Source organism: Stigmatopora argus, chromosome 15, assembly GCF_051989625.1.
Source record: "Stigmatopora argus isolate UIUO_Sarg chromosome 15, RoL_Sarg_1.0, whole genome shotgun sequence".
Lineage (NCBI taxonomy): Eukaryota > Metazoa > Chordata > Actinopteri > Syngnathiformes > Syngnathidae > Stigmatopora > Stigmatopora argus.
This window is the reverse complement of record NC_135401.1, coordinates 2,986,751-3,130,250: the sequence shown is the minus strand read 5'-3', so window position 1 is coordinate 3,130,250 and position 143,500 is coordinate 2,986,751. Positions and strand designations below refer to the sequence as shown.

Sequence of the window (143,500 nt, the reverse complement as noted above, 5' to 3'; positions counted from 1 at the left end):
TGAGAGTTGTGCACGATCACCGTTACTCTGAAAAATACTTCTTGTGGTGCAGACGTGGTTTTTGAATGTGGCAGACAGGCTAAGGGGGGGGTACAGGAAATTCTACTGCATTTAATGCAGATACCACACAAGCACAATATTTTTTGAACCACTCAAACAATATTTAAAGGCACTACTTTATATTAATTTCCCAATTTTTGGACTATAAATCACTCAAATTTCTTAAAACTGGTATATGTTCTATTGTACAGAGAAGGAAAAAAACAGGTCTAGTAAAATACTATATAGTGAGCCACACAGCTCAAAGTATTATTACTGTGTTTTTAAGGGTTTTTTTGTAACCAAAACCTTGAAACTTTCAAATTGTCCAATTCCAAGAATGTATTATTCCAAGAATACACAACGTAGAAAGTTAATAAATATAACATATTTGTATAATTCGCGTATTTGGAAGGGCAATTTTATATTTTATAAGAACAACTGTGTTAAAGCAACATAGGAAAATTGTAAAAATCATAGGCTAAAATAAGCATTGATCAACAGTTTTTAGATAACTAAAGCCTAATAAAAACAACATAACAATTGTGTATGATGACAATAAAGGCTTTTGATTTTGATTTGTTATGTTGTTTTTATTAGGCTATAGTTATCTGAAAAACTGTTGTAAATTGCCCTTCCAAATATGCGAATTATACATATATGTTATATTTATTAATGTTTTTCTTTCTATATTGTGTATTGTTGCGATGGTGTGACTCAAGAGAGATTTATAGTCCAAAAATCAGGAAATTAATATAAAGTAGTGCCTTTAAATATTGTTTGAGTGGTTAAAAAAACGGCCTATCAATTATCAGAGAGAATAAAAATAAATAAATGTATATATATTCTTGAAAGTATAACTCAAAGGCCCAGCCAAACTATTAAAAAGTGCGACCTATAGTCCACAAAATGTTGTTAATTATTATTATAATGTTGTTATACTGTACTATGTAGAATTACAATTGTTTTTGAGTATTTTTAGGCACTTAATTTAGACATAGTAATGTAAATGTCTTGAGTACTCAAATAAGTACAAAATAGTTCTTTTTCTATTGTACTTTTATTTTAAACATTGTACATAAAAACCGTTAGTAGTTTCAGATTTCATTTTTTGACATGGACAACTCCAATGGCAATATTCCATTGCCAATAACAGTCTTTTTCCAAAAGCATAAACACTAACAAAAAGAGAATTGTTCCTGCTGCCCATGTTATTTTTTGGTAAAGTGGTCAACATAAAACCTTATCACCACTCTGCCACCCTTTGCGTGCGCCCTTCTATGCGTGCAAAGGAGGCCTGCTTTCATATATCGGTACGCATGTTTCGATACGTGACTTCGACAGAGGGGCACAGGAAATCCAAGACCGAGCACATGTCTGTCAAATTGTAAATGCAGGTATTCACACTATAAATGTAATCTCATGAAGAGGGTCAGTTTCTATTTCGGGGCGCTCAAGAAAAATTCATCTAGATTGCCAGTTGGGGCAGCCATTTTTTTTTCTTGACGGTGACAATTTTCTTGGAGTAGTTGACGATTTTGCATCAAAGACAGCCAGAAAAGTCAAGTTTTAGGTTCAACACAAGTTTTAAAAAAGGGCAAAAATACATCTGCTACAATCTGAACACTGATAATTTAAAAAAAATATTTTTTCTTTAAATTTATTCTATATTTGTGGTTCAGCATCGGTGCGATTTGTATTGTGTTTATATTGGCACATTTATACTCTATTGCAAGGGAGTCAGACTTGGGTTGGTTCGCGGGCCGCTTTAACGTCAACTTGATTTCACGTGGGCCGGACCATTTTAGATATAATATTTAGATTTTTTTTAATAAATGGATTAAAAGCCCTGAATATTCAGTTTTTTATAGATCTAAAACAATGTTTATTTTAGCTTTTTTATATATTTTTAGATTTTACAAAATGATTTTTGGACTAAAAACACAGAAAAGATGGATTAAAAAATTACAATTATTGATTTAAAAGAGGGAAAATCAGGAAATTTAATATACATCTATACTCTTCATTTTAATTTGATCCTAAAACAGAAAGTCAGCACTCATGATTTACTTTCCCGGGCTACACAAAATGATGCGGCGGGCCAGATTTGGACCCCGGGCCTCCACTTTGACACACTTTGACGCTCTATTGGGTCCAAATGACATTTTTCCAATACATTTTTCTCCAAAAATGATTCTGATTCAGGAAATATGTGCTTGGAAAGGCTTTAATATAAACAGCGCAATTACGCAGAAAACTATTTAGAATAACATCATCGTCAAAAATTGATTATATTTTTAAGCATTGACGTCAATCATGTGATTGAAAATGAGGTCCAATCGTGACATTCTCAGAATATTGGAATTTGCGTGCAAAAATCTGCGATTGAGACCTTAAAATACTCTAAAATATATATTTTTTATATAGCAAAGACATATGGAAAGAGCCATACTTTAAACAGGAAAGTGTTTTTTGTATTCAAAATAGAAGACAGGAAGAAAAATGTAGCGTCTGTTGATGATGACGGCGTTTTTGTGTGCGTGTGCGTGGTGGCTACACGCTTACTGGGAGCGACTTTCGGCAGGTGCGCGCTGACATACAGGGGGGGCTTTGCGGTTGTGGTCTCGCTTGCTGTGCAGACAACCGAGAAGGAACTGACTCTTTTTATTCCTTATTTCTCTTTACTGTTTTTTTTTTACTGAATCTGTGTCTTCTCATTTTAATAACTCATGCAATGCTGCTAAAAAAACATGCAAACCGCTCATGCTTGCGAACTTTTAAGTTGTCTTTTCAGTTAATATTTTTATTTCTTTATTTTTCAAAGTAGGGTATTTTCCGGACTATAAGTCGCACCTGAGTATAAGTCACACTAGCTAAAGCAATGGTGTCAAACTCGGGTTGGTTCACGGGCCGCATTAACGTCAACACCATTTCATATGGGCCGGATAATTTTAGATCTAATATTTAGATTTTTTTTATAAATGGATTAAAAGAACTGGATTAAAAGCCCTGAATATTCAGTTTTTTCTAGATCTAAAACAATGTTTAATTTAGCTTTTTTAAATATATTTTTAGATTTTACAAAATGATTTTTGAACTAAAAACAGAATTTTTATTTTTATTTTTTTAAATTGGATTAAAAGAACTGGATCAAAAGCCCTAAATAGTCCGTTTTTATAGATCTAAAGCAATGTTTATTTGTGCTTTTTTTCTTAGTATTGTTTTTAATCATGTTTTTTTATTTCAAGTGGTAACAAAATATTTTTTTTAAGTGGAAAACGGAAAATATTTTTATAAATTTATAAATTGGATTAAAAATTGCAATGATTGATTTTAAAAAGGGGAAAATCAGAAAATATAATGTACATCTATCATCATTTGAATTTGATCCTAAAACAGAAAGTCGGCACTGATGATTTACTTTCTCGGGCCGCACAAAATGATGCAGCGGGCCAGATTAGGCCCCCGGGCCGCCACTTTGACACCTGTGAGCTAAAGAATACATGAGAAAAGGGAAAAAAGTGTATAAATCGCACTAAGTGATATGAAAAGCATTCATTCATTTTCTGAATTTCTTATCCTCAAAAGGGTTGCAGGGGTGCTTGAGTCTATTCCATCTAACTATGGGCACCAAGCAGGGGACACCCTAAATCAGTAGCCAGCCAATCGGAAGGGCACAAGGAGACAGAAAAGTAATCATAGCTAAAGGCAATTTAGAGTTTTCAACCCGCTAATTTAGCATGCATGTTTTCGGGCAGTGGAAGGAAACTGAAGTACCCAGAGAAAACCCACACAAGCCCAGGGAGAACCACTGAACTGTGACAGGCTAACCACTCTTTTAAGCCATTTAAAAAAAAAAATTCTCAAGACTCCATAAACATGCAAACCAAGCTGGGATCGAACCCACGACCCAATAGCTGTGAAGCCCATATGCTAACCACTCACCACCATGTCAAAAGCAATTTAAAAATAAAATAAAATGAATAAATAATTGATAACCAATGTCACTGCAATGAAAGCTTTTTTTTTTAAATTGCTTTTGACATGGTGGTGAGTGGTTAGCGTATGGGCCTCACAGCTATTGGGTCGTGGGTTCGATCCCAGGTTGGTTTGCATGTTTATGGAGTGTTGCGAATTTTCAAAATTTTAAAATGGCTTAAAAGAGTGGTTAGGCTGTTTTTTTACAATCACCTGTTGACGTCACGGCTATTCTTTTAGCGACATAGTGCATTTTTCCTCTCTCAAATCAAGAAGGCAGAAGTGAGAAACGGTTGAGAAGCGCGACAAGCGTCTTCCTGTTGTGTGTGTGTGTGCGTTTGTGTGTGTGCCAAACCCCAGACGACTGTCTCAGTCGCTCGCACGCAAACGCCGTCCGGGGAACCATGGCAACGGCAGGTCTCCACACACAGAAGGCGGAAGTGAGCCAGCGCTGAGGAAGTTATTGGTTTTTTGATGGCCATCGCCGTGGTTTCATGAGAAAAACCTTGCCTCAGCCGGTGGTTATGCAGATGCTCAGACGGCGTGGGAACGTCATGTCACAATGATGATACTAGTGACACCATTGTTGCGCCTGAAGGTCACGTCTGCGAGGACTGATTGTCACAAAAGTCACGTATTTTCCAGACTATAAGTCACACTTTTTAGAGTTTAACTGGGCCTGCCACTTAGTCAAGTCTCACTTGTGTTTTCTTTGCTCTCCAACCACTGATAAGTTGTTTTTAAACTGTCATTATGTCGCAAAACTTACTAGAGAACACGCAAATTACAGACGGGAAGGTTGGGATCCACTAAGGATTGAACCCCCAATCTCAGACATACTAATCAATGAAAATATTGTTCAATATATTACATACAATATGCTACCTAATGGAAGTAGCATTGCTGTCTGAATATAAAAACTCTTCCCACAACATGGGTAAGGGACTATAAACTGAATTGAATCTGCGTTCCCACAGATTCAGAGAAGACCATGATTTTTTTTTGCCTGATAGGGGACTATATCCATGAGTATAATTTTTTGTACAAACGGCTTCATTGTAACTGTAATTTTTAAGCGTGTAACAGAGTTTAGTTGAAAAGATCCTACGGCATGTGGCGAGTTGTGCGGGTGACTCCATCCATTTCCCAAAAGCCACACCTGCCACAGTCTTGGCCTCAAAGCTTCTCTGAGCTGCGCCTGGGTTTACCAGGCATGTCTCGAGCACCCCTTGGCAGAAATGACCTCCTGACCTTAAGGTGCGCAGGAAATGATCATTCTTTAATTTCTTCTTATTTTAATGGAGAATTGCAGATTAGGAAAAGGCAGTCATTCCAATGCAGTCATTTTCCAAAGCGCTTATCCTAACAAAGATCACGAGGGTGCTGGAGCCTATCTGAGCTGACCAGGCGGTGGACACCATGAATTGGTAGCCAGCCAATCACACTGCACATGGAGACTCCAGGACAATTTAGAGCACATGTGTCAAAGTGGCAGCCCGGGGGCCAAATCTGGCCCGCCGCATCATTTTGTGTGGCCCGGGAAAGTAAACCATGAGTGCAGACTTTCTGTTTTAGGATCAAATTAAAATGAAGAGTATAGATGTATGTTAAATTTCCTGATTGTCTCCCTTTTAAATCAATAATTGTAATTTTTTAATCAATTTTATCTGTGTTTTTAGTTCAAAAATCATTTTGTAAAATCTAAAAATATATTTAAAAAAAGCTAAAATAAACATTGTTTTAGATCTATAAAAACTGAATATTCAGGGCTTTTAATCCAGTTCTTTTAATCCATTTTTTTTTAAAATCTAAATATTATATCTAAAATGGTCCGGCCCACGTGAAATCAAGTTGACATTAAAGCGGCCTGCAAACCAATCTGAGTCTGACACCATTGATTTAGAGTGTTCAGCCAGCTAGCCAAGCATGCTTTTGGGATGTGGGTACCCAGAGAAAACCCATGCGAGCCCAGGGAGAACATGCAAATTCAACACAGTGAGGGCCAGCCAGAGATCGAACCCTTGACCCCATGAACCAACACAATCCTAAAATCCAAACAGCAACTACGAATTGAAGCAATTTTTTAAACACATCCCTAAACAAACACAAGCACATAATGCATGGAATAGGTTAGTTTAACTAAATTGTTAACATTGTTCCTTCCTTGAAATTTTCCCGATCACCATTTGACGTCCCAGTCATATGTTTTTGAACGGTCCCCCCACTTTGTGGCCAAGCCTGGTCAATGCCTTTGATTTTGTGGTAAGGCAGGTCAATTTCTATTCAGGTCCATTACATGGTCCAATAAAGGGCCACTCTGGTTTTAGGGCTCTGGTTAAAATTGAAAAAAAAATGCAGGCTTTTAGAGTTACTGCAGAGGAAAACCACTACTCCACGACAATGAATATTTTACCTCGCTACCGGCAGTCGTACAGCATTTAGTGACCACAGACGGTGTTAAGTGTTCCTGACCAGAGGCGAAGAGGGCACTTAACAAATGATAATGCCCACTATCAGTCAGTGCTCAGGGCTACCACCGCGGGCTGAAAGCTCCTTGGTGGCTGGAGCCCGACCACTCCGGGCCTACCACTGACCGGCCACCTTAACCGCACACTCCACAGCCTGCAGCAAAAAAACACACCTCTACTTCCTGTTGGGCAAAGACAAACTGGTGAACTGGGTCGAAGACAGCTGCCGTTCTGGTGGTCGGTTGAGCCGCTGACCTCAACTCAAAGTTCAGAGTTTCCTGATGGTAAGGTCCTTTAAATCGGTGGTTCCCGACCAACGGTACGCGAACCAGTCCATCAGAGAAATATTAATGTTTTCAATCTCGTCCTTCTACTTGAAATGAGAAATCTCACTATAATAACAATAATAATAAATAATTGCTAGGATGCTTAGGACTTAATTTTTGCTGCCATTGTGGATGTTGTCCATGCAACCCACACTATTGTCTTAAGTTGTTGCCCTCCCCATATGCCGGTCCATGAGAAAATAGGGTCACCAGGGGTGCTGGAGCTTATCACAGCTCACTTCGGGAACCAGTTGGGGGATACCCTGAATCTGTGGTTAGCCAATAGCAAGGTACTAGGAGACAAAGGGCAACCAATCATAGCTAAGGGCAATTTAGATTGTTCAACTAGCTAGCCTAGCATGAATGTGTTTTTGGGATGTGGGAGTAAACCGGAGTACCCAGAGAAAACCGGAGTACCCGGAGAAAACCAGAGTACCCAGAGAAAACCCACGCAAGCCCAGGGAGAACATGAAAACTCCACACAGTGAGGAACGAAAACAGGAAGACCTTCACGCTGCTTTAGATTATATGTGCCTGATTAAAAAAGCCAATGAACGATCATCGTATTTTTCAGACTATAAGTCGCACAATGCAACAGAGAATAAAAAAATACAGTTGTAAGGGCACCAGTGTCAAAGTGGCGGCCCGGGGGCCAAATTTGGCCAGCCGCATCATTTTGTGTGGCCCGGGAAAGTAAATTATGAGTGCCGACTTTCTCTTTTAGGATCAAATTAAAATGAAGAGTATAGACTATAAATGTATATTAAATTTCCCGATTTTCCCCCTTTGAAATCAATAATTGTCATTTTTTATCATTTTTTTCTGTGGTTTTAGTTAAAAAATCATTTTGTAAACTCTAAAAAATATATTTAAAAAAGCTAAAATAAACATTGTTTGAGATCTATTAAAAACGGAATATTCAGGGCTTTTAATCCAGTTTTTTTAATCTATTTATTTAAAAAAAATTCTAAATATTATATCTAAAATAGTCCGGCCCACGTGAAATCAAGTTGACGTTAAAGCGGCCCGCGAACCAACCCGAGTCCGACACCCCTGGCAAACTGTGAAGGGGTGATGAAAGAGTCAAGAATGGGCTAGCCACGGCTCCCCTCTGTGTGGTCCTTCTTCTCGACTGCGTGTTCTGTTTAACTCTCGCTTAAGTGTTTTAAAGTGTTACAAGTGCATTAGCGCTGTAGGTCACGCTCTTGCTTGGCTAACCTCCGACCCCTCCGGCAACCCCATTTGCTGCTGCGAGTGAGCTCACGTCAAGGGGGATACGTTGCCGTGTTTGGAGAGAAAGCGAGAGTCGCCTCGGGGGAAGTGATGTTAGCGGCTACAAAAGGAGCAGCTCCGTAATCATCTCCTCTCGGATCCTTTAATGGCTCCCCTCCGTTTGGTGTTAGTGATCACACTGGGGGCGACACTGAATTATTTAGGAGGCTACAACTGTGATCACACAGATACGCTCACATATGACACACTTTGTCACCAATAAACACCACCTCGCTACAATAGGACAATACGGGAGCGATTTGTCCCAGCTTTTTCCTCCAATAACATCTGCACTCATTTGTTTTTTTCTCCGTCTTGCTGACTTTGGAGGTTGCGATCACATTTTGTATGGAAGAATGAAAGACATGACATTCTGTCACCATGACACGGTGTTGCTTGTTGGAACAAAAGTTGATAGTGAAAATGCAAGCTTCACACGTTTTGCTCTGGAACTCAAAATTCCGCCATTCCGGTGCATCAGCTTATATTTAAGGCACTCAGCAAAACATCATGCGTTTTTGGGAAAGAATGAGTGTGTGTTTAAAAACACCGAGTATTCTAAAATGGTCTAAAACGGGAGTGTCAAACGTAGCTAATTCCTACTGTAAATATAGAATCAAAAAATTTCTTTTTTTTTTTCAACATAACTAGATTTTTTGTTGTTTTAAAAATGGCGCCATCAATGGCAGTCACTGGGGAACCTTAAAATTTGATTAGATTAGATTATTATTTTTAGATTAGAACTTTATTTCATCCCATATTTGGGAAATTTCTTGGTTGCAGTAGCAATACAGACACAAGACACAGAAGACATTGTAGACCTAGGTAAGAAACTGGAGCCACATATAGGAAGTCCACAAGGTGGGGACCTTCTGTAGACTGAGACTGAGGTTACCACACAGTCCCTCAGTAGTCTGGAGGTTTTAAAAACCAACAAGAAGAAAGCCAGGTATGCCCTAAAATGACCAAAGCAACCAATGAACAGGACACAATCCCACCAAACCAATAGGAAATGACCCCAAAACCTGCAAGTACGTTACAATGACAAAAAAGTGACACAAACTGAACTCAATGCCTGCCGTTGACAACGATACATGTCCAATTTCATTGCTATTGACGTTCAACTAATTTTAGCAGTCAGCAAATTAACGTTTTTGATTTTAAAAAATCAACTAATCCAACCCACAGGAGATCCTGGCAAGGATATGGCCCACAACCAAAATGACTTGTGACCATGCCATCTCGTGGTCCTGCCCAAGTCTTTCTTAGCATACGCTACGCTCACGGTTCCTCGACCCTAAGTTGCACAACAAAGCCATCGTCCCACAGTCGAATTTTAAAGACGAAAGAGAACGCTCCAGCACACCGAACTGGATACTGAGGCTCGTGGCTCCGTTAAAAGTTTATGACCCGAGCGATCTAACCTGCAACAAAGCCCGTTTCCTCCTTTCCGCTTGATCCTCAAACCAAAACCTATCCACATGTGAAAATACGGTCGAGACCCGCAGACCGTAACCACCCTCGTAAAGGGCGTACAGTCACCGACTTCTATCGTTAGCAACGGCGTGCCGTGCGAGCCGTGCCGAGGGCGCGGTAATCGAATCGAGCGGCGATTGAACATGTCACTGATGGCTGAACGGGGGTCCCCAGGCACCCGGGGAACCTCGGCCTCAGAGGCTTGCAGGCATCTGTCTTTGTGGGTCTGGGTTCACCTTCAGCCCCTTAAGAGGCCCGTCATAGTTTTCGCTGCAGACCCAGGGGTCAGATGGAAACGTACACTCATAAACAGCATCTATTATTCATTGCCGTACAGCCTGCTGATAAACACATCGCACATTGACGACGGCAGCTGTCCGGTCTCGCAATATGATCTCAACTTCACCCAAGTTCATCATCTCACGACACACCTCGTTAGGAACACGGGAATGGGCTAATGGCATTCATTCAAAATCTGTACTTGTATAATATTGGAGGGGTTAGATTCATGTCAACAGGTAAACAATGGGAAAAATCGGTAAATATTTGGATTTAATTTTTTTATTGGGGAAAAACAATTGGATTTTTTTTATATTTTCTTTCATTTTTTGATTTAAAAAATGAAGAGCATAAGCCTGATTTGCAATGTAAATCTACATACTAACAAAAAGAATATATATAGTATATATATACACACACATATATACATATATATACACACATATATACATATATATACACATATATATACATATATATATATATATATATATATACACATATATATATATATATACACATATATATGCACACAGATGCAGCACAGATGTTATTTCTGATGCCGTTCAGCCACATGCTCCATATGAGATAAATGAAACCTGTATCTAATATATATACATATGTATACATACACATACATTTATATATATATATGTGTATATATATGTATATGTATATGCATATGTATATGTATGTATATATATGTGTGTGTGTGTATATATATATATATATGTATATGTATATGTATATGTATATGCATATGCATAGGTATAGGTATATGTATGTGTATGTGTATGTGTATGTATTTGTATATATGTATATATATTAGATACAGGTTTTATTTATCTCATATGGAGCATGCGGCTGAACGGCATCAGAAATAACATCTGTGCTGCATCTGTGTGCCCCCTATTCTTAATTTTTTTTTTTAAGTTGGTCGCCCGTTTTACTGAAAGTGCTTCGTGAAAAACCTGCTGCTGATCGCTTGTAAATATTCCGCTTTTTTGTTGTTGTTGTTGTTGCCTTCTCTAATCAGCGAAGCCAATCATTGGGGTCGAAATGAGTCATTTGAGTATTATTAAGTCTTCTGTTGATGTCAAGCAGGGGCACTTAGAACTTTTTCAACATGGCAGTTGTCATTCCAAAATGTTAGTCACTTTGTGTGGGCCCACCGTCGACAGGGTGTTAGTGGACTCATCCATTAGGGTCCCCCAAGGCCCCATGATTATACACACCACTAACGCGCGTTCTATCCAGATTTGGTCCGATGACATCAGCGGCGGATTGTTTGTTTGCTGCTGGTGGTAGACGGGTGGGGTAGATGGATATTTGTCCTTCAATTGGCAATTCAATTATACACCAAAGTGGTGCTCCGCTCATCTCCCGTTTGATGCCCCGGCCGACCTCGCCCATCTCCACAAACTCTTCGCAGCGGCCCCCTTTTTTAGCTCGGTTTTCTCCCCAATCCCACCCAAGCTTCACAGCGTAAGTGGCTCCCGCTAACGACCTCTAATGATTTTAATTGTCCGCAATCATGCACAGCAGTCATGAATCTTAGGGAGAAACAGAGGGCTCGTCATATGGTGTGTGTGTGTGTGTGTGTGTGTGATCCTGGAACAATTACATCCAGAGCTCCGCGGGAACATGACTCCAAAGTCGAAAGACAGAATAAGTGCGGCGTCCGTGTTGCGGCGTGCTCGAGTTTTTTGGCTGCGTCGTGCCATTTTCGGTGAGAGGAGTGGCCAATCTTTTTTGTGGGAATTGACAGGCCGTTTCCAACTCAAACCTGGTCAGATAACCACCCAATCTCTATCTCAGAACTGTGAGGCGGACTTGCTAAACACTCGGTCATTAAAATATATGATTTTTTTTCAATACAATAATGGTTGATGGTTTAAAAATATATGGAAAGAATCGGCGGGCCGGTGGAAGAGTGGTTAGCAAGTCTGCCTCACAGTTCTGAGATAGACGGTGGGTGGTTATCTGACCTTCCCGTGTGGAATTTATATGTTGTCCCAGGGACTGCATGGGTTTTCTTCGGGTATTCCAGTTTCTTCCCACATCCCAAAAACAAGGCTAAGTTTTCCCAAGCTACGAAGCAATAATTGTCCATCTCAGTGTGCCCTGCAAATGGCTGGCAACCAACTCATGGTGCCCCCAACCTACTGCCGTAGTTGGCTGGGATAAGGTCCAGCACCCCCTGCGAGCCTTGTAAAGGAAGATAAGCGCTGCGGAAAATGAACGAATAAATATATAGCATCATAAAAATTGCTACTGTTTAGTGACTCGGCCCATAACAGCTTAAAGGTCTTAAGTGTCAAACAAAGAGTTTTTTAATGAGCAAAAGCAGTTAATTTGGTTTTAAAAAAGGGGGTTAAAGGTCATAAGTGTCAACTTGCTGTCCTTGAAAGGGTTAAAGAAGAATTTCGCCTGGAAATTTGCATGAACTAGACAAGAGAAGACGTTGAGTGAAACCTTGACTCCGAGGCAAATGTATGAAGTCCAATTGAAATGCAGACTAAATATAAACGCCCCTGTGTGCAGACATTCCTCCTCACTTTGCGCTTCTCCAAAACCCTCAAATATACAGTCCATCCATCCACATCCTGCCTTATGATAAAAATATCATTTGCAACATGGACTGATTCTCAGTGGCAAACACGGCGAGGTTGTTTGGGGTTGGTTTGAGAGAGGGGGGGGGGGGGCGCTAGCTACTGCAGAACTCTGCCAGAGTCGCATGAAGCGGGACCACCCAGGACGGCGTCAGGAGCTTGGCGGGGGTTCAGCCCGGTCGGTCGGTCGGCGGGCCGACTGGCAGCGAGTGCCCCGCGCTGGGACGCAGGGCGAGAGCCGGGACTCTGAGGCCCTGCCAGGGTCCGCCAAGATTTTTGACTCGGCCCACAAAGGCCACTTCAGTGATAGGGTGTGTGTATGTGTGTATGTGTATGTGAGTGTGTGTGTGTGTGTGTTGCAACGATTGTGTGTGCCCCTCCATGTAGGTCTGCTGGAAAGCTCAAGCACAGGGAGGTATTTTTAGTATGTATTTTTCTCCAATATAAGAGACCTCCCATATGGAAATGAAGAGGTTGAACCCAAAAATATTTATTCATGAGAAGTCCATACCTCAGCAGTCTTGCATGGGTAGCTCTACTTACGAATATTTCTATGTAGGAAATATTCAGGTTGGGAAAGACCTCCATGGGAAAAATTTTGTCCCGACATAAGAAAAAAAATCCAGGTTACGAAACGTCAAACGAAATCAAATTGATATTTTGGGGGGATATTGTCATGATTTCCCGTTGACTATCTCGCAACACATTTCTGGTCTCCCATTGGCTAGAAGGAGAAGAAGCGCTTGCATGATATTTTCTAACTTAATGACGAATGCCTTGAGCATTTTAGGAAATGATGAAAAGTCGTCAAATGCAAACGTCTAATATTCGATATTTCACCAAACGTAAAATCATTTTAAGTTGTTAAATTGTGTATTTACATGCATGTGTACATGTGTTTAGTCAGCGGCAAAACATACACACTCACTCATCCACCCAATGGAAAATGTCATTGTACGTCTTATTCAATTTCATGGTTTAATAATTCTCCTTTTTGCATACATACATTTTAGACAAAATTTGTATAGTTTATCATTTGGGATAGTACTAAACATGGCAGAAAAAAATATGCTAATTCAATATAAATATGGCTCTACATACAAAAAAAGCGACAAAACCACTTTTGGAACGAATTAATTTCTTAAGTAGAGGTACCACCTTCCTAGAATTTTATAAAATACTTCAGCACCCTCTCTGTGTACAGCAAGCCCTAAAAACGTTAAGCCGTCCCTCAACGCTAGCCTGTGATGGTTCAATGAGACTGCAAAACAAAGACTTTCTCCCGGTGTTTATGTCTTCCAATGGGGTCGGTCATTTCATCGTAGCACTTACAGCTTATAAACTCCTTGACAAATCGCATTAGTATTTAGCTTCTCTCAGCAGTTTACTGCCTAGCTGCCAAAGTATCATTTATCACCCTCTAATTCACTTTACTAGGTAAATTCACTTTGGCAGGTCTATTGGGTCTGTAGGCTGCAAAACCCACATTGGTGGAGAAAGACTGATTCAATATCCAACACCTTTGCAGGTAAAAAAAGTGTGCTGATAGTATGGCACTAAAACCATATCATTGGTATTGGCGAGAACTAAAATAAAATAAAATAAAGGGACTATGCTGTGTATTAGGGACTTTTTAAGGGTGTTAAGGGTGCCTCCTGTTTGCACTCAGCTGGGATATCTCCATCGCGACAACGGACATTATTCATAGTCTGTTAAGAGGGGCGGGTTGACAGGGGAAGTGTGTACAGACTGATAAGAAAGTCCGCCTCCATCTGTTCGGGTCTTCCTTTGAGAAGAGGTGAGATTGCCGAGGGAGAGCAGAATGGAAGAACTGTTAACTCGAATAATGCTATGCGGGATATCAAATTATCAGTCAGCAGTTTATAGAGTCCTTCACTTCAAATTTATACAAGTCAGCTAATTGTAATTCAAATCTAATTTAATGGGAGCTTATTTTTAGTACTCGTACTAGTCATGTATTTGTTCAGTAGTAGTACAGAAATCCCTCGATTATGGCGACTTCATTTATCGCGAATTCACGATTTCGCGATTTTTTTCTGCTATTAATCATTTTAAAAATTAGTAGCAAGAGTGGCTTCCGCTTATGAGTTTCATCAAAAAAAAATATACATATATATTTTTAGGGGTGACCCTACTTTGCGATTTTCCGATTATCGCCGCCATGTCTGGTCTACATTAACCGCGATATTCGAGGGATTACCGTAGTAGTTTTGCAGAACTTCTACCTTCTACATGTCCTGATTTTGTTTTATTTGAGTAGACCTAAAACACCCTGGTGCCTATAGTTGATGTACCCAGAACCCCCCTCACCCCTCCCTCAAATAAATCCACTTTTCCACCCCCCTGCCTTCCTGCGGGTGGCTTTCTTGAAGATTAACAGATCTTCCTCCGATTTTACATGCACTCAAAGATAAATGGCCATGTAAGCGCTTACTGATCCCTCCACGGCTTTTTACATTCTCCCCACTTTTCACTTGGTCGAATCATCTTTCTTGTTTCCTTCTTCTCTGTCACTCAAAATCAAGCACACACACCCCAAAAAATGTTACCCATTTGCCACATTTCCCATTCATTGGTTGAACGTTTCTCCTTTTTGGATACAAAATACTATCCTATATTTACTATCCCTAATCTATCATTCCTTCAAAGACATTTGAGAACTAACCCCTCAAACGCCACAACGCACACCCACACAAAAGTACAAAAAATATATATATAACATTCTCATAGGCTACTGGTCTCTATTTATTTGAGTGATGTGAGGGAGGAGAGAAAGATTTATCTTTAATTGAGGCGTGAGGGAACCTGGAGAGAGGCCAGGATTACCGGGGGCTTCTCCTTGATCCAAAGAGATGCTGATGGTAGTAACGCATCACAGCCAACCATATGCCTTGGATTCACCCTTCCCTCCCACTTACGGCGTAGTGTCATGATGGGAGTAAACCATAAGTATAGGTCTGATCTTCTGGTGAATCACTACACAGTGTGTGTGTGTGTGTGTGTGTGTGTGTGTGTGTGTGTGTGAGTTGCGTCAGGCCTTTTGTTTGCCATCCTGTACACAGGCTGCGCCCCAAATGACGTATTACCACTTCATGGATTTATAAGGGTCGCCTATAAAAAAATAAAAATAAAAAAATATTGAATTTTTACACACCGTATTTTGCTGTTTAATACCCCACCCTCCATTTAATATACCCAGGTATATTAAACGGCAGGGGTATATTAAATGGCGCACAAACGGGAAGGTACGATCCACTACGCACTCTTCATGCCGTGACGGGGTGCATCAATGTTTTGCAGACTAAAACTACTTACTGCTCAGATTAAAACTACTTACTGCTGAATAAAGTCTGACTTGGAATTTTAATGAACTTAAGTATCTATAATTATACTCCCATGAACACCATACAAATCTTGCCAAAAAAAACGGAGTTGCCGTTTAATATACCCGGGTATATTAAACGGCAGGGGTATATTAAATGGCGCACAAACGGGAGGGTCAGAAAAGCAACCTGTCAACCTCGGCCAATTGCTCCCCTTATTAATGATGGCAATTCCCCTTATTAAGAGTTTTTTAGTACAAGTACAACACAGGATGTATTTACTCACATAGGGCGCACTTAAAAGTCTAAAATTTTCTCCAAAGTGGACGGGGTGACCAATCAGTCGGTGCACTAAATTCACGATTTTGTAGATGTCGCTGACAGATTGACTGTCTGGGTACATTGCTTGCTGACGCGCTATATTTATATAGTAAAAAAGCCCATATCATGCTTAAGCATGACAATATTAGCAGTCGACTATGACGTTTTTGTCTGTTACCAGTTACTGAGACGATCCGGATTAGAGCCGAAATGGGTAAAACGAGATCAGTTTTACAAAAAAATGTATTAAAAAAAATCTCGTACTAAAGTAGTTACACGGCGTACACAATTTTAGCCAATGAAGAATAATTCAAACCTCCAATAAACAAGACCCCAGTTATTCACTTCTCCTGCAGGACGGACCTCAACTCTTTCTGCCCAGTCAGGAGTCTTCAAGTTGATATTACAAGCCGCAAACCTCCCCTCCCACCTCAACAAAATCACGTCAAAAGCAATTAATATCTTTAATACCTCCGTCGGCGCCGACCACCAAGTCGCCGATGGGCGTGAGTCCATTTTTTTTCCACCTTCGAGTTTGCAGATCTTTCCCGGCCAGCAGTTTCCTCTGTTATTATTTCCGAGTACCATTTTGGACTGCTGTGGTTTTCAAAGGGGGCACGGGGCAGAGTGTTGTGGGCAGAAGGCACCCCTAGTCGCCTCCCCCACCTCCTCCTCCAATTATTAAGCACTTCTCTAGTGGTGGTAAAGCCTGCCGTGTCTAATGCATCAACCTCCGGATCCGAACCTGGACACGAAGGTCTGAAAGATCAGCTTTCTGTTGTTATTGCAAGAGGTTTGGTCATTGGTCTTGTGGAAGACTTTTTGTCTGTGGTTCCAGTTTTATCCAACTCTACAACGTCTTTTCTTGTGTGTGTGTCCGTTTTTGCTACTGCAACCAAGATGGCGCCGCTCAAGTGGTAGCCGTTAGCGGTAGCTCCGTCTGTTCTTGCTCGTTTTGTGTTTTTGCTGCTTTTCTATCTTTTTTTAATTGCATTTTGGTATTTAGTTTTTTTAACTAGGTCTACAATGTCTTGTGTGTCTTATGTCTGTATCCGTTTTTGCTACTTCAATCAAGATGGCGCCGCTCAAATGGCAGCCGGTAGCGGTAGCTCCGTCTGCACTTGCTCGTTTTGTATTTTTGCTGCTTTTCTGTCTTTTTTAATTGCATTTTGGTATTTAGTTTTTTTACCTAGGTCTACAATGTCTTCTGTGTCTTGTGTCTGTCTTGCTACAACCAAGAAATTTCCCAAATACGGGATGAATTAAAGTTCTAACCTAACCATAAGTGCTTCTGATTTATCTGGACGTGAAAACTGTTTTATCAAGGCTTTGTCCAGGTTCGCTTATTTTTACGGTGGACGGCTTTCCGGTTCTTCGGCCCCACCGTTTGAAAGAGCTGATCCAGACATTTTGGTGTGTAATCTGCTGAAGTGGATTTTATCCCCATAAATTCTTCTCATAACAGCAAAAACAATTGATCCATCCAATGAGTCCCTTACACACACAATCCGTGAATATAATAGTATGCGGTTTTGGTAAGGTGTTTCTTTTATGGCTACGATTTGCAAAAAGGAAGAGAAAGATGAGTTTTGACTTCTGAGCCATGGTTTCACAATATTTGGTTTCTCCACATTTTCATTCATTTCTCTTGGCAGGCATGACCAGTAACTGAGTGGAAGGTCTTGGCAGAGGGTTCGATAAAAGCCTCATGATTAAAGGGGCTAAAATAAGTACTGTATATAGTTCATCATCCATTCAACACTGGGAAAAGAAACAGAAAGGACGAAAAAAAAAATGTTTTTCTTTTCCTTGCTCCTCTGGTCAGATGGTCTGAAGTCTAATCCGTAAATTTGCGTGATGTATTTATTTTTAATTGACTTTGCGGCCTGTGTTTTTATGATGCGTGCACTTTAGGAATAGCATTGCTTTGGTTTTCTTTGCACAAAAAAAAATGGAGGATCGTAGTTATTCAATACTAGTGAGGAAGGCCACACACCTTGGCGGACTGGGCGGTGTTGCCGGCGAGTACGCTATAGTGGTTTGGCACTGGGACGGGGAACTGGCTCACACAGTGAATGTGTGCTTTTGCTCTTGGTGAGAGTTGGCGTCCCAGTTCGCGTCGGAGATGGCCGTGCGTCTCCGTCGGGCTTTTAAATGGCGGCCATACGGCAGCTGTGCAAACATTCAGTATGCATTAGGAGAGAATAAGTGCCTTTACGTCGGAGATCTGGTTCTGATGTTTCGGGACGCTTGTTGTTGTAATGGCGGTGGTCTTGCGCGGGTGATAGCGCACGAGGGGAAGGGATGGAATATATCAGGGCTCGTAGGCAGAAATGAACTTGAAATGTACTTGTGTACTTAAACAAACTGGGATGTGGCTTCATTCCTTTTTAAATATAGCGGTACTTCTACTTACAAATGTCTCCAGATACCAAAGATTCAGGTTACGAAAAGCCGCAATGGGAAAATTCAAAGTTATAAAATGGAAAATCTCCCTAAAAAAGTAAAAACATCCCCCAAAACCACTCCCTGCATCCTGTATTTTATTTTGAAATTGGCCTAATAGAATTGCTCTCACGTTGACAAACGCCCAACACTCGCTGGCCTCCCATTGGCTGTCTCCCAATGGAACCCCAATAAGGTGAAATTTGTTAATCCCCCAAAACCACTCCCTGCATCCTGTATTTTATTTTGAAATTGGCCTAATAGAATTGCTCTCACATTGACAAACACCCAACACTCACTGGCCTCCCATTGGCTGTCTCCTAATGGAACCCCAATAAGGTGAAATTTGTTAATTCATCATTTTGAGGAAATTTAAGCGCCGTTATTGCTCATTTGAAAGCAAACAAGGCTGCCAGACAGTCTCTCTAACTGCAAAAAAAGATTGATTCACTCTTTATCCCTCTGACAGCACACATATAGGGAAGAGTCATAATTTTGTGCACTGGGGAGATTAAATTCCTGTATCGCTGTCAGCTACATTAACTGACTTCCTGGATCTCAATTCAATTAGCGCAGCAGCATTCTCTAGCATTAATAAATCAATAGTGACGGCCTGGTGATAGGCGTGCCGCCGCTTGTCAGAGATGCTTTCTGTTTGCAAGCAAAACACAAATTTATCTCTTAGAGAACATCCAAAATTTAAAAAAATAACTACCATTGTTCATTTACAAAAGGACGTTCAGGCACACTGCGTTTTTTAATGCACGTGTATTGAATAATTTGACCATTTAAGATGACAAACATGCAGATTTTAACACACAAACTACAGATTTGCCTTTTGATCTGAGTGAGCTAGCGTAGCATTATGCAACTTTTCGTTACTAATGATCATTTTTAGCAGCCTTTTGCTGCTCGGCCCAGTCATTAAAGTAATTAAAGGGTTATTGCAATAACTCTTTTCTTAATACCTCATCAAGGGCTACAGCCAAGATATGTTTTCCGCAAAAAAATAACATAAGTTAGTATTTTGCAGTTCTTAAATCCACACAGCTGCACGGAAATGTCTGTGACAGCAGAACCAGATTCTTGTTTGTCAGTGATGAGGAGGACATTGTTGCATTCCTATCAGGGACTTTGAAATCATATTTTCTGGAATATAAGTCGCATTTTTATCATCATTGTTTGCCTGGGCCAGCAACCAAGACTTTTACGTGAAACTTCTATGTTTTTTTTAGGCTACAGTTGTCTGGAAAAGGTTAACAAATGCCTATTAGCCTGTTTTTCTTTTTCCATTTTATTATTGTTACTTAAACGTATGTTTGTTGTGTGTGTCTGATGAAATAAAAAAAAATTGCCCTTCTAAAAAATTCATTTTTAAATATAGCGGTACTTCTACTTACAAATGTCTCCAGATACGAAAGATTCAGAGGTTACGAAAAGCCGCAATGGGAAAATTCAAGTTATAAAATGGAAAATCGCCCTAAAAAAGTCAAAACATGCCCCAAAACTACTCCCTGCATCCTGTATTTTATTTTGAAATTGGCCTAATAAAATTGCTCTCACGTTGACTATCTCCCAACACCTCGTTGGCCTCCCATTGGCTGTCTCCCAATGGGCCCAATGCGACTTCTCAATTTTTTTTCTCTTCTTCGTTGCGTATTATTTGGTTCTTTTTGGAAATGTACTTTTCCAAGCCATCTTTGTTTACTTGCGACTTCCCTCGCTTCTTATTGGATGAACAAATTTTTATCATGTTTCTCATCAGTTCCTGTCACCGGTCATTTCTTCGCTTAACGATTTTACTCCCAATTTTCCCAAGGCATATTTCTGCTGTCTCCCGATTCTCTGATTACACAAACGATGCGTCACCGTCAATCGCCGGCAGCTAATTTGCCCAGTTGGCGTGATGAGGAGGCAGATAAGAAAATTGATTGGCTCGCCTTCGGACAAAGATATAAGGGTAGTCCCATAGCATCAATTTTAGCAATCAGTCCCGTCTTTCCTCCTTCCTCTCCATCCCCCCCTTCCCCGTCCGTCTGCCCCAAACTCTTCCCAGAAGTCTTTCAATATGGATTACGCTACACGGCGCTCGCGGTAATTCAAGGTGAAATAAAACTCTTTAAACCCTTCACTTTGGACCCTATTGGATGCATCTGTGAGAGGATTGGAACGTGTAGAAGGACAGACATCAAACTGGAGGTGATTATGTCATTCCTTTGATGCCTCTATCTGCCCGTTTCGACTCCCGAAACTTGATTTGGTAGTAACGGTCTACTGAGCACGTCCTCGTTCGAGTCCCTGTCTCTCTGAATGCGAGCCCACCCCTTGAAAAAAAAAAAAAACGTAGGCCTTCATTATCTCTAGTCGGGCAATTTTGGGAACATAATACGGCGCTAGGATTTGGGAGCAGGTTTTGGACCTGTTTCATGCACATGCGGGTAGCAGGATTTAAGGCAAGCTCACCCACCGGTCCATTCAATTCCCTTCAAAGGCATATGGTGCAAATTTGATCACCAGGGAGGGGGGGACATTCATGTTGCTGATCTCCAAAATAAGAGCCAGGCTGTAAAAAAACAAATCAAACTTTGCTCGACTTTCTGGGAGTGATTAGAGCAAAAGAAGAACCAGCTGCCCTCTTGTCAAACGCATCTCAATCTCTGCTCTACTGGCTCAAGACCACAGACAATGAGACAAGACACGTTTCCCCAATCCAATAAGGTGATCCAGGTTCGGGGTAGAAGTCACTGATAGGGCAGTCCGTGTACCGTGGATTACTCTCACAGAATTGGCGTGGAATCAACTGTTACGCCATACACGAGTGTTCTGGGATGGTCTGCCAATGGATTCAGAGGTGAAGACCAATTGGATTCCTTGCCATGTCTGAACGGAATAAGCGTTATCAAATGTAGAAGGGATTTACTTAACATCCTTCTGAGATGCCAGATGAGTCCCCGTGTGTCCAGAATATTTTCACGTCTAATAGGGACCCGGAGAGCCAATAGACTTGAATTCGGAGTACTGAATTTTCCAGCCTTGCATTTTTTTTCATAGTTTGGCTGTCATGCATACAGTATGCATGACCTTAACATCATTTTAAGTATCATTTTCAATTCTAGTACGTTGTTACATGCTAATTATTTCATAGCGCTTTTTATTATTTCCATTCAGAGGTGACTTTTCAATTAATAGGTATGTTCACATCACTAATCAAAGTAACAAAGACTATTTTTATTTATGTGTTTGTGTTTAGAGAAGAAAGAAGATAGGAAATGGAGTAAAGCACACATACTGGATTACATATTCACAAAATTATGGTTTTACGGTGCTCGTTGAATTCTGAGTGCCAGATCGCGGGGCGGATCGGACCCCTTAGCGACCCACCTCTGGTCCACGCACCATAGGTTTGACAAAGTTTGGCAAAGTTCACACAGGTGGACTGACCTGGATTTGAACCCAGGACCCCAGAACTGTGAGGCAGACACACTAAACACTAATCTGCCTACTTTGTATTAGTGGTTAAGAAAAATTAAAACAGTTTGTGAAGTCATTTTTGCACCGCTTTTGCGTCTATACGAGCTATACAGAATTTCGTTCTTGTCAAATAAATAGATTTAGAACCTATTTTTACGGATCGGGCCCAAAACTCTTATAAAAGCACTTTTGTATGATAGATAAACAGCCTTCCGATGTTTGACAATTCCCGAGAGTTCTGCCCATTTGTTTTCTGTTCTCGGCTTTAGCTGTACGTGTGTGTGTGTGTGTGTGTGTACTTAATCTTACCGACCTAAATAAACGATTGTGGAGCCACCGTCACCTTTCGCAACCACCGAGTCAAGTGGGGAATTCATTTGATGGAGAGCCTTGCTTAATTTGTTTGTGGCTCCAAAGAGGCTTACGACATCCACGCTGCCCCCGTTCCATGCTGATAAATGTTCTGCTGAGTGCGGGGTGTGGGAGGGGAAAACTGTGTGGAAGCTGGCCAAAGACTTTGGGCTATTTCACAGCTTAACTACATTAAGCCAAAACCCTACACACACTTCCATGCATATTCAGCTATTAAATCCACATACTAGTATATACAGTGACTTCCTCACACACACACTGGGTGGTATTTATTCAAAGAAAAATGATGAAGTAGGATTTTTTTTTCCTCCAACTCCAAGGGGAAGGATATTTTCCTTTCGTGGGTTAGTGAGGACCTCCAGCATTTCCTTATAGGCTTGATATTGCCTCTACTTTGCATATCTGGCAACCCTGGCCAATCGTTACTCTTATTAATGATTGCAATTTCCCTTATTAAGTGATATAATAAACCGTACAAATGCACTTAAAAGTCTAAAATTGTGAACAGGGCGCCCAATCAGTCGGTGTGTCTTTTGTATGCATTAAATTCAAGATTGTGTAGTGACGCTGACAGCTTGACTGTCTGGGTACATTGCTTGCTGACGCGCTATATTATTTACATAGTGAAAAGGCGAAATTCACAAAATTAGCAAGCGACGATGACGCATTTTTTCCGTACAAAAGTTGTTATACAGCGCAAACACTTTAAAATGATAAAAAAAATGTATAGATTGACAGGTAGGATTTTGCACCCTTCTTAGTTTGAGTTTAGTTAGAGCTCATGTGGGCTGGATTAGTTTATTTTGCGCTAAAAAAGTTTGGTGGTCTCTTTTTTGACATTTTATGGTACTTTTCTGTAAATGTTGTATCTTATTGGTTTTCAGGGCTGCTTCCTGTTCATTGGTTGCTTTCTGCTAACATTTTGGACATCTCCAGCTACTTCCTTTTAATTTTTGGACATTTCAAGCTTCCTTATAAACTCCTTGGCTGCCATTGCTGGCATCATTTTAACCGCTGGTGACCAAAAAAACGACTCTAACTACGTATAGGAAAATTTCAAAAGCACAATAGCACACACACTCGATCACACAACTCCCAAAATACTGATTCTACGACTCACACATTGAAAAAAAAGTACATATTTGCTTCAGCAAGTACAGTAACAACTAGCTACAAAGTACAACTCAGCCGGCCGGATGGCACTCCCTAGCGGCCCGGTTCCGGCCCCCCGGCCTTACTCTTGCCACCTCCGCTGCAGGACTCTAACGACTTCTGATTATTATTCCAGCAACCATCTCCTGACAGGGCACGCAAAACGGAAGTCGGTGTCCACCAAGTTGCCCCCGCCTCACTCACCACTGCACCAACATACACACACACACACACACATAAACGCATCCACTCTGCTAATGTCAAGAGCGAGCAGAGAGCGCGCCATTGGAACACACACATTTACTGGGGTTGATGGCAAACCACAGTAGTGGAGTCTGCGGCAGCCTGCATTTCCTTTAATATCCTGGATAATGTACAGAGAGAAGCCAGCGCCCCAGAAAGCCGCTGGACCCCAGCCAGACTTCCTAGGCTACCGCCACAGAAGTCTTATGTAATGTTTTGATCACGACAGTAGGCTGTCTTTTGTGCGGGAGATGGAAATTGCACTTTTATCTGGACGTGGAAATGTCTCCACTCTTTAAAGGCTTCCATTTGTCCCAATTTTCTTGACACTTGCGCTCAGTTTCATGGTTGCATTTCTTCCTGTAGTGCAAGGGTGTCAGAATCGGTTGGTTCGCGGGCCGCTTTAACGTCAACTTGATTTCACGTGGGCCGGACCATTTTAGATATAATATTTAGATTTTTTTTATAAATGGATTAAAAGAACTGGATTAAAATCCCTGAATATTCAGTTTTTTTATAGATCTAAAACAATGTTTGTTTTAGCTTTTTTTAAATATATTTTTAGATTTTACAAAATGATTTTTGAACTAAAAACACAGAAAAATGGATTAAAAAATTAGAGTTATTGATTTAAAAGGGGGAAAAAACGGAAATTTAATATACATCTATACTCTTCATTTTAATTTGATCCTAAAACAGAAAGTCGGCACATGATTTACTTTCCCGGGCCACACAAAATGATGCGGCGGGCCAGATTGGGCCCCCGGGCCGCCACTTTGACACATGTGCTGTAGTGGATTTCTGTGCATGGATTGTCGGTTTCGTGGAATCGAATCAGAATTCTTTGTTGAAAACGATATGGCATTCTTTTTGCAAAATTGCGGCCTTAAACTCCTATGGTTTAATCCCAAAATTATACATAAGTATGGGAACTGAATGCAGATGCAAAAGTATCAAATGTGAAGTCCTATTTTTTTGTATTGAAGGAGGATTTTAAATGAAAAAATGATGATATGCTTGTGCATGGCTGTGTGGATTTTATACACATACATATCATTTACATACATACCATACATGTACACATACACAAATTGCCCTCTAAAAATGCAACTGATACTCCAATAGGAATTGTATATATATTTTTTACATCTTTGTTGAGAATTTTTTGGCTAGTGCAACTTATAAAATACTCAGAAGCAAATGAATGAATTTTATAATCCAGATTTTTTTTGTTCAACTAATTTAGACGTCATTTAAAGCGATAAATCGAAACGGAACGGAAAAAAACGTAGCGTGTTGAAGCGCTCTAACCACAAAAAGTTGATCTCGGCTTCATTGGAAGACCCTCATCGTTCCTTCCACTTGAAAAAAGCATAACTCCTCCTACAGAGTAGGGTCAGTTTCGAATAAAAATCATTGTTTTTAAACGACACACGGAAAAAAACTATATTGAAATCAAGAGTGTATGCCGGGAAGGAGAGTCAGAAAGCAACACTAGAAGGGAGGCGGTCTACATTAGTGTTGAGGGGCCGAGTAGGTGAGGAAGGAAACCGCAATGGGGGGTTTTGCAACTGAGGGGTTCTGTGTTTCGCTTTAAAAAAAAAAAAGCTGTCTCTCGGAAACCGTTATACAGACTTGCTAACCCTCGCTTCCTCACCCCAAATCGCACTTCTTTGCAAGACAATAGCAATGATGTATTGACTTGTGAACTTTTTTTTCAATTTAGATGAAGTCAGGACTTAATTTAGGCGTATTCAACGTCAATGGGACAATTCTCGCCACTAGCTCCTTTAAAAAGTGGCGCAAAAAAATGGGAACATTCAAACAATCCAATAAAACCAAGTGTGATGAAGAAAAATATCTTACTAATCACAATTGAATACTGAAATCATGCATTTAGTAATGAAAAAAATCAGTTGCTGAAAGTCACTGTCTCGCAGTTGCTCATGTCTGCCAAAGCCCACTTCCAAATTGTTGTTATTGTAGGTCAACCTGTACTTTTAAGATACTATTTATTCATTCATTCATTTTCAATACAGCTTATTCTCACAAGGATTGCGGGGGGTGCTGTAGCCTATCTCAGCCAACTTTAGACATCACAATTTGTTTAACACCCAATCGCAGCGTGACCGGACGTTTGGTCGCCGGACGTTTGGTCGCCCGGGTGAATATAATTTTGAGAGCTGGTTTCAACAGTAGATATTTAGATATTAAACTCTCTCTCTCATGAATATAATTTTGAGAGCTGGTTTCAACAGTAAACTCTCTGTCATGTTGTCAAACGTCCGGCGACCAAACGTCCGAGTACCCAATCGCAGAGCTCAAGGAGACGAACAACCAATCACTTTTCCCTACAGTAGAATTTAGGGCCTCCAACCAGCCACCCTAGCCTAGCCTTTTAGGAAACCGAAGTACCTGGAGAAAACCCACCCAGCCACGGGAAGAAAATTCAAACTTCGCATAGAAAGTTCAGAAAAATCACAACCCTCGATCTACATTCACCAGGCCACCCCACAAAACCCACATTGGTACCTTTTTTTTAGACTAAAATGCTACACTCAGTATACATATAATGCCGTATAAGTACTGTACAGAACTTGCTTGATCACTTAGTTTAAATCACTGCCCTCATCGTATATTTTTCGTGTTTTTTTAAGGTCATAGAGTGATGATTGGGAGGTAAAACTTACAGAAACGATGTCACGGCCCCTCCAACTTCTTATTGACCTTGGTCATGTGACAGAGGTGGTTTGGTCTTCTGGCCTCATCTTTTTCCTATGTCAGAGGAGGCGTCTTCGGGCCGGTTCTGGTTTCCGTGCCACAGGACCAACCGCAGCGGTCGCTGTTAACAATAGCCCAATGTTACAGCTGCTGTCATCGCATTTGCATACAACAATTAAAACATTCCGGGGCTTTGCTTTTTTTTCACCGGCGCTATATCCAGCATATTGTTTTTCTTTTTAACCGTATACTTATTGTTTGATAAATATTGAATTTTGGAACATTGTGACTCGGTGGTAGCGTGATCACGATTTTGGCCACGTCGAGAGGAACATCTGCAAAGCGCTCGGGTAATTATATCGCAGGATGTTGAGCCGAGCAAGAAGTATAAAGGAGTAAAATGAAGGGGTTTACAGGAGGAGGGCAATAGAGAAGGGGGGTAAAAAAAAAAATGATGGCAAAATGACTGCCAGATTTCTATTTGTGAATCTTGAAAGGCCAGTGTCTCTGCCTCTGCTGCTGCTGTTGCTGCTTCTGCTGCTGCATATGGGATGTGGGATGAGAGCTCTGGCAAATCAAAGGCAGGCTGGATAAAGATCTCTGGAAGCTCATGCTAGTAAACAGGCCCATAAAAGCCGCGGGGTGGGAGGAGCCTCCAAGAAAAAGTTGAACATCTGCCCACCGCCAATAAAGCCGGAGCTCCTGCAGGCGTCATTTTGCGCACTGAAAATCATAACGCGCAACTTTAGGGAGAAACCCCACGTTTTGTTGAAGGTCGTCCATCATGGAAAATGACAACAATTTTATACTGAGAATTGCGCATTAACTATTCTTTTAATGAATAGCATTTTTTTAAATAATGACTTCATTTACTTACATTAGCTCTTTGCAAGTGACTATTTTTTTATTACAACGTTATATATTCATTCATTTTCCATACTGCTTAATATTATATATTTATACATTATTATCCTGGGGTGCTGGAGCCTATTCCACTCAAGTGTGGGCAGTAGGCGGGGAAAAAAACTGAATGGGTTGCCTGCCAATCGCAGGGCACACAGAGACAAACAACCAATCACTCCTAGCTAGGCATAATTTAGCATAGAATTAAGAGACCGGAGTACCCGAAGAAAACCCACACAGGCATTGGAGCAGAAAACGCAAATTACACACAGGATGGTTGATTTTACTGTTGTTTTTTACTCTTAGCATCAATTTAAACTCTGTAATATAGAGTTTAAATTGATGCAAACAATTTTCAAGCAAATAAAAATCTGCTATTATATAGAGCACATGTGTCAAAGTGGCGGCCCGGGGGCCAAATCTGGCTCACCGCATCATTTTGTGTGGCCCGGGAAAGTAAATCATGAGTGCCGACCTTCTGTTTTAGGATCAAATTAAAATGAACAGTAAAGATGTATATTAAATTTCCTGATTTTCCCCCTAATTTTTTAGTTTTTTTTAGTTCAAAAATAATTTTGGAAAATCTAAAATTATATTTAAAAAAAGCTAAAATAAAGATTGTTTTAGATCTATAAAAAACTGAATCTTCAGGGCTTTTAATCCAGTTCTTTTAATCCATTTATATAAAAAAAATCTAAATATTCTATCTAAAATGGTCCGGCCCACGTGAAATCAAGTTGACGTTAAAGCGGCCCGCAAACCACCCTTGATAAAGAGTCTATATAATAGCAGATTTTTATTAGCTTGAAAATTGTTTGTTTTTGTCGAAGTCAACCTTTCCAAGTCCTTTTTTTTCACGTAATGAATCTCTCATTAGGCAGCGAGTCAGAACAACCCGTGAGGTTAACGATTCTGTCCTTATTTTTAAACCCGGGGATATTAGACGTATTGGCTTTGAGGCCCAAAGTGAAGGTGTTGATGCCAAACTATTTTATGTGAAACCCAGTAGCATTCCATCCTGGACAAACCTCCTACAGATTGCCCAAGGAAAGGAAAAGGGGGTTGAGGAAAGAAAAAAAAAATCAAAAACATGGCCGCCAGAGGAAGCTTCATGCTGTGTGGCTTTTGCGTGTTGTTATTTTTCCTTTTGGCCGGTTCAAATCTTTCACACCGCGGAACTACGTACTGCTCATATTAACGCTCTGCATTAACTAAGCACGATCAAATACAAACAAATAAACTTGAGTCTAATATAACGTATTTTTAATTGGGCAAGACCTCACCCAACAGGAAAAAAGTGTTCCGAACTATTCTTTGCTTAAGTCAATCAAATGATAAATTACGTTTGTCAAAAGTAAGGCCTGCGGGCCAGAAGCGGCCCACTAGGGCTTCCGATCCGGACTGCAAAAATGCATTTTTTTTAGCTCATTCACATCAAAAGTTTATATTTTCTTCCCCAACCAGCAGGAAATCACCTGGAAATGCCCTAAAATCATCAAAAATCAACGGATGACCACAAACCAATCTGGAAATTCCTCTAAAACCAAAAGGAAATGATCAAAAATTCACACAAAAGTAACCCTAAAATGACACAAAAGTGACATAAAATTACATGCCATTGACAACAGCAAATGTCCAATCCACATTACCTGGCCATTGATGCTCATCAAACAAATTGAGCCCCAACAAGTGAACTATTTGAACCAAAAAACGAACTGGTCCAGCCCACATGAGATCTAATTGGCATGAACACAGACCACCAACCAAACTGCTCCGTATTATTGTACACAGTGACCAAGTCAATACAGGAAGGCATAACATTTTGACCTTTTAAAGCCTGAAAAGCCAATAAATAGTGCGAATAACGACAATAACTCGTGTTGTATGCTTAACTTCAGAACGGCGGTGACCTGACTTTGTCCTTGTGAAGCTTTGGAAGCGTCAACAACAAAGAGCGCTCTGTGAAAAGTGAGAAGAAGCACTGCCCTCCAGTGGCGTACACCTCTAGAAAAAGGGGGCTATACAGCAACACTGCTTTTATTTTACCTTTTACACGCATTCCATTTTGTAGTCAAGAGCTCCTAGCTGACAAAAGCGCACAGAGTATTTTTTTTGAACTGCCCTCAAATTTAGTTTCCACCACAGTCTGTGGAATGTTTATCAAAGGTGAACTTAAAGGAAATGTTGTATGAGAGACAGTTGAACGAGTGAGCAACGAAAAACTTGATTAAAAACATTGTATCTCGTATTCAGTGGATGCTTTAATGTTCATGGTTTGGGAGTTTTTGTCATTTGTAATAAAAAAAGGATAGGATCGGATGTGGGTATTTTGTACAAATTGCAGCTTTTGCATTTTGAAATGTACAAACTTTGGATTCTGAAAATGCCAAAATCATCAACAAGGGAGCTTGCATGCCTTGCATTTTTTTGTTTTTTCCTCTAAGAATGTCCTGCACGTTCAAATTTGACAAACGTGTACGCAATAGGGATAACTTATCTCAATAAATTGCTTCTTAAGAACATATGACAGAATAACCTGATAACACTATTACCATAACCAAGACAGCGCAATCTATTTTGAGTTTTCTTTTTTTAGCCAGCTTCAATTAACCTAAGAAGCATACTTTGGATTTGTCCCAAAAAAAAACAATACAATTTTATCAAGTGAGATTAAAACAACCAATCTATCAAAAATTCATCAATCCAAATCAGAACTAAAAAATAATTAAATACAAAAAAATCAACACTTTCACCATAAAACCTTGTTTGACAGTGTCAAAAATAAATGTACAGTAATCCCTCAAATATCGCAGACAATGTAGACCAGACATGGCCACAAGAAGACAAAATCAACTTAATACAACGAAGAACAAAGCGTAACAAACTGTTTCATCCCAAACACAAAGAAAGCTGTACCTCGCCGAAAGAGGACTTGGACTAAAATTCTCATTAACTTGTTTTTTGGGAATTTATATCTAGCGGAGAACTATTTTCACTGAGTACAGTATTTTAAATATTTACTTTTATATATATATATATATATATATATATATATATATATATATATAGATTATATTTAGGTATGAATACATTACAGTGTTTTGATATGCTTATAGCTGTAAATTTAATAAATATACACTTTTTGAGAATGTACGAGAACATGGATTGTGGTGGTACTTTGCATTTTTTAGTTTATCGGAGCCATGTCTGGTCTACAATAGCCGCGATATTTGAGGGATTGCTGTATATATTTTCTTTTCCAAATGCCTGCTTGGACATCATCAGAAAATTCACGTTGTTACCCCCCCCGTAAACGGAAATGGCAGTCTTTCCGAGCTCCGGCAAACTTTTCTGCGCCTTGGCTTGAATGACCTTTTCCCCCCAGTAGGCATCGTTAACTTTTCCTTGTGACAAATGAGGAGGTGTTACACGTCGGAAAGGTCACGCCGCTGCTCTTACGGCGGCACGCAGCTCGCCCAAACTCAAAACACATGTTCTCATCGTCTGTAACCCCGAAAAGGTGTTAACTCAGAGTTCACCACCTCATTTAAAGGCATCGGCGCTCCGTCGAACACGATCACGAGCAGTCTCCAAGCACTTACGCCAACGAGACAGCTGTTTTTCTGGCTTTTCAGTGAACACAAGCTCTGGGTGAAAGGATGGCATTGACACGACTAATAATAGCAAGACAAAAAAAACACTTTTTGAAGTTTGAAATGATGCCGTGGGATTTTCTCGATCTTTTTGGGTCAGGTAATCAAGTGGAACATCTACAAAATTATTGTTTGCTTTCTTTAGTGTATCTGAGAATGAGGCCAACTTGAGGGAAGCTTGCTTTATTAATTTAATATGACAACACATCTGCTGCTTTTTGTGTCTGTGGATATATTTTTGTTTTATTTTTAGTCCATGTTATTTTGCAAGCATGAATTAAAATGAGCGTTTAGTTCGCACTATAAGTCGCATCAGCTAAAGAATGCACAACGTATATATATATATATATATATATATATATATATATATATATATATATATATATATATATATATATATATATATATATATATATATATATATATATATATATGGTGTCATAATTTTTGGGACAATTTCAAAAAATTTCAGAAACAAAGAGTAAACACAACAAAGTAATAATTATGAAATGGATAACCACGGGCTAAATAAGCATCCGTTAACATAATAAATTAACACTTATTGGGGTAACTATAGCCTAAACCAGGGGTGTCAAACTTATTTTTTTCTCTTTTGGGCAAATATTCTCTTTAGTCTAGAAATAGGAAACATTTTAGTTATAATATTTAGATATATTTTTAAAAATCATGTTAAAAGAACGGGATAAAAAGCCCTAAATATTGAGTTTAAAAATGCTTTTTGAACTGAAAACAAAAGAAAAGACATTTTGGGATGCAAAAAAATTGCAATTATTGATTTAAAACCAGGAAATTTTCCATATACATTTATAATCTCCATTTTAATTTATGCAAACAGAAAGGCAGTACTGATTATTTACTTTCCCAGGCCGCACAAAAAGATGCACCGGGCCAGATCTGAACCCCGGGCCGGCACTTTGACACCCGTACCCTAAACAATCAAACATAATCTCACGACAATCAGAAAAAAATGTATATTTTTCTCCTTAGTATAAGTCGCAGTCCCAACTATACCATGAAAAAAATGGTATGACTACGGTGACGAGCGAGCCAAAATGGCGGCTCTCACCAAAGTTGTCTGGAGGTTAGACGCCGCTTTTCTTTTCACCGGGCTGATGGATGACGACAGGAAGTTCGTAAAAGACAATCTACCCCGCCCAAACTATACATATTCTTGGGCAGGGAGTGCTGAGTGCACGTAAGTGCTCCTCCAACCACAACTAAGTATGTTCTCTGGACTTGACGACTCATGCTGTGGCCAGTATGGCTATAATGATTGGTTTGGAGCACAGAATGCTTTGCGTGTTTGTCTTTTTATGCGAGTGTGTGTTTGTGCCCGCGTGTGGACAAAGTGGTACGCAGCATAGGTTACCCGCACGGCTTCCACAACATGTAAGCCGGATCTTCTGCCCCTAAAAGTGGTGTGTTTGGGGTGCCTCCCGATTCCCAAGCTGCCACTTTAAAGCTTTATTCAATAACTGGACAATCCTAATTAATGTAATATGAACTCAAAACCACTGATGGGAAAAATATTGAAAGACGCTTTAGGACACTCATTCGCCGCCATTGATGGACGAATGGGATGGCCGGCATTGAGTGATCACGTTGACTGCCGGGAATGTTTTTGATTAAAATGGATTGGACGCCTAGTGATGTCAATGGGAGTCATGAAAAAAATATATTCATCTGGCCAATGTGTTGGATCCTAATAAATTGGAAATCTATTTTAGGTTTAAGTAAACCACTCATTTGTTGGACAGATTATTCTAATATTATAGTATTTCTGCATTTATTTAAAGAAATGTGTCACATGAGTATTGTTATAGTCTTTGTGGAAGACATTTTTTCGCGAAATTGTCAAAAAACAATTTTTTCAATGTAGTTGTGGTATCAAGCTGTGTATTGATAATTATGATAGCATCATATAAACATTAGTGTTTCTGCATTTATTTAAAGAAATGTTGCACAAATATTTTTATAGTCTTTGTGGAAGACACTTTTTTTAATAGTTACATGAAAGCACCCTAAAAAAAAAATTCCAATTTACAATCAGGTGTATTATAGACTATCGTGGATTGATTTCCTAACCCGTGTACATATCGATAATTATGATAGCGGCATATAAACATTATCGTTTCGTCAAAAAGTCTGTGTGGATCCAGTTTTTTTTTACCTAGGTCTACAATGTCTTCTGTGTCTGTCTTGCTTCTGCAACCAAGGAAATTTCCCGAATACGGGATGAAATAAAATTCTAATCTAATCTAAAAATGGTCAGGCACCTAGAGTATCTTTAATATCAATAAAGGTTTATTAATAACCAACAATCAGTGAGCAATGGGATTTTGCATTCTGTCCGGTGCTTTTTATGATCACTTGAATAAAAAAATGGTCACGTGAAAACCCCAATTTGGAGATAAGTCACCTTCAAATACTGATTTTGTTGCGGTAATCAGAAAGCCAAAGTCCTTAAGAAGCTTTTAAAGCACATTCCTCAGGTATTGGCTGGAATCTTCTCAACACAGCCTCTGGTGATTAAAGTTACAAGTATTTACTAGCTTAAACGTACATGTATTTTGATCTGCGGTACGAGGTGGCCTTCCCTGTGAATAGAGGACCATTTCATCTGGTCAAGCACTTTGATTCGTTCCACTGAATGCTTCTTTTCAGCCGACATAGTTACTTTGAAACAGTGAACGACAGGCATATAAAAGCAGCTCTTCAAGTCTTAGAAAATATTTTGGGAAACCAAAATAGACTGCTTCTAATGAGAGAGCGAGACAGACAGGGTCAGAGAGGGAGGCGGCTATTTCCGCGTAACTGGATGGATGGATGGATGGGTGACGAGCTATATAATATCAGTTTTGAAAAATCTACAAGATGGTGAGAGTGGGTTTTGCACATCAGGGGTGTCAAACATATGGCCCGTGGGTCGCTAAGGGGTTCGATGCGGTACTCGGACGTTTGGTCGCCGGACGTTTGGTCGCCAGACGTTTGGTCGCCGGACGTTTGGTCGGCGGACGTTTGGTCGCCCGGACGTTTGGTCGCCCGGACGTTTGGTCGCCCGGACGTTTGGTCGCCGTACGTTTGACAACATGACAGAGAGTTTACTGTTGAAACCAGCTCTCAAAATTATATTCATGCGAGAGAGAGTTTAATATCTAAATAACTACTGTTGAAACCAGCTCTCAAAATTATATTCACCCGGGCGACCAAACGTCCGGCAACCAAACGTCCGGTCGCGGTTCGATGCAACACCAAAATTAACAAGTATTCACCTGGAAATGGCCAAAATCCAGAAGAAAGCCGCCATTGCAGTCGAGAATTCCACCAAAACCAATAGGAAATGTTCCCAGATTTATAGTTAGTGACCTGAAATGACAAGAAAGTGACACAAAATGAACTACAACAATAGATACCCAGTTCACTTAAACTAGCCATGTATCCTCATCTTTCTAGACGTCAATGGGGCACACAGTAAGTTAACTTTTTGTCCCAAAAAATGAACTACTCCGGCCCACACAAGATCTACTTTACCCGGCAACCAAACTAAATTTGACCCTCCCGGCCTATAAGGACCTGAGAGATTTGGACTTTGAAGGCCCTCAGTTTTTTTATGACTATTTGCTTCCAGAGAGGACTTTTGATTGCCTCTAAAAGTTTCCTCGAGTCTGAGACCGGCATAAACGAGGCGCTCCTGTTGAAGTCGCCTCTATTAAGGGAGTGGAGACGCCCCCTGGTCTGCTCGCCCGTCCCTGTCAAAATATTTGCCCGCTGCGCGGATGTGTGCGCGCGAGTGCGGACGTGTGCGCTGGCGGCTTTGAAAGGGAGATACTTATGCCCCGCCATGTGTGGGCACCGCCTGGCGACCGCACACGCTCACCCATCTCACCTAGGCAGGATGAGTTCCTGTCTATCCCTGTGTATACACCCACCTACCTGCAGCAGAATCAGACCACCCAGGCAAACCAGGACCCATGTGAAGGCCACTTTATGCCGCCAGACGGCCCCGGCCGACCACAGTGGCGCCCCTCTGACACCCCTCGCGGCCGCCGCTACACACAGGACGTCCATTGCGTGGCGGCGCATCGAGCTGGCGTTGATAAATACGTCTGCGGATGGGGCCGTGAGTCTTCGCTTTATATTCTGGCCACCGCAGGCTCCGGCATGGTTAACATGGGTTCATTTGGTTTAATTACTGTTCAACATCAGCCGTTTCATATTTTGTACCTGGCAAAGCTCAGCTACACTTGCGAGGGTCGAGTCGAAAAAACGCGGTGATGATTTCACTGCTTTCTTGCACCGGAATATCCTCGTTAATATTCGCCGAAACGTGTGTTTATAGAAAAAGAACGAGTATTTTTCTGAGTGGTTTTGTGGCTACGGGGTTTTGGTCGGGATTAGCAATGTCCCGATCCAATACTCGGTATCAGGACCCGATACGGCTATTTAGGGAGTATCAGATTTGGTCATAAGATCCTGGGTCTCGGATCTGATACAGTAGTAGCGAGTGTTTTTTTTTGTTTTTTTTCAATGATTGCGGCCATGTTTGGTCTACATTAAACGCGATATTTGAGGGATTACTTTAACTTGTTTTCAGAGACGCCTTTCCATAATGAAAAATTCTTTTAGAGGGAATCATGCCATCAAACTGAACCGACAAATCTTCAAAAGCATGAGTCATTTTTACGTGAGGCTTCGCCATGCCACGCCTCATCTCATTTTCCGTGGCAGCTGTTTCACCTTTGATAAACGACTTTGGATGTTCTCAGCTATCTTGCCTGTGATCTTTCATTTAGCCCGGCACGCTCAATGGATTCATGCCAGCGAGGTAACGCTTGCGGGTTGAAAAAAAGGGTATCAGGTACCCCCCCAAAAAACGAGATCCACATTTCTCCACAACAGAAACATGAACAAATCCTTCATTTCCTGCTATTTTTATGTAGCCTACACTGTTACGTAAAGTGTTACGTATGCGTGGCGTCGTAGTTGGACCCAAATGCATTGAAGCAGTCCAGGACTTGGAAGGAAGTGCTCCGACAAAACTTTAATTACTTAATGCAGGAGTCTTTAGAAAATAACAAGGACTTAGAAATCAAATCACAAAACCAAACATGGGGAAAACGAGGTAAACGCAGTTGCCGATCCGAAAATGACTAATAAACACACGGGTTTAAACAGACAGACAAAGGTTGATAACGAGGTCCAATAATTCCGTAACAAAATCATAACACGCTATTGTACCATAGCGCGCTTTTTTTTCACTGTTGTTGATTATCTTGTTATTTGCGTTACCTTGGATCAAAGATGTGTAACATTTCTAATGAATTGTTTTTAAAAAAATCGAAGAATCAATTGTTTTGCACGTTCTGGCTACGAGAGGAAAGGAAGCCCGGAGGGACACCAGAGGCGAAAAGCAAACCAACCAATCAGAACCCTAACATACACCAAGCTATGTGCTCTACTCAATGCTATTTTAATGAAACAGGCAGTCAATTTTCTAGCAAAAAGTTGACCTCAAAAAAGTGACAAGATGGAGGCGAGGAAACACTATGAGGGGGAGATCCAAAAAGAATTTGGCCATCCCCCGGGATGATGAAATCAGTTCCATTCATTCACTGACTACTTCATTTATGCATTTCTCCTCGCTTGTTCCCGATTGGCCGGTCGAGATGTGTGGCCGGTGAGCTTCCCCTCCGGAGGGATCTAAAGGATAGCTCTCTATCCTTCTTGTTACAAATAACTTCCTCTGACATGTTTGGGCACGCTGACAATGTTTTGACTGAAAACAGCTTTCGGGCTTGGACGGAATACAAGCTTTCAACCCCAAGGGTGGGCTACTGCTTCAACTGCTGCTTTATCCCCCCAAAGGAGAAGACCAAGAGGCAGGAGAACAAGCCCCAGCGAGGCCCGGGTTCAACCGTGAAAGCCCGGGAACCAGTGTGACGTAACGTTCGAGGCAGAGGACGGAGACGCGTCACTTTGTTGACACATTTTCTGTTCTGATCTGCTGCCACCGAATCAGCGTCTGTGGTCTCCGAGCCGTTCCAGTTGTTGCATGTGATCTGTGTTGTGGTTACGAAACAGACTCCGCTCCAGGTCGGAAATCATCGAGCCCAACACGCACTTGGGCTTTGCGCTGTCTGCAAATTCTTTGATGGGGAGTCGTCGTAGGCTTAGATGTTTGTACGGGTGGCTTTTCTATTCAAAGCCCTGCTTAGATCCGCTTAAAAAAAACACAACAATGGCCAAGACAGGTTTGCACTAGGGGTGGGAAAATATATCGGAAGGGTTTCTTTCCCAGTAGGTTATCGATATGCTCTTGCCAAGAATATGGTTTTTAGAAAGGTGTCGCTCTAATTGTCAAGATTACAACTGGTTCTACTTTTGAAAAATGTGGACAAAAGATCTCCAAATTCTCTGATAAAATCATGCTTGTAGTTTTGCGAAAAAAAATTATAGTATGCACAATACACTGAAAACACAATTTATTTCAGCTCCATCTTTTTTCCACCTATATAATTATGACCCTTAATCAACTTTTTTATGGACGGTTTCCATGTGACCAACCATTTTATTACAACTGAAATCATGTTACTGACTTTACATAAGTATTTGCTAGATCTCAAAACTGAGTTTTGACCTTTAATAAAATTGGGTTTTGTGGTTGATATCTGGCTGATAGAGGGAGTTCCTTCTACACCAGATCTTCCATCTTTTTTAACTATACCCTCTTTTTTTGAGGTGGTCTTTAGGGGCAAGTCTTCCCGATCAGGCAATCGGAACACTGGAAAGCTCCCCTCAAGTGCCTAATCAGAGGAGATGGTGAAATCAATGAGCTGGATGAATCCTAACAGGAATTTGAAATGAACACCAGGCGCGAAAATCAATGCGCGTCTCAGCCCGTTGGTGCTCGTACGTACTTTGCTAGCTTGTTGAAGCTGTTCGACCTTGCTGCTTGGATTGGACCTCTATTGAGAACGACTGGAAAAGTATGCATGTAAAATGCATTCATTCAAGGTCTAAAGTCAATCAATCGGAAAGATTTCCAAAGCTAGTTAAGTTGGAACAAAGGGGAAGAAGTTTAGGAGGGAATTGCTTCTGTTTCGACATCACATGTGACGTAAAATACTTCTGACAACAAACGGCCATGTGTTTCTCGAATAAAGGAGTTACAAATCGTGCATTTACGGGCAAATTCTTAGACAGCAAAAGAGCCAGCAAAATTTGGCAACTTCCAAGACTTTCAAGGTAATCGTGTACGCTTCAAGTACTCTTAATTCACCGTCATTTCTGGACTATAAATGCAGCTTGTTTAAAATTTACGAGTTAGACGTCTCATTTTTTTTCACCCCAATGCCAACAGCCTGCTATGTTGTGTTTTTTAGGCTTTAGTTATCCAAAACAATGTTAATATGTTACATTAACCCAGTGGTTATTTTTGTATGTTCTTCCATAGTTTACAATTATTGTTTGTTCTTGGTTTCGGATTGATCGAAAAACTGGGCTCCAAAAATGCAACTTGTACTCACTCCAGTGGGACTTTGATATTTTTTGTGCTCATCACCTTTCATTCTTTAGATTAGATTAGATAATTTTATTCATCCCGTATTCGGGAAATTTCATTGTCACAGTAGGGTGAGAATACAGACACAGAAAAATACATTTTAGACATAAATAGGTAATAAATAAGTTAATAAATTAATATATATATATATATATATATATATATATATATATATATAAATAAATCAGTAAATATATTTAAATAAATATAGAAATAAATAAAGTTTACCGTATTTTCACAACTATAAGGCGCACCACATTATAAGGCGCACCGCATTATAAGGCGCACCTTCAATGAATGACACATTTTAATGTTTTTTCCATATATAAAGCACACTGGATTATAAAGCACCCTGTCTATTTTGGAGAACATTTAAGACTTTTAAGTGCGCCTTACAGGTAGTTTGTTATTCGGTTCTGGTGTCCGGCTAAACCAGTGATATGGGATCCTCTCTTTCAGGATGGGAGATGACAAAACAGCTTTCCCAGAATCTGTCAGACTTGAGCAAGAACAACGCTTAATCCATCAGTGCAATGAATCGGTGGGCTTTTCCTTTGAGAGCTTCTGAGAGGGGGGCTCAAATTGATGTTCCGACGCCAGTCATTTGGGTGACGTGTCGCAAAACACTCATTCATTCATCCTTGCAGTTTGCCTCTCTCCATTTCCTCTGAATCATTTGTCTTTATTTGTCACTTTCTCATTCTCTCTCTCTCTCTAACACTTTTTTCCCCAGTTCTAATGAAGAGTTTTTAAAAATGATGACATGCTCCAAAAGGTCAGAGCTTGCAATGAAAGACATATTTCGGAGGTGACGCGGGACAAAGGCTCCGTTCAAGACTCCAAGCGGCATCGAGTTAGACAATCTGGGTATTTTAACTGACTTGAGTCAGATTATAAACAGGCCACTTTACATGGAATGTGGTGTTTTCAAATCGGATTTCATAATAATGTGGTTTTAGAGGTCACCTGGCTTTTTTAGAAACCATCCAGGGACTCAAAATTGGAATTTAGAATGTGAAGATGGTGCCAAGTTTTGCTCAATGACAGGTGAAATAGAGGGATATGAGTTGGTGGTCTCCAGTGGGGGGGCTAAAGAAGGATTTGCTGGGATTCAACAATTCAAAGGAGACATGAGGCGTCCTACCATAGCCGGTTTTCCAATGAGATGCCTGAGAAAGGACAATGGTTGGCTCCTATGCCAGAAAAAAATACCCCCTTAAGCCTCGATTTGGAAGAAACAGGTAAATGACTATGAATCAAATATTTATATATTTGACAAAGGCTTATAAACAGAAGAACGATGGGATCTGACTGTAGCCAAAATGTCCGACCATGCGAAGCTTCCATAAATCCTGAGGTGTACATCACCAATTCCATCGGGATATGATACGATATTGATTGTTTTGGACACGAAAAGATATCTGTTAATATGAAAAAGTCTGTCACGATTTGATATCGATCACTCTCAAGGGCCTCGGATTGATTTAATGCAATATTATGTATCTGTCCACATTTAACACAATCAAGCCAAGCCGCCTGGATACAGAATGCAAGGCAGGATTGTGACTCACAATTTAACCAGACGTTGGCTTTTATTCAGGGTTATGTTCCAAAAATATTTGCACATGGACCGATGGAGTTTGACAAAAGCTAGCGAACAGCGTCTTTGTGGATTTTGACTTTGGCACCTCTCTTATCCCTCCCTGCCACTCGTACGTATATCTCCAAACAGGAAGGAAACTGGTGTTGAGAAAGAGACGACCGTTTATCTCCCGATCGTATTTCGTCAACGTTGTTGGAAAAACAGAAGTAACGACTTAAGCCGCTCTGAATGTTGGCTTGTAGATGACGTTTAGTTTTTATTCTAGCCCTCCTTCAAGACCAAGTTTTCGCTATGGGCAATATGGGCGACCGCCTAGGGCGCAATCTGTTTGGGGGCGCACGGGCCGACCCACCCAAAAATAAAATTTCAATTGTATTGCCAGTTGTTCCGATGATTAGCACCCCAAATTACCAGCGTAGCACGGCGGCATAGTTTTTTATTTTAATTTCTTCTATTTTTTTGGTTCAGGGTTTTTGCAATTTGCATTGGTCATCACATGTTGGCACATTTTTAGGGTCAAAATTATTTTATTGCTAAAAATCATATTGTATAAACCACATCTCTGTCTTTATGGCTAAAAAGATGGTATGATGCGTTTGAGGAACTTCACAGTCTATAGCACATGTGTCAAAGTGGCGGCCCGGGGGCCAAATCTGGCCCGCCGCATCATTTTGTGTGGCCCGGGAAAGTAAATCATGAGTGCCGACTTTCTGTTTTAGGATCAAATTAAAATGAACAGTATATATGTATATTAAATTTCCTGATTTTCCCCCATTTAAATCAATAATTGTAATTTTTTTATTCATTTTTTCTGTGTTTTTAGTTCAAAAATCATTTTGTAAATTCTAAAAATATATTTAAAAAAAGCTAAAATAAACATTGTTTTAGATCTATAAAAAACTGAATATTCAGGGCTTTTAATCCAGTTCTTTTAATCCATTTATATTAAAAAAAATCTAAATATTATATCTAAAATAGTGTCTGACACCCTTGGTATAAATGGAGATCATTTGTATTTAAGCATGCATTTGTTGTTTTTCGCTGGGGGTGGGGTGTGTTTGGGTGGCGGGGGTCCTCTACTCAGGACTCTTTTGATCAAGTCTCTGTATTTTGCGGGGCGCTAGAGTATAAGAGAAATATATTTTGTGTCACTCTCAGCTTCTTAAGGTGTTTACACCAACTGAGTATTGGATCTGGTAGTCATTTCCGTGGAACTTTGGGTAAAGACTGTGAATGGGCCAGCTCCTATTAAAACATATTTTTTCAATTATATGATAATTAAACTCATTAGAAGTTGTTTATGGCGGGGCGCGCAGGCGCTGCCCACTTGGAGCAAAGGCTCGACAATGTGGATCTTGTTTGGCCCCCGTTTGAAGCGGTTCGACTGTTTGGAGTGTCCTGTAAACTCTCTAGACTTTTTAAATGTTTGCGTTTGAAGCTCTTTGCTGTGTGCTTTGACTCCCGCTTTGACTCCCGCTTTGACTCCCAGTCTGAACTGGGCGATCCGGGAAGCCCAAGGGGGACATTATCCAATTAAACACAAAAACACGCCTTCACTTTAGTTTTTCAAATTGGCATTTCGTCAACTGTAAAGCCTCCACCGAGCCTGAAAAATAAACGCTATTTTTGTTTTTTCATCAACTAGCCACTCTTCAATAATTCCAATTATTTGGATAAAGTGTGTGCGCATAGATAATGATCTTGGTCGGATTATTCTAATTGGACAATGTATACGCTTGCTAACCACAATGCTAAATATACCTGTAAATCTGTCGAGAATGCCAATTTCAATTACAAAAAACATCATTTCCCCCCACACAAAGCCCCTTATTAAACTAATAGTTTTCTTTGGTGTATACAAGGTCATTTCAGTCAAAAATTATAATTTTGGGGGGAATTCTTAACCCTTTTAGAGTGGTGACTGCACCATGTTGCTTTTTTAAAGATACAAATGTAAGAAAAAGGCTCAAAAATTAATCCTGCTATAATTTGGTTCATTCAAAAACATAAATATGTCGGCATGAAAATCATTTACGAATCAACGCAAAGTTAATCCAAATTTAATTGAACGTATAAACATAGAAAAAAGGAATAAACACAGAAACTATAATCGCAACTCACACTCTAAAGTTGACTTTTTTTCCTCTCATTATTTAACTAATTGAACACCATTGACGGCAATGGATGTCTTTTGATTTAAACTGGACAAGCTAAAAATGCTAATTTTTCAGTGCCAGTCATAAACCAACATTCATCCGCCCCTCCCAGTCAACATGAATTGGACAGCTAGTGCGGCCAATGAGTTAAATGAGTGTCCTGTAAGGCTAGAAATTAAAAAATAAAATTAAAAAATTTAAAAAAACATTACTTTTTAAAAAACAATTTATGCATGAAATGGAATAAGCCAATCGAAATTGCTGTTCCAGTTCTTTAAAAAGAGTTAGAGAAGAGTTAAAAGAGTTAAATGAGTGTCCTGTAAGGCTTAAAAATAATAATAAAAAAAAAATTACTTTTTAAAAAACAATTTGTGCATGAAATGGAATAAGCCAATCAAAATTGTTGTTCCACTTCTTTATATTACCACACTATATATGCTCAAGTGTACTTAATTGTATGGAAAAGGGGAGTTGTAATCCAATTTTGGGTGGCATGTAAGTTACAAGTTTAGGGTGTAATGAGATTTTTTTTTTCTCTCTCTCATGCCGTCTCCCAGACTTGGACACGAAAAGAGACAAACGAGACAGTGTTTACGAGTACATTCCTGGTCAACATTTCAGGGAAGACTTTCACAAACCACTGGTAAAACTGTTGCTCTCCAGTTAATGGTTCTCTGTTCACACATGAGACCAAAGAGAACAAACAAAAGCACTTATGTTGAACACATAGGAAAGAGAATATTTGATTAATCCTAAACAAGCCCCATATCTATCGTAAACACCTATATTACTGTAAGGGTCATTAATACGAGCGAGAGGAAGACTTTACGTCTGATAAACAGCAAACGGCCTTTCGTCCCCCCGCCCCCAACTAAAATCGTTTAATGGCCAGATTGAATCAGCAAAATTAAATTGTTGCATCTGCCCCGATCCGGAAGCGTCTCGGCCCTGAAGAAACACGACTTGGAGTTTCCGTGTGGAGTTTTTCTTGTTTTGTTGCATCAGTGCTGCACATGGACAGCATGAAGTTCTATTTTTACCCGGCGACAATAAATGCCTCATTCAGCCCCCGCGTATCGCCCCCTTGGCCACCCGCCTCAAAACCTCAACTAGAATATCTGCATCTGTGTGAACAGCACCGCAGGAAGGCTTGCCGGCTGTTTACACGGAAACGCGCACTGATACATATTTGCATACACACACATACATATGTATATATGTTTATATATGTAGATATATATGTATATACTATATGTATATGTAAATATATGTATATACTATATGTATATATACATTTATATATGTGTATATATATATGTATATACTATATGTATATATATACTATATGTATATATATGTATATACTATATGTATATATATATATGTATATGTAAATGTGTGTACATGTGTATATGTCTGTGTATATGTGTATGCATGTATATGTATACATATTTGCATACACACACATACATATCTATATATGTGTGTATGCGTGTATATGTATACATATTTGCATACACACACATACATATCTATATATGTTTATATATGTATATATATACTATGTGTATGTATATATGTATATGTATTTATGCATGTGTATGTATATGTAGGTATATGTATAAATGTGTGTACATGTGTATATGTATGTGTACATGTGTATATGTATATGTGTATATGTATGTGTATGTCTGTATGCGTGTATATGTATGGGTATATGTGTATATGTATGTGTGTATATGTAAATGTGTGTATATGTCTATGTGTATATGTATGTGTATGTGTGTATATGTATGTGTATGTGTGTATATGTATGTGTATGTGTGTGTATATGTGTATATGTATGTGTATATGTATGTGTATGTGTGTATATGTATGTATATGTATATGTGAATGTGTGTATATATATACATACACACACATACACATGCACTCATACATTTATACATATACACACACATTACGTAATTATTAAATTAGACCATAGAAAGCTGTCAAATATAAGCTTTAAATTACTCATGTACTGTCATAGTACTGTTCCCCAACATTACCAACAACACAAATATCTGACTAACTTTTAACTATTCTGCAAAGTGAAGGTCATTTAAAAAACCATCAGAGCTTGCATAGGAACAGCGCTGTATATCAATCTTGATGAAAATCCAATATATTTGAAAAGACACACTTTCCCTGCACGCACGCACATACAAACATGGCAAGATTTGGTCCAGGCCTGCACAGCCTGTTGACAAGTATTGAGGAATTTAGGAATGGAATGTGCAAGAAAGTTTGCCTGCCACGCACGGACGGACGGACGGACGGACGGAGCAGCCGCCCAAAAGCTTAGCTTGGCCTCACACTTCTGCAGGAGGTGCAACCAGGAGTGGAATAATAATATAAAACAACTCGGCTTCAATTAAACAAATCAAATCTCCACGAGCATTCAGAGATGATGTGTGGGAACATTTGACAAGATAATCGCTGGCTCATATTGATGATCCCCTTTCATTTAATGAATTACTCTTTCACAACCACCCACCACGCAAAATCTTGAACCAGGACCAGAAGTTTTTGTCCCCAGGCCGTCTTAAATTGGCAATAACTTCATTTTTTTTATGATTATTCTTCTCAGCTGCCTTAACTTTTCCACAGGCTCCCATCAAATCGAAGTTTGCCTGATGGATTGTTTGAGATATTTCAGTGTTGTGTCACAGTTGACGTTCCCTCAAGCTTTTGAGAATTAATGAATGAACGAGGGGGTGCTTCAGTGGGGCTGTTTCTGTATTTTTAGCCTTGTGCGTCTGTGGTTTATCAAGCCCAGCCCATCTAGAGGAACACTTTTTAGAGTCTGGCCCACACAGAATTGCTGACAGGGGTTGCTTTCATTTTGGGAAGAAACTCGGTTATATGAAGCAACAAGGTCAAAATGAACTACGAACGCCTGCCTCTGTCTGGTGGATTGAATTCGAGAGCGGCTTCCAGGCAGTCTAACAATTACATACATCTAACCTTTGTATAGTATTACGGTTGTCAAGTTTTGGTATGCAAAAAAGAAGCCATTGATTTTTTTCCAAAATTGAAAATTTAGAATTGGAACGAATCCACGAATAAATTTATGCGCAGACTTTTAAAACAATAGATAGTGAAAAATAGTACGGCTTACAAGACTTTTAGATGTGTGCAACAAATACAAATGGATGAAGATTAAACTAAAAGACAAAACTAAGGAAGAAAAGGGGAAATCTTTTGAATATTTCAGAGGAAATAGATGGTCCAAATATAGGATTATATTAATAACAAATTGTCTTAACAGCCATTTTTGTATTTAACTAGCTTACAAATACATAATAGTATTTTTTTTTTCACGTTTAACTTTTAACCATGTCATCTCGCGTGGACTCGTCAAAATTCTTACTTTAAACCAGGGGTGTCAACTCGATTTCATGTGGGCCGGACCATTTTAGATATAATATTTAGATTTTTTTAAATAAATGTATTAAAAGAGCTGGATTAAAAGCCCTGAATATTCAGTTTTTTATAGATCTAAAACAATGTTTATTTTAGCTTTTTTAAATATTTTTAGATTTTACAAAATGATTTTTGAACTAAAAACTGAAAAAAATGATTAAAAATTTACAATTATTGATTTAAAAGGGGGGAAATCAGGAAATTTAATATACATCTATACTCATTCATTTTAATTTGATCCTAAAACAGAAAGTCGGCACTCATAATTTACTTCCCCGGGCCACACAAAATGATGCGGCGGGCCAGATTTGGCCCCCGGGCCGCCACTTTGACACATGTGAAATAGATGCTCCAAATATAAGATTACTCTATTTATACAAATTGGCTTACCAGACATTTTTGTATTTAGCTTTCTTTCAAATACTATTTTTTTTCAAATACAGTTTTTAAATAACATTTTTTTTCTCGTTTAACTTTTAACCATGTCAGCTCGCGTGGACTCGTCAAAATTCTTATTTTAAACCATCATCCTAACATTTTTGCCATTTAAACTACCAACACATTAAAATTTGCTCCTTAACCAACCCCCCTAAAACTAATCATACATTTGCCTCCAATTTGCTGTCGCTGTATTTTCTCTTTATTAATAGCGTTAAAGATTACGACGGTCTTATTTATACACCTGATCTGCTTCTATTTCACTGGTCTTCACAGATTGCGCCAATTTGCATGCCCCATGTAATACGGATACAGCTCCCCGGCTATGATTCCCCACATGAATATTTAATTAGCATCAAAGTGTGTTTTCAAAGTATAGGGTGACACCGCCATCTCTCCCTCCAGTCACAATAGAGCTGATCGGGGATCGGCTGAAGAGCGCGATGCGGTTCCGAAGAGACGACATCCCGGTCATTTTATCCCGCCCCGACACCTGTAGCGCCTCTGGCGAGCAGTAAATCACGTGACCGTTTCCTCGGCGAGAAATCCTAATCCGTGAGAGCAAGAAGTCTCCCCGGCTCGAGAAACCCGAGGCGGCGGCATTAAGAATTCAAAATGCCAGAAAGCGGTCCCCCCGCTCCTCTTGTTTTGTCATCACTGCTCCATTAGTGTCATTTTATTCCGCACCTCCGCCCCTTCGCCATGTTTGAGTCAATATCGGGAACACCGGACGGTTTCTTCATAAATGGTCACAATATACCCGCTTCACGCCTGCGGATTCGACAAAGGTCGCGGAGAGACGGTCCGGCGACAAAAGTGTAAGAGTATGACTTACCATCTCATATCTGTCAACCTTGGCCAATTATTATTAATGATTGCAATTCCTCTTATTAAGCGATTTAAAAAACAGCATGTATTTACTCACATAGGGCGCACTTAAAAGTCTAAAATGTTCTCTTCAGTCTGCACGAAATTCAAGATTCTGTAAATGTCGCTGTCAGCTTGACTGTCTGGGTACATTGCTTGCTGACGCGCTATATTCGTATATTAAAAAAGCGCATATCATGCTTAAAGCTTAACAATAATAGCAGTCGACGTTTTTGTTTGCTACCAGTGACTGAGACGATCCGGATTAGATCCAAAAAGGGTAAAACCAGATCAGTTTTACAAAAAAACGTTCTTAAAAAAAATCATGTACAAAAGTTGTTATACAGCGTTCACAATTTGAAATGATCAAAAAAAAACTATAAAATATGGGAAAAGTGTACAAGTTGACAGGTATGATAACACATAAATTGTCATTTTATGGTTGTTTATCCATAAATGGCACTCCAATATAGCTGTTTCTTAAGTATTTCATAGTTATTCCACACAGAATATTGCAGCAGGGACCACCCACTTTTTTCAGCCATTCTGGTTGTGATGTCACAACCAGAAAAAAACAAATACAAAAGAGTAGCACGCCTTGAAATCTTGTGCCGGACCAGCTAGTAAATTTAAATAGAACGATCACACGGCAAAAGAGTAGCACGCCTATGAGTATAGCAAGCTAGCTCCTTCTAAATGGGACTTATTTTTTCCTTTAGTGGGCGGAGCTAAGGCAGTTTAAAGAGGACGACTATTTAGGATCATTCTTAAGCCTTTTCTGTGATTTTTGTTAAATGGTTTTGTGTCATAAATATGCTTCAAACTATTAAAAAGTCACTTGTAGAAAATGAATGAATGAATACTGCATATGCTGGTGGATTTACAGCTGAATTGGTTATTCCAATCTGGCAACCCTGACCAATACCAAAAACATTCCCCCTAAAAAATCAAACAGGCTAGATCTTTTTAAGGCTCATTCAATAAAAAATGGAATTAAAAATTCTCAAAAGCAAAAATTATTCATTCCATGACATGCGCAAAAAAATACACAATCTGACCTATGAGTGTTGTTTTGGCAAAGTAATGCAACCAATGTGCTTTTTAACAGAACAGTCCGTTCACTGGAGTAATCAGAAACAACAAACTGTTTGTCAAGCGCGTACAATTCCTAGAAAAAAAGCCAAAAAATATTGCAGATGCATAATGAAAAGTGTGTACCATCAGGAAAATAGGATTATGCGTGTGTTACTGAGCGACAAATGAATTAATCCTTCACTTTCCAGGTTACCTCATCCTTGAAAGTCTGTTTATATATCGGCGGTCATTCAAAAAGTTTCCTGGAAGTGACCATAATTACATGCTCTAATAAAAATACATCAAGCTTTCCAGTTTACATATACGGGAGGTTAAAATGTAGCTCTGTCTGTATTCGACTGGACGCGAAAAACCATTTTACAGTGTTTAAATTCTTCTAAAAAGAGTGTACATGGCTTTAACCCTCACTAATCACCTGTGACTGATATTTCTGGTTTTGTTTTATTACAATCTTTCCTTTTCCCACTTTTATCTCCTAATAATTCCTTGCAATTATCCCTACAAAAGTCCCGAATCCCTCAATGCAACGTCAAAAAAGAATCAATCCTTCTTTGAATCTTTGTTCTGCATCAATAAATACGACAAAACACCATTAGCAATAAGTTCAACTATACGCACGAGCGTGCTCTAATCTGATAGAATTAGTATCTATGTTTTAAGGTTTGGCCATTTAGGTGAAATTCTAAGCCGGACAGGGAGTAATTTGGACAGAGGGAAAATTGATTTGGACCATCAGCACTTTCTCATTTTCAAACAGCGCCTGTGGCTAACTGAGTTAGCCTGTTAAACACATTACACAGGTAGCTTCTCCTTTCCTCCCCAATGATTATGTGTCCACCTTGAGCAATTGATATTTCTTGCAAAGAAGAAAATTATCATATTCAATGACTCCGATGAGAAATTAGGGCTGGAGAGTCAAGACCAAGTGAAAGATGGCGATTTAGTACCGTTTTCTTCGTTTTTTCCGATGGGTGGGGTCAACCTATCAAATGTCCTGAGCTATATGGAAATCGTGGTGCTGTCAGGCCTCATCAACCGAGTTATAAAATGGTCTATCAATGTGACCGAAGGAAGACTTAAGATTCATGAAGAAGCTGTCATTTCATTTTTTAAGAAGAAAGCCTTACTATACATGGTCCTTTTATTTTAAAAAGAGCCTTACTATACATGGTCATTAAAAAAAGCCTTACTATACATGGTCTTTTTTTTTTAAAGCCTGACAATAAATGGTCATTTTAAGAAAAAAGTCTTACTATACATGGTCTTTTTTTTAAAAGCCTTACTATACATGGTCATTTAAAAAAAAGTCTTACTATACATGGTCTTTTTTTTTTAAAAGCCTTACTATACATGGTCATTTAAAAAAAAAAAAACCTTACTATACATGGTCTTTTTTTTTTTTTAAAGAGCCTTACTATACATGTTTTTTTAAAGCCTTACTATACATGGTCATTTTAAAAAAAAGCCTTACTATAGATGGTCATTTAAAAAAAAAAGACTTACAATACATGGTCATTTTAAAAAAGAGCCTTACTATACATTTTCTTAGTATACATGGTTGTTTTTTTAAGGCAAAAACAAAATAACTATCCATGCTCATTTTTTAAAGGCAAAAAAGTCTTACTATACATGGTTGTTTTTATTTAAGGCAAATAAAAGCCTTACTATACATGGTCTTTTTTAACGTAAATAAAACTCTTACTATAAATGATCATTTTCTCAAAGCCAAAAGAAGTCTTGGTATACATGGTCGATTTTTTTAAGGCTAAAAAAGCCTTACTATACATGGTCATTATTTTAAGGCAAATAAACGCCTTACTATACATCAAGTTCTCCGCTGAATTAATTTCATACGCAAACCAGATTGGACGTCTATCTCTGTCAATGGCACTGAAAGATGAGCACTCTATGTATTCTATTATATGTTCTATGTTGTCCTTTCCCGTTTTTCCCCCTACTAACTAGAGAAGCTGCAAATTGGCCAGGACTCGAGAACTGGAAGCCTTTAACTGGACGGGTGGGGGAACCTGATAGCGGCCCCTGTCTTAAAGAGGCCCTTCACCCGGCCAGTGCCACTGAGATGAATCCATGTTCTATTCATCCCGACACGTTTGCTCACAGATACTTTGGACGGACAATCGCTCTCACTTTGCCTCATCCGTTCTTGATCCTCTCCTGGGTTTTTGTGGGCGCCGTGCCCTCAGGAGTGGCCGGGCGATACGAGGCATTTACTGTAGGGCCGGTCGGCACGCCGACAACACCGACAACACGCTAATGAGAGTGAGACAAAGCCACAGGCCACAGACTTCCAGTAAACAGCAGACCGCAAGATGCAAGCTCTCTCCTCCATTTAAACATGCAGGTATTGAACACTACCTTTTCTTTCTTAGTGCTTTCACTTACTTGCAGAATTGACTACAATGGCCACGGATTCAATGTTGTCTACTTCTTTTTGACAATAACAGTGGGACCCCCACTTTGGTCCATTTTTTGCGCTCAATTCAATAATTCCAGCCACATTCTTGTATCAGTTCACCTGATATTATGAAGCAGGAGTGTCCAAACTGTGGCCCACATAGGAATCTTAAATACAGCCTACATTCACTTGCATTTCTCAGTCTGACCGCTAGATGTAGGTGTTCACTCAGACGGTGCCGGCAGAATTTCAGTATAGTGGTACCTCTACTTACAAAATATTCAGGTTACAAAAACACTACGTGGGAAATTTTTGTTCCAGGATACAAAAGAAATTCTAGTTAATTAACGCAAAATCCCTCCTACAGAAATTTAAAAAAGAAAAATCAAATGTCCCCAAAACATTAATACAACTCCTGTATTTTTCGTTTGAAATTGGCAATCTCCCAAAACATATCTGGCCTCCCATTGGTCGACTCTCCAGCATTTTTTTTTTCCATTTCGGGAACCACGAAAGTTAAATCCACTGAATTAATCATTTTAAGTTGTGTGTTTACGTGCACATGTTCCTATGTTTTTGTCTATTACCACTCACTCCTCTACGCCCTACAATAGAAAATATTCTTGCACGTGTCGGTTATCCATTTTAATACCTTAATAAATCATTTTCTTATCTGTTTTCTCCATTTTCTTTCTTTCTCACACATTCACTCATTCGTAAAATTGCAGTTTTTTATAGGCAAAATGTAACGTTTCTGTTCGAATTTCAATAAGTCAACCTACTAAGTGGTCGCTACCCCACCGATTCTTCTCAAATTCTCCCCGCACACAATTCCAGCTCAAGTCAAAGCCTGGAACAATATTTGATTATTGAGTCGGGCATTAGGAATAATCCATCTCTGGTTTGTCGAAAATACTCTGCAGCCATATGCTTCCATTTACTTGAGCTCTCAGTCCTGAGCAGGGGTTAAGTGAAACTACCTGCCGCTCCGTGTCGGGCGATTATTTGCTTTGTCCGCAGCACTGCCAGATCATAAAACACTTTCACCACGCACGCTTTCAAAGTCCCTCTGGTTCATTATCGTTCCGTCCAGACGTGTAACTCTTTAAAGCCCCCTTTTTTTTTAAATCCGACGCTGCAACTCCAGCAATGGCCGACATCTTACAGGAAAACCTTTTTGCCAAAAGATGTCCAACGTCATCCCTATTCAATCATTCTACATTTTTTTGCAAATCTGGAAGTGATACAGTAAATAATAAAAAATGAGGTTTCCACTGGCAAATGGGATGTGACATGAAAGAGCAGCGAGGCCTCTGGTTTCCTGTCTCAATGACTGTTAATTAATGAAGCAGACAAAGGTCATCGCTCTTCTATGCGGGGAGAATGCCGCAAATAGTTTTGGGATCCGACTCGAATCTTTGCAGATTCGGTTGCAGAAGATTCGGTCGCAGAAGATTCGGTCGCAGAAGATTTGCTTGCAGAAGATTCGGTTGCGAAAGATTCAGTCGCGGAAGATTCGGTGGCAGAAGATTTGGTTGCAGAAGATTCGGTTGCAGAAGATTCGCTTTCTAGAAGATTCGGTCGCAAAAGATTCGCTTGCAGAAGATTCGCTTGCAGAAGATTCGCTTGCAGAAGATTCACTTGCAGAAGTTTCCCTTGCAGAAGATTCGCTTGCAGAAGATTCGGTTGCAGAAGATTCAGTCGCAGAAGATTCGGTTGCAAAAGATTCGTTTGTAAGATTCTGCAACCGTTGCTGGACGTTCGTATCGATTCCAAAGTCCGAGGCCGGCTGACCTCAGGCCAGATGCGGGTTAAGCCCTCGCCGTCCGACATTTGCAAATCCTTCATCATTTTCTTTTTGACGCCACAAAGCTCCACGGAGAAAACAAAGATCAAGGAATTTTCACCCTCTATTAGCGAAGAGAGGCCACGCATACTGAAAGTCTTCCAAAAACCGCAGATGATTAGTCAACGTCTCCCCGCTTGACTTCATTTGCGAGATTGTAAGATCAAACGGCGGCGTGGATCCACTCGGATGATCTATAATCACTCAAGACTCCGGCCAGATCATTAAACGCTGGAGTATGAATGCCTTTGCCCCACTGCCAGTTCCAAATTTCTGCTCCCTTTAGCAGACGCCACTGGTGGGGAAACATTGGCGCCTCCCGTAGACCGTGATTAAAGCAAATGAAGGAAATAAGATACAAGGAAATTGAAATGATTGGTTTTTCTAGCAACCACCGCGACTGGCAAGGCCCCCGGAGCTTCAGAACGGGAACAGCTGAGCCAATACGGCAATTGCCATCGACTGTAAATGAGGGTAGACGAGCCAGCGGAGAGGCTACTCGATAATAACCACGCAAGACAAAAATGACATTGACTATACATTCCCATTCCAGCCCAAGGGTTCCACCGTGAAACACGGTCAGCTTTCAAACACTCCGAAATCCCCTAAACAATGTCTGGTTTTGATCACGGACAGACATTGACGTTTCTGTCACACAAGAATGTTATTCCCGGGGAAAAACGGCGTTTTGACTTCAGTTTCAGGCGGAGGCAGCCAGTTGGAAATGCAACCAAAACGGCACTAAAGCCTTGGACTTTGACTAGATTTTCAGTAAAGGCAGACAGCTTGACTTCCAAGTTGTTGTTGTTTTGCCTCACGGGATGAATAAACCATATCTCGGTCTATGGGATAACATAGATGAATAAAAATGGTGGCTGTAATTCAATCTAGATGCATTTAAAGATAAACACCACTTATAAAATGGGCTTATATTAAGAAGTAATTACTCATCTAGGGTAAAATTTTTCCATTTGAATTTTAATCATGCGATAATGTGGACGCCTCACAGTTCTGAGATCAAGGGTTCAATCCCGGTTTTCCAAAAACTCATTTCAGAGAGATGTTTATCAAAACTTTTATTACTCCTAAACTGAGAAAATAATTCAATAAATAAGTCATATAGTTATTAATAAATGAATTACCAATAGAATCTCACTTTTGTGTCTTCCAAGTGCCTGCGTGGGTTTTCTACGGGTACACCAGTTACCTCTCACCTCCCAAAAACATGCATGCCATGCTAATTATAACCTCAATTGAGAAAATAATTCAATAAATAAGTCCTATAGTTATTAATAAAAGAATTATCAATAACATCTCATTTTTGTGTCTTCCAAGTGCGTGCGTGGGTTTTCTCCGGGTACACCAGTTACCTCCCACCTCCCCAAAACATGCATGCTAGGCTAATGATAAACTCAATTGAGAAAATAATTCAATAAATAAGTCCTATAGTTATTAATAAATGAATTACCAATAGAATCTCACTTTTGTATCTTCCAAGTGCCTGCGTGGGTTTTCTACAGGTACACCAGATCCCTCCCACCCCCAAAAAACATGCATGCTAGGCTAATTACAAGCTCAATTTTGTGATCGGCTACTCATTGTGCGGCTGCGACCAATTCAGGTCCAACGCCTACTCCCCACAAGGGCCTGGGAGAGGCTCCGGCACCCCCAGTGAGAAAATAAATGAACGAATAGTTGCTAAAATGATCGCGTCACGCAAACACAGCAGTCGTCGTAGTCTGTTTTTGTGAGTGAGGTTGCCGTGATTCACATGACCCAAAAAGTTGAGTCCATGCTGACACCGACCGGCACGCAGGTTCAAAAGAATTACGCCAATCACGTCACTAAAGCAACACACAAACGCCCTGACACGGAAAGTATGACATTTTGACCAAACCTTGAAATGATACGTTTTGCTATCCTCCCACCCCAACTCGACAGGGATGCGCTTTTATGTGTCCAACGGCTACTCCTGCCACGGGCTTCCCCGCCGAGTACTCCGTCAATAATTAGACACTTTGGAAAAGCAAAGCGTCTCCTCGCAGACACAACAGCGGCGCAATGCGTAGGAGAAATTCCCAACCTCAAAAATAACACGGCCAACCAGAGCTGGGATGGTGAATCTGTCAAATGGCAATTACAGACTTGCGCTAAAGTGAAAGAGGGTGCTATCATTTGGAAAACATACTTTGACAGTCCACATGGAGTAGCAATTTCAGACATGATTAAAACTGTAAATACTTTACATTGGGGGTGTGCAATGCACATAGCGATTCAATAACGCCAAACTTACAATTTCAGACGAAGCTAGCCATTTTTTGTATATAATTTAAGAAAAAAAATGTACATTTACGTCAATTTGTGTCAACATGGTGACCAGATCTCATGTGGGCAGTTTTTATAGATCTAAAACTATGTTTATTTTAGCTTTTTTATATATTTTTAGATTTTAAAAAATGATTTTGGAACTAAAAACAAAGAAAAAATGGATTAAAAAATTACAATTATTGATTTAAAAGGGGGAAAATCGGGAAATTTTATATACATCTATACTCTTCATTTTAATTTGATGCTAAAACAGAAAGTCGGCACTCATGATTTACTTTCTCGGGCCACACAAAATGATGCAGCGGGCCACATTTGGCCCCCGGGCCGCCATTTTGACACCTGTGCTTTAGTGCAAGCCAGCTTGAATCCAAACCTGCTTAAATGCAGTATCCCAAATAAAAAAATAACATCTTAAAAGATAATAGCACTCAATAACAATCAATTATTGTTAGAATGAACGGCAGGTTAAAACATGGCGGCCCAGCGGATGAGTAGTTAGCGCGTCGGCTTCACCGTTCTGGGGTCCTGGGTTCAAATCCAGGTCAGTCCACCTGTGTGGAGTTTGCATGTTCTCCCCGGGCCGGTGTGGGTTTTCTCCGGGTACTCCGGTTTCCTCCCACATTCCAAAAACATGCATGGTACGCTGCTTAGACACTCTAAATCGCCCCTAAGTATGAGTCTGAGCGTGAATGGTTGTTTGTCTCCTCGTGCCCTGCGATTGGCTAGCCACCAACTCAGGGTGTCCCATGCCTCGTGCCCAAACTCAGCTGGGATAGGCTCCAGCACCCCCCGCGACCCTAGTGAGGATAAAGCGGTTCAAAAAATGAAAAAGGTTCAAACATTAGCTTTACCATTCTCGGCTTAGCAACTACCACACGGCCAAAAAAATAGAATAAATATTTTTAATCAAGTGAGGTTGTTTGGGCATTACTATAAGTACTACGAAAAATGAATACATATTTTTGCATTAACAAATATTTCTCCGGTCCTATAAAGTAAATTTAAAATAAAATAAAATAAAAAAACACTGCTCAAATGTATACACGCACTTACAGTTCAAGAGTAAAAATAATATTTCAATAACTATGCACAACAGAGTACAGTGGACCAAAAAGCCATTGTGTAATTTGTTCCTCTTTACTTCTCTCATCACCTGTTTCCTTTTTAAAAGCCACATTTTGGTTGCCATCTACTTTTCCACCTTGCAGTACGACTACAAAAGACTACAAAAAGTCTGTGGGCAAGCATAGCCAAAAGAAAAGAGGCTCCTTTTTTTCCTCATTTTGGTGGGGGGAATTGGAAAACACAAAGTTAACACACATTGGGAGTCTTGCTAAGTCAAAACAGCTGCATGGAAGTGTGTCTCGCTGTGGGGCTTTGCGTGGGCGTGGACCACGTCATGGCTGATTGCCAACTTGGAAGCTTCAGAGATTCATACGAGGGCACAAAATGTCGCGGGCGCCGGCGGCCAAACCGAAACCGCCGTGACCGTAGGGGGAAGTGACATCATCGCCTATGGTTTTGGCAAGCGGCGATGATGGCGTTATAATAGTGATGGCCTGACACTTGAAAAAACAGCCAGAAATTGGTTAACCGCTCAGGAAAAGAAGTGATGAGGGAAGAAGGTGACTGTTATTTAAGATGCTCGTATGCAGGTAGAGAGAGAAATCTTTTGGGAAATTGGGATTATTAGGTGCTTTTATTTTTGTTTTATTTTATTTTGCTCAAAGCAGAAATTCCTGGCACATTTCATGGTAAGTTCCAACGACAAGATTGCGGTGGCGAAAAGCTTGGGATAAGCCCAAAGCCCTTTGGTGGGTCTGTAAAATGTCATATCAATATTCAGACAATATAATTTTATTTAAATCATATCGCTTTACATCAAAGAATGAAATGATGTGGTGATTTTGTGACTCTTAACTCATGAATCCATTTCAAAAAGCTCTCATTTTAAGGCAGTCACAATTAACAATAACAATTTCTATCAAGCTACTGACCTGATTTTTAAAAAAAAACTTTGAATAGGCTATTTTTATGCCATTTTTCCTCTTTTGCCTAACATCTTTTTAGCCATAAAGACAGCGAGTGATGTCCCTAAATGCATCATAGTATCTTTTTAGACATAAAGACAGAGATGTCCCTAAATGCAACATAAGATCTTTTTAACCATAGAGTAGACAGTGATGTTCCTCAAACGCATCGTAGCATCTTTTTAGCCATAGAGACAGAGATGTCCCTGAACGCATCATAGCATCTTTTTAGCCATAAGTACAGTGATATTCCTCAAACGCATCATAGCATCTTTTTCGCCATAAAGAAAGTGATGCTCCTCAAACGCATCGTAGCACCGTTTTAGCCATAAAGACAGAGATGTCCCTAAACGCAACATGGCATCTTTTTAACCATAAAGACATAGATGACCCTAAACACAACATAGCATATTTTTAGCCATAGACAGTGATGTTCCTTAAAGGCATCATACCATATTATTTTAGCCATAAAGACAGAGATGTTCCTCAAACGCATCATAGATCTTTTTAGCCATAAAAACAGAGATGTCCCTAAAGGCAACATAGCATCATTGTCTGTAATTGTTGTATCTTGGCAGATTTTACCAGCAATTTCCAAAATGAAGGCAACATCTTTAAATACCAGTTCATTTTTCAAAAATAATGATTTATTTTTTCTTACCTGACGTGTTTTGTCGTATGATTTAAGCCTTCTTCAGAGAGTCACTCTGACATGTCTTTATCATTTGACATCCATGTTCCTTGTCTGTGGAAAAAAAAATACAGTCAGAGAACGCTAAAGAAGACAAAATTAACTTAATTTTGCATGGGTACGTTACCTAAGCACAAATTGGAGCCTCTTCACTTTTAATTGTTAATCATCCCAGGTAAAGCATCATTAAAATTTTAAATATTCTTTGAAAAAATGGGAAAAAAATCCCAAAAGACACTTTTCCAAATATTTTTCCCCTTTTTGCTACTTTTAGATGCATCATTTGAAATATTTGAATAATTTGTGGGTACAGTTTAGCTATAAAATTATTTTTCTACACTGCGGGCTCCCTATTTTTTTCCAATTGTGTATTTCATTGAATGTTGAAGATGCTGAGACACTTTACATTCATTGCCGCTGTTTCTCCTGAAACATCCCAAACGTGTGTTTATGGGAAAGATTCAATATTATGGCGACGTCTGAGCTGAATTCGATAGATTCCGCTCTTTCCGCTACGCCTCTGCTGCAATCCGATATGACAACAGGAGACGGACGGCGTGATCTTTCTCTCTGGCGCGGTGCTTTCTAACTTCATCACGAGGGGTGCAGCCGGCCCCGGGAGAGTCTGAAAACACCCCGCTCCATTACTCAGGCCCGGCGGATAACCTGGAGGTGGAGGGCTCCCTTTGGAGGTTTTGGGTCCTTAATGGACTCTGTTAAACACACTCTCCCCATGTATGACTTTTAGGCTTGAGCTTGTTGTGCCCATTGTTCGTCAAAAATATGCCGTTTAATTTCCTAAAATCAGTTCTAAGAGAAATAGGTTTGGACACCCCTGTATTACCTACAAAAAAGAAAAATGGTAGTAAATATACTGAATAAAAACATACATATGTATGGTCCAAATAGTGAAAACAGGTATTTTTATTTTATTCATTCATTGTCTGGACTGCTAATCATCACAAGAGTTGTCGGGGGTGCTGGAGCCTACCCCAGCCAACAATGGGCACGTTGAGGGGCACACCTTAAATCGGTGGCCAGCCAATCACAGGGCACAAGGAGACAAAGGAACCCAATCATATCTACAGCCAATTTAGGGCGATCAATTATCTTAGCAGGCCTGTTTTTGAGGATGTGGGAGGAAATCAGAGCCCAGACAGAACATGCAAACTCCATCCACCTGGGATTGAACCCTTAACACCAGAACTGCCACCCGGTGCACTAAACACACCCCCACCAGGATGCAATTTTGATTTATTTATGTTTGAATACAATATTTTAATCTGGAATGTGACTATTTGTCAACAGGGGGTTGTGTCGTGTTTATGGAGGAGCAGGGGACCATTTTTTGTTGTTATATGCTGTTATATGTTATCATTAAACACTGATCATAACCAAAACAAAGATAAAATAGCAGATTAAAAGCATCGTTTAGAAACTTACTCGGGTCGGCAAACGCGACAGGAAACGCGACGCCATGTGGACGAGGACCAAAACCAAAAGGCTCATTTGGGGCAGGCAAAGGCTAACGAGCCAATGGATTTCAGGTTCGTGACATCAGAGGGATCCGATTGGGCGACGCACAAAAGGCCAGGTGGAAGCCACGCTTAATCAAAGAACTCCGGAATAGTTTTTTATGTCCCTGGATCTCCTCGTGATAGTTTTTGTTTCGAGTTGCTTTTCTTGCACAGCTGTTTGTCCTGGGGATCATCAACCTTTATCAATAGCGCATTGTTGGCTCAACTGAGAACTCCAGTATTGCAGAAGAAGAAAATCATTTTTTTTACCGTTACACTTTTAATCCCTTCTCATGGGAAGTCTCTGCCCTAAAGGCTATCATGGGGAGTAGTGGTTTTCATTATTATTTTTTCACCCCTCAGTGCATTGATCTAAAATAGGAGCTTTGGTTGTTTTGGCCAAATAGAAACCAAGAAATGTTTTGACTTTTGAAGATTGACTGTCTCGTGAAAATGGCTCTTTTTACGTTATATTTCACACAAATGCAGTAAGTTTACTTGTCAAAAGAATCAGGGAAATGTTTCCCTCTTCTGGTTAATAGTAGTATAACACTTAGTCCATTACATAGTTTCAGTATTATGATATTGGAAATGGGAGATACTGCACACTACTGTAATTTGTGATACAATATTTTCCCTAACCCTCTGTAAAAAAATATTTGTCCTACTAAAACTATTAAAATCTACTCAAGTGTATACTTCCTTCTTCTCGTCCCACTTGGCTACCCACTTATTAGCCATCCCAACTTTTTATGGCTGTCCTTAGAGTTGATATTGTTGTTGCACTTTTGTTTTGATCAGTAATTATGATCATAAAGACGGCGGATCGTTGCATTGGATGACAACTCGGGAGACGTCCACGCGCCCGCAATGTACGAGCGGCGTCCCTGTGGTCGCCGCTAGTGGAAAAACCATAATGGCCTTTAATTGGAGGTTTAATTGGATGTGGTGAGGGCAAAAGCATGGGCTACAAAACGGGTGGTATTTGAGTGCACAGATACGCGGGTCTTCTGCGTAGTGAGTTGTTGACAATCACCAAATTGACTTCCCCTTCTTTCCCATGAATGGGAAAAGAAGCAAGTGTACCGTGTCAAATGCTAAACTTTATGGAAGATATATTATTAGGGTATTTTAGCCTATGGGAAAAGGCCTCAACTAGTGAGTCTAAACGGCATATAGGTGGGTATTTGTATTGAAACAGAGATACTGCAAATAGCTCAATGCCCTCTGGAAATGTAGTAAAGCAACACAAACGCAAGCATCAATAGGAGGCATTTTGTCTGCCGGAATGACTGATAATCTGATGTGAAGAGCCGTTCCGGATGAAAATATGTTGGAAATATTAAGAGATTCTCTTTGGAAAAGCTAACTTTGGCAAATGAGAGCTAGCCTAGTTGTTATAATCTTAATAAGATACCCAAATAATATGATTATGTTGCCGAAAAATAGGCTCCGGCGACCCTTGTGAGGTCAGAAAATGAATGAATGGGAAAAAAACTTTCTATTCAACCAAATTATTAATAATTGCTTTTTTAGCATGCTTGTGTGCTGTAAATGTACTTATATGGAGGATATGTTGTGATTTTCTATAGCAGGGGTGTCAGACTCGGGTTGGTTTGCAGGCCGCTTTAACGTCAACTTGATTTCACGTGGCCCGGACCATTTTAGATATAATATTGAGATTTTTTTTTAATAAATGGATTAAAAGAACTGGATTAAAAGCCCTGAATATTCAGGTTTTTATAGATCTAAAACAATGTTTATTTTAGCTTTTTTATATATATTTTTAGATTTTACAAAATGATTTTTGAACTAAAAACACAAAAAAATGGATTAGAAAATGACAATTATTGATTTAAAAGGGGGAAAAACAGGAAATTTAATATACATCTATACTCTTCATTTTAATTTGGTCCTAAAACAGAAAGTCGGCACTCATGATTTACTTTCCCGGGCCACACAAAATGATGCGGCGGGCCAGATTTGGCCCCCGGGCCGCCACTTTGACACACATCTTCTATAGGCTTGAGTCAAGATTAGCACAGAACTAGGAAAATGGATCAGAATTTGTATTTTATGCTTGCAATGAAAGAATGGTCCAAAATGGCCGACCAATCTTTGAACTGAATCTTTCTTCATTTGAAAATGAATTTCAAAGGGAGGATTCATTAGTCCACTGTAAACTTTTCCATTTTCTCTCAAACCCCAGAAGTTGGCGGCATGTCTGGAAGCAAATTAAATATTTTTGCCTGGTAAAATCTGCAACAATTAACCGTGTCCAATGACAAGACTTTTCCAAAGTGTTTAGTAGCAGCCTTATTTTCCAAAAGTAATTTGTCTCCCAGTGCCACATAAGTGGTCAAAGTTCTACAATCATCAATTTATTCCAAATGTAAAGCATCTTGAAGATAACTCAGCATTCGACATGGATTTTTTTATTCTGTTTTAAATGCACTCATACAAATACAGATCATAAAAATACAAATTAAATCAGCAAACAGCACGGTGAAAAAGTGATGACCACGACTGCCTCACAGTTCTGAAATGGAGGTTTAAATCCCAAATCGGTCCCAACCTTCCCGAGTGAACTTTACATGTTCTCCCCCTGCTTGTGTGGGTTTTCTCTGGGTATTCCAGCTTCCTCGCACATCCCCTAAGCTAATCAATCGCTCTAAATTCCCTCAATGTGCTCCCTGATTGGCTGTCAACCAATTCCGAGTGTCCCCCGCTTACTACCTTTTGGTTGGGACAGCCTCCAGCACCCCCGCGGACATTGAAATGAAATAAAAAAACAAAATGAGGACCCCAAAGGTTGAAATAAATCAAATCATCCCCGGTCACGGTCCCGTTGGCACCACACTCGGTTTAAGATGGACAAAAAAAGACGCCATCTTGACGTTCCAGTCATGTCTGCCGGACTGCCCACGCTAGCTTTGACACGTTCACACAAACGCAAACTCCCCTGAGTTTGTGGTTCCTCTAAAAATGACAAGAGGCTGTAGTCAGCGTGGCGACACTTCAGGAGGAGTTCCTCATCTTGGAGAGGCATGTTTGCCTTGGCCTGGAATTAATAACTTCATTTAGTGCGGAAATGACAGGAATAGTAATTAAGGAAATGGAATGATTTTATTGGCCATGGTGTTTGTATTAACTTCCAGATGTCAAGCAGCTGCTTGTGCAGTAAGCGCCCAAATCCCCAACCCCCCACGTCTCAATCTGGATCAGATTTAATTAAGAATAATTGAACAGCACCAGTCAAGTCAGTCTACGATTGGACGCAGATTTTTTTTGAACGCGATAACTTTTCCCGCATTTAAACAAGTGGTTTTCAAAAGTAAAGTCTGTGCTGTTTTCATGAATGTGTCCCTCAAGTGCAATTTATTTGCAGATATTATGTTACTTGTGAAGGTAACATTGAAGAATGACTGTTCAGCAATTTTGGGTGGCCTCGGCAAGCACATGTGAGATGCATATCATACGCCATTAAAGTTCACGATACGATAAATGGCGGTGACATTATTCCCACATTCCGTTTATTGCCTGGCACAAAGCCTCCATGCGTTTAGAATTATTATCCTGAGAGTCTCCGCTCTTACGTTTGAAGCTTGTATATAATGTGCCAGACTCGTATACAATACAAAATCCAGTAAATTTTGACATTACATAAATTGTGCAAATGACGATTGAGATAAATAGATGATAAATTTTCCAACTCCCACTGTCTTTCATGTTAAATGTTGATGACTTGCCCATTTTTTGGGGTCATTTTCCACTTTTAAAATCAGGGCACATTTTGTGATGTTGTTTTTATTTATTTATTTTGTTTTTAATAGACAAAGTGAGTCCATTACTGTAGCCAAAGATGGCTGTGATGTACTCCCATCTGGTTTCCAGCAAAATTCATCACTCCATTAACAATGCCTGTGATCTCAAGGACACTTTAATCTGAGACTATAACCTCCATTTAATTACATCCTGCAAAAGAGCTCTATTAGTGCAATGCAATCAAATGCGGATTGCATCCATTTGGCAACTCAAATATGCTCAAATGGCTCTTGAAAGTGTTTACTTTTCTCGGCGCGTCGTCTCGTATTAGAACGCTCATGCATGTGGTCCAAGAATATCATTAATACATATGTTTTGTCTAGGCTAAAACTTATTTAATTGCTAGGATATGTTTTTTTTTTTTTCTGGGTCTTCAGTAATGCATTTCTGTCTTTTGGTATTTCACTGTTTTTGAAATTGTCTTTATTTCATATTGGAAAATACATACACAGAGATAATTTCCTCAGTGAATAACAATCACAGAAAAAAACAAAGGATCAGTGTAAAAATTTGAATTAATCACTGGTTCAGTATTTTTTTTAATTCAAATAATAACTGGAGTTTAAGGAAAGCTTCATAAATCCTATGTATTTCATTTTAAATTACGTATTAGGATATGAGACAAAATTATTTAATATTTAATTATTTATTTAATGAGGAATATGATCAGGATAAAAAGAGTAACGCTAACGTCATTTGGTGAAGGGTATTTTATTTTTAAGTGAAATATAATGAATTTATAACAATCAAAATTATACAATATATATTAAACGTGATTGTGTACAAATCATGTCAATTTACTGTTGTTATTGTTATTATTATTCACCCGAGCTAATTCCTTATTTATAATAAATACGTAATATAAATCCATAAATATAACCATTGTGACGTATATAATCATTGACCAATAGAGAAGACGAGAAAGCAGAGGAAAGAATTAGGGGGCGGGACATAGGACGTGGGACAACATTTTAAAAAGCAACTATGGATTTATTTTCATTAATTCGAATAATTCCACAACGTAATCAATAATCAACTGTATGAATGACCCACATTCGTTTAATAAAACTTAAATAAAATAAAATCTTATGTTGCGCAACTTCCGCTCACAACTTCCGGTTTTTCTTAACTCCGAACGCGATCATGGCGTCATGTATTGAGGTTTGTGTTTTTCTTCTGTCAATTTACCCACCTTTGACAATACCGATTGTATTGTACTGATGTTTTCTTGATAGTGGCGATAATAATTACATTTTAGTGATATATATGTACTTAATGGGTCATGATTGTAAGCAGTTTGGTGTCGTGACTACGTCGCAATGCTAACTGCTTCTGAACTGGCGTCAATATTCACACACGTCCTCTTCCTAAACGATCTACAAGTACTATACTCAATATGTATTACAGTTTTCATATAATAATGCTCACCGTATATTTTTCAGGAGAAAAGTACACCAGTTGAGGGGGATCTGACTGAAACCCCTGCTTCTTCAAAAAGAGAAGACAGACTTCGAAAGTTTCGAGAATTACATTTTAAACGGGTACAACTTCAGTATATTATTATTCATCTATCACACAAAAACAAACAAATAAAACATTTGTTTACCTTTGGACATGCTTTTTTGATCATTGAAAAATGCCTGACTCATATGTAGTGTGTGTATATATATTTATATACATACACACACATGGCTCACAAGCCGCATGCGGCTCTTTGCTTCTTATATTTTGTATTTACTCTGGCTCTTTGCATTGTTTCATAATTCTCTTATTTTTCTCAGAATGAAGCTCGCAAGCTCAATCACCAAGAAGTTGTGGAGGAGGATAAAAGGCTGAAACTACCCACTAACTGGGAGGCTAAAAAAGCCAGACTGGAGTGGGAAATTGCCGAAGATGAAAAAAAAAAGGTATGCCACACGGGGGTCCATCATTGTCCTTTTTTGAAATTCTAAATGCAATCATGTCCATAATTACTACAACACCAGCAAAATTCTCGTCCTATACTCCAATAAGACGTCACGGAATTAATATGCTTTAAATGGAGATTTTTTTCTTCCTGTAATTGTATTTACTTCCAATACATTTTATGACAGATGTAGCAGAACCGCAAATTGTGTTGCTCAAGCAAAAATCTTGTTTGTGCAATATTTAAAATTTTTCACTTAATATCTCATTATATTTTTTTCAAAGGCTTGTGCAGCCAAAGGTGAAGACTACAAACGAGTGAAACTTCTCGATATCACCGCCGGCGATGCGGAGCGGTGGGAGAGAAAGAAAAAGAAGAAGAATCCTGACACCGGATTTGCAGGTATTGTTTTACTTAAAACGGGTTGGACTGTACAAAAAAATGGATGTAGGGCCATATTCCAAAACCAAATAGAACGGCACCATCATAGCCGCTAACACGTGATGCTAGCTGTACTCATCACTATTCATGTTTTGATTAAATGAAGCAAAAGGCTTATTAATCTACCCCTAGAAATGCCACCTTCGAGCTATGCGTTGTTGCTAGCTTGCTATATCGCAGATCCTTCCTCCCATCAGTGTATATGTATATATATATATGTGTATATGTATATATATATATGTGTGTATGTATGTATATATATATATATATATATTTATACATATATACATATATATACATATATACATATATATATACATATATACATATGTATATACATATATATACATATATATATATATACATATATATATTTCAGCAACACGCTTATTTATTTATATATTTATTCATGTATTTATTAACTTACTTATTACCTATCTATTTATGTCTAAAATGCCTTTCCTATTTCTCCATCCTCACCCTCTTGCTACTGTGACAACGAAATTTCCCAAATAGTTATCCAATCCACTCCACCCATTAGCACCAACAAGTCTTGGTGTAGGTACTAGCCTGTTACAACTGTTGAACTCACGTCAATTGTTTTTCTCTCTTGTCACATGACCTCCCTTTGAACCCAGGTTATGCCGAGGCCCAGTTCAGGCAGTATCAGAGGCTCACCAAGCAGATCAAACCGGACATGCAAAACTACGAAAAACAGCGAGAGGAATGGTAAGTGTCCGCTATTTACATTCATCATGGGTGAACCACTAAAAACTGAGGATCATGCCTTTTTTTTTTCTTCAATCTGATGAAAAGATGAGCACATTTTTGTTCATGTAACCATATCTGCTCAACCCTAATCAATCCTAAGGATTTAGCTCGGCTTAATCGCCGCGGTATTCTTTCCATCACATGCGCACAAAGTACATCTTGTACACGAACGACCAGAACCCAGTTTTTAGCCCGAGGATACTTTCATCCCGACGCTACGCCGTCATTTCAAGAATTCCAACTCCAAATCTCCGTCATACACACGAGGGTCAAAGAAAAGCCCGGAGGCTTTTCCTGCCTTTTAAACGTCGCCGCCCGCATGCCAAGCGTGAAGGATGCACCGGCTCATTTTGCCCCTAGCGGGCGATCTCACAATGGCGGCATAGAGAAGGCAGTTGGGGGATGCTAAAAGGCCGATTAGCAACGGCGCTCTATTTCAAATTTCTTTTGCTTTTTTTTTACCCCGCAGCGGCGAGGACTTCCACCCCACGCCCAATAGCTTGATACACGGCACTCACGTTCCTTCCGAGGAGGCCATCGACCGCCTGGCGGAGGACGTGGAGAAACAGTAAGTTGCGGTTAAAAGCCGCCAGAGTTGTCCGGCGTTGACGCCGATAGCCGTCCAATCGGTTTTAGTCGCGGTGACGGTGGGAGGGTTAATGAACAAATTAGACTTTTCAGAATCCGGCTCTAAAGGAGTGGTGTAGCGCACAATATGGGCTGCACAAGAAGCTTAAATTTGCCCTACATTGCACTTCTCAGCCTTAACACTAGAGGGAGCAAGTTACTTAAGTAGAAACCATGTTGGTATAACTGACATGTTAACGCAAATGATAAAAAGATGTGTAGAATTTTGTTCACTAGCGTAAATTGAAATATTTTGGATGATCCTTATAGTTTTGGATTAAATTGTTGCTCGGTAGCACGTAGCTGGTTCACTTCTATTGACGGATAATGACGTCAAATCTAGTTCAACTTGGAAAGCCGATATCATGGCCAACTATGATGGCGATAGACGTCCAATCCAATTTGACTCCTAGTCGAAATGCGCGTTTCGAAGGGACGGTTCTCGGATTCGACTGTTTGCATCATTTTAATCCGCGTACTCGAGCGCTAAGATGCTGTTTTGTCGATGGCGCAGGATCGAAAAGCGCTCCAAATACAGCCGACGCAGGGCCTACAACGACGATGCGGATATCGATTACATCAACGAGAGGAACGCCAAGTTCAACAAGAAGGCCGAGAGATACTACGGCAAATACACGGCGGAGATCAAGCAGAATCTGGAGAGAGGCACTGCCGTTTAACTTACCTTGGAATCCTCAACTCTCGAAACCGAATTCAAGTCAAGGGTTTGTTTTTTTTCGCTGCCATTTATTTAGTGGATGTTGTCTGTATCGTATAAGGGCGCCCTTTTTAAATAAACGAGTAAATCACTTTTACCGAGTTGAGAACACAAGTTATTTTGTGTTTGGCATGTGGTCTCATGACTGACATTTTGAGCGTGAGAATTGACTAGCATCAGAAACATGGAACCTCGAGGCTCGCTGGATGACAAATTCTCGCTGACAAATCTGTTTGATGTAGGTGCACTGCGGTGATCAGCAACAAGAGCGTAATTCAATTCATTATCGTCTACCCCATCTGCGTTTGACCAACTTGCCCCGAAGCGGCGACACAAGCCGAACAGCCTTGTGACTGCTAAAAATTAATGGCGGGTCATTCTCATGCCCCACTCATCTAAATCTGTTTAATAATGGAACGGCACGCCATGCTACCTCTTGCGGGGGCACGTGGAGTTGACTGACCTTTCTTTCAAAACAGTGACATGACTTTTCTGCTCAATATTCAATACTTACAGCAAAGATGACTCATTTACACAAGCGTTTCATCACATTTTATTCACAACCTTCTATTAATGTACCTCAACGAGATGTCTATTTCAGTATTGTGCTTTTTAACAGCATAATTCATTGAAATGTGACATTTTGGAAACTGCATGATAGTTGGTTTAAAGATATCAGCTAATCCTGAACAGTTAATTTAGTAGATAAGTGGCAGCATGGTGGATAAGTGGTTGGCCCGTCCACCTCACAGTTCTAAGATTGAGGGTTCAATCCCCTTGCTGTGTTTAAATACCTAATTACATGGCTTAAAGTGAGGATATTGCAATGCTTAACAGCAAATATGGGTAAATGGCGAGCCTTTGTGGACACGATGGAAACTGCAAGATTTTTGGCTGGCCAAATTTCATGGTTGCAGTTCAAAATTGTGGAATTAATTCAAGGTATGACACATTGATGATAGGGTGGAAAAAGATTAAAGACTAGACTGTAGTCAGTTGTCTTGAGTCTTTGCAAGGGCAGGCTTTAATCCTGTGTATTGTTATGGAGTTCATAGTTCATTACTAAAAGCTTGTATACTCGATTAACACTAAAATTTTAGGACAATGGAATGGGGAGTCAACTTGTGGTCTGCAATTATCCTCCTACAATCAAGACCCGTTATGCCTGTATATACAGTTTAACTAATGCATATATGTATTTTCGTTGCAATGTTTTGTCAGCATTGGCTAGACAAATTACCACAAAATGATAACTATTACCGTAATTACTCGAATATAACGCGCACTCGAAAATAACACGCAGGTATAACTTTGGGCCAAAAAAATCTGGAAAAACGCAGTACTCGAATATAGTGCGCACCTAAAATTTCCCGCTGACGAAAATCAGAAATCTTACCTTTTTTTCTTCGTTTCACGATTGTTTTGTTCAAACAAATTTATTCATTAGAATCCTTCAAATGAAAAGTTCCTCTCTCTCTTTGTCTGTCCTCTCATACATCTCTTCGTTGAGAATCCTATCAACGTCCACGCTTCCTTCATCCACTTCCTCTTCCTCCCACAACACATCATCCGATTGGCTTTACGAGATGACGTAAAATCCGTGCGTCAAAGTGAGTTTGACAATGCTTTTTTCGATCGAAAATTTGTAATTTATTTTAGTTATTGATTATAACACTGAACTGAGAGAGGGTGAACTGAGACGGGTACGAGGCTAGAGGGGGGCAGTGGTGGTCTCGGCTTTACGAGATGACGTAAAATCCGTGCGTCGGCTTCACGAGATGACGTAAAATCCGTGCGTCGGCTCTACGAGATGACGTAAAATCCGTGCGTCAAAGTGAGTTTGACAATGCTTTTTTCGATCGAAAATTTGTAATTTATTTTATTCAATTCAATTTCAATTCAATTTATTTGGCAAGAAAAAGCACCAGGCTAAGGGCCATGTAACAAGACACAAAAAAAAAAAAAAAAAATATATATATAGTTTTTGATTATAACACGCACCCCCAACTATTGGAATTAATTATTTTGCAAAAACCTGCGTGTTATATTCGAGTAATTACGGTATTTGTATGACGAATGACATTCTTTGAGAAAAAAACAAGATGGACACAAGTTCCCTTTTCATCAATAAATACTTTATTTGATTGTACAGGAAAAAAAATGCAGGACTAGGGGGGGGAAAAAAAAAAATCATCCCACCTGAACGATTCCTTCACTTCCTCCAAATTATATCTCAATTCATCTGAAAGAAAACGCGACTATGAAACAACTGCTTCTTATGTACAAAAATATTTACAGTGTCCTTTTGGTGTTTCCATTTCTATTTGGACTTTTTGCGGCCTTGTTTACGTGCCCTGGAGGACTGGCTGCTCGCCACTGGAACCCAGTGGCCGTAGGGCATGCTGCTCTCGTAGATTTCCTCTTGGGGTGTTGTTACCTGGACCGCAGCGGGTGGTACCAAGATGGTCGGCTTGGCCACACAATTCTAGGGAAAGACAACAAATTTTAATTAAGACCACCTATAAAAAGGCAATTCCAGAAAGGACTTACATTAATGCTGAAAGTGATGGTTTTAATAGTCATCTTTGGGCTGATTATCATGGCCTCCACTTCACTGCTCTGCTACAAAAAGACAAGAAAAGCAGAGATAGTTAGATTTCAGTACAATTACATATTGGACTTTAAACTTTAAGTCTAACGTGGCTTATGGAAAGCACTTGAACGGCTTAAAACCACATGCACATTTATTTACTCTCACTGTTGTCGCAACCAACTTCTCGGCAGACGCCTCCTCTACCAACTTATCTTTGGCATATGGAGACGACTTCTTCATCTGGTCTAGTTCTCTTGACAGGAATAGTCCCTATAAAGCTCACACACGCCCGCCCGCGCTCCATCAGCAGGCGGTGGCTTCTGCTAAATAATGACGACCCATTTCAACTGCAAACCATAGATACATTTGTCATGTCAACACAGTGCTGCCTGTAGGAACGCAGCCAGTTAGTCCTCTAAAAATATCGTTTCACGGTGTACATTTCACCTATGTGTGCCATTTACGTGCACTAATCCAGGACAAGAATCTTCAAACAACCTTTTACGCAAACTTATTGGCGTCACACCCAAGTCACATGACAGGCTTTTACTCCCAGGTGCCGATGAGTGAAGGAGATCGCTGTCATGTTATCTACGAAGACAGGAATAAATACAGAAAGTATGTGCATTCTCGCAGTGTACCAAAAAAGGTCAATGCAAGAAACAGGGAATACATCACAATGTAATGACTCCTGTATTGGCAATTTCAATTTTATATTGTGTTGACTTACACACACAAAGTGGGGGTTTCCCCAAATGTTTTTGCCAGGGCCTTTAAAGCCAAAACTGGCTCATTCAATTCATAATCATGGCTATAAATGGTTGTAGACCATAATGTTACATAGTACACATCAGCCTCATTTAGCTTATTTGGCTATTTCCACTTGTATTTTTTTTAAAGTGCTGTCGCTGATACAATACAGCAAGGAATGCCTTATATTATTGGCAATGTTTTTTTCATAACTTACAAACTCGATGATGCCTGACCAATCTTACGGTTCGTGTGACGCATATAGCAAAGCTGAGACCCACCTGTGGCGACATCCTCTCAGGACGCGGTCTCACCATTGGCAGCCCCCATTCAGGCTCCTCAATTTGCTCAGTGAGTATGGGTTTCACACTCTCCGGAAGCTCCAGTTTCCCCACTCCGAGCAGTTTCATGGCATTGGTTTTTGCAGCTTTCAAGAGCTCTCTTTTATCTAAAAGGAAAAACCAGCAAACATTAGCGTGTAAAATACACGATATCAATGCAAAAAATAACTGGTCTGTTAAAAATTACCTTCCAAACTCAAGTTGGCTGCACTCCCCGACAATCTTGAGGGGCTCCTATGGGATCTGGATGGCGATCTCGGAAACCTATTAAATCGGGCACGGGGCCTGCTGTATGTGGACCTCGAACTGGGGCGTCTCCGGTGGCTGCGATACCTGTCCAGTGAGGGCGAGTGACTGCGGGATCGAGAGCGCGCACTGTGGCGGCGGGAGGAGGAGCGGCGGTGGCCGTCTCGCCGGTGACCGCGACAGTGGGAATGTCTGTGGCAGCGAGGATGAGAGCGGGACCTGGAACGAGAGGAGGAACCGCCGCTGGATGAAGATCGGTGACGGTCTCTATCGCTGCCGATAGATGAGGCAGGGCTGCTTTCATAACTATTCCTGGAGATGTAGGATGAGGGGCTGCCCTGATCAAAACTTCCACTTTGCCCATCATTCTGGTGAGAAACGGCCATTGTGAGGTGAGAGTCTTCTCCTTTGGTCATCTTCTATTTGGAAAAGGGAGAAAAAAACAGTGATTTATTTATTCGTCTCCATTAACCAAAATTCACGTCACGCACAAAGTCAAACTTGGATGTTCTGTTCGGGGGAAAAGGAGAAACAAGGCAGTAAACTAATACTAATGCGCCTCTTCCGACAAATGCTAATAAACTTTTGAGCAGGCCTGTACAGGGAGAAAAATCCAGGTTACGTAAGCTAGCATTAGCCATAGCTCTAAACATGACGTGTTTCTAAACATGACGTGTTTCGTAACTCTCTGGGCCGTGTTTGTGATACTATTGGACCGGAATACAAGCATTTAAAAACATTTAAGTCAACTCCGTAAAAAAACGACACGGAAATTCACGAGTACAAAAAACATCTGAGCCAGCAGTTTTCAAACTGGTCTGTACCGGAAAATTCCAGGTTACGCAAGTTAGCATTAGCTGTAGCTTAAAATGGCGTGCTCGTCTAGAATACATTTTAAAATAGATACATACAACATTTAAACAGCGACACGAAAATCGACGAATACAAATTGCGACTCTGACCCAACAAATTTTCAACTCGTCTTAAGCTTTTTATCAGGTCTGTATACGGAAAAATTCCAGGTTACGTAAACTAACATTAATTCAAAACATGATATACTTCCAATGTTCTGGCCAGGTTTTTCCACCAGAATACAAACCAACATTAAAAACCAAATTCTTAACAGTGACTCGGAAATTCACGATTATAAAAAAAAGTTTGTGACTCTTACCCAACTGTCGCTTGAGTTGCAACTGTAGCGTATCAAGGTGACGACGTTAACAAATACACACTGTAATCACCTTCCACAAACTAAGCGATAAATTTAAACAATTAATTGTTGTTTGTGATTGTCAATATAACACGAGGTACGCAGTCGACTTGCTGGTGTCCGAATGAAACCAGACTCGTTGTCAACCGAGTTTAACGAGATCTTGTGGAAAATTCCAGTCACGTGATTCTCCTTTGTGACGCCCTCTTCTGGTGAGATCCTGGAAATTATTTAAAGGCGTCGTCATAAATAAAAATAAGCACGTCACTCAACTTCTAAATAGATATTTTACCATTTTCACTTCAACGCGCGTCTATAAATACTATATTCGTCGTATATATTGTCTTAGTCTACCGAAAAATAAGTTTATAGTACACGCCGAACCGCACAGGACTTGACGAATTCACGTTTTGGGGTTTTTTAAAACGGGAAGTTACCAAATAATGTGAAGGATGAACATATTTCAGCCTGTGTTAAGGCTTCGACATAATTCAGAATTAAGGTGACATTCCACATTTAAAAAACAAAAAAACAAAAAACAAACAAAGCCGATGGAATGTCTCGCGATAAGGCCCGGGATACGCCCAGGCCTCGCGAGTTTACAATCTTGTTTTGTCACTGTGCGTTATCGAACGTCAGATCTCGCGATATCTGATACAGCCGACTTAAATAACAACGCGATCACCGTACCTGGCTGCTACTACTCGAACTTCATCTCTTTGCGATCTGCTAACGAACCTAAAAATTGACCAGGCATGGATATTCTGACTGTCTTGCCTTCCAATTTTGGCTATGTAATATTTATTTACATCTACAGCTGGATTATGCTTGCATATCTAGCGGTAAAAGTTGGAGGAGCCAGGAAGAAGTACGACATTAAGGTAATTGTTTTTTTCTCCATTATGCGAAAAAGAGTAGAGTTGCATTTTGTTGTTTGTGAATAAATGTCATATTTATTTTGTTATGGAATAATGACATGACTTTTGTTGCAGTATCCTACAATGTACAGTGACAAAGAGCAAGTTTTCAACTGTATCCAAAGAGCCCATCAGAACACCCTTGAGGTTTACCCACAGTGGCTTGTTTTCCAGACCATTACAGCCCTCGTTTATCCGGTTTGTATTATTTATTATTATTTTTTAAAACTATTTTAAGACATTTGTCAGAATCTATTGACTCTAAACGTCAACCGTGCTGAGAGGCAAAAGTTAATGTTTGCACTCTGACCCGATTTCTAATGATAACGGCCTCAAGGCAAATGCACTGTCACAATGACAAAGCACATTTTGACTGCTCTGAATGGTGATATTATCTTTTTTTATTTCTTTTCTTTAGTTATTAGCATCTGTGTTGGGAGCTATTTGGGTTACCAGTCGGTTTTCATATGCCTGGGGCTATTATACTGGAGGTAAGTCTGATATTTGCTTATTATTATGTTATATGATATAAACTAAAAATGAACATTTGGGTTATTTACTTAGCAAAATTTAACTGGGATTGCTAATTTTACAGTGTTCCTGAAAGATTTAGAGATGAGGATACGTAATTCAAACATATTACGATTATTATGTCAGTTTAAATTGAAAAAAAATCACAACAAACTGTGAAATGCTGTCTCTTTTGTTACAGATCCTGCTAAGAGAATGAAAGGTGCCTATGGATATATTGGATACTTTGGTGTCATCATTCTGTCCATATCTGTAGCCTTGCAGTTGCTTCGGGTTTTTTAAAATCACAAAATATTCCTTTCCTTTGTTCAGTTATACTGAAAGGCATGTTGCTTTAGTATGTTTGTAACATGGAACTGTTGAAAAAACATCTTGTAGTCGAAAAACAATGCACTATGATGACTGATACCAAAATGACTGTAAATTCACAGGAAAAGACAACACCTTTGTCATTTGTAAACATCAGAAATAATATTGTTTACTTCCAGTGTGTAACAGTGGAGAACATGTAAATAGAATGCAGTTGTGACATTTTTAAATGATCTGCATACTTTAAGCAACCATTCTTCTCTTGGATGTTTATACCTGGTGTTGTCTTTCACTTTAATTAAAGTTTGTTTCTTGTATTAGACTGATAAAATCAATAAAACTGCTTGCTCTGTTGCTTGTGAATGTTGTCATTTATCTACATCACCAATCACACCTTGACATATTTGGAGACAATTTTTATCTATTGAATGTGGCTGTAGCTGGCAGAATGAATCTTTAAATGATCCTTACTTGACCAATTAAATCTTCCTGTACTGATATATTGTATACAGTACAGTAGAAATAAGTTCAATTATAATTAAATATATGTTCCAAAATAGTAAAACCTTTATTGATGTCTTTAATTAGAAAGTTCTTATATCTCGGTTGAGTTGTGACCAATGTGGATCCTAAAGTTCTCGTGTAGTTCACATGACGGCTGAAAATACAAAGCTGTAAATACCAGGAACTGACCTGGAAAAGACCACTAAGGAAGGATCAACTAAAAACCCTGTCTGGTCACTAAGATCAACTCGAGACAAGGACCAGGAACTACACAATGTTTGGATTACACTTGTTTTTATTATTTCAAAACCGTGCTAGATTGATCAACTAGATTTTATATTAAAAGAAAAACGTTATGTATATAGTACTTGTGCGTTTGTTATCCAATCGTGTGTTTTCCCAAGACCATTGAAGGCACCATTATCAATAGCTGCTCAGTGTTCCTAGCTCAAACGACTGTGTGGGCGAACTGCGCATGCGCTTAACCGAACTCTCGGAAGCAAAGTCGTGTTGATCCAAGGGGTCCACATCAAAAACTCGAAAATAAAAGGTACTTACTCCTCTCAAAACGACTTAACAGTGCGTAAACATCACGCCCGTGGATGTCCTCTTTCAACACCGTCGCTGTCGAATGCGATTTAGAATGTTTTTAGGACGTCTTGGCGAGGAAGCACCTTAGAGGAAATGTTTGCTAGTATCAAAGCGACGAACAAAAGAATCCTACGACGTAGTCGCCTTTATTTTTTTCCCGTCTGGTAGACTTATTTTCATCACATACTTTTGTATACATGTCTAAATATTTTTTTTAAATCAAATGAATGTTGAATATTTCTTTCTTTCTGCCTTACAATTCGTGATCACGCAGTTTTTCCTTGTGATATTTAGCATGAGTTGAGCATCATCTGCACTGAATAGTTTCGAATCAAGCTAGCGTTGTTTTTTGCTTGTAGTAATTCCGGTTTTAGTTATTCCGTGTCTTTATAAAATGTGATTAAAATGACTCTTGTTGACTTTCCTTCCGCTTTTTCTTCAGAGCCATGTCAGGATTTATTGACGGAATTCGGTGTGGAGAATGCGACTGCAATGTGGATTGGGGTGAAAGACGTAATACTATCGCATCGATAGCTGCCGGAGTTTTGGTATATTTCTCTTTTTTTCTTCATCATTTGTTATTTTTCAAATCACTGTTCAGCCACAGCCCACAGTCGTCTGACCACAAACTCATGAGCAATGTTTTTATGCCTTTTATTTGTGCTGACAGTGAAATCTGGTGTTTGCCATAGCTATTTATTTATCAGACGTTGTCAACTTAAGTGTCCCAAATTGAGAAATGTTTTGTAACACCATTCTTGATACATTTCAACATTTGATATTTTTGTGATCTTGTCATTTACAGTTCTTTACTGGCTGGTGGATCATCATAGATGCTGCGGTGAAATACCCAACTCAGGCAGAATTCCCACACGCTTATCACACATGTGGAGTCATCGCAACATTGGCTTTTCTCATGTAAGACTGGTCATATGTAACCATATCACATACACTGATAATTACCTGACTAGCCTAACTGAGCCAAGCTGCATAGTAAAGATGGACTTCCTTAAGAGGCATACAATAATTGCAAAAATAAATAAATAGGACCCCAGTGTTAGACGTTAAGTTTTAGCATCTGACTCCAATTCCTAAATCTACGTCTTATCTCGTCTTACAATGCTGCGTATTCAGCATTGGAGGAGACAGACCAGGGTTTAACGGGTTAATCCACAGATGATTTATTCTTGACAAATTGATCTATACAGGGGTCTGGGTCCCCCTCCCAAACATAAACCAGCTGAGCGTCTCTGTGCACAGTGGAGGATGAGAAAGACAACGCCCAAACCCGAGTTTGCCCAGTTATAATAATACAAATATGAATATTCATTAGCTGATTAACAATAAGATGGTGACTGGTCCATGACTGTCTTGAAAGGTGCCATCCTGCCATCCTTCTTGGGATTTTCCACTGTCCGTCCACTCGCCTCCGCAACTCCGCTGGCCTTGGAGCTCCACTCCTTATCAGCTTGGCATTGTATGGAAGCTGTCTGTAATCAACCTCAAAAGAATCTCAGACAGAGAGCCTTTGTTCATTGTACAAGCATTATTATACGGGCACCTTCCGTTCGCGTGGTCATCGAGCTAAAAACAAGTGTTTAATCATACAGTAGTAATATATGAAAATGAAGCAGCTGTAATAAAATATATGAGTAAAATATGACATAGTCTTCATCAGGAACCATTGATCCTCAACATTCTAGAATGCACCTAAAATTCTAGCCTTTTAAAAATCAATACCACTTACCAAAGACTCCAGACTTGGCTCTCAAAAGGTCTTTAACAGAAGGTGGACTATCTCTTCATCTCAGTCGCGTAATGTCATTTCATACGATGTCTTCTTTTCTATTGATCCCTTATTGAACCCCTTAAGTTATTGTTACTAATACATTGTTTACATTTTGTTCACCTAGGATAAATGCTGTTTCAAATGGCATCGTGAGAGGTGACAGCTACAGCGAAGGTTGCATCGGCCAGACCGGTACGTCTATTTACATAAGCACATAAACTTTATTCTCTAAAAATGCATGGTTAAAGAAAACGTGTTCAAGAACTTGATCAAAATACAAGCAATAATATGGATTTGTCCTAGTGTAAGGTTGATGACTCTGACAAAGTCATACAAAATTCAGAAAACCCAATAATAAATGTGTGACCAGAAGGAAACCGTTTCTTATCTCTCTTTGCAGGCGCTCGTGTGTGGCTTTTCATTGGCTTCATGATGGCTTTTGGATCCCTCATTGCCTCCATGTGGATCCTGTTCGGAGGTTTTGTCGTCCCCCGTAAGTCAACCTTAGGTTTGCGCATAACCCACTAAGTTTCAACAAAGTAGTGTGAAGAAAATACTTCCCCCAAACAAAGTATTTAGTCAATGATTGCGACCATTTCTTTCCAAAAAGGTTTCACTTTTGTTGTTCTTGCTTTTTCCAGAGAAGCCCGTTGTGTACCCAGGTATTGCTGTTTTCTTCCAAAATGCATTCATTTTCTTCGGGTAAGTGTATATCCATTGACGTGAAATATTTCCTGATCTTTTTGAAGTACTTTCGCTGACATCCCTCACCTTTTTTTTTCTATAACCAGGGCCCTAGTATTCAAATTTGGACGTACAGAGGATCTGTGGCAATAACGGTGTATTTGTCCATCCTTGTCCTACACTGCTTTCTTTGTTGTATGAAACAATATGCCCCAGGCTTCAGTGGTTATTTATCACCTTCTACGTAGCCTTTTTTAGCATTCAAGATTGACATTTAATTTATATTTTTGTCGCTGTTTTAAAAAGGCTAAATCATAACCAAGCACAATACATAGGCTCTTTGACAGATGGGCTGTTTTGAAGTGGGGCACATTTTGAAATGTGTATCTTATATGTTGATGATGGTATCAAACGTGTGTTTCATACGTATTTTGGAAATTGTAGGGCCAAATCTCCTTTGTGTATCATAATGCTTCCCTGTTGTTTTATATAACCTGTCATATGAGGGAAAAAAACAATGCATTTTGTGATGTATAAAGTCATAACCATGAAAATACATACTGACAAAACCTGTCGTGATAGATTGCATCTCGCCAAAAGAAGATGAAGCTAGCTCGGAATCTTAGGCCAATTTATTGTAAAATACTAGTCATGGTTTGACATAGCTGAGTTGAGGTCACCATTTGTTACAACTGTCTGGTCGATTTACTTGCTCGATGTGCATCCATTTCTTATGTTTCTACAATGGAGCCAGGATTTGGCTACCGTGGTATCATTAAAAAAATCATATTGAGCAGGAAACACTGTGTTTGTCTTTTGTGAATCTGATCCAGGGTCAGACTTTTTAGATTATTTGCGAACTGCAAGATGCTCAAACTGCAAAAAAAAGGGTTTAAAGTTACTCGTGGATTAGATTTTTCTTAAGACGTTCAATTTTTTCTTACCGTCCAGAAAGCCTGATCATCAAAACATTTTTTATCTTGCGGTGGTCTCCAGGTGGGCCACTTGAGTAGTGCTCCTTTCAAAGTATAACCAGATGAAGAAAACCCACAATTAATTTGTCTTTTTTAAATCATGAATTACAGTCCTCTCAAATATGACCTAATATGGTAAAAAAAATTGTACCTGTTATGATCCCCATGATCAGGCTTACAGTTATTGTAATAAGGAGAACACTAATATGAAATACAGCAAACCGGACCGCCCTGAAAAATGGAAGACTTTACATCATGTGTCAAAGTGGCGGCCCAGTGGCCAAATCTGGCCCGCCACGTCATTTTGTGATGGCCCGGGAAAGTAAACCATGAGTGCTGACTTTCTGTTTTAGGGTCAAATTAAAATGAAGTATAGATGTATATTTCATTTCCTGATTTTCCCCCTTTTAAATCAATAATTGTATTTTTTTAATCAATTGTTTCTGTGTTTTAGTTCAAAAATCATTTTGTAAAATCTAAAAATATATTTTAAAAAAAGCTAAAATAAACATTGTTTTAGATCTATAAAAAACTGAATATTCAGGGCTTTTAATCCATTTATTAAAAAAAATCGAATATATCTAAAATGGTCTGGCCCACGTGAAATCGAGTTGACGTTAAAGCGGCCCGCGAACCAACCCAAGTCTGACACCCTTGGTTTACATAATAGCGTGCTGTCCCAGTGTGAAATGTACAGTGGTACCAAAGCATTCTTACATTGTGTGATCATCGCACTGTTTCATCTGCAGGAGGAGGTGTGTCAGCCATCCCAGTACGCCAGGCAATCCATGTGTACTCAGAATACTTCGCGTATCATGACACTCAAAGCCAAATAGCATGTGTCTCTGATTGGGAACACGCAGTGTGATTGATATACAATAAATTCGGAATAAATTGGTAAATCGATCACCACCTTGAGGTATCGGAATCCGGTCGTTGACACAACAGCGGCAGCCAATCCAACTGTCATGGCCTCCCACGGGTAACGTATGACTGACACGCAGACTCCGACAGCGACGCCACCAGCAAATAGGCATGACTGAAAACTAGCCTAGTAAGAGGTGAGTGACACAAGATAAATGATAAGGTATTCGGTCCCTGAAAAAAAGACAACGACAAAAAACGTACTGGATGGATTTTTCCCTTTGGACTGGAAAGAACTGACACAGCAACAGATGCTACAGCGCTCACAGCCAGGGCCAGGTAAGTACTGCAAACTGCCCTCAACTTCTGCTCAGGAAAATGGTCGTCGGCAAGGATGGAGTTAAAACTTGGCCAAAAGATCCAAAGAAACACAGTACCTAAAGAGGCAAACGGTTCATTATCGTCAAAATCGAGCGCCATGAGTTCCACTTGGCCCAATTAGATTCTATTGTAGTTTCTTGATTGACCGACTGATTCAGTTTTTCACTATTTTGCCGCAACATCTGCATCCTGGACTCATAGCTATTGGATAATGAACATAACTCATTTTTTTGGGTGTGGGTTTGAAGTCAGAACAAACAGCGATTATTCCTTTAGATGTAAATACAAGCCATTGTCCTCAAAACAGCATTTTCATCCAAGAATACATACGCACCTAACATGGAAAACAATCCACTTTTGTGGTCAAGTTTCTCCTTCTCGAATCCTTGATCCGATTCTTGGCGGCAGAGGATCCACGTCAGGACAAGACCGAAGAATGTGCCGAAGATGTGAAGCACCATGATGCCATGTGTAGGCCGCGTCTATAATGAACATGCGTTTTGTCAATTCATCCCCCAAAAAGTTATGAAGCCACGCTGCTATTTTGCCAAGTGAATCAAAGAAAAGTTTGCTTACAGAGAGCAAAGTTTGCAAGAGCCACTCATTCAGGACAAGGCCAAATACCTCCAGCAGGGCCATGAGAATTAGCTGGACATGATTGGTTTTGCCTTGTACGGCTCCAATTGAAATAAGAACCGAGGCAGTGCACATCTCAGCGACCGCCAAGCTATGTCAAAATAGCCATTCCATTACTTTGGTCAAGGATGTGACTTTAAAATGGGATAAACTACCTTCTCAGGCCAATCCGGATCTTCCCGCTGTAATACCAGGACTCCATTCCATTGAGTAGGAGTGCCCACTGGGTGGCTATGACCGCAATAAGAAAGTTGAACCCCGAGGCACTAAAACCATAGCGGACTAAGAAAGAACCCAAGAAACCAAAACCCATAAAGATCATCACATTCAAATCCTGGAACACTGCAAAGAAGAAGAGATACCATTTTTAAAGTTAGCCTAGATTGCAAGATTGCCAATTTTTGCTTGTTGGAAAAAAATTCTGGCATGTAAGAATTGGACATTTAGGTTTTTTGATCACAATATATATATATATATATATATATATATATATATATATATATATATATATATATATATATATATATATATATATATATATTTGTCATTGGCTTTTGGCTTTGCAGACTACTTACCTGGGTAGAAATTGTTGAATACAAGTCCATCTACATTTCTATCTAGCTCAGTGGAGAAGTAATACAATAGAATAAAGGTTGTTTGCAGGAAAAGTAACAAAGGAGGTAAACGAGAGCGCAAACTTGGGGCATATTTTGGAGCCATTGTATTAGATGACCTCTCTCCAGCCAATGCATGTTTCAAACTGATGATCTGAAATTGGGTGCAACCCAGTCTGCATTTTTTGGTTATCAGTTGCTTCAGAAAACAAGAAGGGAGGGAGATACCTTGGCCTCCTTGAATAACAACAAAAATAATAATAATAATAATAATTTATGTGAATGCAACTGACTGCTATTGGAATGAATGGTTGTTTCTTGTGAAAATAGTATTTGTTTATGAAAAAATCTCCCAACTGAATATAAACAAGTTAAAAAAACAGACATCCAAACTAATATCTAAACAAACATTCATTCATTTTCTGTACTGCTTATCCTCACAAGGGCTGCGGGGGTGTTGGAGCTAATCCCTTCCAAGTAATGGGAAGTAGGTGGGGCACAGCCTAAATTGTAATACATATATATATATATATATATATATATATATATATATATATATATATATATATATATATATATATATATATATATATATATATATATATTTGGCAAGCATTAATTAGGTGAGTTTATTAATTGAAAAATATATATAACTACAGATACTAAGTTTCAAAATATTAAATTTACGGTATATTTGTATGTGATGACAAGAGGCACTGTTTATTTTCTCATGACAAGCCACCATAGGTATGATGTAAACAAATCCCGCCTTCGCGTGCTTCTGATTGGCCAATGAGCAATGCCCGATTTGTCCACAAACAACGCGATTGGTTTAGCGAGGAGGCTTTACGCACGCCACTGCTCGCTAGTGATGGCAGAAGGGAAGTGTTAAAGCCTTCGCCTCGCAAAATAAATGGCTCGCTTCGGTATCCGTCAAACAGAGAGCGCTCGGTGGGTAGAATGATTGGATATTCCGGCCGTCTGCCAACTAGATCCACGTAAAATACAGCGCGGCCAAAACACAGTGAGCCTGCGCTAAGAGCAAAAGAGGAGGTTCCCGAATAGAGTCCTTTATTTATTTCTTTGTTGCCAGTCGGGAAAAATAATTGCGGCCACCCAGACTACCGCACTTTATTCGTTTTCGTTGCCTATATACTCTAGAAAACTGGATAAGATTACGGCGGTTGCTCGTAGGCCAAAGCCAAGTGGAGGAGGATGAAGCGGCGCAATGCGGACTGCAGCAAACTCCGACGGCCGGTAAAACGGAATCGAATCACCGAGGGTATCTACGGCAGGTAATTCACGGGGAACTTGACTGACGTGTCGTCCTCACGGTAACATATAGGAACGCTCGTTTAAATGGATAAGTGCTCCAAATTGTAAAATAAAAAGCAGCACGCCTGTCAATGTTTATATTGATATAAATGCATTGCTAATGCTAACTAGCCGCTAATGATAGCTCAGTGTACGCTAGTTACACGGTTTTCCTCGTTAATGGCAGCTAGCTGGGTGAAGCTAGCACTAGGCCAGACAACAACCTCTTTTGAACAAAACAACAAACATGTCTTCCAAAAATCCACGTTATTAAGTTTAATAACGTCCGTAGTGGACTTTTTGGACTGGGCTTAATCGACACTGACATTTTATACTGTCAGATCAGGCCAGTTGACATCTGTGGGCCAAGGATACTAATTCATCCGCTTTGCTAAAGTATTTTGTAGTCACAAGGGTAAAAGCTTGTATACTTTGACAACATTTCACAAAATGAAATTGTGTTACAGGTTTAAGGGTCTTGTCCATATATGATGGACTGTTAGGTCAAAATAACCTGGAAATCGATTGGTTGGTCGGTGCACCCACACCTGACAGGTCCAACCTCTGTCCACTTTCTATATATGAAGTGAGGCAAATGCTAAAGGGCAATGGTTGCACATGGTCCAAGTCCTTGAAATATTGATAAGGTACACTGGGCTACTTTCAATGAAACAACTCCAGGATTTCACATTTTATCACTCCGTCAAGTCTCTGCAACTTCCACTTCAGAAAGTATGACAGAACATGCAATGGCACATTTCATCATGATCAGTGCACGTATCTCTGATTGGAATCTTTGATTTTCTGTCAGTGTCAATCAATGGTCCCCAACTCGGTACCCACGGAAGCTTGGGTGTGTTCTTAAAATAGCTCACCCGTAGTGGGACATTTATTTTCAAGGTACGGTTTGGTTATGGACATTTGGAAATGCAAAAATACAATTTGGCATATTGACGTTCATGTGTTTTTTGTTATTTTGTGTGCCATCACTGTATGACATTATTTTCATACAGAAAGCACATTTTTAATTGCGCCTCATACTCTGAAAAATACACCAGTTTGAGCATATTTTTTTTTGCAGAAATGTTTGTCCAATTTGTAGACTTTCACATTAATCAGTGTGCACGTCTCAATTAAAAAAAAACTCATACTAGGTCAAATTTGTGATTTTGTATGTGTATTTTATTGTTCTCACACATCCTCTGTCTTTGCAGTACTTTCCTGTACCTGAAGTTCCTGGTGGTGTGGGCGTTAGTGCTGCTGGCCGACTTTGTTTTGGAGTTCAGGTTTGAGTACCTGTGGCCGTTCTGGCTCTTCCTCCGGAGTGTGTACGACTCTTTTAGATACCAGGGGCTGGTGAGTGAATATTTATTGAACCTTTATCAAATTTGTCATTGCAAAGGCAAAATTTGATTCCAAAATGAGCTAAAAACAACTTTTCCCCCATTTGAGGAGCTGATTGACTGACAGACTTTCATTTGTGCCTATTAATAACCTGATTTGAGGAGTTGAATAGGCAAAAATTTTGACTAGTATGATCACTTACAAAAGGATGACGAAGCGTAATTATTATAGAAGATGAAAAAGGCCATGCTGATTGCGTAGCTATTGTTGTCATGTAATTACAAAAACTGGAATTAGTGGTTGGTGCATTAAGATGTCTTTTTTTCTCTTCCAAATTGAATGGGTTCTAATCACCTCTTCTACCCTCCAACAGGCCTTCTCAGTATTCTTTGTGTTTGTGGCACTTACTTCGGACTTCATTTGCCTCCTCTTCATCCCAGTGCAATGGTTATTCTTTGCCGCCAGCACTTATGTGTGGGTGCAGTATGTCTGGCACACAGGTAACACCTGCTGCTTTTGTTAATGGTTTAATTGAGTGCATATTGTAAGTAAATGCTCATAGCTCATAATGAGCTAGCATGCTAGCAATTTTCTCATCCATAAGATTGTCAATGATGTCAGTTCCTTATTTCAAAATAAATTTGGCAAATCAAGGCATACTCCAAAGGCCTGGAATGTTACTGAATTTTTATTTCTTAAAGGAAAAGACTCAAAATTCATGAAATCTTGCTCCCATCAAGGTTTTCTTGACCAATACCATTTTTGTCCTCAGAGAGGGGAGTGTGCCTACCCACCGTGTCATTATGGATCCTCTTCGTTTACATAGAGGCAGCCATCAGATTCAAAGACCTGAAGAACTTCCATGTAGATCTGTGTCGTCCATTTGCTGCCCACTGGTGAGCCGCTGTTGTGTCTTAACTGTTTTAGGGCCGAAAGCGTCTTCATTTGCTTCCATTCCAAATGTGAATGTTGTTGCAGCATTGGCTATCCAGTTGTGACGCTGGGCTTTGGGTTTAAGAGCTATGTGAGCTATAAGATGCGCCTGCGGAAACAGAAAGAGGTGCAGAAGGAGAATGAGTTTTACATGCAGCTCCTTCAGCAGGCTCTGCCTCCTGAGCAACAGATGCTCCAAAGGCAAGAACGAGACGCAGAAGAAGGTGAGATTCAAACACGCGTACGACTCTGTAATATCCACTTGTACACCAAAATGAGATATTTTCAAGTCAGATATTTAAAAAAAAACACAAACGCCTGAACCGGAACAATACTGTTAAATATGCAGATGCCACCATAGTTTACAAAATCTTCCAACACAAAGCTCCTCCTTCACTGCAAGATTTTGTACAAAAAAAATCAAACATATCAACCAGGGCTGGCTCTAGAGGTGACTGTGTAGTTCCCTTCAAAAAGAGTGCATTCAAGTTTGAACACCCCCACAGTAAGTCATGCGTGATACTTTCCATAAATGTGGTATGTGAGTGCAATCAGTGGATTGCAGTCAGGTGCTTGTTGTTTCAGCCCAACCCCGTTGGTTCAACTTTGTGTCTTTGGAACAAAAGCTGCACCCATCCGCAGTGGTTCTCCAGGACCACTTTGCCCGCCACTGAATTTAACCCTAACAACAAATTATATCGCGGCAGGTTGGCTCAATGAAATGTAGAAAAACTCTGAGCGCCTCTGCTCTATACAGTCAGATCACAATTAGGCAGATTCATTTAGAAAAAAAAATACTGAAATTGTATATACATATTGCAATACGAGGCGGCCCGGGAAATGAGTGGTTAGCGCGTCAGCTTCACAGCTTTGGGCTCCTAGGTTCAAATCCAGGTCAATCCACCTGTGTGAGTTTGTTCTCGGAGTGGAGTGTTTTAATACACATGTTTTTTTTGCTTCATTCATTTGTTCCCACGGAAGCTGCAAAAGGAATCTCCGAAGGGGATGCGCCGCCAGTTTCGCAGAACGGCGGCCCCGCCAACAAGAAGAACTCGGCGCCTTTGCCGGAGTTAGAGTATCGAGAAAAAGGGAAGGAGGGGAAAGGTGGAGGCGAGGCTAAAAAGCAGCACAACAGCAACAGTAACAGCAACAGCAATAGCATCCTGCCATCAACAGTGGACTCTAAACTCCAAGAGATGGAGTACATGGAGAACCATGTGAACAACAAGAGACTGACCACTGAACTGGGCAGCACGGAAAACTTGTTGCTTAAGGAGGACAATAATTCCTCCTGTTCCTCCTCTTCATCTTCCTCCTCCAAAAATTACAAAAACAGCAACGCCACCACGCTCAACTCCTCTCCCCGTGGCCACAGCGCCACCAACGGCAGCGTGCCCTCATCGATGCCGTCCTCCTCTTCCGCCGGGAAGAATGAGAAGAAGCACAAGTTAGCGGTGGGAAAAGGGACCTCCTCTGGCTCCAACAGAGACCCCACAGACAACTGTATTCCTAATAATCAGCTGAGCAAGCCAGAAGCACTTGTTAGGTGAGCGCACGCCAAGTATACAGACAATGATCATTTCCAACAAATCACCCATAATCCTCGGTACCACCAACCGCCGTTTTTTAATGACTCCAGGCACACAAATGACTATTGCTATAGCACTACCACGGTGGCGTAACGCTGCAACTGCAGTTAAAATGCATCTCTTGATATGAACACATTAGAACAGGGGTGTCAAACTCATTTTTTGTTGTGGGCCACATTGTAGTTTCGATTTCATCCGGAGGGCCAGTATGTCTTCCAACTAGGCTGCCAAAATTAATTGATTAATAAATTGACAGCTTTTTCAATCGTGCTGATCGATAGATCATTTTTGGACATTCAAATTTGTTCAAATCGTCTGCAATTATTGATTTAAAATGAGCAAACACAGGAAATATTCCCTATACATCTATAATCTTCATTTGAATTGGATCATAAAACAGAAAGTTGGCACTCATGATTTACTTTCTCGGGCCGCACAAAATGATGCGGCGGGCCAGATTTGGTCCCGGGGCCGCCACTTTGACACCCGTGTATTAGAAGTACAGTAATCCCTCGATTATCACGAATTCACTACTGTGCGATTTTTTTCTGCTATTAATTATTATTATTATTTTAAGTTCATAAAAATGTGAAATCCGCCAGCGGGACTCAGCACTGAAGAAATGTTTATTTTATTTTTATTTTTTAATAAGGGTGACCCTACTTTGCTTTTTTTTTTTATTATCGCAGCCATGTCTGGTCTATATTAACCACAATATTTGAGGGATTACTGCATTTTTTACTGTGGACATAGGGTGGTGGTGGTGGGGGGAATAATGAATATTTGTTTCAAGTCTGCTCAAGTTCTCTCTTTGGGACAGATTGGAGCAGGACGTGAAGAAGTTGAAGGCTGACCTGCAGGCAAGCCGGCAGGTGGAACAAGACCTGCGCAGCCAGATCAGCTCCCTTGGCAGTGCCGAGCGCTCCATACGTACCGAGCTGGGTCAACTCCGCCAGGAGAACGAGCTGCTGCAGAACAAGTAAGTGGCTTAAGGATTTCAGTTTGTGAGGCTTCCGGCTTATTGGCCCAAGGCGGGCGTATCGTATAAATAAACGTCCGCAAACGAGCGGGAAAAATCCTCACGTTTTTTGTTTCGCTCGTCGACATTTCCACCTTTTCGCCTGAATTGTAGGCTCCATAACGCCGTGCAGGCCAAACAGAAGGACAAGCAGGCCGTGGGCCAACTGGAAAAGAGGCTCAAAGCCGAGCAGGAGGCCCGCACCACGGCAGAGAAACAGCTGGCCGACGAAAAGAAGCGGAAAAAACTGGAGGAGGTTACGGCAGCCAGGGCCGTAGCCCTCGCCGCCGCTTCCAGGTAGCGAGACGTCCAAAAATGTGGTTTCCCGCCAGCTGACGTTCTTCCAAATGTCGGTCGGCCGGCGTCAAGTGACGAGCTGGTGTCCTGCTTTTCAGAGGAGAATGCACAGACACACTGCGAAGGCGGATCACAGAATTAGAAACAGAGTGTAAGAAACTAAACCTGGACAACAAGCTCAAGGAAGACCAGATCCGAGAGCTGGACTTGAAAGTCCAGGTAATGCATGCACCCTCTTTTGATATTTGCTGTCTATGGGCATGTTGCTACTCACACCACGATTGGGGTATTCATTCTTTCAGGAGCTCCATAAATACAAGGAGAATGAAAAAGATACAGAAGTGTTGATGTCGGCGCTGTCGGCCATGCAAGACAAGACCCAACACTTGGAGAACAGCCTTAGTGCAGAGACCAGAATCAAACTAGACCTCTTCTCTGCACTGGGAGATGCCAAAAGACAGCAAGAAATTGTGCAAGGTTTGTCATTTTGACCAACTGGTGTTTCGTTTAGCTCAAGGGTTTTCAAACTGTTGGTTTGCGGTCCGCATTAACGTCAACTCCATTTCAAGTGGGCCGGACCATTTTCGATATAATATTTAGATTGTTTTTTTTTAATTGGATTAAAAGAACTGGATCAAAAGCCCTAAATAGTTCGTTTTTATAGATCTAAAGCAATGTTTATTTGAGCTTTTTTTTGTGAAAGTGAAAAATTATTTTAATCTTGTTTTTCATTTCAAATGGAAGCAAAATATATATTTTTAATTATGTTCAATATTAAAGTGGAAAATGGAAAATATCTATATATTTATTTTTAGATTTTACAAAATGCTTTTTGAACTAAAAACACCAAAGAAAAAAATTGAATAAAAAATTACAATTATTGATTTAAAAGGGGGAAAATCAGGAAATTTAATATACATCTATACTCTTCATTTTAATTTGATCCTAAAACAGAAAGTCGGCACTCATGATTTACTTTCTCGGGCCTCACAAAATGATGCGGTGGGCCAGATTTGGCCCCCGGGCCGCCACTTTGACACCTGTGGCTACCCTCATCGTTTACTGATTATTTATTCATTTTTGGAACCGATAAAGAGACGGACAACCAATCATAGCTCGGGGCAATTTCGAGTGTTCAACCATGCATTTTTTTGAGATGTGGGAGAAAATGACATCATTTTTGACTGTTTGCCATCTGTTCCTAGGTCAGATACTTCAGAAAGATCAAGAAATAAAAGACCTGAAGCAAAAGATAGCCGAAGTGATGGCCGTCATGCCCAGCATCTCGTACACGACCGACACCAGCAGCATGACGCCCGTGGCTCCCCACTACTCCTCAAAGTTCATGGACACCAACCCTTCCGGCTTGGACCCCAACGCCTCAGTTTACCAGCCACTCAAAAAGTGACTGTCTTGTCCCCTCACCACCTTTTCGACCTTCTTTTCGTTCTTTTTTTTTTCTTTTCTTTTTTTCTTCCCCCCCTCTTTTAATCTGCTCGGCATGTCTGCGGCTGAGAATGTTTTTCTCGGGTCTTTCTTTTCTTCTCGCCAGGTCAGAAGGATGTCGTATTGTGTGTAGTTAAAACAAAAAAATGGAATTGGACCACATCGCCTGTTTTTTTTTCTCTCTTCAGTGTTTAGTGAAACCTCACAGATTTTGGAGTGTGCCTCCAGTGTGCATTTCAAGGATTTTGCTCTCTTCTCCTGGCCATAGGCAAATTGCAATTCGGCACTTGAGAATATTCACATTTTTAATTTATTATAAAATTCCCAGACAATTGTACTCCCCACATTTCGTTATCTCAAGGTAGTCCGGAAAATTCAAGGAATGTAGTGCAAATTTAGCACAGATCCATTCAGTTGCATTTTATTATTATTATTATTATTATTTTTTAATCCACCGCCAGATTAATAGTAAGCAATGAACTCTGCCGTTACTGGCTTGGTGTTAATTGTTTTTAAGATGTGAAGTTCAGTCCATTTGCTCTTTTTTTTGGAAGATTCAAGCTGCAAGTGTGAGAAAGATCTTTGTCATAGAGGGAGAATCTATTCAATATTCAAGAAGAAACTCCTCTTCACTGTTAATTCAGAGCTGTTTAAAAAATGTACATTTCAAAATCAGTTCTCATGCCATTTATGGAAGCACTTCATCTTTTAACAGTGCAAAATCTGTCCATATTTCAGTGTTCCAGCTTTTGCTCGCGATCCCAGTGCCTTCCTTGGGTGAGGACATAAAACTGAATTTAAAATTCAGCCTTTAATTACACATGTGAAAATTAGAATTTGATTCTACGACGCGACCCAACACAATTGTTATATTTGGGCTGATTTTTATGACGTCATTTTTTTCTGAACAGAATCCCCTGCCAACATACACCCAAAAAAAAGTCTCTTTTTCAGAAGTCATGATATACATTTCAAGAAAATTCATGCCCATCCCATTCACGACTTTGTGTGTCGTTTTCAGCCCAGTCAAAAACTGCTTCCATCAATTTCTTGCTCTTAGAAAACATTCGAAAGGGAAAAAAACTGAAATGGGCCGTGCAATGAGAGCAAGAGAGCTTTGAAATGCCAAAATGTTAAAATTACCGAAAAACTATTTCATCGATCCTCCTCAGTTGTCGTGCCAAGAAAGCAATTCTAATTTCCCCTCATTGAGCATTTAAGAATGTATTTCAAATGCAAGTTTGTCCATTATTCAATCAAATATGACTATATTGCGCGGGTAGATGAATTGTTTGAAAAAGACTGTCGTTGCCAGCAAAGGGACCCAAAAAAACAGCGGATTTCGTCTCATGAATGTTATACAGTATTTACAAGTGAATTTTCAAATTCACTTTCCTATCGACACATTTTCTTTTAGCAAATGGTTTGAGTCTGTTAAGGTTTCACCATCATCTGAAATGGTCATTGTTGTATATGTGGGTTTTCACCTTCAGTATATGTATCTCTTTTTTGGGGTTTGATTGCTGTCATTGGCTTTTGAGAAAAGTGTTGTGAAAATAAGTCTAGACAGTTGTTGGTTAACAGATTGTTGAAAGTAGAGAAAAGTGTTTTTGTTTTTTTGTTTTCTATGCCCAGTCACTGCTCTTCCCCCATCCGGCTCTGACCTTGGCTGCGCTCTGGCTCGCTGAGGTTTACAAGGAATAAATGTTTCTTTTTCTTGCAGAGTGGCAGTCTCCAAGTTTGGTTTGTTATTGGCTGTGCCCTTGTAAAAGGTATTGGCGATTACATTTCCAATTCAGTTTAGTTTAAGATTGGACAAGACAATTCTTTTTGTATAGGTGAACAAACATGTTTATTGTAGTAATAATAAGGGTGATCATACTTAGTTTTTTTTTATTATCGTGACCACTGGCTGCATCATCCGCGACATTCGAGGGATTACTGTAATTATGATTTAGCCTCGAACTCCGAGGTGCGTTTACACGTTGCAGCCACTAGAAGGCGACAAAACAAGTCAACACAGACCGACTGTTTAGAATCGGTATTTGAACATAGCAAAACACATTTAAATGGACATTTTCGATACACATTTTTAAAGTGATTAGTAAATCTGGTTGGCATTTTTACTTTTTAAATTTGGTGGGCTGGTTAACAACAACACTGTTCTCTTTGACTTAAATTGATGATCAGTTACACTGGAGTGCTCCTTTAATGATGTGGTGTTTAATATTGTTTGGTCTGAATGTCGCTTTTAGGGGTATTGTGTAACTGTTCGTCACTGTCACTAGTTTAAGAATGGATTGGGAGATGTTATGCAAGACTAGGCGTCCCTGTGGCCTGCGTCTCTTTTCTCGCAAAGCGTGTCAGCCTCTGAAATCCTGTTTTACTTGATTTTTTTTCTCTCCACCGAAAGCTCTGCAGGGATCATTTCTTGACTGACCATGGTGGGTAGAAACCGAGTAAAATAGAGGCAAACTTATCAATCTACAATCTTATCATAAAATTGAATTGAATTAAATGACATATTTTTTAAATTTATGCCGTCACTTCTTTTATGAACTACGTATTTGCTAATGCTAACTGATTATAATATCTAAAAAAAAAAAGAAGAGCTTTTTCACAACGCTCTTAATTGGATTTCAAGGGAAACCCGAGTGCCGCCCGCCCGGGAGGCCCGAGCATATTCCTCAAAGTAAAAGCACCGCCCATCCGGGATGGACGAAACTTCAGTCGAAACTCCCCACTCACGTTTTTGCTCCAAACAGCGTCACGCACACGATCAGGTCAATTTACATTTGTAACACCGCCCAAGGGGGGGCGAGCGTGTTGATCCACTGTCAATCCAACAACCGAACGGAAAGGACGAAAACAGATGAGAAAAGTTCAGGGGGAACCCTGTTTTAAAATAAGCGGGTGTTTCCGTACGCTTTGACGGGGGTTTGCCCCACTTTTCCACCGCGGAATGGACGCGTTGAAATCCGCCGGAAGGGCGATAATACGAAGCCCCAGCATCGCCAAACAATCCTGGTCAGGCGGCAGACACAAAAGTGAGTACATTCATTTTCTACTACGCAGCCGCCCGTTGATTAACAGGCAGCAGCTGGTGCTTGTTTGTTAGGCAACACGTCAAGCTAGCAGCCGACAAGCGTCCACCGGCGCGTGCCTAAATGTTACCATTCCCCAGGTATATACACTTGTTAGGGTAACTTCTAAGTAAACGTGGCAGATGTTTGACAGCCCGGAACTAAAGGAACACACGCTTGAAACTACTTTGGGCATTTTAAGTGATAAATGTGAACATTAACGTTTTGAACTTGAGTCGGAAATCATGGACACCCGTGGGAGCAGAGAACCAGTAAGATGATACTGCTAATATCTTATTCATCAAGTATCGTTTCGTTTTTGTCCAAACAGCGAACTCCGTCGTTTTTTTGTGAAAAATGGGCGTTTTTTTCTCCGCCACGTTGCGTCCGAGATTTATAACATGGAGGTAACAGGCTGGGAATGGGAAATTAGTGCTCGTATTTATGGCAATTTTAGCCACCGCTGTTGCTAGGCGATGCACGTTTCTAGGGTAAAAAAATGACTCTAACTAAGTATTGTTTAGATTAGTGCTTTGCTATTTACGGGGTATAATCGTCATGGAAGCCGTTTATCACATTTTTGTTGTATGCGGGCATTCTCATGGTTATGGTTGCACAAAGACAACCCATTTTTTTATTTGTTCACGGCAAGAGGAATGACCTCGTCGTGACCCCCCCCTAAAAACCACACACGTGATGGGGGCATTGAACGAGGTGATACACGTGCAATGTATTGTTTTGATGATGGAAGATGATTTGCATGCTCAGCAGGGATGAAGTGACAACGGGGTTCCAACGCCGTGCTGGTTTGCCAATGCTTTGGCATCCCAAGAAGACCTGGAAGATGCTCAAAGACCCCCAATCATAATGTTCTGCACAATTAATATCATCGATGGGGTGGGTGCGGTCGATTGGTCGCCCCGACCGCGACAACGGGCGACCAAAAGACCGGCGACTAAAAGACCGGCGACCAATCGACCGTGTACCTCGATGGGGACTGCCATTGGCTCAAACAGACAATCTGTTTGGACTGGGAGGCTACTAGCTCCTCCCAGTTCAAAGAAATTGTCGTATATAGCCGTCAGTGGTAGTAATGGATTTAAATGTGTATATTGTGTACTTTATCCATGATCCTGTATTGTGTCTTTTGGTTTTGTTCGAGATCCAGTGGTACCTCTACTTTTGAAATCAATGGGTCGCAAAAGTGGTTTTGTTCTAATTTTTGGTAAGTAGAGGTATATTTTACATGTAAAAACCATAATCTGTGTCAATGCTAGCAATTAAACCCTGGAACAATTATAACAACAATACATTATTATCTTTATACAGTTTTTTAAAAATGACTTTTGATCTAAAATAAAGAATAAAGTATCTTTAAAGTACATTCAAATCCATATTAATCTAATCCGATGTGAACACGTAGCAATATGGTAGTAATATGCAATATGCTCCTACGCAATATTCCTGTCGCTGTACACGTGTCCCATGTTATTATTATTTAATTCTCTCCCTGAAATAGTGTTAAATTAATAATCTATTTTTCAGTTTCTGACATAGTGTTCATGAATTTTACAAAATTGCTAAGTTTTGAGTGAGTAAGATTCTCCACAGGCACTCATACTCCATGTGTGGGTTTGTGTGGGTGGGCCTTGCCTTATCAGTGAATAAAATTCCCTTCTCTGTCATCCGTCTTCACTACATTCCTTGTTTCCTTCTGCTCGTGGGATTGTAACTCCTTCTAACCGTTCTATCTCTTAAATTATTCCTTCCATTTCATAATTTGACACTTGCGCACAGTCACGTCGCTTTGTGGTCGAGTGTGTGGAAATGTTTGTCGTTTCCTGCTTATTTTTCTCTCACTGCTCAGATGGATTTAGGCAGTTTGGCGAGTTGATCCGACCTCAATCTAATCTAATCCCCCTCAAATGAAAAAAAAAAGGGATTTTTACAAGTCTTAGAGTTGAGTTGAATAGGGCCATTGCTCACTCGAGATGTGTGTGAAGGGAAATGCTGTTTTTTTTAATAATAGCCTTGTCATGATACATCATGTTCTCAGACTCGGGCTTATAAATGTTGAAACTGAAATTACACGATGGGAATTGTTCCATTTTAGGAGATGGATGAAGGATTGAAAATAATTTGGGACCAGTTTAGTGCTAGTAGTTATGCTTTTAAAATCTTAAAATTTTAAACATATCACATATTACACAATGACAAAATTAAAAACTAAAATCTTACTGTAATAAGATATTTTAACAGTTCAACATTTTAACCCAAAAAAGTCTATGGGATTAATATGTAACTTGAAACTGTCTCTGACCCGAACATGAGTAAATGCTTATCATAGCATATCTTTGTTAGTGTAATCATTAATGGACACACTAAAAAAAATGTCTAATATACGAATTGGCATCGACCCAAAAAATACACTGACAAAAAGAGATCGTTTTAAATAATAAAATTGCTTGCTCTGATTAAATGCTTGAACAACAGGCCCTTATTTTACCTATGTTTTGAACTATTAACATAGACATCTTGGCTCACCATCCCACTGAGAAAAAAAAATAGCGCAAGTCCTGTCGGCCATATGTGTACACATATCGACCATATGTGGTCTCGAAACCCCGATATGTTGGCCACTGAATTAATAAAAATAGACCGCAGGGACTTTTAGCACCAGATCGTACATTTATTTGTACAGTAGTCCTTGTGTCTTGAGCTGGAAAAGTCTTCAGACCCACCCAGCAATTAACTTTGCCATGTTATTTAGACCAGTTTGAAGGTTCAGAACCAGTCATGGGGGGATTTGGCTGTATGTTTCCGTCTTGAAAATGTTCTAGAAGTATGCTGACTTGAGGGAGTCACACTCCTCCGTTCCCTTTTTAATAGTTTCACTTTGAGTTATTCGCGAAGATCATTAATATTTGACAATTTGCAACTCCAAGGAAGTATGCTTTAAAGTACATATGTATCTATTGTATTGTATGGAAATTAAGGTCTTCGTTAGTTATGATGGGAATAAAAAAAGAACAATATGTTAAGGATGCTTTCTATCTGTTAAAAAAAGATAACGAAAACACTGCCTATTATAAAAAATCAGAAAAACAAGCAGATTCATCTACTCTCAATTAAACACATGTAAATTATGTGATTAAATTTTTTCAATCCATGGAGGGAGGAAAAAACACTGACTCTTTTTTCTGTTGTATTTTAATAAATTCATCAAAAGGCAATTTTCTGCATGGATTGTTTCTGTAATTACAGAAGATAATCATCTTCGCTGACTAGAATAGACAAATAGCAGTGGGACAGGGTCTTTTAATACAACTGATTTTGCACAATCCTTTCAATAAAGCAGTTCAGTGACGCATAGCTAATTGAGGACAAGTCATTTAAGATTTGTTCATGATTTAGTCAACCCGATCATGTTTCTGTCGTGTTGGAATTCACTTCTGAATTTGGCACTGCAATGCATGCTTAACATGTTTTCTTTCCTCACCAATAGAAATAGAGCTTGACTTTGACATTGGATCGTGTTTGTCTTATGCAGAGCTTCCAGAAAACTGGACGGACACGAGGGAGACTCTTCTGGAGGGGATGGTGTTCCAGCTGAAGTATTTGGGGGTCACCATGGTCGAGCAGCCCAAAGGAGAAGAGCTGTCTGCGGCTGCCGTCAAGAGAATAGTGGCCACGGTGAGATGCACATTTTCCACTAGAAAAGTGTCTCCTTAACTCATTAGCGGCCATTGACGGCGCTAGACATCCAATCCACTTTGACATCCATTCTTGTCAGTTTCGGGGGCATTTTCAGGTCACTTCATGTTCATTATATTGCCTTGAGTGAATATTTTTCTCACACTTGTCCCATTGTCTTGTCTCATCTTTTGTCATTCAGGCGAGAGCGAGTGGAAAAAAGCTCCAGAAAGTCACACTAACCGTTTCCCCTCGTGGAATCATCCTTTACGACAGTGCCTCCAACCAGATGATGGAGAATATTTCCATTTACAGGTCAGTTCTCCCATGTCTTGTCTTGTAATGAGTGAGTGAGTCAACCGGGCGGGGCTCGGTTATTGAATATTTTCAGTCTTCGCTTGACTTCATCCCCGGATGAAAACGCAAAGTTTTCATCGCATGCCTGAACTTATCCGTCACTGGATTGCTAAGCGACGTAAAGAGGGCGGACGTCGGCGTGTGTGTTGTCTGTCAGGGAGCAGCCCAACATTTTTCTAAGCTTTCAGTAGCTGTGACTGAATGACATGTACCCATTTTCTTACACCCAAGTGATGCAACCATTCCCACAAGTAACAGTTTCCCATTGAGTTTTTTGTAAATGGAATATTTCGTAAGTAGAAATGTTTGTAAGTAGAGGTGTTTGTAAGTAGAGGTGTTTGTAAGTAGAGGTGTTTGTAAGTAGAGGTGTTTGTAAGTAGAGGCACCTCCGTATTTCATTTTCCCCCTTTTTCGTAATTGCATTATGTTGAGTCATTTTTTAATTTATACTCTATACTATTTATACTATGAATAAAGCGGGACCAAAAAATGGCTGCAGACAATTTTAGACTTGAAATTGGATGCTTGGATCCGCAGTATAAATCTAACCACGCTGCCATGGTTGTATATCATCGAAAATCTATCTGGATGTTAATGGCGCGGTTTTATAGCATTTATCTCTATTAAATCTGCACTCTGCAGTGTTGGGCTTTCTCCAAGTTGCTTTTTACTGCCGTCCTCGTTTGAGATGAAATTGATTTGAGTGCTTTCTGACAATCTGGCGTCTGACTTTTCATTTGTTTGCAGCTTTTGATGTCAAGATCGACTGTGATTTACATTTAGCTCAATTAATAGCCCTTTACTTTGCCAATGACAATTCTAGACCTCAAAACTATTGTCGTCGTAAAGGCTCGCAAGGAATAATCATATTTCACTGCCATTGACGGCGATAGGCGTCCAATCCAGTTTGACTGGGAGAAAGACATCAAGCGGCCATTGGAGATGGACTATCCTAATATTCACTAGGAAGGTGGATGATCAATAAAATGCATTGATCGGACGACTAGACATCCAATTTCCCAAACCCCCCATTGCAAACATTTGCCACTAAATCTCATATTGGCTCGCCGAGTTTTTCTCCTGAGCGCTTATTGATTTTGAATTTGTATACCTCTACATTCTCTCAGCCCAGTTTGTGTTCAATTCACCTTGACATTCACGACTCTTGATTTCCCAAGAGGCTAAAACATATCCAATGTTCAAATAGAAGTTTGTCATTTCCACACATGCTCTGTATTTAAAACCCACCCGTAAATTGCACCAAAAAAAATGCATAGCAAGGCTAACGTTGCGATCTAATCGGCACTTTCCTCGGTTCCTCAAATTGCGTGTGTTTGTTTTCAGAATATCCTATTGTACCGCCGATAAGATGCACGACAAAGTCTTTGCCTACATCGTCCAGAGTCAACACAACGAGACGCTCGAGTGCCATGCCTTCCTCTGCACCAAGAGAAAAGTGGTAAACAATCTATATTTTTGTATGACAACCGAGAAGCTTTGTGAAGGCTTTTACGTTCAAAAAAAAAAAAAAAAATGCATTTTCTTGAACGGAAGTGAAATACTAATCCAAAAGTGAAGGAAGGTGTGGATAGCTTGACATAATTTTCTCATCTCTGGAGGTTTTCAAACAAGTGAACCACACCCTCCACTTCCTTCCCCTCGCTAATTTGCCACTTGCCGAAAGGCTACATTGCCCTGCAGCTAAATAAACATGTCACGATGACTCGTCCTCCTCTAAAGTGTCTATTTTGTTAGCAATGCTCACATGTTCTCTGTCATAACACTGGTTTAATAGCCACACCATGGATGGGAAGCCTGTGAGTTATGTAATACTTATCATTTTCTTCTCATGCAGGCGCAAGCAGTAACTCTAACGGTGGCGCAGGCTTTCAGAGTGGCGTTTGAATTCTGGCAGTCTTCCAAGGAAGGTATGGACGCTTCCCCTTCCACGGGCGCCGAGAGCCGAGAGCCCAATGATAAATGGGCGGATTTCCTTTGTGTTGTTGTTGTTGTCTTTTAACCAATGAATGTTCACGGCAAATTCTCATAGAGAAGAACTTGGCCGTGACAACTAGGGGGAGGGGCCTCTGAGTACTTGATAATACGAAGGCTCCCCATATAGATGGCGATACAGAAATGACCGTTACATGGATCGGGAGTTTATTTTACAGTATGATGAATAAACACAAAAACAAGTCCTCCTCATCTTTCTGTAAATTTGTGACCAAATTGAAAGGGAACAGAATTTACTTAAACATACTATCAAAACATTTATGTGGCGAAACTAACACCCCATTGTTTAAGCTTGGCTTTTCATATAAATTACGTGTCAAAGTGGCGGCCCGGGGGCCAAATCTGGCCCGCCACATCATTTTGTGTGGCCCGGGAAAGTAAATCATGAGTGCCGACTTTCTGTTTTAGGATCAAATTAAAATGAAGAGTATAGATGTATATTAAATTTCCTGATTTTCCCCATTTTAAATCAATAATTGTAATTTTTTTAACCAATTCTTTGTGTTTTTAGTCCAAAAATCATTTTGTAAAATCTAAAAATATATTTAAAAAAAGCTAAAATAAACATTGTTTTATATCTATAAAAACTGAATATTCAGGGCTTTTAATCCAGTTCTTTTAATCCATTTATAAAAAAAATCTAAATATTATATCTAAAATGGTCCGGCCCATGTGAAATCAAGTTGACGTTAAAGCGGCCCGCGAACCAACCCGAGTCTGACACCGTTGATATAAATGCACCCTGTTTCTTTGTCCTCACCCTTTGCACTACTATGTTGTCACCCCCGCAGAAAAGGAAAAAAGAGCCAAGGCGGGGTCAGACGGCGAAGGAGTCAACAGCGCCAAGACTGGCGGCTCGGCGAGCCTTGGCAGCCTGACAGGAGGTCAGTCACCTCACCTGACAACAAAATGCCAACACTTGCCCTAGGTTGACTTGCGTCTAGGTCAGAGGTCACTTCTTCTCTGCAGCGCAAGAAAATGACATTAAAGCTTGAATGCACGTGATGCCTATCGAGTGTTAGGAGATAGAATTTGTTTTTACCCTCCACTGGAGTAACATTTTCCCGTAACCTCATTGTTGAGAGGGATGCTTCTACTCTTTCGCGTTGTGAAGTGGAAGCTATTGACATCTCATTAAGCCTGACGTCCTTAAAGGCATCGTTAGCTGAAAAGGCACTGCCAGTGGCACAATGGCCGCCCATCCAGTCATGTGTATGCGCATGTCCTTTCTCTGTCACTCTTAATATGTCAAATATTACATGCCTTTTCATACTTTGTCATATTGGATTGGATAACTTTATTCATCCCGTATTCGGGAAATTTCGTTGTCACAGTAGCAAGAGGGTGAGGATGCAGAAATAGGAAATGCATTTTAGACATAAATAGATGGGTAATAAGTTAATAAATAAATACATGAATAAACATATGCATGCATGCATATATACACGTATACACACATACATATACATACATATAAGTATAAATATATAGTATGATACTTTCCGGGCAAATCGTGAGCAGCTGGGTATTTTGTCATTGACATGAACTATAGAGATGTTGATTTGACTTGGATGATGTGCACTAAATACAGCATAATTCTCATTTTGATGACATACATCAAGTCCTAGGAAGATTATTTCAAGAAATAAAATGAGCTTGAAGCTTTGCCGCCTAATGGTAGTGCATGTAGTGTGGTTAGCAGTAGCATTAGCTAACTTAGCTTTGCTGGTTTCTCCTGTAAACTTATAGTCAGCCCAGATAAGTGCAGTAGGAATGGTGCCTGCTGTTAAAAAAACTGTTTTAACTGTTTTGAGTGGCCATTAGCTTAAAGCATCTTCACAATCAGGCTGGACACGCATAATTGACGCACATTAATCACCAGGCGAGTACATCTAATTACAGGTCAATCCAGCCATAGGGTGCTGTTGGTTTACTTTATGCTCACATTATGCACAGATGGGAACCTGACTGAGATGTATTAGATGCATTTTAAAGGAGAAATTTAATCTAGCAGCAACGGGATGCATGCAAGCTATGTTTATCTTGATGGGATGCAATTCAATATGTTTAGGCATAGAATACTTGCAGCAAATATGTGACAGTGTTCTTTCCTTGTTGGTTTTATTTTGCAGAAGTGGCTCCAACACAACTTTTAGATTTGGCAGAAGGAGACAATTTAACCTTGGTCCACTCAGGAACAATCCAAACGGATTTGAATCCCTTTACGGTGGATAATCACGCCACGGAGAACAACAATACAGTATGGGTGAGACCTCATCACTACGTTTATGCTATTTTTTTGATACGACTGAATACTGGACAGAAACTCCATGAGAAGGGAAACTTAAATTGGCGATCAGAGGGGCTTGTTCTGTTTTGCTACATTGGAAAATTACATATTTATCTTCCACAGCCTTATTTTAAAATGGAAAGCATTAATTTCCCCGGTCCCGGGAGATGCTAAACTCAATAACAGCTTTCTTCTGCAGACCCGAAACTTTTTGTCTGTCACTAAAAGGTGTCTTTGATTGAACGGTCGGCGACCTGCCACCTCCCTTTTTATTCGGGAGTGGCTCCCATCTGTTCACATACATGCCTGATTAGTTAGATGCAGAGATGGTTGTCCTTCTGGAAGGTTATTTTTTTTTTCCCTATAGAATGGTGCTGGAGCCATGTCAGAGTCGCCAGGAGGTTCTTTGTCACTATGTTGATGATGTTGGATGTTTGAACAACTTATGACCTTCATTAGAGAATGTTCTCTTTTTAGTGCAAAACTGCTTAAATGCAGGATTCTAAATAGGAAAGAAACAGCTTAGTGTGTATAGCACATAATAACAGAGTTTTTTTTTTTTTTAAATGACAGGTCAAAACGTTAGCTTGAGCCACCACAGGGCCAAAAGACAAAAATAACTTATTGCAAGTCACGGATGCATGAATTGATACCAGAATTATGAGATGTAATATTGCAGAATATCTTTTTTTATCCCCTTTTATCTCCTATGCTCAGATTAGGAGAAAAAAACTTATCATAATTCTGTCTTTCAGGAGCTTGAGGACGGTCTGGATGAGGCTTTCTCAAGGTAAGAAGGAGGATTTTTCTATTGGATTTAAACTGTCGGATTACTAAGTACTCAAAATACCTTAGCAATTTTAGTGATACTCTTGTTAATATGACTGTTTTTAGCCTTTACTATGTGAATTGAAATGATCTTATCACAAGTAGACATAAATTGCAGCCAATGAGTTAAGGGTGCTGTTGCTATTACTGAAAAATCAAATTTTCAAAAACAAAAAACTGTAGTTAACGAATTTCCCACCGAGTGGCGCAAATGTACGCTTTCCAGTGATTTTTACCCACTACAAAAAATGACAGCCAAACATTGGCTGACTGAAAATGTAAAACAGGCTTCCCTTTCCCTTTTGTTATATTGCTTGCCATATGCAAACATATGAAAATACTAGTATGTTAAGACTGATTGTGATATATAACTTTAATTTCGGGAAACAAATTGTCAGTACCCGTACGATGTCCACAATTTTCCACACAATGACACCTATAGTAAAAATGTAAGGAAGAGGCAGGCCACTAAAGATGATAACCAAATGCCAAATGGATAAATATCATCACCGTGGCTACATTCCCTGCCTTTTGGAGAACTTTGGTCAATGTGAGCTTTTTTTTTAAAACTTACCGGAGCTCCTATGCAACTTCAAGACCCTTTTTTTGTCCAAAAACCAAAGCCTGGTCTTCCTTTACACGGAACCAGTCGGTCCCCAGATGGCAAAATGTCCCCGACTTCCCTTCATTTTCGATCATAACCTCGGCTCAAACTTGCCCCGCTGCTATTTACCTTAGCAAGCAATTGGAAACGTCAAGCCGAAAAGTAAAATGGAGCAATTTGGGTGATTTCTTTGAACTCTTACCTGACCTGTCACGCTTGGCCCTTTCCAGCCGCAGTCTGGATAGCTTTGAATCCTGCTCAGGTAACGAAGTCATTCATTAATTATTTTTGTGAAAGTCACCTCATTGTCCCCACTCGTTTGTCCGGATCTCCATACTCAAAAAAAAAAAAAGACGCCGCCCAGAACCGTAGTACGACCGCCAAAACTCTACAAGACCCCACTCATTTCTCATACTTCATTTCTCGCCTTCCCAGCTACAGTATCCCACTTCTTGGGCTATTCCACCCAAAACAAAAGCCACGTGGCTCATGATTAACTGGTCTCCAGCCCATCTCCATATCCATTTATCGTCATTCACAAGCGTGCTCTGCTCTGTGGACTCCTTTATTTTCTTTTTTTTTTTGTTATTGTGTCCCTTCCCAGACTCGCTGAGTCTCGCACTAACCCCCAGGTCCTGGACATTGGGGTAAACCCTCAGGATTTCTCCACTGACGAGTGCCTGTCCCCGGGAAAATGGGACCAGGAAGACACAGACTTCCCAGCACAAAAAAACTCCCCGGGGTTCTAATCAAAAAAAGCCTCCGCCTCCGTAGACACCAGCAGGGGAAAAAGACCAAGACCACACGGGTGGATTTCCCCCACTTTCCCCGAAGTCTCAGACCGGCGGTTCCTCGCCCGCTTCCGCATCTCCTCCGTCGGAAGAGGTTGACGCGAGCAGGCTTTGCACTCGACACGCCAAAGCAATAGGAAATCCATTTCCCCCCCCTCCGTAAAAATGCAGTCGGTCCGTGTTTGTTTTGTTACAGCCAGTGTATCTCTCTTTTACGTCTCGTTACCCGTTTACTAGAAGTATTGCGCTTGATTTTTAATTTTTTCCCCTTGTTTATTTTTGTTTATTCATCATGGAGATTGTGGGGTGAGAGGACTTATACTCGAGTTTATCACAACACTGCTAAGGATGCTTTTGTTATCGTTTCACTCGACGCTGAAAGTCACCAAAGCGCCAATATTTACTCATATTGGGCAAAAACTGGAGTTACTACCTGTGTGCATTTTGGTTGGGCAATGCAAGCTTTAATAAAAAGTATGAATGTGCTGTTTAAGTGTGTGTGAAAAAGTGTAGAAACAATGACAATCTCCCCGTCACCCCACATGCAAAAGATATTTTTGCACTGTGCATGTATTCGTGTTTAAAGCACATCTTTCATGTAAAGGGAATTTAACGTCAAAGTTATTTATGTCATTCATACTCATACTTTGAACAGTGGAGTCACTTTTTATTACTTTCATTATTGACATGCCTGTAGCATTTATATAGCTGCTTAAATTGACCATGAAGTTTACCACAGAATTGTTGGATGATCATTGAAGTGTGCATATTTACAATGATATATATATATAAAGAGTATTCAATATCTGTGCATTTATTTTGATATATTTTTTTAGGTTTTCATACTGTTTATTTTGAGTACCTATTTAAGATTCATTTTCAAAGTGCATATGTCAATTTATTACTATATTTTGAACAGTATTGAAATACCATCATATTTCGAAAGCTTACCGTATTTTCACAACTATAAGGCGCACTTAAGTCTTAAATTTTCTCCAAAATAGACAGGGCGCCTTATAATCCAGTGTGCTTTATAAGGAAAAAAATTAAAATGTGTCATTCATTGAGGATGCGCCTTATAATGCGGTGCGCCTTATAGTCGTGAAAATACGGTAATTGGGTTTTATAATTTGCGAAAGTGGTCAGTAATGCAATGTTTCAACTTGTTTAATTTAAAATAGAGTATTCTAATATTTTACATTATGTTGTCCATTCCAGACCGCAGCTATAGCGACAACCTTAATATTACCAATAAAATACCATTTCAGTTTAAGATCATAACCAGATTCAATAATTTATTTTGGCATTCCAAAATGGGTATAATCAAAAAATGAGAATGGCCTACCAAGAAATAACTATTTTATTAGATAAAAGAAATGTTTGACCTCAAATGTACATCCATCTTAAAAGCCATTGCCATTACTACACAAAAAGCAAATACAACCAAAGTACTTAAAGCAAAATGTGACAATTATGGTTTGAAATTAAGTAAAATTGCACAAAGTTCAAAATGCTTACGCTGAATATGTATTTCTACCAAAAATCCATAAACACGCTTTAAAACATAGCAAACCATAAAAACACAAACATAACACTGCAAACGTTTGATATTTGTAAAACAAACACACACAAAAACACGTAAACGCATGATTTAGAAACCTAGTGCAAACCAGTAAAAGCATGCAATTGTCATACGAGTTATCATAACACTGTTAGAATAAAAAGGAAAAAGTGGAGCTCAACTTTTTCGAAATATTTTCTCCACCTTTTCAAAGCGCTTGTTTGTGGTTTGGTTCTGAAACCAATCGGATAGAGAAACCTTGGCCCGATGCCTGTTTCGTGCCCCGTACTTCCTGAAAAAGAAAAAAAAAGTTTTCCTTTAAAGGCCATCCACGCCGAGTGTGACACGCAACCGAACTGTACCTGTGTGTGAGGTCAGAGGGATGTTGCCACGGTTTCCCGGAAGAATCGCACCCCACTTGCATCATCAGATGCCAAACTTCGCTTACGGCATCTTTACAAAAGACGTCAGCACCGTTATAAAAAGTACTCAAAGTAACATTGTGGTACTTATGTCCAATGTTCCCTCTAATTTTTTTGTTTGTCTGGGAAGACAACCTCCCTGAGCACACTGAGTACTGGTGTGAGCAACATCATCATTGCTCGCTATGGGCACACACCAGTATCACACCTGCCATAAGCAACCTTAAAATGCCTGAAAACCAACAAATTCCCCCAAACCAATAGAAAATGTCCCGAAATTTGGGCTCTTTCGACCCGTTACAGACAATATTGACTTCATTTTTTTTCCCTGTGTGGCAACGACATTACCTCCATAGGGATTGGCTCCTTGTTGGATATGATTGCGAACCGATTGGATGTACGTCCTTTTATTCAGTTCCCAGTCCGCCTCGGTTTTGAACACCACAGGCCTTAAAAAAACATGGCAAAACTGACTTCAAGTTGACATTTTCAAAAAGTGCAATTTCTACCCTAGTTTTATAATGAACCTTGTATTTTTAAACTTACTTTTAGTATGCAATGGTGATAAAGTTCATCAATACATCTGAAAAGCTAAATTAATAAAACTAATGAAAAAAGAAAGAATTTTTTCCCCATACTACATGCCATTGATGGCACTAGACGTCCAATTCATTAAAACTGGGAGGCCTGGCCGTGAACGCCCATCTTCGTGCAATTGTCGTCATTGAGCGTCCAATCCATTTTGACTTGAGGGGGAAAATGGCAGCCAATGAGTTACACGAGTAGCCTTAAATCACATGTGTCAAAGTGGCGGCCCGGGGGCCAAATCTGGCCCGCCGCATGATTTTGTGTGGCCCGGGAAAGTAAATCATGAGTGCAGACTTTCTGTTTTAGGATCAAATTAAAATGAAGAGTATAGATGTATATTAAATTTCTTGATTTTCCCCCTTTTAAATCAATAATTATCATTTTTTAATCCATTTTTGTCTGTTTTTAGTTCAAAAATCATTTTGTAAAATCTAAAAATATTAAAAAAGCTAAAATAAACATTGTTTTAGATCTATAAAAAACTGAATATTCAGGTCTTTTAATTCAGTTCTTTTAATCAATTTATAAAAATAAAAAAATCTAAATATTATATCTAAAATGGTCCGGCCCACGTGAAATCAAGTTGACGTTAAAGCGTTAAAGAGTCTGACACTCCTGCCTTAAATGATTAATAAAATTGATTATCATACCCCAATGTAATCAGCAAGCTTCTAACCTGGCAACAGCGGAGTCTTTACTGGTACTGGGAATTGATACTGGTAACTGCTTTGTGCCGAGATCTTTATGGGATGCAGCTTGTGGACTGCTGGACGTAGCTTGATTGACAACCTGAACTGTAGACTCGCCCTAAAAAAAATCAAAATCAGCATTAAATAACTCTCCATCCAATGCGATGTGACCCATACATCAGTTCCCCCATTTTTTACAGGAACCTTAAAACTGATGACCAAATTGTCGTCACGATCCGGCAGATGTTCCGTCTCACTTGGCTCCGCTTTATTGCACGTTTCATTCCCACACACACGTTCCATGATGGACTTGGTGGAAGACTGTAGAAGCAAGAGATTGGGATCCTGCGCCATTTTTAGATCAGCGCCAGGGGAACCCAGCGAAAACCCGCACGAGGCGGGACTCGCCGAGAAAGAAATTTTAGACGTCGAATGGATCTCCTTTCCATTTGAACGGGAGTCAACCGGTGTGAGAAACAGGGAAAAATAACCGTCATCCTCCTCGTCTTTTCCGTCAGGATCAGAACTTTTAGAAGGTTTGGCGAGAGGCCTTTTAGTGAACCCTGAAACGCGAGCGTGGAGGACAGGCGAGTATTGGGCTCCAGGAGGGGTGCCGGAGGCCAGGGAAGCGTCTTCTCGTGGCGTCGACGTCATCGGACGAAACCGTTTCTTTGCCGGAGACTCATAGATGCTTTGGGGATTGATATTTTCCACTTTGAGCTTGGTGGCGCCATTGTTGACAATCTTAACTTTCTGATTGTCGAAAGAATTCGAGTTCCCGGGCAGATTTCCCAAGGCAAATGCCGACAAAGGTTGAAGTGCTCTTTTGAAGCTGTTGGACTCCATCTTGTTTTCCTCCCTCGCCTGTCAAGAGAGGATAAAGCGCAATATTTACATTTCCATTTATTTCCTGACTAGTATCATTAATAGGCACTTAAGACTGTAATTCCTTAAAAAATGCGCAATTGTAAATGAATCATTCTATACATTGAATTTAAATAAATTTGTCACTAGTAGACATTGAGTTTATTCAAAGAATTGGATGTCCATCGCTGTTAATGGCGGCTAATGTGTTCAAATGCAGTTTCATCATTTTTTAAGAAGAATAACATTTTTTATATAATCATACAATATCACTAAGATGAGACAGCTCTCATATTCATCAACAATATTCTCCACTATTTTCCTGGCATAATTGCAACATTTTAAATAAACTAAAACTAAAGCTTTATGAAGGAAGCCACGCCATTTTTTAGTTTTTGCATGCATCAAATATGTTTCAGTGACGTTCTAAAAACGTCCAAAAAACAACAAAGTCACCTATTTTTCATGTTTTTTTTTTCATGTTCATGATCGAAAGAACACTCCGATCGTCGTGGTTACTTGAAATGGTGGAGAAAATAATGTTAGTAACGCAATCGGTTTAATTTGAAATTCGAAACTCAGGCGTAAAGCTTATTTTTTTGGGTCTAAAAGTACTACTGCATAGCAACCACATTAGCCTGGTGCTAACATGTCCAATTTTAACTAGCAGAGGTGTTTAACTGGTCACGGTCAACAGGATTGATACCGGGGAGAAATAACTTACAAGACTCGTCGACTCGTCGGCAATTTAATGATAAATAAGAGCACAATAATTCCACCGGAGGGGCTTCGTGGGGCGTGGATGCCGTGTCTGGAAGACTAAAACTAAAAGTGGCAGGTCCTCCGTTCACACCTTGTCAATTGGGGGTGGTCCTCAAACTCAGAAGTTCAACTCTTAATGCTTTGAGCAGCTTTTTATGACGCGTAAACTAAAAAGAAATAAACTGGCAGTTCAATCAAATTCATAATATCATATGATCCATGGGAATCGATACATAAATTCATATGTAAAAACGTCTTGTAATTAGCATTTGTGTGTACACTGCCCCCTATGGGCAGAAGACTGAAATTGCAAGTCCGTGTTTCAGATCATGTCTTTATTTGAATGAATACAAACAGCGCGTAGCATTATGGGTAGTTCTATTGTACCTACTGTACGTTTATGGAATACGTATATACTATTCTAAAATGAATTAAAACATTTTTTTTAATGAAATTACATTTTGATCATTAAAAAATACACACTATTGCCGTTCAAGTTTTTAAATATGGCTATAATTACAAAATAAAATAAAGTGCAGAAAAGTGGATTATGAAATAAAACTGCAAAATAAATAAATAATGACTATATATATAATATCTTGGAGGATGAATAAAACAATAGTAAGCATACTCATGTTAAAATATAATCATTAGAAAATAAAGAGACCGTTATGGTAAAATACATTATACTTTAATTAAAAAAAGATTGCATAATAATACATATAACATTTTCAGAACTTTAATGGACACGTTTTATAGAAGGATACTACTATACTGATATATATATATATATATATATATATATATATATATATATATATATATATATATATATATATATATATATATATATATATATATATATACATACACACATAGACATAGACATACATATACACATATATTATGTATACTTACATACATGCTTACATATATATATATACACATATCTTTTTTCCCTCTGTATAAACAGCATGTATGTAAGTATACATAGTATATTTTGAACTGCCAATTATTTCTGTATATGCAGTGAGCGCTCATATCTGTAGGGGGCGCTCCAAAACCACAATATTTTTATCATTACACTGTCAAAACTGTTCTGCATTCAGGAGCCGAGACACTTATTTGGAGAAAATATTTCATACTTTTTATTTGAAGCAAACACAAGTCAGAATACACCGGATAGCTCATCATTGAAATTGTGTAACCTTGTGCACAATAGTTCATTAAACCATGCTAGCCCTCATTAAGCAACAACTGCTGTACACTTTACACCATTAATAGAAATGAGTTGGGTTTCATAAAGCAGTTTTTGTTTCTCAAAAAAGCTCTTTCATTGATTGGTCTCAATGCTGAAATTATTTCTAGTTTTATGGTGAACGGGTGTCAAGAAATGCAAACTGCTCAAGCCAAATACTAAATCGATACGGAATATAAATGAGCGATTGTGTAAAATCAAACCTGTCGCACTAGGACAACATAAAGCTTCCGCTATTATTATTCGGAATTAAGAGTCACATTTTTCTAACCACGCTAACAAGCTTACTGAAATTGAATATAGTGAGTTTCAAATATGAACAAATAGACTCCAATGCCAATGTGAGAATATATCATTGGTAGGAAAGGAAATCAAAATATGGATTACAATTGATATACAATATGGCTGCTTCATACCTGATTGCTGTCTTCTTCAATATTGGCTCAATTTTTTGCAGCCTTCTCTCTACCGAATTATTTTAAATGTATATACACATGAAATATTTCAGCCTTACTGTACACACATTACAACATTTGACCTCAAAATGGTTAATGACAGTCTATGAAATATGCATTTAATGTAAGATGAATCCAATTTTATTATGGCTAACCTTTCGATAACGACGCTGAATTCTTGAGTCGTGGCTTTATTGTTGGACATTAAGTGAAAAACTTATTGACCACGAGGAGACATTTGACTCAAGCGATGCACTAAGGCCGTCTCAGTGAATGACGATGTATCAATTTAACTATTCTACTTAAAAAAAATGCAACTACAGTAATCCCTCGAATATCGCGGTTAATGTAGACCGCGATAATCGAAAAATCGCAAATTAGGGTCACGCCTATTATAACATTTTTTTCCTTCAGTGCTAGTTTTAGTAGTAAAAGGGGCTTCCTCTTACGACTTTCTGACTGGATTTTCACATTTTTATCAACTTAAAAAAAAAATAATAATAATTAATAGCCGAAAAAAATCACAATGTAGTGAATTCGCGATAATCGAGGAATTACTGTACTTCCTACTGATTTTGTGTATTTATGCCATCTCTGAATAATCATTTTGAATTGAAAATATTCATGAGAAGCCCTTAAACCTCAATGAAATCTGTTCATGTCAGAAGTTTTTATGATCGAATGCTTTTGTCTACTGTTTAATAAGAGAAAGCACATCATAATTAGCATTCATCACCATGTGCGTTTATCGAAAACATTGCATGCCTACGCGTCACGTACGTCCGATCTTCTCTCGTCTCCACTTTCAGTATTTATTGCTCAAGGAATCTTCACTAGTGTCTCTACAAAGGCCACTTCTTTGGAGACCAATCCAAGCGTCTGTTCAAATTCATTATTTAGATCAGGCACACTGGGTCAAGTCCTTTTTACCCAGAATGCCGAGATAGCCATCACTCTCGAAGCGAAACGCCAAACTCGTTTATTTGTTATAAGCTCCTCCCCCTGTCAGGTTCACGTTGGATTTCCTAAAACGGGAAACGCGACTGGTCGCCGAACTTTCCGCCTGGATGAGGTGTAAAAAGTACCCCCAAAAACAGAAACGTTCTGGCAGTACATTGCGTGACCAAAAGTACGCCGGATGGCTAAATTATTCAGGCTTGCAGAATGTGAGGACAACAGGGGTGTCAAACTCAGTTTGCTTCACGCCAACTGGATCTCACGTTGATTTTTAGCCACGGTAATTCATTGGCTGGCTTTTTTTGCTCATTTTAGGGCATATTCGATACTTCCTGTTGGTTTTGTGGCATTTTGAAGGTTCCTCATTCACTCATTGGCTGTCAATGGCGTTTTTCCGGCATCCGTGTGCGAGAAATGAATGCATGTGATTCTGTATGTACAGCGTAAATGAAGAACAAAGCGCCTGTCAGGCAGAACAAGCTCAAACCGGACCCCCTAGCGACACCCCTGATCTAGAAAATGGGATTAAATCCCAGCTCAGCGGAGTATTTAAACGCAGCTGAGGACGGCACACAAATCAGGAGGCAATTAAGACAGAAAAGAAAGCGGGAGAGCGAATGAAAAGGTCCGCTTTTTGTCCTGCGGGTTGCTTTATCGGCGCCGCGTCCTCCGCCAGGACCGCTTTGGCCCCGATCCGAGCCTCCCACGCGGCACGTTGCTTGTCAAACAAGGCCGATCTGCTCAATTCTCACTGCGGCAGCTCCTCGGTGGTCTTTTTAGGCCGGCCGAGTGCTCGAAAGGAGGCTTAAGCACCCCTGGCGAGCGTGTTTGCCAAAAAAAAAAGGCCGGCAAGTCTCCAGTGCGGGGAGAAGACGCTCACACTTCAATGATGTTGACCGACGGCTGTCTATTGTTGTTCTTGGAGAGCTGGAGGGTAGAGAAGGGGGCGGGGCTTAGTTAGGTGTGGATACTCTATGGTCAAGCTTTAAATCTTATTTTACTTGTGAAATGACAATTAAGGCATTTAATTCTTGGGAATGAGGATGCCATTGTACTGGATTTAGTTGTAACAAAGTCAATTGTTTGTTCACCGCTTTTCCAGGGTCACGGGGTGCCGGAGCCTATCTCAGCTGACTTTACTTTCCATGTTTTTAGCCACTTTTATACCTACTTAATTATGTGACCACTTATTCAAATTGACTACTTATCTATGTTGACTACCACTTATTTATTAAGTTGACTACTTATTTATTGATTATTAATTTATTATTAGTATCATTAATTGATGACTTATCTGTTCATTTGTTTGCTTGTTGTTTTTTGTTTTCCCCTACTTATTTTGTTTGTTGACTACCTATTATGTTGACAACTTATTTATGACTTGTATTTTATTATTATTTATTGATTATTTATTTATTATTAGTATTATTAATTGATTACTTATCTGTTCATTTTTTTGCCTATTGTTTTTGTGTTTTCCCCTTCTTTTTTATGTTGTTGACTACTTATTATGTTGATGACTTATTTATTTATGACTTGTATTTGATTATTTATTATTTATATTTGTCTGTTTGTTTCTTGTTGTTATCTGTGCACTTCAAGGTAAAGCTTTAAATCTCATTATACTTGTATCATGACAATAACATTATTCAATTCAATTCACAATCGGATAGGCTCAGGCACCCCCTGCGACCCTCTTTGGTACAGAATAGGAAGGAATGAATCACTAATGTTGTATTGGTTGATTGAAATGACCGTGAATAGTCACTTTGCGGATTTTTGGGGCACCCCCATTCACCTGCCCGATGCCGTCCAGGGAGGGGAGGCGCCTAGGGGGAGGAGCTTTATACCTTACTGCGCAAGAGCCCCCCCGTCGGGTGTTCGGGAGTGCTGCACTCTGATGAGTTTTTGGCTTTATCCTTGTTGTTGTTGGGCTCGTTGTCTTTGATGATGTCATACTGGCGGCAGAAAAGCGCTATCACGCCTAGAAAGAGGCAAGGGCGTCAACACGAGAAATTTGACGGTAGATGATGTCGATCTACAGTGGCACCTCTACTTATGAATGCTTCTACTTACAAATGCTTCTACTTACGAATGCCTCTACTTATGAATGCTTCTACTTACAAATGTTTCTACTTACAAATGCTTCTACTTACGAATGCCTCTACTTATGAATGTTTCTACTTACAAATGCTTCTACTTACGAATGCCTCTACTTATGAATGCCTCTACTTACAAAATTTTCAGGTTACGAAATCCACTGCATGCAAAACACTGTTCCAATATATGAAAAAATTTTCCGTACAAAATTGGGACACTTTTAAAGGGTTTAGGTGGTCATTTTTTTGAGGCATTTGGGACCAATTAGAGAATTTACAACAACAACAAAAATGCTGCTCTATTTATGAAAAATCCAAGTTTTGAAACTAATTCTGGAACCAATGAATTTTGTAAGTAGAAGTATCACTGTATATCATCTCTATAAATGTATAGTATATTAATCACTCACCTGCCCACATGATAAGCACCACCACAATGATGATGAGTTCTCCTGCTCTCAGCTGGTTGTTTTGGCCCACCTCCTCCATCGTTACTTCGTCTGTGAGAGTGAGAAGGCAATACATATAGCACTTGTCAGGGAATCCCCCCAGGTGCTTTGTGCTCTGCCAAATGCTTGTCATTTCTAGTAGAGTGGGACCTCTAATTAACAATGTCTCCACTTTCGCAGGTTACGAAAAGCCTGGATTGGAATGTTTTGTCTCAGAATACAAAAGAAATAATTCATGTTACGAAATGCAAATTCTCAACAATGAAGAAAAAACAATCAAACGCAAATACCCTTACTGTATTAGTTTTAAATTGCCATGATAGAGTTGCGCTCCCATTGGCTCTCTCATTGGGTAGGATAGTTTTTCCAACATCTTTATTTTTCATTTTTGGGCCTTGGTTCTTGGAGCTCATAATTTTAAGTTATTGAGTTGTGTGTTTCTCGTGCGCCGCCCCAAATAGATTGCACCCTGTGCACTGGCCCACATTGCCCGTAGCCAAAACCGGCCCTTCAACACTGGACAAAGAATGCTTCCCCTGACCGGCGTGGAGCACCCGGTTGTGAAATTTCATTTCACGCTTTGCATCCCCATTGACGGCTAAAAAAAGACACATTCTTTGCACGGCTTCATGGTTTTACCTTTATCCTTAGAAGCCCGAGTCTCTGCCTCCTTTGGCGTTCGGAAGCGTAACGGTTCGCTTTGCGGACTGGTTCCGAACATGCTGATGGATTGGACGTGAACAATGTAGTCCGTTTCCTCCTCCAAATCCCATAATGCACAGGAGCGCGTGGTGGTGTTGACTTCCTGGATGAATCGGAGCATACGCACGGCTTTTTTCTGTCGATGCATAACACAAGAGAATTTTGTAGTAGATCAACCCACACACATACACATACACTTTCAAGTCTAAATTATACTACAAATTGATAATATACACACGGGCTAAAGTGCTAACTGGCAAAAATAATTGCAACGTTTGACAGACATGCCTACTTTACTATACTGTGATTGTGTGGCTAAATCAGGGGTGTCAAACTCAAGGCTCAGGGGCCAGATATGGCCCCCCACCTCCTTCAACGGGGCCCGCTAGATCTTTTAAAAACCACTTATAACTGATTTCTAATGCAAATTCTATGGCAAATTTGTCAGAAAACAAACTGTGATGCTTAGAATGTTAAATGTAAAATTTGTCAGGCAATTTCCTAACTTGCATTTGAATCACCTGCTGCGTGATGGCAAAGCCAATGACCGGCTCTCCCTCGTGGATGTCCCATGTCACCAAAGCAGAGTTAGCCTTCACCGCATTGATGGTAACGTTGACAGGGGGGGACAGGGTATCTGTTAAAAGACAGGGAAAAGTCTGGTTTTTCAACTTTGATTGTTGACTGCTGTAGACTCGACCACATTTATGATGGTAAACAACAGCCATTCCAAAGTCAAGTCAAAAGCCTTTATTGTCATTATACAACAACTGCGTATAACAAAATTAGTGGTACTACTCCACAAAATGCGTGTTTCCCAGTAAAAAAATAAATACATAATTTAAAAAGTCACATCCGGGCATTTTCTGGTCTTTTTTTGCATACATTCATCCATCTGCATTTATATTTCATACACAATTGCTATACTTTTTGCATGTCATTTTGATAAAAATGTCAAATATGCTTTTATGTAGAATTTCGTGAGTGGAGGTAGCACTGTACTTTGCTTTTGCTTACTTAGTATTTGACCTGTACGCTGAAGCGATCTAAAAGGACTATCCAAGTCCCAGATCAAACACATTATTGGGCTCTTTCATTCTGTCTATTTCGTGCTCTCATCTGGAAAGACACACGGCGAGTTAACCTTTGAGTCCTCCCGGGCAGCGCCACTCCAACGGGGACCCCATGGAATATTAAAGGCCAACTCCGTAGATTCACTATCGCCCCCCTGCAGATTTGAGATTTATTTCTTTTTCTCTCTCTCATCCAAAAGCAACGCACGACAGCCAGAAATATTGCTGCTGGAAGCCTTAATAACAAAACTGTCAGTTGCAATGTCCCCCTCCAAAGTTTTAATAAAACAAACCCTGGCTAGATCCATTCAGTATTTTACTTTGAGTTCTTTTACTTAGCTGGGATAGGCTCCAGCACCCCCCCTGTGATTTGTTAGAAAGCTAACAACACTTGTTTGCACAAATTAGAGCAATCACTTGAGGTGATGGCAAACATGGTCATTTCTGTAGAAGGAAATGGACAATAAAAGTTGATCAAAGCCAATAAATATGTGTAATATATAATTAAGATGGAGTGGAGCGCTCGCCAAAAAGAGTCGTGAAAATCGAAGCAATAATTCCGGCCCCAAGTTGATGGTTGTGAATATTGTTTTACGTGGCGGCTAATTCCCTCTTGCTAGCTTGTTATTGAGCGCGCGTGTTGTGTAGCCGCTTTGGGCTTTGACACACATCCAGTGCAAAAGGCCGCTCGCCTCATCTATATTTAATGTGCCATGATAGAACCATCAAGGTTTTATGGCTCAGAGATTGCCTTTATGTGTGTCAAAACAGACATTGGCGCACACACAAGTACACAATTACCCACACAAAAGCCACCGTGATCTTCTGAAGGCAAAAGACTGCAAACACGGTGCGTTCGAGGGCTTTGTTTAGACGATTAAATATTAGGTGAAGAATTGAAATATGCCACATAACGCCAAATGCTTGCATACTAAGTCCTTTAGTGCAATGTAGTACTATTAGGAATGTATACAGTGACACCTCGAATATCACGGTTAGTGTAAAGCGGACGTGGCCGCGATAAACGAAAAACCGCATAGTAGGATCATCCCCATAATTTCTATCACAATAGACATGTTTTTGCGCCTATACAGAAATAGTAAGAAAGTACAATTATCAAAAAGTGTATATTTGTTCAATATTATAGCTGTAAGCATATAAAGACTGTAATGTAAGAATATCGAAATATATATATATTCAAGAATATTGAAATATAATGTATATAAATGCACATTATATTTAAACATTCCTACATTACAGTCTTTTGATATGCTTACAGCTATAATATTTAACAAATACACACTTTTTGATCATTTTCATTATAGCATATCAAAAGACTGTAATGTAAGAATGTGGAAATATAATGTATATATATATATATATATATATATGTATGTATATACATTAGATTTACTGCACAGTGCAAATAGTTCCTCTCCAGTTGATATAAATAACAAAAAAATGTTTTAGTCCAAGTCCTTTGCCTTAGATATTGCCCCTGTGATTGGCAAGGTGTCTCCCGCCTATTTTATTTGTATTTTTTTTAATTTACACTTCTGGCTTACTCTGTACCTTGCAACAGACATCAAATCCATTTGAACTGAATAATCATTGTTTTGGATAGATGTTCAATATATACATTTTTAAAAATGAGAATTCATAAACACACTTTAAAAACCCGATTTTTTTTACTCGATTGCAATCGTGGACGAAATAGGTAGACGATCTTCCTTTTTACTGGGTCGTTCTCCCTTGAGTTACATACTGACAGGTTTATGAGGAAGGGGGTTGCGTACATGATAGAGGGGAACAAGTGGCCACATTAACGCGGACATCCATCAATATGAATCCAATTAAATCTCCCAAGAGACACGGTCACATAAAGTGCACTCCCGGAAGATATAGTTTGTATACGACGGCGCAAAGATCATCAAGAATTTTTATTTACAAAAATCAGTCCTCACGTACTTGGACCTCCAACACGAAATCTGCTATTTCTTTCTATTTTCTCACCAAGAATGCATAAATTCTAAAAAAAAATGGACAGATTTATTTATTTTCCAAGCCTCGTAAGTGTAAAAACAAAAACATTTCATTCTGTATCTACAGCGTAAATGAGCTACAAAGTCCCTGACAGGCAGAACCACCTCATTGGCTAAATCGGACCCCCCTAGTGGACCTCTAAACGCTAATGTGTAATAGTAAGCAAGTCTGTAAAAAGCCCTACGATACAGCAGGCCTGAGTCATTCATTATTTGTGCTGAACTGCATTATTGAAGCTAAGTTTAAATAACGTGACGGACAACTGACTGACAAGTTAGCATCAGATCATAGCGTAGCGCTCAAGTACAAGGTCATGACTCCATTTATGTCCGCCTCAGTGAGGCGGCAACTCGGGGAGTTTTTTTTTATGTGAGTGGAGTGTCAGGCAAATGTTACAAACGGTCTTTGTGGGAATTTGAAAGGACATTTTCAAAATGTCCTCTTATCTCTCCTCTGCTTTGATTGAGCTCGGCGGGCGGTAATTAGCGGGCACGGCGAAGGGAGGGGAGATCTTAGTTATGCTAAGGACTAGATGACGTCAAGGGGTTCGGTTTCAGATCCACGATTTTGAAAAAGAAAGCTAAAAATATTCGGTTTTTTACTCCCAAGACATTTTTTTGCAAACTATTCCGACTAAAAAGCTTGAATTTGTCCAACTAAATGTTTACTGAGCGCTAACATGTTTAATCCTTTATAGCAAGGGTGTTGGTTTGCGGGCCACTTTAACGTCAACTTGATTTCACGTGGGCCGGACCATTTTAGATATAATATTTAGATTTTTTTTAAATAAATGGATTATAAGAACTGGATTAAAAGCCCTGAATATTCAGTTTTTTTTTAACAGATCTAAAACAATGTTTATTTTAGCTTTTTTAAATATATTTTTAGATTTTACAAAATGATTTTTGAACTAAAAACACAGAAAAAAATGATTAAAAAATTACAATTATTGATTTAAAAGGGGGAAAATCAGGAAATGTAATATACATCTGTACTCTTCATTTTAATTTGATCCTAAAACAGAAAGTCTGCACTCATGGTTTACTTTCCAGGGCCACACAAAATGATGCGGCGGGCCAGATTTGGCCCCCGGGCCACCACTTTGACACATGCGCTTTATACTATACGTGCTTATTCATACTCTTCTCTATTTACGCATGCCTCTACTTAAAAATATTAAGGTTACGAAAAGCGTCAATGGGAAAATTTGGTTGCACAATACCAAAGAAATTCAAGTTAGGTTCAGTTCTTTGGTATTCGTCATTTTAAGTTGTGTGTTTATGTGCGTATTTTGTTAGTTTTATTTTTTTTCTTCTTTCATACAAAATTGGTAGACTTGGGTCTTTTTAAGGGCATTTTGTTGGTAGTATAACGAGGACCTAAAAATTGACATCTGTGTCTCTACTTACCCATAAGTACCCAAAGACGATAATAAAGACCAGGACCAGAACTGAGACCAGGACTGAGACTTGATCACCTTCCCCTGTACGACGCAAGTGGAACAAAAATCTTTCCTCGGGCTGTCAAGACTGCTTTAATTGAACCCTTTACAAAAACAAAAGGAAAAGCCTGAAGCCATTTTGGCTCTGTTCTTCCGCCTTCAATCGGTTGAATGATTAATTGTTTTTGTTTTTTTGATCCTGTTTTGGGGAAACAGCCCAGGGAAAATTGCCCGCGAGGATTTATAGACTCATTGAGAGTTAGGGAGTCAATTTCCATTTTAAATGGAAACATTACCTCTCCTTTCCCAGGTTCAACCAGCTGTTTACGAGTCACCATAAACAAAGACGCCATAAAGACGTCAGCACGGTGTAAATATTACATTCCCACTCCCTGTAGGCAGACCCGCACTCAGGGTTATTACATCAATGGTTCTTGGTGTTTGGAGTGCTTGTTGCCCCCCCCCCCAAAAAAATCACCACCCTCTCTTTCACGCTATTTACGAGCTAGTTAAATCCAAATATTTTGTCACGGACATTTTGCACGTCATTGACCCTCTGTCTCCTAAACGTACGAAAACCAATAAACAATGCTTAAAGAGAGGAAGACATTTTCAATGTCGTAACAACAACAAAAACATGAAGTGAATCGCCTGTAGACAAACAAAACATTTACAGCTATGCACCATTTAGAGCACATGAGTCAAAGTGGCGGCCCGGGGGCCAAATCTGGCCCGCTGCATCATTTTGTGTGGCCCAGGAAAGTAAATCATGAGTGCTGACTTTCTGTTTTAGCATCAAATTAAAATGAAGAGTATAGATGTATATTAAATTTCCTGATTTTCCCCTTTTTAAAATCAATAATTGAAATTTTTTAATCATTTTTTTCCCGTGTTTTTAGTTTAAAAAATTAACGTGGCCCACGAACCAACCCGAGTCTGACACCCCTGATTTAGAGAGTTCAATCAGCCTATCATGAACGTTTTTGCAATTTGAGAGGTAGCGGAATTACCCGAAAAAAGCATAACTTGTTGATAGATAAAAGGCATTTCTTACAGAAAATTGAATTTATTTCTCTGTGGTGGTGACAGCTCTTCCCTGCTACTACTATTATTCTTCCAACATTTGCACTTTTATTTGCATCATTTCCAGACAAAGTCAAACAGTGAAGAATAGTCAATAGAATTGAAACCTAACGGACCCACTCAATCCATTTTTTACTCCTCTTTTACAATTTTGCATGGCTTTTACAAACGGCCGATCTGGAACACGCCACTGAGGGCGCACACACCCACGCGCACACGCTATATCATATATATATAAACGTCATTTACGGTTCTTCTACAGCCCACTGAAGCTATAGGCCATCAAAATGCAGTCCACAATTGGGGCAAATGCACGCTGCTCTCAAAAATGTCAAGCCAATGCTTTCCCACAGGTTCCAAACACAATGCAACCCGTTTTCCCCTCCACATATCCACCCACCCATCCACAACACCCATCCGTCCATCCATTCCCGACAACCGTCAAATGTCACGCACACACGGCTGCGCTAACCCAATTAATGGATCATAAACTTACCCGCCGAGACCCCCGAGACGCCAAAACAGCCGAGAACGAAGAGGAAAAAGCGCTCCATCTTTCTCTAAGCGGACGTACCCCGGCTCCCATTTCAGTCCCCCCGCCGAGGAGGCGCTCCGGTCGGCGTGTCCGACCCCCCCCTCCCCCGAGCGAGAGCAGCCGGCGGTCCCGCTGGCTTCTTCCTCATTCAACACGCCGCAGAAGCAACATCGCGCTTCCTCTCTTATCTTCTTCTTCTTCTGTGGAGCTCCAAAAGAAGTCTCGACGTGCACCTGATGATGATGATGATGATGGCGACGATGAGGAGGACGATGCCGCCGGCGCCGCTGCTGCAGAGTGAAAACGTGCTGCCCGTTGTATACGAGAGCCACTTCCTGCCGGAATAGCCGCTTTATTCCAGCAGTTGAGAGCCACTCTCCGCTGCTGAAGTTCACCTTCTCCCAATGAAATTCACATCTTGAAACCCATTCCAACGATTTTTGGGAACAGCAACATCACATTTCTGGATTCAAACATCCATGAGAAGCATTTTGTTATTTTTTTTTGGTACCCAGGCTGATTCACTCACTGGCTCTTTCTTCTCCCTCCTTCTGTTGCTCCACAATCTTTAAAAAAACATCACTGCCCACTCACATTAAATATGCATGCAAACCCACGCTCCGTTTCCACAGCGCCGCTTTGAAGAGTTTTCATCCCCCACTTGAAAATATCCTTAGTTTATCACCCCCCCGCCAAAAAAAAAATCCAAACAAGTATCTACACAATTGAAGCCGCTTTCATACTTTCAGAGGCCTTATCTACGCTGGAAAAGTTTTCTTACCGTACCTGAACTTCCATTCCATCCTTTTTAAGAAGAATGTGATAAAGTGAAATGGAGGGGGGGGGGGGTCTTCTCAGTGGTCTGTATCCGTGCTGCTGCCGCTCCAAGAAATGTTTTTCACGTGCTGCCCTCCGCCTCAATTCATAGCCTGCCGCCTGTGACGTGCAAGCGGCGGACATCATTATCGTCTCGCTCTCCTTCTGTCACACTTTGGGTGAGCGTGGTGGGTTGTGTACACAACAACAACAACAACAACGACAACAACAACAACAACAACAACAACAAGTCAATAAAAGCATCAACAATGCAAAGCAAAGCACCTAGGATGGTCGTCTAACCCTGAGTCAGCAGAAATACTGCATTCTCCACCTGGTCATGATAGCATTTAAATAGCGCTTATCCTCACAAGGTTCACGGAGGTGCTGGAGCCTTTCCCAGCTAACTACCCAGCCAATTGCAGGGCACAAGGAGACGGACAACCAATCATAGATAGGGACGATTTAGCATCCAATTAGCCTAGCATGCATGTTTTGAGGATGTGGGAGGAAACCAGAGTACCTGGAGAAATCCCATGCAAAGAACATGCAAACTCCACACAAAAAAACTCCAGACCTGGGATCGAACCCTCGATCTCTGAACCATGAAGCCAACTCGCCAACCACTCATCCACTGGGTCAACCTATTATTCAAAATACACAGTATTTTTTTATATTAGCAATGAGACACATTTTTATGAACTTACAAAAAAAATTGTAATTAACAATAAATACTTTGCCCCAGAAAAAAAATCAATGTCGTGAGGCCGCGATAATCGAGGGATTACTGTAGTCAATACGTACATGGAAATGTAAGCGGCGCTCTATTTGTGACTTGACACCGGCTAATGAGAGTCACGAAGTGAAGGTGAGGCCAAACATTGTGTCCGTCCGTCCGTCCTTGACTTCTTCAAAGACAATTATCTCCGTTTCATCTCCCCTTCATTAGAGGCCACGTTTGATCCCATAAGTGAGGCATTCAAACACCTGCTGTAAGCGCCGTACATTTGGCGGGATATAACAGCGAGCCAGATTATTATTATTCGCAGCAATCGTGACCAAATGATGACCAGGAGTTTTCCGCTCATTTGAGCGCTAACGATAAAAGGTGACATTAAATCTCAATTCAATAGAATTGAATGGGGATTTTTTTTTTTTACTGTTTCAGCAGTGGCGCAAATGAACAATAACATTCGGACTTTTGTGAGGTTTGTAACAGCGGGAAAGTAGCAGAGAAACATTTCTGTCTTTGGCAGGTTTATTGCAAGAGTTCAACAGGTTACTGTCAGCCGTAAACTAACGTTGACTCCCCACTTTTTCTGGTCTGGGGGACCCACAAACATCTTTCACCACCAAGACAAAGATTAACAACACATCTAAACACTGAAAGGCAGTATTACATTATTTTCTTTGGTGCAATTTACCTAAAAATGTTGGGTTATCGTAAAAATATACATATATTTTTTTACTATACTGGTTCTTTTCTACTTTTTACCATGACTTGTTGCTTCATAACCTGCCCTATTTGTATGGCTGATTGGCCGCCGTTGACTTGATTAGATTAGATAACTTTATTCATCCCGTATTCGGGAAATTTCACTGTAGCAAGAGGGTGAGAATACAGACACAGTAAAAGAAATTGTAGACATAAATAAATAGGTCAGAAATAAGTTAATAAATAAATACATTAAAAAAAACACAATAAATAAATAAATAATTAATATAAAATGAATATATAAATAATGATAATAAAATAAATATAAAAAAGATAAAAAAATATACAAAATATAAAAAATACAAATATATATAAATAAATATGTAAAAAATATAAAACATAAAAAATATATAAACAATATAAAAATATAAAAAAATATAACAAATCTAAAAACATATAAAAAATATTTTAAACAAAAATAACAATGATAGATGTCCAATCCATCTGAACTGGCAATCTGGTGCCCAACCAACTTTTCCTGTTGTAATGGTTTGGACATCTACTCATGACAAATTCCTTTAAATTCACGGCAGTCGGACAAAAAGGGGCAAATGATTCCACATGTATCGGTCGTCGATGGCACTAAAAGTGTATATACAAGAAGAAAAAAATGTACTACTCAATGGCGTAACGCATTTTGCTCACAAAGGCAAAGACGTGCACTCTTTGTTGTCATTTGTCCTAAAAATAGGTGGAACGCTCCGCTAAGCGTCGAGTGGAGGTTGCCAAGGCTGTTTAGTGGCATTCTGTTGGGTTAATCGTGTGCAAAACGTCATTGGCCATATGTTGGGATAATGTGGGTAACTATCCCATCCTACCCTTCATTTGTATCCCTACAAATAACAGCTGTCACGAGATTGCTTTTATTTGTAGCTAGAATTCGGAATGTGTATATAAAATTTGGGTTGCGTATACCTTGCTACGGCACCCTGTTGTATTGAGCGTCTATTTAATATGCAAAAAAAAATCCAATCTTTTTGGAGTGTGGCAGCTTCTCACATTTGGAACAAAACCAAACAAAATCTGTCGCCATTTGTGATTTGCCATGAACTAATCTTCACTTGAAAAATGGAAGGTGTCATCTTGCAAATCCAGATGACTCGCAAGGTTAAGTAAAACACTCATTCTAAGCTTCACTTATGCCCGTATCGATTATCCCCATGCTTGAAATGAAGTATTATACATAGAATTGTCTGCCTGGCAGGTCATATAGAGGTGAGCGCACTATACAAAAGGTTCTTTTTATTTTTTATTTTTCGGTTTGGAGTGGAAGTAGCGATAGAAAATATTTGAAAATGAGGATAAGATCGCCATGGCTTATACCAGGGGTGTCAAATGTACCACCCTAGAAGTTGTAATGTCTTTTTTTTGTGCATTCATACTGTACGTACAGAATCAAATGATTTTATTTTTATTCCCATTGGCGGAATTGTTGTCAGTTGTGTGGTCGAATGCGAGCTATTTTCTCAATTTTCTCTCATTGTTTTCTTTTTTTTTTGTCCTTCGCAGTTAAAAAAGCACCGTCAGGGAGTTGACAAGAAACCGTAAAATGGCCCGAAAGCAAAAAGAAGTCATCTGGGAATGCAACAAAACCAGCGGAAAAAAAAGCAGTGCAAAAAGAAGAACCTGGAAATTCCACCAAAACCATTAAGAAAGGATCCAAAATCTACAGAACGAACGAAATAACCTGTAAGTACCCTAAAATTACGTTAATTCCTCACATGTTATGGTAACTAGTCGCGTACGCACATTCGTCATTGCCATTGACGGCGCTAGATGTCCTATCCATTTTAATTGGGAGGAACAAATGAGCAAAGTAAGTCCAAAAGACAGAAAAAGAGGGAAAATATTTGGCAAATTTCACTCTTTCAATGAATGTTTGTCCGCGACTGACCGGCGACCAGTCGTAAGCCTATCCTCGACCCTCCCTTTCCAGTCCCCCGTCCCGAAGCTCAACGCTCTGATCGATTGCCTTCCGACATCACAATCGTTTTCCCCGCTTCGTTTGAGACGTCTTTGTGTATCGTCTTCCTCGCTCGGTTATCTCACTCGGCATCTCCAAACGCTTTCGACGCCACGCTATTTATTTCCTTCCTCGCCACGCTCGGGAAAACGTCCGCGGCGAGGCCGAGACGGGGAGATTTAGAGCGGCTTTTCGGGTCACGGCCACTCGGCCCGTTCTCGGCGGGTGGTCAGTCCGGCTCGATAATGAGCGCCATGAATCAAGGCGGGAATGAGACAGGCGCTGGATTCAGCACCACGGTCAGCACTTCTGCCTTTAACTAACCTTGCTGGCGCGAGACTCTCGACTAAGCCGCCAATAAAACTCCAGCGTGGGCTGTTGGTGTTGTAGCCGCCCTCTTCTCACGTTTGCCACCGTCAAAGGATTGGATTTGGCCAAATAGTTACGCTCGCGGGGCGAATAGCTCGCTACTCCGTAACGGGAGGCCATTTGATCGCTGTTGTTTTGCTATATGTTAAAGTAATATGTCTTCCCACAAAGAATGCGCCCGATTGACAACATTTTTACACGTTAAAAAAAAAAAAAAAATTCCTCCTACTTAATGGCTATTCAAAAGTTGCGACCTTTAACCTCTGACTGTAAACGCTTCACTCTGCATGCAAAATATGGGGAAATCATCCAATAGAAGAGGCAATCTTTGGAAATAATTCATCATTTTGACTCCACTCAGATTTGTCCTAATAGCATCATTGAATTACAAGAATTAATTGAGGACAAATGGAGTCTTCCGTCTTCCAAGAGCATGACTTCAAGTACACTTTCAATGTTATAGCCCAGCATATTAATCATTCATAGAAGCCCTATTGCCCACACATCCTGGCCCGGCTCATGCCAGATTGTCGCTCTAAATATAGATCCAATCCGTCCCCCCCTCCCCCCAGCCCCTCACCCGTCACCCCATTCTGTCTCCCTCCCCCTGCCAGCAGCCTTACACGTATGCTAACATTGCCGGATTTTGTCATGCTAGCACATTCAAAGGCGCTTATTCAGCAGCAATTGGACGATTCAACGGGAAGCCAAACCGAAAGACTGCCCGGCTCTACCGTACTCGTTTTAACCCTCGGTACGGTATGTCGTATAATTATAGCGCCGTGGACAATATGGGGTCCTTTCCATTTACAGGAGGGACAAAAATAGCCCGATAAATTATTTATGAACTGAAGCGAAATGCCATGTTGAAGCTAATCGTGCATGGGTGGGAAGAAGTCAATTCTCTCAGTTGAACTAAAAGATGAACACAAAGATTTACGTGAGAAAGCGTGTTGAATATTAATGCCCTTACATAAATTTCAGCAATCTGAATCCAGTCCCATTTTTTCAGTGTTTTTCTTTCCCGTTAGTCAGTGCGAATGGCGGAGCTTGATCGCTAATACGAGAGGAGTATATACTACTTCTCTTTGGAAATTGGTCTTGCGTTATCCTATTGTGAGGACATTTGTGTGCATCATTTTGGGAATATTTTGAAGGGAATACAAAAGCAAACTACCGTCGATAGGTTGCATCAGAAAGTCAGGGTGGAGGCGGGGCTAATAGAGCCAAGACAAAAGGTATAACAAATTTAAGACAAATTAGAATTACGTTGTGTAAAGTTAGATTAAACTTATTTTTGAGTGTGTCTGCATTGTAATCCAAGTTCATTTCAATTTGTTTATGTTATGTTACGAGCGCGTTGCCGTGCAACAGGTTCTGTAGGCATTTATTAACATTTTTTTCCACATAACTATAGCCAAAAAAAAGCTTAACTTGGTTGTCAGAGACAGAGAAAAAAAAGACATATATTATTAATAACTCACACTTATTAGTACTATTTAAGTAAGTACAGTGGTACCTCGACATACGATCTTACGGATGCCACAGATGGATCTTTTTCTTTTTTTTGTCCTGAAAGTGACTGCCAATTCCGAATACTTTCAACTACGGCATCTCCATCACAATTGGAAATGTGAAATAATCCATCTGGTGTGTCAGGCAAACAAATTCATTTAAAGGCTGCCAAAACAACAATTGCAATTCTTTGTATATTCTGGCAACAATTCCGAAAAACTATTCTAAAAAGTCGCTTCCTTTGAAGGCTTCGGCCAACGTCTTCTGGCAACTTTGCACTCATTAGCAAGCTAAGCGTTTTTTCGTCCACATGGCACGCAACAAAATGCGCTCATCACAGCATAATTCATGGAAAATAGCTCATATTAGAAACGGCGGCGCAAGCTAAGCGGATTTATTTACCATCAAGGCAAACGGCTGAGCGCAAATCTTCGGTTCCCACTGTTTATATCACTCAAGCTAAATTGAAAGTGAGCACTTTTGCATTGACAAACACGAGAATGGCGCCAGTTTTCTCATTTCAGTCTCAGCAGGAAGACACAATTGTTTTCTCTTCCTCGCAAATGCTACCTCGGAGGCAGCGCTAAAAGTTGGAGCAAACTTCAATTTTTCATCGCAAAGCCTTGATAAAAAAGATGCAAATTGAGACCATCTGTTCAATGGAGGGAGAATGGCAGAACTTGATTTTTTTTAAATTCCAGAACACATTTTTAGATGCCTAAAATTAACATAAGGCATTTCACATTCACTCGAACCCGTATTTTTGATCAGACGCTTTTGGGTGTGAATGTATATGTTAGGGATGTGCCGATCACCTATTTGCCGATAGATGCTTTCTTTTGTCATTTCACCGTTTTTAAAGTAGAAAACGTCTCTGAATTCTTTTGAAAACATTTTTACGCTGCTGCTAATCCATGAGGGTCATAGTATCAATAAAATTATATTATATTATATTAGATAACTTTATTCATCCTGTATTGAGGAAATTTCACTGTCACAGTAGCAAGGGGGTGAGAATACAGACACAGGAAAAGACATTGTAGACATAAATAAATAGGTCATAAAGAAGTTAATAAATAAATAAATGAATAAATAAATAAATATATACATAAATAAATAAATAAGTGTGTTGCTGAAATATAAATATACATACGCATATAGTTAATAAATAAATGAATAAATACATAAATATATACATAAATACATAAATGTATAAATAAGCATGTTGCTGAAATATATATATATATATACATACACATATAGTTAATAAATAAATAAATGAATAAATAAATAAAATATATACATAAATAAATAAGTACGTGTGTTGCTGAAATATATATATATACATATAGTTAATAAATAAATATATACATAAATAAATAAGCGTGTTGCAGAAGTATATATATATACACACACACACACACACATATATATATATATATATATATATATATATATATATATATATATATATATATATATATATATATATACATATAAATATACATATACGTAAATATTTGATTAACCTCCTATGACCATCACATTTTTGGCTACAATGTTAAATTTTGGACTACAATGGCCTGGCGTCATTTTTCTCAGAAATTGCATCATGTAAAAAGATAATTCTTTGTTTTTACTCTCATCAGGTTCCAACTAGCCTAAATAACAAAGAGAAAATAAAAATGCATGCCTTGCAAGACTTTGGGTCTTAAAACAGCACTAGAGTTAATGCCGACGTGACGCTCCTATTGGTGCGTTCGGGACTGACTCCCCTCACCATATTTTAGCTCAACGGTTAGCGTAAAAGCCACATGCACCCATCAAAAGAGCCACATGTAGCTCCCAAACCATAGGTTCCCTACCCCTGCACAATTGGGAACACGATTCGCCACATATACTTTAATACCCGTCACCAAAGAGCAGCACGTGGGTTTCACCTCCAACACTGTTTTTTTTGTTGAGTGGGTCAGAGCGTCTCCACAGGCCGGCCCGCCACCACAGATGGCTCATTAGTCAAGTCTTTGATCGAATCCTCTCCATAATTCCCATCCGACTGCCATCCTTCCATCTTCCTGTCAACACTCCACCACCTGCTCCCAAAAAAAAAGTCCCCAAACCAAAGTGCATGGAAACCAATGTCAAAACCATCGCTATTTCACAAAGTCTTTTATTTTTTTCTCTTTAAATGTCAGACTAAGAATCCAAAACATGATCGTACCATCGACGCCGTACGGTACATACACAAGTATCTTGAGCAAACAATAGAACCGTTAAAAGAAAACATTAGGCATTTAACATATTGCTTGGCACTGTAAAACCTTTTAGCGATGCCCTCGGGTTAGGCACACTAAAACGCTACAGCTTTTAATCCCGCTATAAATAGTTCATTAATTCAATTGAACGGCGGCGGCGATGTTTTCAGGCCAAACTATTTACGACGTGGAATTTTCAAGTTCGGGTTTCTCCAAAATTCCTGGATGAAGTACACAAGTACTTTGTAACTTTTTAATGGGACGGCGACAGGCGGCCAGAATCTATTCCAAGCGCTTAATGACGAGGACAAAGAGGTCCTTCCCTTACCTTAAGTACGGCGGTACTGCGGCAATTCATGGATTTCTTGTCATTTTATGACTTCCACGATATATTTATCTTCTATCGTTCCGTGCTCAATTACTAAAATGGAGGCCGTTATCGGTGCGTGCACAGAGGTGACCTACCTGCCACATTAATGAAACAATCTGCCACACGAACGTGGCGCGCTTTGATTCTACGGTAGCGTCGCACCTTGACTTTCCTGAACGATACTTGGCTCGTTCTATTTTGTTGACTTTTGGCTAGATTCTCACGTGAGTTGCGGGTTTGTCTTGTTTTTACTTTGTAAGCGAGTGCTGATGAAATGTCTGTGATTGAAACGAGTCCCCTGAGATGGGCTGCTTGATGGGCTAGCTCACATGTGTCAAAGTGGCGTCCCGGGGGCCAAATCTGGCCCGCCGCATCATTTTGTGCGGCCCGGGAAAGTAAATCATGAGTGCCGACTTTCTGTTTTAGGATTAAATTAAAATGGAGAGTATAGATGTATATTCAATTTCCTGATTTCCCCCTTTTAAATCAATCATTGTAATTTTTTAATCCATTTTTGTCTGTGTTTTTAGTTCAAAAATCATTTTGTAAAATCTAAAAATATATTTAAAAAAAGCTAAAATAAACATTGTTTTCCCATATTACGAAATGGCAAGCAGTACTTTGCTGCATTGGTGAAATGAAAATGTACCTCTTCTATGTTAGTATTCACCTCGGAAGTTGAGACCTCCCTCGTCGTATGTATAACTGTGGGAGGAGCCCAAATAAATCAAGTTCCAGGCCGAGTATAGTAAGGAGAAAGGACCCCTTGTAGAAATACCCAATCAAATATACCTAGTAAAGAATGCAATGTGACTCAAGGGATGGCTGGAATTTATTTCCAAGGCGCTGTTTGTTGGCTTAAGCAGAATGGACTTTTTCGCTAATTGGACAACAGCAGAATCAATACAAAACATATCCATTATCAATTTTTTAAACAAAATATCAACTCATTGAATTGTCAATGGTTAAGAAACGGCGTCGCTTCACCGGTGTTGTAAAAGCTCCTAAAAGCTCGGCTCCCTAAAACATGTCGGCTTCTCTTCAACTTCTTTGGCAAAGAAGAAGCTAATTAGCATTCAAAGAAATGTGAAGACACTAAATGAGTCCATTAGAAGAGGTGATAATACCGTGTTAATGGCTGAATCGTGCTACCCATCGACGCCTGCTGGGAACAGTTTGATGGGTTTCCACGGCGATGAGTGGGAGGGATACCCCAAGTCACTGTGAACCACGGTGGGTGGGATGGGGTCCCCAGAGAGTTCACTTCAGTTCAAAATCTTCATCTAGCGTCTATTCGCAATCAGAAAAAATATTCCCACTGAGGACCAGCTAACATCAAAGAATCAGTCGATGCTATGATAGAATTTTTTAATAGGCAGACTCATTGCTAATATCTGGTAATATGACCTTTTGACCTTTGAGGACGCCCCAGAAAATCGAACAGATATTTTTTTCACTCGCTAGGCTATTAGCTAGTAGCGATTCATCCATTACAACAAGCGTGTCAAACTCGCGGGCCGCAATAACATCAACTCGATTTAATGTGGGCCGGACCATTTTAGATATAATATTTAGATTTTTTTGTTTTTATTGGATTATAAGAACTGGATCAAAAGCCCTAAATATTCAGTTTTTTATAGATATAAAACTGTGTATTTGAACTTTTTTTCTTAGTAAGGGAAAACATCTAATAATCATTTGTTTTTCATTTCAAATGGAATTTTTTTTTTAAAATTATATTCAATATTAAAGTGGAAAACCGAAAATATTTTTATATATTTATTTTTAGATTTTACAAAATGCTTTTTGACCTAAAAACACCAAAAGAAAAAAATGGATAAAAAATTGCAATTATTGATTTAAAAAGGGGAAAATCAGGAAATATAATATACATCTATAATCTTCATTTGAATTTGATCCTAAAACAGAAAGTTGGCACTCTTGATTTACTTACTCGGGCCACACAAAATGATGCAGCGGGCCAGATTTGGCCCCCGGGCCGCCACTTTGACACCTGTGCATTACAAGGAGAGAGATTTGATGAAAGTAAACAGATTTATTATAATCCATATCTCATTGTCAGCGCTCTAATCTCGTCAAATGGAATCCCATCAAGCAAAAAAATCTTACTGTCGTCCATATCAAAGCCCATCAGACTTTGACAAATTTGGCCCGTTCGTTCACTTAGCGCCATCTTTGTATTACCCAGAGTGCATTTTGTCATTGGAAGACGTGAGGAAGGAAATGGATTTGTGACGGATGCCAAGCAAAGACGGCAACGAACAAAATTGCAATGAAACAATGGATGAGGGATGCGGATACAAAAAACGTAATAACGCTCCCCGTCATAAAGTTTAAAGCAAGCATCCCCTCTCTACACAGTTCATCTAACGGTCAAGTAGCAATTAGCATAGAGCGCTATGCCTGCAATCCTTTGGGGGCTTTATCTCCAAGCTACACGAGTAGCAACGTCGTAGTCAACGTTATTATCCGCTTTTATGTTTAGCAAGCATATCACTTGTTTGTGCTTAATCCAAAATAAAAGTTAGAGACTCACAGGTTTTTAAAAAAAATAGCCATGTTAATTAATTCACAATGCTGAAAGAAGTGAAATCTGCCATTTTTTACTGGCCTGTTTCGTTTAGAAATTATAAATATATTGCATACGCTACTTGTTTATTTTGATGGAATGTCCAGGATGTAATTCATTGCAAATTGCATATTGTAAATGATTACAACACGCTTATTTCTTTATATCTTTATTAATATATTTATTTATTTATTGATATTTTAATTTTTTAATTTTTTTTATTAAGGGCTATTTTATTTCATTAACCCAAAACACAATTAATTAATTAATTCATTTATTAACTTATTTATTAGCTATTTATTTATGTCTAAAATGTATTTTCTTTTAATTTATGTATATATATATATATTAGCAACATGCTTATTTATATATTTATTTATCTATTCATTTATTTATTTATGTATTTATTTATTTATTCATTTATTTATTTATTAACTTATTTATGACCTATTTATTTATGTCTACAATGTCTTTTCCTGTGTCTGTATTCTCACCCTCTTGCTACCGTGACAATGAAATTTCCCGAATACGGGATGAATAAAGTTATCTAATCTAATCTAATCTAATCTAATCTAATCTAATCTAATCTAATCTAATCTAATCTAATCTAATCTAATCTAATCTAATCTAATCTAATCTAATCTAATCTAATCTAATCTAATCTAATCTAATCTAATCTAATCTAATCTAATCTAATCTAATCTAATCTAATCTAATCTAATCTAATCTAATCTAATCTAATCTAATCTAATCTAATCTAATCTAATAAAATGTCTTGCACAATTTCCCAGAATTTTAGATTCAAGAATCCCTTTGACCATATGCTACATTATTTATACAATTTGACACCATTTGTCAGGTCAACATGTCATTTGATTGTAGGCCCGTTGATTTATTTCATGCCAGGCTTCCTCTCAAAAGTTGAGTGGAGACCACTGGCGCCCCCTGTTCAGCATGTAGAGTGGCACAAGTGGAACATGGCCTAATTGTGGGAAGCTGCCGTTGTGCGCACTTGCATTTTATTGCCCTTAATTACGTTTGCACCACTCTATATGTTAATTAGAGAGAAATTCATGCCAACATGGCAGTAAAAACATAGTAGATGAAGAACATGCAAATTCCCCACAGGAAGGGGATCAAACCTTTGACCTCACAACTGTGGGACCAAAGAGCTAACCACTTGTCCACCGGGTCGCCTACGATACTCAATGATATCTTTTCAGCTGTCTGCTGTTAGACAGAAAAATATCGTATCCAATCAGCCATTTCATGTCTCAATATGAATATGCCAACATCCATTTTTAATTCTTTGAGTAGATCTAAATTGATTGGCGTCGAGTCTAGTGGACTCTGTTTCAACTGGGTTCCTAACTTTTAACTCCGGGGCATATTTTAGAAAGTGGCAATGTGTAAAAGGGCTGCTTCATCATTCTCATACATTCTCCTCCTATTTCTCCTCCTCCTCCTCCTCCTCTTCTTCCCTCAAGGTGATGAACTTGAAACTATGGTCGGACATCAGCGCTCCAATATCTCGCTCATCTCTCCTCCTGACGAGCAAATATGCCTCATCAGCTGTCTTCGCCGCATTATTCGTTGGACGGATGGAAATGTGTGACACAACATTATAGTAAGTGCCTAAAGCCATCAGTACAGTTGTTTAAAAATGTTCATAAAAAGTACATGTTATATTCAAATATATAGAGGGGTGTAATCAGGAAAAAAACTTAGAATTAACACTCTTAGACTAGTAGATATTGAACCATCCAAATACTAATTAAATTTTAAATATATACAGGTATTGGATTGGATTGGCTTGACTTCTTAGTAAAAAAAACGATTGTAGAGTAATACCTTGAGATACGAGCTTAATGCATTCCCGGACTGAGCTCATATGTCAATTTACTCATATCTTAAATCAAAATTTCCCATACAAAATAACTAAATACAAATTAATCCATTACCACCATCTGAAAAACAGGATATTTCAATGGAAAAACATATTTTTATGTGTTCTAACCTACTCACAAAGTAACAAATACATATCTACTAGTGGTTATGATCTTCAATACTAATGTATGTGTGCCAAATTTTCAAAAAAAAAAAACTGAAATAGTAAAAGTCGCCGCTAGAGGGTGCAAATATTCCTTCAAATATACTCAATTGTAAACGCAATATAAAAACAAGATGGAAAAATATAGGCTATGGGTCGACGTACTTGTTTTTATATCATAATGTCACACTTTTTCAACATTTAGTATATTTTTCTTTCAGTTTTTCATCTCTTTCTGGAATGATAGACATCTCAATTTAAAAAAATAATAATTATTCAGCTTCAGGAAGAAAATAAAATGCTTTATTGGCTATTTTAGTATGCGTGTCAGGGTAAATGATATTTTGTATGCTGGTGTTGTAAACAACATAAAAGGCTATACTATGCACATTATTATACGCGATTAAGTCTACTAAATAGTCTGAGCACATTGATTAGAGAGTAATGACTCTTTGTGAAGCATTACAAAGCATTTTAGGGTACTTACAGGTCATTTGCAGTCTATTTTGGATCATTTCCTATTGATTTTGAGGGACTTTTTGCGAAAATATGGTTGTTGTTTTTTTCAAAAGATACCCAAAAGGGAAAAGAAAGCTACAGTGTTGTTTTTGCAGACTTTATCGTCCATATTTCCAACAGAATCTGGCAAAACGCTTATTGAAATTCCAGCCCGAGCAATTTCCCGAATTCCACTCGCAGACGGCAACGCGCTTCAAAAAGGGAGGCTGGACTTGGCTAACTAAAAACGGGAGGCGGGGAGGGCAGAGGGCACCGTCTTACACGAGTTTCCTCTTTCACTCATGGCCAATAAAGTTGTGAAAGGGAAAGAAAATGAATAGCGAGGACGGGGTCACCGGGGGAGAGACAATTGTGGCCGAGGAGGGAGGAAATCTAATCAGTTTGGAGATGCTAATTTTATGGAAGACCAATTAAGGAGAGCTTTTATGACACATTTCTGGAGAAAGCAAAACACCGCAGTCGGCCCCCCCGCGGCTCCGGGATCTTTTGTCCAGGCCCCCCCAAACTAGACACGCCGACCCTCCACCTCGGCAGCATTGGGCCCAGCCTCTAATGGGCTGCCGCCTCCTTTTCGCCTGTCCTCATCCGCATTGGGGAAATGAGGCTGTGTCTGTTTGTTGTTCTCACTGTCACAGTACAGGTCGCATCCAAAAATTAAAAAGAGGAGGCCCGGCAGGGGCCTTAACCGTCCCGTTTGGTGCTTTATGGGCTCAGGGACTCGCGTGGCCTCCGCCAATACATCTCCATCTGGGCTTTTCAGCCAAGACGGCTTTTGTGCGGGATATACCGTATTTTCACGACTATATGGGGCATCGTATTTTTAGCCGCAGTGTCAGTGACAAGTGCTATTTCTGTATTTTACACACACAAAGGACGCACCGTATTTATAGACACAGCCAGGCATGGCAAAACATACACCAGCTTAAACATACGGACACACTAAAAACATGTTTTTAAAAAGGCAACGGAAGCAAAACTGAGTTTGGTTGTACTTTATTAGCCATTTTACAATGTACTCATGTCATCATCACCCACAAATCCATCATTTTCTGTGTCCAAATTGAACAATTGTCCTAATGAGTCATCGAAAACGCTGAGTTTTAGACGTTTGTCCAGGCGGCCACAATCCATTCGCAAATAGTAGCTAGCTAGTAGCTAGCGTACCTATTCCAACGCTGCCTTCCATGCTTCGTAAAGCTGTGTTGATGTCGATCGCCAGGCCACAATCCTTTTGCAAATAGTAGCTAACTAGTAGCTAGCGTCCATGCTTCGTAAAGCTGTGTTGATGTCGATGTCCTGGCCACAATCCATTGGGTGTATTGACAAAAGCAGTACTTTTTCTACGGGGAAAATAGTAGAGTCAGGGGCTGCTTGCCGTAGTTGTGAGAGCTGTAGAGGATGGTGTACCCTATCCACTGATTTATTTTATTTTATCATGATAACAATTTTAGTATTGGTACATACATAAGGCGCACTGGATTATAAGGCGCCCTGTCTATTTTGGAGAAAATTTAAGACTTTTATGTGCACCTTATAGTCGTGAAAATACGGTACGTCTACAAAAAAAATTGTAGCTAGGCAATGTTTAACTGGCCAGCGGCCCACTCGTGGCCCCGGCGCCCCCTGTGCTTTTGTGGGGACGGGGTTAATCTTTTAAAGACCGGAGCTGGGGCGCGGCCCCTCCTGCCCACCGCGCCTGAAATATACTACCGCCAAGTCACTAGAGTTGTATGTTTACGGGCCCTTTTGTTCGTGGGTCGTGTACAATCAAAGCACTTGGGGACTGCCTGGGAAATGAGAATGCTCCTTAACAATAACAACTTGGCTAACAGAGAAGAGGGGGAAATGTAGTTAGAGTTATGATGTTTAAAAAAAATGGTGGTTTTGTGGATCGGTACTGTTGTTGAGGTAGTTAAGCGTTTACTTGTTTGGTGGTCTCGCACTATTCTTTTGGCGTATGCTGATTTTTTGTTTGCTCTGGCTTCAATCTGTAATTGATTCCCTTTCACCGCATCCCGTTTTTACAGGCCCTCGTAAACATGTATTGATATTTAATGCGGCGCTCAGCAGGAAAAAGTCTGAAAAGTCTGTGGCGCAGTCCTTTGGAAGGCGGCGTCTTTCCGAGACGGAAAAAAGTCAGACAAAGAATAGCAATGACAAAGGTAAATTGGCCAGATGCAGCATCTGGGGAGCAGACTGTGAACTTTGACCCCACCTGACAGCTCAGTGCAGCAGTTTCACTGTACATTCCCCAACTACAACATGCAATTCCCCTACTGGCATTTAAAAGAACACAAACACACTTTTACATTGCATTTCTAGTTTAATCCAGAATCAAATCCATTTCAGTAAGTGTATCTCTTAAGTTAATCTTTATTTTATATTATGACAGCACCAATTTTAGCTGCGCGAAAACATGGTCAGGTCGTAAAATTGGGGTGATACCAATTTTAATGACTCAATGCATTGGATTTTTATTAATAATTTTTCGCTATTACTGCAACACTTTTTTTCTTTTTTAATGACTCAATACATTGGACTTTTTTTTCACTTTCAAATCTTTTTTCTCTGTATTTTTTGGTGCATTAGATACTTTTAGCCTTGATTCAACTTCAAATGAAAAAGGGGGCAACATTTGAAAGTAAAAAATAAATAAATAAAAATAAACACTTAGTTTTCATTTAAGAAGCACGTCCAATTTTCAGAAATCAAAGTTGCACTAAAAAATTAATCCAAGTTTAATCCAAGGCAACTCTACCTTTTCGCGTCCTTTTTTCGAAAGAACCCGAATAGCAAGACACGTCCCCGTCGAGCTAATTTGCAGTTATTTCTCGGAGTAAATTGCAAAGCCAAAAGAAATCAATTGTCTGTCGCTAACGAGCCCGCGTCCTTTCTAAAAAGGGGGGAACGCTCAAAAGAAAGCAGACACGCTTAATTCGTTGGGTTTACAGAAGCCCGACCATTGATCCGCCTCGTCAATCACCGGCCAATGAGGACGGCCGGCGGCCGCCGACACTCGCGTTTTTGTTTGCGTTGACCTCGGGGTCGCCGATAAGTAGCCGAGGACTAAGACACGCACAAAAGGGGACCGTGGTGTACTTTCCGCATACAGTTACGACAGACACATGGCGGGCCTATCCACAGATGGGATGGATTCATGTGTGTGTGTGTGTGTTGTCATGGTGACGGAGGTAATAGACTGAAACAATGATGCCGACGGAAGTGGCGCTCGTGCTCGGCCTTCGGGGACCTAGATTATTGGGCGAACATGTCCGCGCTTATAGCATCTCGGATAACGGGGGTGTCGGGGGCTTTAGAGGGGGGGGGTGGGATGGAGGGGGGGCTTGCAAAAAGTGGCAGAAGTTTGCAGACTGGCCACACAATGCCGTCCTCACGCTTCAATGAGTGGCCAACTGTTCAAAAGTGGGACGTGCGGGTGTGTGGCTCGTGTGTTGTTTGTTTTGTATTATTGCGTGTTAGGAATGTGGTATTACGTGTTGTGTTTTTGATCTATTGTTGCAATTCGTGCGCTTAAATTTGTTGGTGAGACAATGTAGCGTTGTTAGAGAAGCTGTTCATTTAAAAGCGAAGTGACTAAACATACAGAGTTTACTTTGTGAAAACAATTTTCTTAAAATATTCAAATAATAAATGTTTTAAAGTGGGAAAAATCCACATAGGATAAAGTCGGAAGGCTGTCGACAGATTCTGTTGATTTAAAAAAAAATAGATGATATTAAGTTAAGTGGTTCTGTCATTAGAGCAAGTTAAAGTAACGCAACCACTAATATTCGGGTTAACCAGAAAAACAAGCCACCAAAACAACTTCTCTTCAAAAAATCGTTTTTTAATGCAGATTATGGTGACAATGCCACCAAAAAAAGCATATACTTGTATTTTTGTATAGGCACGAAAACATATAGTATGGTAGTAACAGTAGGGGTGATCATACTATGCGGTTTTTCGATTGTCTGGTCTACATTATTTGCGATATTTGAGGGATTACTGTACTGTACCTAATAATATTATACATAATATTATTCTTTCCATTTGTCCCTGATAGTTAAGGCACTATTTTAGCAGAGCCATTTTGTTTTTTAACCAAATGTTGCTTCATCCATTCTTATTTATTGGACAGTCTAATAAATGTGTTTTGACTGCGACATTTGGACGGGCTACAAACTGAGAGCCAACATCTGGATCTCGGCCCTTTCCCTCCCGGTGAGGGGGGGTGCGCAGCAACCGCTTATGCACCCCCCCCCAGCCCCTTTCACTATCTCGCCCTCGGGCCGCCATTTCCACCCTCTTCCCCCGGGGTAATTGTGGGGTAATTTATGAAGTTTTATCAGCATGCTCCGGGCCAGTGTATGGGATAGCCTGCTGACCAGGCCCATTCAATCCCACAAGACAAGGCAGCGACTCCTTTTATCCCGCTTATAATCGGCGCTTCTTCACGGCCTGCCGTCTTTTTCTCGCTTGCCCACAGCGTGAAATCCTCCGCGACTGCTCCGAGATGAAAGTTATCGGCCTCTTAAGTGACTCCTAAACATGCTAGAAGATTTTCCTAGCACTTTTTGTGTTGAGCCTTTTTTGTCATGCCCAAACAGGGCAACGGTGGAATGAATAAATCACAGATAACCAAATACAACGCTGCCCATTAGCAAAAACATTTGTCGTCCCGTTTGGACACATTGTGAAACTATTTTGTATCGTGTCCTCAAGGCTCCAGTACTTGTCGGACATCTTAAAAGATTTTCCTAGTACTTTTGTGTTGTGCCTTTTTGTCATACCCAAACAGAGCAATGGTGGAATGGCTCAATCACAGCTACCCCGTTAGCAAAAAAACACGCGTCGTCCCCTTCGGACACGTTGTGAAATAATTTTATATCGCTTAACCCAGTTTTAGGGGCTCATCAGACATCCCAGAAGATAATTAAGAGAAAATTAAGGCAGTCAACGGACATTCCCCTTTGTATTTGCCATACAATGAATTAATAGCATACATATTATAAAAACAGGGGAATGTTGGGGTTATTCTGGGATACTATTATAGATGTATGCATTTTAATTATTTTTGTATAAGAGTGTCTTTAATTTGAGACTGGGACAAACTCGAGGTCACCCTCCAGGACAGCTGGCTCCAGCTAGAGACTTAAGATTTCAGCGAGTCCTCGCTCCAGGACTGATTACTGGAGGATACGCCTCGACCCTTTCCACAGATACAAGTTCACAATGAAGATCTGTGAACATACCTGTCAACCTCTGCCGATAACTGCCCTTATAAATGATTATGATTCCCCTTACAAACCCCCCCAAAAACCTTACAAACACCGTACGGTGTTTGTAAGGTTTTTGGGGGGGTTTGTAAGGGGAATCATAATCATTTATAAGGGCAGTTATCGGCAGAGGTTGACAGGTATGTCTGTGAAGGACGCTTAGGACGCTCAGTTCGCTTGATATGGAATTGTTTTGCCGAATGGAGGCTCGTTTGTTTAATTTCCAATGCAGTTGTTTTTGAGTTCCGACCTTAATTGTTATTAATGAATACCTGATATGCGATTATTGTTGCAGTTGTTTTTGACCTTGATGGTGTTATTCGGTTAGCTTATGCAGTTGTTTGAATCAGATTACCTTAGATGTTTTGAATTATGCGCGACTAAATGGACAGAGGAGGATGCCGCTCTGCAGAATCATCTTGGACGAGGACGAGTCGGGAGTGATTTTCCTTGCAAGTTGGTAGCTAGAGTATGCCAAATGTTGTCTCTCTGTTTTATTAAAGACTTATTAATAAACCTATCACTTTTTGTCATACCCAAACAGAGCAATGGTGGAATGGCTCAATCACAGCTCACCCGTTAGCCAAAAAAAACATGTGTTATCCTGTTTGGACACATTGTGAAACTATTTTATATTGTGTTCTCCAGGCTCCGGTACTCGTTGGACACCTTAAAAGACTTTCCTTTTGTGTCGAGCCTTTTTGTCATGCCCAAACAGGGCAAAGGTGGAATGAATAAATCACAGGTCCCCCGTTAGCAAAAACGTTGTGAAACATTTTTTATATCACGTCCCCCCCTGGCTACTTTTTAACTGTTAATCGAGCTAATCAGATTCTGCCCGCAGTGCCTTTTTGTCTTTCTCAGAGCCTTGATATTCAAAAAGAATGGCGCTAAACAAAAGCAGCCGGGTTCTGGACCGCACGCCCAGATTAAAGCCACTGTAGCCACGTCGCCACCGCTCAAGTTGAACAAAAGCCGTCCGAGAGCCATGCAAGCCTTTGGGTCCACACCGCAAGGTTTGTCGTTGGTCTTAGGACTTTACGGAGCCGTGATAGGCCCTAATCTGGCCTGATCCGCTGTCGCTACAAGCAGATGCCGGCGATAATGCCCTCATTTTCTGGTGGCCCGATCGCTTTCATCGGCGTGCACCCCACCGCTTGAAAGAAAGAGGCGCTCTCAAAGCTTCCGAACGTCTGTCACCGACACCCTCGGATGGGACGCCGGGTCCCGAAAGGGGCGGCGCCGAGAAGAAAGTCAAACAGCCAAACGAGGGGTTAGAAACTAGAGGATTATCTGGCAACGTTATGCATTCATTTGTAAAATTCAAAGCTCCGGGACCCTTGTGTCTCTCTGTGTGGCCCATTGCTTCTGCAAACACATGAATAAGAATGGGAGAGGATCGGAGAATGACATTTATTTGCCTCATGTGTATAGCTATAGACTAAGAGAGAACTTGATTATGTTTTCAGTTCATTTTGGATGTGAAGTTGCTTTGTTTTCTGGTTTGTCGTGGATAATAATGCAAAAAATAAGGAAAATATGTACTATCTAACTTTAATCGTAAACTGATGCAAGGCAACGGTTCATTTTTGATGCAAAGTTGCTTTGTTTACTGGTATCTCGTGGCTAATAATGCACAATATAAGGAAAACCTAATCCAAAAATAAGAAAAAAAACCAATCCAAAATATAAGGAAAAAACAATCCAAAAATAAGGAAAAAAATCCAAAAATAATGAAAAAAAAACAATCCAAAAATAAGGAAAGAAACATTCCAAAAATAAGGAAAAACAATCCAAAAATAAGGAAAAAACTATCCAAAAATAAGGATAAAACTATCCAAAAATAAGGAAAAAACAATTAAAAAATAAGGAAAAAACAATCCAAAAATAAGGAAAAAAACAATCCAAAAATAAGGAAACAATTATCCAAAAATAGGCAAAACCCAATCAAACTTTAATCGTAAACTGACTCAAAGCAACGGTTCATTTTTGACGCAGTTACTTTTTTTTCGTGGCTCATAATGCAAAAAATAAGGAAACCCAATCCGACTTTAATCATAAACCGACTCCAATCTAATTGATCAAACACGTGGAACTGGCAACACAGACCGTTGAAATTGTCGCCTTTAAAAGGTCTGAAAAGGCAGCGGAAGAACCAAACGAACCAAACGGGGAGCATTGTGTCCGACAGAGTTAATTAGGATCTGACCCAATTAGCGAGGGGGAATCCGGCAGCCATGTTGGCGCGCGGCCTAACGATGGGAAAATCCATATGCTCCAAATAAACGGCCCGTGTTGTCGCTTCGAGGTTCTCCAATTATAATATCACTACTAAAAGAGGCTGCGGGGCCCCTGATGGAGCTCTAGTGGGGGGTCCTAGGGGGGCCCCCTTTCTGTCTTTCACACACACACACACACACACAGTATATAGTATATCTTACACGGCATGGGCAGAAAGGACGCACTGTGCTAGTCAATGAAAGCGTCGCCTGGCAAACACGGTTTTAGGCGGAAGATTTGCGGTCTGTTCTTTTTTGGAACGATTGTGATCCAGCAACATGACGCCCGCCGTCGGGTCAATCAAAAACAAGATTTCCACTGTTTCACGAGCCCGAAAAAACTCATCCGTTTTCAATTTGGTCGTTACAACAGCATTCAAGTCACAATTTAGCGCTTTTTAATTGAACTCGAATATGAATGAGCCCCAAAATGGCTGCCGGACGGAACAACCCGGACGGGCTGCACATTTGCAAATGTGCAACCCGTCTGGTTGTTCCGTCTGGCAGCCATTTTGGGGCTCATTCATACCGTATGTACAGAATCCATTATTTTTTTGACACGGATGTCATAAAACTGGATTTTTATGATGTGTGATCAAAAAAAATTCAAATGCTTCAAAACCAACACCCGGAAACTCCCTAAAACTAGCAGAAATGTGACTAACGAACAAAAAGCAGCCCGAAAATGACCCAAAAATCTATAGGAAATGATCCAAAATTTACAGCAAGTCACCCGGAAATGCCCTAAAACTATCAGAAAGCAGGCAATGAACAGAAATCAGCCCGGAAATTACCTGAAAAATCCACTAAAATGATGCAAAATTCCTAGAAAGTGACCCGTAGGTAACTAGCAGTGGACGCTGGCATTAAATTATCATTACATCAACACAAGGATATTAAAAATGAAGACAAGGGTGTCAGACTCGGGTTGGTTCGCGGGCCGCGTTAACGTCAACTCGATTTCATGTGGGCTGGACCATTTTAGATATAATATTTAGATTTTTTTAAAATAAATGGATTAAAAGAACTGGATTAAAAGCCCTGAATATTCAGTTTTTATAGATCTAAAACAATGTTTATTTTAGCTTTTTTAAATATATTTTTAGATTTTACAAAATGATTTTTGAACTAAAAACACAGAAAAAATGGATTTAAAAAATTAATTATTGATTTAAAAGGGGGAAAATCAGGAAATTTAATATACATTTATACTCTTCATTTGAATTTGATCCTAAAACAGAAAGTCGGCACTCATCATTTACTTTCTCGGGCCACACAAAATGATGCGGCGGGCCAGATTTGGCCCCCGGGCCGCCACTTTGACACATGTGATCTAATACAATAGACATCTCATATCTAATGTGTTTTTTTTTTGTCCCGTATAGCAAAGAATTTGAAAGATAGTCCGAAAGCGAGAGTGCAAGTGGCTTTATGGTTGAATTAAGCCGAAGACAATGCTCCCTCTTTAGTGTCTTTTTAACGATGGCCCCCTTCACTTGTGGTGGTGGGCTCGCGATTTCGCAGACCGTTTGGAGGGCCCAGTCAAATTGATCTGACCTCTTTTGTCCGGGCTTCTGCTTCAATTGCATCTAGTCTGCCATTAACGCCACTCTTTACACGTCGAAGCGCCTCATACGGAGCTTCGTGCCTGTCCTCGTGTCGCATGGCTACCGTATGTAAATAAGGCCTGGCGGGCATCGTAAATTTGACGCTACGGTCAAAGCGCTTTCGGGGGATTGTCTGACTCGTTGCATGTCTACGACATCACTTTTACTTCACTTTCGCTTTGTCGCTAATGTGTTCAAATTACAATGAAAAATCATGCATGTTGTTCATAATTCATCTCTGGAATACTTGTAATACTATTAGTACATTTGACGCAGATGTTATTTAAGAAATTTGTCGTTTTCTGATGGCGGTCCGTTGGATTAGTGGTTTACATGTCGGTCCGTTGGATTAGTGGTTTACATGTCGGTCCGTTGGATTAGTGGTTTATATGTCGGTCTTGCAGTCGTGGGGCCGAGGGTTCGATCCCAGGTTCTTCCCAATACAAGTAAGGGTTTTCTCCAGGTACTTAAAGTAGGATCA

General features: G+C 39.7%; 9 protein-coding genes and 1 long non-coding RNA gene across 17 annotated transcripts; 5 read left to right on the top strand and 5 right to left on the bottom strand.

The window, feature by feature from the left end:
- Positions 1-26,494: 26,494 nt before the first annotated feature.
- On the bottom strand, positions 26,495-57,649 carry LOC144089369 (uncharacterized). The gene is made up of 3 exons (XR_013305046.1): positions 57,566-57,649; positions 34,369-34,462; positions 26,495-26,640 (listed from the first exon to the last, which is right to left on the bottom strand). It is a non-coding gene; the product is annotated as an uncharacterized LOC144089369 (long non-coding RNA).
- A 6,314-nt stretch (positions 57,650-63,963) lies between these two features.
- syf2 (SYF2 pre-mRNA-splicing factor) lies at positions 63,964-67,501 on the top strand. Its single transcript, XM_077620984.1, has 7 exons — positions 63,964-64,098; positions 64,380-64,478; positions 64,719-64,844; positions 65,128-65,245; positions 65,923-66,013; positions 66,525-66,623; positions 67,197-67,501. Exons 1-7 carry the CDS (start codon positions 64,081-64,083, stop codon positions 67,360-67,362), a joined length of 717 nt encoding a protein of 238 aa, XP_077477110.1. The 5' UTR covers positions 63,964-64,080; the 3' UTR covers positions 67,363-67,501.
- A 2,012-nt stretch (positions 67,502-69,513) lies between these two features.
- Positions 69,514-72,721, bottom strand: rsrp1 (arginine/serine-rich protein 1). 2 transcript variants are annotated; one of them, XM_077620727.1, is made up of 6 exons: positions 72,502-72,721; positions 71,418-71,749; positions 71,272-71,348; positions 71,025-71,191; positions 69,951-70,022; positions 69,514-69,885 (listed from the first exon to the last, which is right to left on the bottom strand). In XM_077620727.1, exons 2-6 carry the CDS (start codon positions 71,744-71,746, stop codon positions 69,721-69,723), a joined length of 810 nt encoding a protein of 269 aa, XP_077476853.1. In that variant the 5' UTR covers positions 71,747-71,749; positions 72,502-72,721; the 3' UTR covers positions 69,514-69,720. The 2 variants fall into 2 exon arrangements, with proteins under 2 accessions (XP_077476853.1, XP_077476850.1); XM_077620724.1 differs by having other exon boundaries at positions 71,272-71,749; positions 72,502-72,720.
- Positions 72,722-73,198: 477 nt separating this feature from the next.
- On the top strand, positions 73,199-74,651 carry mgst3b (microsomal glutathione S-transferase 3b). The gene is made up of 4 exons (XM_077620728.1): positions 73,199-73,421; positions 73,533-73,655; positions 73,876-73,948; positions 74,170-74,651. The coding sequence occupies exons 1-4, from the start codon at positions 73,296-73,298 to the stop codon at positions 74,268-74,270; spliced, it is 423 nt and encodes a 140-aa protein (XP_077476854.1). The 5' UTR covers positions 73,199-73,295; the 3' UTR covers positions 74,271-74,651.
- Positions 74,652-75,191: 540 nt separating this feature from the next.
- On the top strand, positions 75,192-78,666 carry tmem50a (transmembrane protein 50A). Of its 2 annotated transcripts, XM_077621541.1 has the most exons (7): positions 75,192-75,351; positions 75,835-75,940; positions 76,198-76,310; positions 77,306-77,373; positions 77,582-77,674; positions 77,823-77,883; positions 77,973-78,666. In XM_077621541.1, the coding sequence occupies exons 2-7, from the start codon at positions 75,839-75,841 to the stop codon at positions 78,016-78,018; spliced, it is 483 nt and encodes a 160-aa protein (XP_077477667.1). In that variant the 5' UTR covers positions 75,192-75,351; positions 75,835-75,838; the 3' UTR covers positions 78,019-78,666. The 2 variants fall into 2 exon arrangements, with proteins under 2 accessions (XP_077477667.1, XP_077477668.1); XM_077621542.1 differs by lacking the exon at positions 75,192-75,351 and having other exon boundaries at positions 75,832-75,940.
- Positions 78,239-81,440, bottom strand: rhd (Rh blood group, D antigen). 2 transcript variants are annotated; one of them, XM_077621539.1, is made up of 10 exons: positions 81,296-81,440; positions 80,876-81,062; positions 80,661-80,811; positions 80,419-80,566; positions 79,968-80,140; positions 79,753-79,890; positions 79,557-79,684; positions 78,991-79,070; positions 78,810-78,883; positions 78,239-78,741 (listed from the first exon to the last, which is right to left on the bottom strand). In XM_077621539.1, the coding sequence occupies exons 1-10, from the start codon at positions 81,438-81,440 to the stop codon at positions 78,715-78,717; spliced, it is 1,251 nt and encodes a 416-aa protein (XP_077477665.1). In that variant the 3' UTR covers positions 78,239-78,714. The 2 variants fall into 2 exon arrangements, with proteins under 2 accessions (XP_077477665.1, XP_077477666.1); XM_077621540.1 differs by having other exon boundaries at positions 78,810-78,880.
- A 751-nt stretch (positions 81,441-82,191) lies between these two features.
- maco1b (macoilin 1b) lies at positions 82,192-89,432 on the top strand. Its single transcript, XM_077621214.1, has 11 exons — positions 82,192-82,629; positions 83,863-84,004; positions 84,366-84,492; positions 84,765-84,888; positions 84,971-85,149; positions 85,907-86,471; positions 87,335-87,493; positions 87,647-87,829; positions 87,928-88,048; positions 88,132-88,306; positions 89,035-89,432. The coding sequence occupies exons 1-11, from the start codon at positions 82,550-82,552 to the stop codon at positions 89,235-89,237; spliced, it is 2,058 nt and encodes a 685-aa protein (XP_077477340.1). The 5' UTR covers positions 82,192-82,549; the 3' UTR covers positions 89,238-89,432.
- Positions 89,433-92,009: 2,577 nt separating this feature from the next.
- Positions 92,010-103,739, top strand: ldlrap1b (low density lipoprotein receptor adaptor protein 1b). Of its 3 annotated transcripts, XM_077621319.1 has the most exons (10): positions 92,010-92,322; positions 95,909-96,051; positions 96,254-96,366; positions 97,753-97,867; positions 98,264-98,336; positions 99,213-99,305; positions 100,554-100,687; positions 101,467-101,501; positions 102,374-102,405; positions 102,748-103,739. In XM_077621319.1, exons 1-10 carry the CDS (start codon positions 92,238-92,240, stop codon positions 102,792-102,794), a joined length of 870 nt encoding a protein of 289 aa, XP_077477445.1. In that variant the 5' UTR covers positions 92,010-92,237; the 3' UTR covers positions 102,795-103,739. The 3 variants fall into 3 exon arrangements, with proteins under 3 accessions (XP_077477445.1, XP_077477444.1, XP_077477446.1); XM_077621318.1 differs by lacking the exon at positions 102,374-102,405 and having other exon boundaries at positions 92,012-92,322; XM_077621320.1 differs by lacking the exons at positions 92,010-92,322; positions 102,374-102,405 and adding an exon at positions 92,356-92,459.
- Positions 103,740-104,302: 563 nt separating this feature from the next.
- kop (askopos) lies at positions 104,303-108,046 on the bottom strand. 2 transcript variants are annotated; one of them, XM_077621317.1, is made up of 6 exons: positions 107,783-108,046; positions 106,414-107,058; positions 106,182-106,312; positions 105,266-105,366; positions 104,858-104,948; positions 104,303-104,787 (listed from the first exon to the last, which is right to left on the bottom strand). In XM_077621317.1, the coding sequence occupies exons 2-6, from the start codon at positions 107,038-107,040 to the stop codon at positions 104,673-104,675; spliced, it is 1,065 nt and encodes a 354-aa protein (XP_077477443.1). In that variant the 5' UTR covers positions 107,041-107,058; positions 107,783-108,046; the 3' UTR covers positions 104,303-104,672. The 2 variants fall into 2 exon arrangements, with proteins under 2 accessions (XP_077477443.1, XP_077477442.1); XM_077621316.1 differs by having other exon boundaries at positions 104,307-104,787; positions 106,399-107,058.
- An 807-nt stretch (positions 108,047-108,853) lies between these two features.
- Positions 108,854-120,487, bottom strand: fndc5a (fibronectin type III domain containing 5a). Of its 2 annotated transcripts, none has more exons than XM_077621781.1 (6): positions 119,877-120,487; positions 114,262-114,377; positions 113,678-113,876; positions 113,000-113,089; positions 112,289-112,474; positions 108,854-111,417 (listed from the first exon to the last, which is right to left on the bottom strand). In XM_077621781.1, the coding sequence occupies exons 1-5, from the start codon at positions 119,932-119,934 to the stop codon at positions 112,335-112,337; spliced, it is 603 nt and encodes a 200-aa protein (XP_077477907.1). In that variant the 5' UTR covers positions 119,935-120,487; the 3' UTR covers positions 108,854-111,417; positions 112,289-112,334. The 2 variants fall into 2 exon arrangements, with proteins under 2 accessions (XP_077477907.1, XP_077477906.1); XM_077621780.1 differs by having other exon boundaries at positions 108,856-111,417; positions 112,341-112,474; positions 119,877-120,485.
- Between the last annotated feature and the right edge of the window lie 23,013 nt (positions 120,488-143,500).

Coding starts and splice junctions, on each gene's coding strand:
- syf2 (XM_077620984.1), top strand. Junction 64,479..64,718: donor GAGAATTACATTTTAAACGG/GTACAACTTCAG, acceptor TATTTTTCTCAG/AATGAAGCTCGCAAGCTCAA. Junction 66,014..66,524: donor GAAAAACAGCGAGAGGAATG/GTAAGTGTCCGC, acceptor TTTACCCCGCAG/CGGCGAGGACTTCCACCCCA.
- fndc5a (XM_077621780.1), bottom strand. CDS start 119,934: ATGGAGCGCTTTTTCCTCTTCGTTCTCGGCTGTTTTGGCGTCTCGGGG. Junction 113,877..114,261: donor GCTTTGCCATCACGCAGCAG/GTGATTCAAATG, acceptor ATGCATCGACAG/AAAAAAGCCGTGCGTATGCT. Junction 112,475..112,999: donor GGTGCTTATCATGTGGGCAG/GTGAGTGATTAA, acceptor GCCTCTTTCTAG/GCGTGATAGCGCTTTTCTGC.
- rhd (XM_077621539.1), bottom strand. CDS start 81,440: ATGGCTCCAAAATATGCCCCAAGTTTGCGCTCTCGTTTACCTCCTTTG. Junction 79,891..79,967: donor CAAAGGGAAAAATCCATCCA/GTACGTTTTTTG, acceptor ACCTCTTACTAG/GCTAGTTTTCAGTCATGCCT. Junction 79,685..79,752: donor CCGGATTCCGATACCTCAAG/GTGGTGATCGAT, acceptor GTTCCCAATCAG/AGACACATGCTATTTGGCTT.
- rsrp1 (XM_077620724.1), bottom strand. CDS start 71,746: ATGACCAAAGGAGAAGACTCTCACCTCACAATGGCCGTTTCTCACCAG. Junction 71,192..71,271: donor AGCCAACTTGAGTTTGGAAG/GTAATTTTTAAC, acceptor TTTTCCTTTTAG/ATAAAAGAGAGCTCTTGAAA. Junction 69,886..69,950: donor CCATCACTTTCAGCATTAAT/GTAAGTCCTTTC, acceptor GTCTTTCCCTAG/AATTGTGTGGCCAAGCCGAC.
- kop (XM_077621316.1), bottom strand. CDS start 107,040: ATGGAGTCCAACAGCTTCAAAAGAGCACTTCAACCTTTGTCGGCATTT. Junction 106,313..106,398: donor ATTTGGTCATCAGTTTTAAG/GTTCCTGTAAAA, acceptor GATTTTTTTTAG/GGCGAGTCTACAGTTCAGGT. Junction 105,367..106,181: donor AAAGACTCCGCTGTTGCCAG/GTTAGAAGCTTG, acceptor TGTTTTTTTAAG/GCCTGTGGTGTTCAAAACCG.
- maco1b (XM_077621214.1), top strand. CDS start 82,550: ATGAAGCGGCGCAATGCGGACTGCAGCAAACTCCGACGGCCGGTAAAA. Junction 87,830..87,927: donor GCCCTCGCCGCCGCTTCCAG/GTAGCGAGACGT, acceptor CCTGCTTTTCAG/AGGAGAATGCACAGACACAC. Junction 88,307..89,034: donor ACAGCAAGAAATTGTGCAAG/GTTTGTCATTTT, acceptor ATCTGTTCCTAG/GTCAGATACTTCAGAAAGAT.
- mgst3b (XM_077620728.1), top strand. CDS start 73,296: ATGGATATTCTGACTGTCTTGCCTTCCAATTTTGGCTATGTAATATTT. Junction 73,422..73,532: donor GGAAGAAGTACGACATTAAG/GTAATTGTTTTT, acceptor CTTTTGTTGCAG/TATCCTACAATGTACAGTGA. Junction 73,656..73,875: donor TTACAGCCCTCGTTTATCCG/GTTTGTATTATT, acceptor TCTTTTCTTTAG/TTATTAGCATCTGTGTTGGG.
- tmem50a (XM_077621541.1), top strand. CDS start 75,839: ATGTCAGGATTTATTGACGGAATTCGGTGTGGAGAATGCGACTGCAAT. Junction 77,675..77,822: donor CGGAGGTTTTGTCGTCCCCC/GTAAGTCAACCT, acceptor TGCTTTTTCCAG/AGAAGCCCGTTGTGTACCCA. Junction 77,884..77,972: donor AATGCATTCATTTTCTTCGG/GTAAGTGTATAT, acceptor TTCTATAACCAG/GGCCCTAGTATTCAAATTTG.
- ldlrap1b (XM_077621318.1), top strand. CDS start 92,238: ATGGACGCGTTGAAATCCGCCGGAAGGGCGATAATACGAAGCCCCAGC. Junction 96,367..97,752: donor GAGAATATTTCCATTTACAG/GTCAGTTCTCCC, acceptor GTTTGTTTTCAG/AATATCCTATTGTACCGCCG. Junction 99,306..100,553: donor CCTTGGCAGCCTGACAGGAG/GTCAGTCACCTC, acceptor TTTATTTTGCAG/AAGTGGCTCCAACACAACTT.